General features: G+C 41.8%; 2 protein-coding genes and 1 long non-coding RNA gene across 4 annotated transcripts; 1 reads left to right on the top strand and 2 right to left on the bottom strand.

Moving 5' to 3' along the window:
• Positions 1 to 73,012: 73,012 nt before the first annotated feature.
• Positions 73,013 to 112,959, bottom strand: LOC146662381 (uncharacterized). Its single transcript, XR_014913347.1, has 3 exons — positions 112,840 to 112,959; positions 83,967 to 84,260; positions 73,013 to 77,317 (listed from the first exon to the last, which is right to left on the bottom strand). It is a non-coding gene; the product is annotated as an uncharacterized LOC146662381 (long non-coding RNA).
• A 749-nt stretch (positions 112,960 to 113,708) lies between these two features.
• On the bottom strand, positions 113,709 to 116,573 carry myca (MYC proto-oncogene, bHLH transcription factor a). The gene is made up of 3 exons (XM_085418972.1): positions 116,187 to 116,573; positions 115,093 to 115,817; positions 113,709 to 114,758 (listed from the first exon to the last, which is right to left on the bottom strand). Exons 2-3 carry the CDS (start codon positions 115,781 to 115,783, stop codon positions 114,145 to 114,147), a joined length of 1,305 nt encoding a protein of 434 aa, XP_085275098.1. The 5' UTR covers positions 115,784 to 115,817; positions 116,187 to 116,573; the 3' UTR covers positions 113,709 to 114,144.
• A 7,225-nt stretch (positions 116,574 to 123,798) lies between these two features.
• ankha (ANKH inorganic pyrophosphate transport regulator a) lies at positions 123,799 to 143,801 on the top strand. 2 transcript variants are annotated; one of them, XM_085418971.1, is made up of 12 exons: positions 123,799 to 123,949; positions 132,016 to 132,232; positions 132,440 to 132,558; positions 132,706 to 132,789; positions 132,874 to 133,044; positions 133,131 to 133,265; positions 133,852 to 133,944; positions 134,032 to 134,124; positions 139,683 to 139,812; positions 139,928 to 140,051; positions 140,243 to 140,342; positions 142,397 to 143,801. In XM_085418971.1, exons 2-12 carry the CDS (start codon positions 132,061 to 132,063, stop codon positions 142,523 to 142,525), a joined length of 1,350 nt encoding a protein of 449 aa, XP_085275097.1. In that variant the 5' UTR covers positions 123,799 to 123,949; positions 132,016 to 132,060; the 3' UTR covers positions 142,526 to 143,801. The 2 variants fall into 2 exon arrangements, with proteins under 2 accessions (XP_085275097.1, XP_085275096.1); XM_085418970.1 differs by lacking the exon at positions 123,799 to 123,949 and adding an exon at positions 130,424 to 131,002.
• Positions 143,802 to 144,179: the final 378 nt, after the last annotated feature.

The raw sequence follows: 144,179 nt of genomic DNA, 5'->3' as shown, positions 1-144,179 counted from the left end.
GGCAGCTTGATGTGCATCTGTGCAACTGGCACTGCAACTTCAAAATTACGAATAAATCTATATCGATCAGCATGCATCATTTGTTAAGTCTGAGGTAGTTTTATACATAAGCAGACTTAAATTGCCTTGGATATATTCAAACTATTGGAAATATTGGTGTGGATTAGCTGCCTACATAAAATCGCACATTCTGAACTGCATCTGAACTTTGTGTTCTCGCATGCAGCTCAATGTTTTCATGTTTGTGACAGCTCAGTGCTGCAGTGCAGGTGTAAAAATGGCCATAATGTTCCAACATGTTATGGTTTTTGGAAAATAATCCAATACTGTTGCAACACAACTCCAGAGAGCTTCCATCAACTTTAAAACCCAAATTTAACAGGAATTATTTTTAACTTTTAGATTTGAGTCTGACAAAAATTAAACACAGACATTAGGTGGCTACTCTTTTCTTTGAGATGCTTGGCAGCTCAGCTAATCAAAGATATATTTATCCATGCATGTTGGTCTGCTTTCACGTATGAGTCCAACTTCTTGGAAACCCAGCATTGGATTACTCTCTGGGCACTTCTGTTGAATAGTTGGCTATATCTAGTGCACCGAAGAGGAGAGCTTAATTCAATGGAAGGCAGGGAAACAACAGGATGTCCTGTGCTGGTGTTTCTGCTCTCGCTGCTCAGCTGCTGTCCTGGAGATGGTGTTACACTTCCCAGAATCAACAGGAAGAAAAGACTGAGCCAGCCTGGAGCGAACGCTCGGTGATTTAATGTGCTGGAATGCTTGTTTGTTGCTACCTCTGCAGCACAAATGCACACAATCCAGAGCCAAAGCAGCATGTGTGGATAAATGTGCTGCTGATTGGGTAAGCCAAGAGGTATCCCTGGATAAAAATGCCTAATGCAGATAGAAAAATGTCTGTTAGACATGAATAACTGTACAAATTATTATTTTTCTCTTTGACGTGATGTTATTTTTCTTTTGTGCAGAATCTCGTTTTTCCACATCTGCAAAGTTAGCATGAGCCACAGTCACACAGCAGCAACAGTAATGGGAACACATACAAGTTGAAATAAGGCACGCTCGTGCTTTAGAGCCATTTTCACAAATCAACTCTGGACAAGTCCGAAGAATTGGATCCAGTGGGCATCCAAAGTATGATTTTTACTGCACTTATTCTTGGAGATTTGGTGCTGAAACCTTACCAAACAGAGTGAAAATGAAACTAATAAGCAAAGTAAAGCGAAGCTCGTGGTCGTTGGTTTTGGTATCAGGGTTTTGAGGGCTTTTGCATTCATGCTTATTATTAAGTGTTTTCTGTTGTTCTAGTGGGTCTTTTAACCTGAAAAACTAAATGCACAGAGCTCTCAAACAAGACACAAAAATAAGGTCTGCTGACGGAGACATTATGACTGAGGATTCATGGCACCTTCTCATCTCTGCTATTTCAAAGAGAGCCTTTTGTTCTGAGTGTCTTGTATTGTATTGATTGGCACGCCTGCTTAATCAAGCACCAACGGATATCTTGTGCATACATTATATGGACATAAGTACTGGGCCACCTGAATGTTACACCTACAGAATGCTGGTGACTTCTACGCCCCATGCACCTCAGCACTTGGCGATTCTGCTCTGTGGCTTTACATGGTTGAGACACGGTGGTTCCTAAATGTTTCCAGTTTGCAATAATACTGCTGACAGTTGATTGTGGAGTGTTGAGAAGGAAACTTCAAAACTGACTTGTTGCAGCGATGGTATCCTGTTATAGTACCATACTCAAATGCATGGTTAGATGCTTGATATCATATACATGTGGCAATGGGACTGAAAACTCCTGAACTGACATATTAAACGTTTTTACACACCAGACGTGTAAAATCCATGTGAATCAAGCTCAATTGTTTCCAATTTTTTTGATCCGAATAAACAGATCTGACCACTGCTTTTTGTCAACATGTACGCTTGTTGCTCAAAACACGCATTGCTACTGAATATAGAACGATATGGAAATCATAAAATAATACTTTTTTACCCCAGACACACAGTTTGATGCTGCACGGGGTCAATCGGCTCTCTGAAATTATTTCTCTGCCTCCTTAGATGTGGTTCGAACTCTGCACAACAAGAGCTCAAACTGCCCCACGGACATCCTGAAATATGTACGAAAGCGGCCGTGATCCAGCTTCAACTCCCGGATCAAACCATGAAATTCTTCCTGCTTCTGTCTTCTCATCAGAATTGGATGATCGCAGACTCTCCGTTTCTTCCTTTTCTTGTTCAGAATATGTGGAGGATAAATTATCCACAAAAAGAAAAAACATGTTTGGTGTGTATATATGTTATACAACAAGTTTGGATCAGAAAAATTCTGAATTTCGGGTCGCTTTTTTGCAGTACGCTTGGTGTTTCATGGCCATAGCAATGTTGCTAACCCAACAAAACACTCACCCAAAAAACTTTATGGATCCGTTTATATATACTCCATTAAATATGTACATCATACAGCAAGCAGCAACATATTTATAAATGTTATTTATCTATTTAATTATAGCACACTTTCATTTAAAGTACAGTTTCCTATAACATCTTTTTTATTAAAAGGTTTTTCAAGTGCAGTTTTAAGTTGGAATGATTGCATTAGGTCTACTTGCAAGATACTACCAACAGTGTGACTATATTTGTAGTGCTATAAAATAAGGAGAACCTGCATTCATATAAAGGAGCAGCTGTGAAAATTATGCATTGGTGATTAAAAACCTCTGATAGATATCACGTGATCCTTTCAGACGGTGGAGAACCATCTGAAAACAAAAGCTTTCTTTCCCTAACAGGGGCTTCTGAGCCCTGAGGCGTCTCATTTCCTCCTCCCTCATCTCGCTGCTATTCGCTGCTGTCAACGTCATGGAATGTATGATGTCATCCCCTGAGCGCACACACAGCACATGCTCTCACCTGGTTTCCACAGCAACCAAACCACAGCAGTTTCCTCCCACTCATGTCGCAAGATGTGTTCACTGAAAGGCCCCCAGCATACCTAGAAAACACAGGAGAATCAAAAAGCGCTGCGGAGATTTGCATGTGTCATCCGGGCTGCGATGGACAACAATAGCTTCTTCTTCGGTTTTATCTTTTTTTTGTCTCAAACCAACGAGTCCTGTTTCTGCCTGTGTGACTCACAGCAGCTAAAGTTAAATGTTCTGAGGCTTAAGATTCAGCACCTTTCACCAACAGCTTCTCAGCACATCAAAGGCTCAGTTTGTGTCACACTTTTTTGGCTGCGGCTGCAAACTCAAAAACCAGGACTTGGCAGTCAATTTTACATCCTGATGAGCTTTATCTTTCACTTTCAACCCCCTCAGAGCATACCAGCAGCAAAGAAACAGCTGAAGTTTCCAGCGTGATCAAAATATATCCAAAATTGTGCCACTCAGGTTAATGACAGTGACCACTGATTTATATTTAGACAAACCTAAAAACGCATTCAGGCAGTGAACAAAACTCTGAATATATTTGAGCTTTGTTGCGTGAGAGGTAAGTTTATTTCTTTATTCCCCATTTGGTCAGAGCAGCTGTCATTACCAGATGTTTATAAGTAATGTAGTACACTATGCAGTAAATTATTTAATTACTCACTGAAGAAAGTCATTTGTTACACTACTTGTTACTTTGTAAAATAACATGAAATACATTCACATAAAGGCACCATAATGTAAATAAAGTCACATAACGACCAGCCACAACAATATCAAGCTATAGGTTAGGGTCCCACACACCACCACAAATCCCAACACACACGTGATCTTTTTTTTACTTTTAACATAATGCGACCTCATACCAATCGCTGTAGAAACACGAACAAGTAGAAATGGAGGCTACAGCCTGATTGCTCATCACTCCCTTTGTTACCTGTTGAAGTTCAAGCTCTGGCTGCTGTGCTTGGGTCTGCATACACTCAGCTTTGAAATCACTCTTGGTTCTTGGCTTGCTTTGAGTTAGCATGCTGTCTGTGCAGATGTTTGCAAGGAGTCGAAGTTCTGTTTGCAGTATAATGTGGTTGCTTCTGTCCTGGGTGCAGTTTGCGTTTTACAGTTGTGCTCTTTTGATTTTGTACAATAAAAATTTATGTTTATATCTCAACTCCTGAAAATCTGTATCGCTGCACTTCTGACCTACATGCAGCGTCATCCAAGTGGAACAGATGACAGCATGTTTGCATGGGTCGCAAACTCCTTTGTGTGGGCTAACACACATGCAAACAGATGCAGAATTCCCATACAATAATTTTTTCAGTGGAAACAAAGTTTGAATCAGGACTTTTTCATAAAAAAGTGTTGCAAATCACTAAAGGCTTATCCAACAAGTCCCTAATGTGTGGCAGACACAAGATACCTTTTTAAACCCTGCAACAGACTGCTGACCTGTCCACAGTGTACCCTGAATCTCCTCTTATGGCAGCTGGTATAGGCTCAAGTCACTCCACAACCCTGAAACTGGATAAGTAGAAGAAAATGGAACAATGGATTGACTATAACAAGTTCATTTTAGGAGCTGTTTGAAGGGAAAAGTCTACATTAGTCTCAACAGGTAATGTCAGACCCCGTATCAGGATATTGATGACTAACTGGAAGGGATCATGTCAAAAATTCTCCTGGCTGTAGTTTTCATTGTCTTCTTCTTCTTGTCAGTTTCATATTAATTTAACCTACAGTTTAACCCTCATCCTACATCTTCCCTGTGCTAATAATGTACTCATATCAGCCTAACAATAGCTCTTTAGCTGGTCACTAGGTAGCACATCATTATTGAGGTTTTGCAGAACTGTGACCGTTAACGTCTGCACCATTTTGGACGTATAACATTGTAGGATTGTGTGAATAAGGCCTCGGTCACACAGGCTTAGACACCGGTTCATAACCATCTGGCAATCACTGGTCGTGAAAGAAAAATTTCTATACCCCAGACTCGGAGCGGTTTCTGAAGGTTGATGGCAGTTACACAGGCCGACAGGCTGGTCAGTGAGCCCCCCTAGCAACCGACTGTCACTAGGGAATAATGTGTATTTCTGAAAAACTTACAAAAACCCCTTTGTAATTGATCTGGTGAGTAGCAGTCATAGTTTTAATAGAAGTGATAGCTTGGACTACAAACACTGTCCAGCTACTCTCTGAACTGAACTGAAAAAATATACAAAAATATACAAATCAGATGAATGCTATTTCCCAATAAAGAAAAGGTTGCACACAAGCGAATCTTCTCCATTTCTGGTTTGTTTCACATTTGATAGAGTTGCACTACTCTTTGGCTAGTAGCTAGTGTTTGCAAAACTAAAGAAAACCACAGTAATCTGCTTGGAACCAAAGCAATCATTTGGAAGCCTTTGGTGCACCACCTTCTTCAGAGTGAAAGCCAGCAGGAAAGAATGAAAAGATAAACCATTTTCAAGCTTATTCCCTTGCCGGTTGTGTGATCTAACATTATAACAAACCACACAGGAAGTACGAACCTTAGCTGGTGTTATCTGTGTGCTTTCGCTCCTCTTTTGCTAGCGCTTTGTTTGGCCCAGAAATATGGCGCCTCAACCAAAAATCCTGGTCACGCCCCCTCCCGTGACATCACGCTCCAAAGCCCTGCCAACCAGTCAGGGAATAGACATTTCCTAAGCGACTGGTGGTGGTATCGCATCCAGTATGGTGGGCAACTCATGAGCAACGTGCACATCATGTGAGAAACCTCAATACTTGCCCAACTTCCCTAACCTTTCTAAAGTCTCAGATTTTTAGTTTTTCAACTGTCTTTATAGTTTTAATTACGCTGTAAACTTTAAAATATTTTAGTAACACATCGCTCAGAACATGTCATCTTTGGATGTTCACTTGCTTGCTTACTCTCTGCTAACTTCTAATTCCACTAAACCGTTTAAATCCTGTTTATCATGGATGCCTGGAGACACCTGGGAGAACAGCCTCACTGATTGTTTTATTGGCTTGTGCCTCTGAACAATAGCTTATGGTGAGAAAAAGTCATGCAGGCGTGCACAGTTTTGTGAAATAAAAAAAAGGTAAAATGAACCGCCATGCAGTCATGCTGTATGTTACACAACCAGCATCTTACCAGGTTTCAAACAGCACATTTGAGGATATCAGTCTTCTCATATACTTTTTAGACTTTGAATCTGCCGGTTTTCCAAATGTCAAACTCTTCTTATTGTTTCCAAGTTTCCCAGGACAGAATGCTACAGGTGACTTTCTCATTGCAGAGTATTTAGCCATGTCCTGTCTCAAATCAGTGCTGCACGGACCCTCTGCAGTCAGACAAAAGCCAACGTTCAGCTGCCTTTGGCCAAGTCTCTCGTCCACATTGTGTACAAAATGAAATACAGTACTGTGCTAAACCACTTAACTGGCTCAGACTGACAAACAGCTGGCGATGGCAGTTAATCAAGAACCTTTTTCTTTCCTTGGCGGTCGACACACGGCACGGTTTGACTTCTAATAATACAAATGTGCATTATCCAGGCACGCTCTTCGTGCACGCACACGAACACACACACACGTGCTCACTACACTCGGCCTGATCGGCGCAACGCCAGGCCTTATGGGTAACTGGCATGGCTGGTTATCTCCATGGCAATGGGAATGTTGGCCCTGGCGGGTGCCAAGAGAGCAGCTGGTAGGTAGTGGCAGATTAGTCTCTGAACAGATTTACAGCCAGTCAAGTACTGGATGCCCTTTGAACAGAGGAAGAAATTATAAAGAAGCCATTAGAATGAAGCAAAACAAAGGAGGGATTGTAGTGCGACTGAGTGAGTCCACTGACTGAGAGGAGGAGAAACCTTTTCCTAGCTGATCTGCCAGCACACTGAAGGTGCTGAGTGCAAGTGAAGAGCTTGTGGCTCGGAGCGAATGATCAAAAAGAAGCCCCGGCTTTCTGAGAAAATTATACATGGCTGTGTGCATGCCCCCTGCTGAGACTCAGTAAGTGAGATCTGATACAGAGAGGAATGAATTTCAGACCAATTTATTACTCTCTGTTGATTTATTTCTAATTTACTAGAGTCTCTCAGGCATGTTTATTTGATTTTCTGGGGTTTTAATTTGCGCCAATTTGGTGGTATATTTAATAGCATTTGCCTTCTGCACGCAGAAGAACAAAGAAAACAATGCAAAGCTGTTAAAAACACATTTTAGTAGTTTAAAAGCAGAAAAAGAGATCTTCCATTTTTTTCACATAATTACTGCCTGAGGAGCTCATGGGGTGTTAATTACCCATTTTTTGCATCTTCTACACATCTCCAGCGCGGTTATCTGTACATTTGTTGTGTTTATTTGAAGGATCAAGGCGATGGATGGAAAAAGCTGCAGAAAGGTTTCCATATCAACCATTTCTTACTTGCTGTTTCATGGTCATAAACAAAAGCTAAATCCGAGCCGACATGAACCGGAAATCCTCAGATAAAAGTGTTCTGAATTCTATGGGAAACGGACAAAGTTACTGAAAGTTCCTCAGATCCTGTTGTGTTGATTTCCACCTCTATATTTTTATTCTTGAGCTCTAGTAGAGCAGCTTTGAATAATTTACTGTTCAAAATAATCCTTATTTGTCTCATACATGCAGCTCTGTTCATTCACACTCTGAAAGAAGCAGTTTTTGCTCCTCTCCATTTCAGCTAACTTTCTGCTTATTGGCTGGCCCTCGTAAACAGAAGGTTTGAACAGCTGGTGGGTGGAGCTCCTGTGTTCCTCTCTCTGATACAGAGGTTAAGGATACACATATCAGAGCCTCGTTAAACAGCTGCTAAATCAACGCTTCTGTGAGCCTCAGCTTCAGTTATAAGTATCAAGCCATGATCACAGTATCTGCAGGTCTGCACATTATGAAATACACGCCGACTGGACACTCTATTAGGTACACTTTGCTACTTTGTTGGAAACCTTTTTGCCTTCAGAAATGTCTTCATTCTTCATGGCACAAGTTCAAACAGATGCTGGAAACATTCGTCAGAGATTTTGGCCCTTTGTGACATGATAGCATCACACAGTTGCTGCAAATTGTTGGCTGCACATCCATGATGTGAATCCCCTGTTCTCCCATTCCACCACTGCCAATCTGACGGTGGAGGCCATTTGAGTACAGTGAACTCACCGTCATGTTCAAGAAACCAGTTTAAGATGATTTGAGTTTTGTGATATGATGGGTTGTCCTGCTGGAAGCAGCATCAGAAGATGTGTACACTGTGATAAAGGGATGGAAATGGTCAGCAACACCACTCTTTTAGGCTGTGGTGTTTAAATGATGCTCAGTTGGTACAACGGAGTCCAAAGTGTGCCAAGAAAATATCCCCCACACCATTACACAACCAGCAGCCTGAATTGTAAATACAAAACATGATGGATCCATGCTTTCATGTTTTTTACTCCACATTTTTGACCCTACCATCTAAAGCTCAAAGCAGAAATTATCAGAACAATACAGACAATATTTCTTCAATCTTCTAATGTCCAATTTTTGGTTTGCCCATGTTGATCTCTAACCCCAGTTTCCTGTCTGTATCTGACAGCTCATCTGCTTCAGGTTCACTGTGTCGAGTGTTTAGAGATGCTCTCTTCGCCATACCTTGGTTGTAGCAAATTGTTATTTGACTCACTCTTGCCTTCTTATCACCTTTAAGCGCTCTGGTCATTCTCCTCTGATCTCTGGCATCAAGAAGGCATTTTCTGTTGTTCACTGGAAAATTTCTCTTTTTCTGACAATTTTCTGTAAACTCTAGAGATGGCTGTTTGGGGAAAGTCCCAGCAGATCAGCAGTTTCTGAAATACTCAGATCAGCCTGTCTAACACCAGCAACCTTAACAAAGTCACTTGTATCACCTTTCTTCCTCTCTCTGATGTTCAGTTTTTAGCAGGTCGTCTTCACCATTTCTACATGCAAAGATGCATAATTGATGCCAATCATGACTGGCTGATTAGATGTTTGCATTAACAAAACAGCTGAAGAGACATAGCATTAAAATAAGCTGGTTCGTACATCACATTTCTGTCCACGTTTTAAAAAAGGGAACAAGTGGAAATCGAAGAGTCTCTGTGATTGAGTCTATTTCAGCGTTCAGCATATTTTCAGGTCAAATGTGAACATAATGCGACAGACAGATACTTCACGCACTGCTTCGTCACCTTTGTGATGAGTTCAACCACTGCAGCTGCATCCTCAAGCAACGAAACCTGTTTTATATGCTGAGTTAATTAATGCCAACGCTTTAACATGTTATAATGCAGCAGTAAGCTGTCCACACCCTTCTGGTTTCATATCCTTTTTGCATATGCACGTGCTTTTATGACTTTTAAGAAAATGCCCAATCACATTCCTCAATCTGGCATCAAGTGATTTAAATTTAACGTCAGTCTGTTTCACAAGAGTCGGTGTCCATTAGAGTGTTTTATGCCTGTTGTTGTTGTTGTTTCAATTTACTGACTTTTATTGCACCCTGACAAAAAAATGATAGCGTATGAGCAGCAGAGACATCATTTTGAGTGCTGCTGTTCTCTCCCCTTTATTTTATGAAAACAAACACACATAAGAATGATTAGAGCCTATTTTATGACAAAATTACACTGAATTTGATTGGTATTCATTTTAAAACCCTGCAACATAAAGCATCCATCACGACCCAGGGTGCCATTGGTGATTGCACTTTTTTCAGTTCAGTTTGACTTGCTGCACTATTCCCAATCCAGTCTGACTCAGGAATATCAGTCCTCGCTAACAAGCCTCCCCCTTTTTTGCAGAGCTCATCAAGTTAACACTTCACTGAACAGATAAAGGGGAGCATAACCAAACAACTAAACCAGTGATTAGGGTGCAATTTAAGTCTGTATTTAAATTCTGGACTTTTTATTACTCCCAATATCTTGGTGTCAACATGGCAACGTGACCTTGTGTCAGCTTATCAAAGATAATCACACACACACACACACACACACACACACACACACACACACACACACACACACACACACACACACACACACACACAGGAAGAATAATACATTATGCAGGATTTCAGCTTCCAAATGAACAATCAGGGACAAGCCGAGGCATGTCCTGGTGAGCGCCCCTCTGCCATCACATCAGTGGCTGAGCATCAAGTGCGACATGAATCCGCAGATTGTTGGGAGATTGCAGTCTTTCTGCAGAGCAGCAGCTGCCCTGCACAGCTGTCCAGGGATGCAGCTTGTGAAAGATGCAGCAGAACTGGTCAAAACTCACCACGAAATCAGAACAGGTGAAAAAAAAGAGACCTGTGGCGCTTATTCTTTATTCATTAAAAACCTAGTGGCTGGAAACATACTGCGCTACATGCCACAGACATGCCTTTTAATGACATAATGGTAACTCTTTTTAAAAAAATGAGTTCGAGAAACAGTCACGCTGGCGCAGTCCCTTTGGTAGCCGTTTGTTTTTAGTGCTTCCTTCCTGTATCTTCTGTGCTTTCCTTGTGTTCTTTGTTCATCCATCCATTTTCTTTCACTTATCCAGTTCAGGGTCGCTGGGGGCTGGAGCCTATCCTGGAGCTGAGCAAGGGATACTGCAAATCTTGGTATCAAATCGATACAAGCAAAATATAGGGCCAGTGTTGGCGATATCAACACCGATACTGATATATGAGATCTGGAATGTAAATTTGTCTGACTCAGCTTCTGTTGTGTAAATGTGCTGGAGGCTATAAATAAAATAGAAATGACAGTCAAAATGTTTGAGGTGTTGATCATATCGCGTTAGTATCAATCCGATACCAATACCAGCCTTGATATTGATCTGCTATTTCAATCCACTTAAGCAGTGTTATTCTGGGGTTTCTGCTGAAAGGGGTGGCTTGGCAGCACATGTGAGTGTATCAGCAGTAACGAAGCTAATTTAGATAAAACTATAATGTTAGAAAAATATGATGAGGTTACACATAACGCTGAGTGAAAGTAACACAGCTGCTGCAGATAAATCAGCCGTGTGAGATGCGCTGATCAATATTTTAGTGTTAAAGCACTGTATGACTGTGTGTGCGCTTTAAACATTCTGCTTAGTCAGACTAGAAGTCTGATTTGAAGGCAGGAAGGAAGGCTGGCAAAGATGCTAACTGCCTCGCTCATCAATATCACAGCTTTATTTAGACATGGGATGATCTGATAGGCTATAACGGAGTATTCCACTAAATTGCTGTTCAATATTTGCATTAGACAGTTTAGCTTATTATTATTATTTTAGCTGCAGCCCAGATGGTGTTTCATGGTCTGAGAGCAAGTACAGAATAAATACAAAAATAGAATTTAAAGTTTAACCTACATGTGAGTACAAATGAGTGTCCCAGATTTTATATCAATGTGTACAGAACAACAAACCTGTTGTAAAATTGTTTGCATCCAAAATATAAATAAACATGTAAAGTTGTGTCTAAGAATCTGTATTTATTGCTGCTGCTCATTCGAGAAACCCATTCCTGCTTTGGAAGATCGTCAGTCAGTCACAGGACTAACATTCATGCCTACGGCCCCCTAACCCCACACATGTCTTTGGAGTATGGGAGAACCCACGCAGACACTGGGAGAGCATGCACGCTCCACAGACAGAAGTAGAACCCAGACAGATGACTGTTCTGACAGTTCAGTTATTTCCTGTGTTATTTTGAAAAGTTACCATGTGGACTTCTAATGTCTGGGTGCGTTACGTATGCATGTGTGTGTGTGTGTGTGTGTGTGTGTGTGTGTGTGTGTGTGTGTGTGTGTGTGTGTGTGTGTGTGTACAAATCAAACACCTCCCTTTTCCTAGTCGCCTTTTCTTGGACCCGGTCCTGGTTGACCTGTAGTGAAATTAATTAAAGATAATCCTAAAGACTAATCTCACTTTGATCATTTCAATAGCTCATAATCTTGATTTTAAGAGCTTTTTAATCTATACACTTGTGTTCTTCAAGCAAGGAAACAACTCCATAAGATTTAAATACAGAAGCAGAACATTCAGAGTTCGGAGGTTTAGACAGCCTGTCTTTTGAGGTTCAAGCAGATTATGGCATGAAAGGAAAAACACACTAATTAAATAACAAGATCTGCACCACTTGTCAATCATGTTTGTTTTGTTGAAGGATCTGACAGTCTGTCATTATGTAGTATCATCTTTCCTTCCATAAAGGATGGTCAGGTCTGTAATAGATAGCAGAGATGGAAGCACCTTTCCTTGCACTTATAGAGTTTGCTCTCACTGCTGTGCAGATCATGTGGATCATGTGAGTCAGTTAGGAACCTTCCTAAGTAAAAGATCTTCTTCTTCTTCCCATATCAGATCTCAGTTTGTTGTGTGACATTAAGAAAGACCCCAAGACGACATTTTGCATCTCCTCGAATCTCTTGGCTGTCCGTCTCCTGTGTCGGAGTTTCCCTGGGGCGCAAACATGACACAGGGGTCTGTGTCTATTATCTCGTAATTCACCCGTGACAGGGTGGACAATGAAGACATTCATGTCATAAGCTTCAACACTCCGCTGCACAGCACTGCTCATGTATCAAACACAACTGTAAAATCAAACTTTTACGGCATGGAAACACTCTGGCAGACGGAGCCAGTGTCTCTTAAAAAAGCCTCTCCTGCGTAATTCTGTAGCTTGTAAATTATCCGGGTGCCTTGAAACCTAACGAAAGAGCTTACAGCCAAGTTTGGTCCTGATGTAAAAATATGCCAGTTCTGCACATTAGGGCCTCTGAACTTTCAGAGGAGCTCAGAGGAGCAGGAACAATGGCTTTGATTTTAAATGCAAAGAGAGAATATCAGTGATGGATAAGACGATAAAGAGAGATAAGATATGAAGAAGACTTGCACTCGGTCAAATATCTGCTAAAAAAGGAAACGCCATAGCTGCACACAGCTTCTCCTAGAGTTTACCGGGAGTTCAGGGCCGTCCTTAAATCATAAAAACAACCCGTAGTGGTGGTGGTGAGATGGGGGGGGGGGGGGGGGGGGGGGGGGGGGGGGGGGGGGTGCTGTTTTCATTTTATCTGAAAGTCACATTTCATCAGTTAACAGCACATGTTGAGCCCCTACTGACACTTGGGTGGAAAAAATGGGTATTATCACTCTTTGTTCAAAACAAAATTGTTGTTTGAGAGGAGGAAATCAAAGCCACATTTCTGTGAAGTGATTCTTTGCACACATGCTGCTGAAGATGGGATTCAAAGCTTTATCCCAGCTACCTATGTTGTTGGAGCCAGATTTTCCATGTAGCTCGTGTGAAACCCTACATGTCAGGGAAGAGTGAAGTAGTGCAGCCACCAGCAGTTGATGGATAAACAATAGGCTGCATTCTCCCCTCTCTTTTCCTTCTTCCTTGTCTTTTTATAGACGCCTTTCTTTCTTTTTCACGTCTCCCTGCCTTCCCCTCTGACATGGGTTTAAACCAAGCCATATCATTAGGGAGTCAAGAGCATCTCTGTTGCGCCTGTGAGGTTTCCCCTCTCTGTTATATAATGATCTTCCCGTAGGCCTCTTCTGGTGTTGGCGGCGCTCCCTGCCTGCTAGCCTGGCCCAGCTCTGGCACGACTCCAGTCTAAACAGAACCCACTTTGTCCTCAGCTCTGTTTTTGGCACCAGCTGTTCATGCACGACTCCAGCAGCTGACTCCTTTGTTTTACTTACAGCCGGCTTTTTCTTCTTACATCACCTTTCTTTCTCCCCCCTCCTCTAAGTTTGATCTGTTTTTCAGGCCTCGCTCTTCCCTCTCTTTCTGTTTTTTCTTTTTCTTTCTCTTTGTCTCATTTCTATTGACATTTTTTTCCAGCTCTCGCCTCGAGCTCTTTCTCCCCCCGCTGTCTGCAGAAGAGGCTGTTAGTGCTGTGATGTATGAGGGCAGCTGACGCCCACCTGCTTCCCAGCAGTCAGTCCGGAGGGTGTTTCTGAGCTCCAGCATCAGCTATTGGCTATTCATTCAGCTCTATGGATGAATCAATACCAACGGTCACACCTGTCGCAGCTCCTGCTAAACTCTGACCGCAGACACAGCAATAAACTATTAGTAAAAATGACTAATGAAGACATAATTATGTTTCTTTAGCACGGCCAATTGTCTCATGATTGGTTACCCTTTTACATTGGCATGATATCCCTCTAAAGCTCGATTAAGTTGTATTGCATGGAGGAAGGAGGGCAGGCTTGTTAGGAATGATTTACAGCCTCACTAAGAGCTTTTATCGTGGTTAATTTGAAGCAGGAAAAATTCATAACTGGAGGAAATTGGCTTAATAATTGAGAGGCACTAACAAGGGATTCTCCAATAATTGCTCCACTGTCTTCAGCTCAGTTACTGAGCATCAGTCACCGGTAGAATGATGGCTGGCGACAAACTTCTCATTGGGAATAACTGATGAGGAGTCAGACAGCTTTAAGCATGAGGAAAATAAGTTTGCATTTCATGTTTTATCTGAAAAGGCACCTGGGTCAAAAATAGTACGTTCAGCATGCAGGGAACAAAAATCCGAACACAGATTTGGATGTTTTGGGAGTGATTCAGAACTTTTTTCTGTGCTGGCAAACTAGCTAACCTCTCAATTCAACTGTCCCTTTTATTTTGAAATATTGTGATAGTGAATATATTTGAATATATCTGGACTTACTGTTTTTTTGGAGGGTGTTTGTTTTTTGTGTTTGTTGAACTTTTCAATTCTTGTTTTGCTTTCAGTTTCTATTGTGACTTTTATTTTTGCCGATGTTATCACTGAATCTTTGATTCCTGTTTTTTGTCACGTTTTTCCTCGCCTGTTCCTTACTACCTTCCATTCCTTATATCCAATTCATATTAACGGTTACATTTCCTGTGCATCTTGTTATATGTTAATATTTATGTCTGTATTAGTTTCCAGTTGTAGTTTCTTCCTGTTTTGGTTTTGTAACAACTTTCTTTTCATCCCCCATCTCTCCTATCCCCATTTATCTACATTTATTGTGTATAGATAGTCCTGCACCTGTCTTGATAGCTTTGTATCCAATGTTTCTTTGCTGTTCCTTGTGTGTAACCTACTGTGAGCTTTAGTTCACCTTCTGATTTGGTTTTTTTTTTTTGTTTTGTTTTGTTTTTAACTTGAGTTTGTTTCCTTAAGTGTTAATCTATTGGTTTTAGTCCTGTGTTTGTCCCTGTCTGTTCCTCCCTCTCTCTTATTTCAATATTAACAGCTGGTGGTTTTCCCATGTTCCCAGATTTGATGTTTAGTTATGAGTTAGTATTTATATCTACATTAGTTACAGTTACATTAGTACTTTTATTTATTTCTTATTTTGTTTTGCACCATGTTTCCTGTCATATCCTCCACCCCTCCTATTCCAAATCCCCTTTTAGCCCTAAGTGTATAACTAGTCCAGTCTTTTGCCTATATAACCTCGTCCCTTATATTCCTTCATTGTTTCTCAGTGATCTTCAGTTCTCCTTCTGATTTTTGGACTTAAGTGAGTTTTTGGAGTTGCCAGCTATTTATTAAAGCTTATTTTCTATTAAATCTTTTTGCTATAACTCCACACATCACACATCATTGTCTCACCATCTAAGCTTATAAAAATGGATCAGTGAGAAATTGTTCTTGACTTCATCCAATAGCAGAAGACAGAAACTGTTTTCAGTTGCTCCCTTATTCACAAGGGGTCACTGTAGCAGATAGCTTCACATGTTTGATTTGGCAGATCATCTATGCTGGATGCCCTTTCTGATGCAGCCCTGTCTCCATAATAATAATAAATAAATAAATTCAGAGTGGTGTATAAACAGTAAAAAGAGGTGAGTGAAAAAGAAACACGCATTGCACCATGGGAAGCCCCCAGCAGCCTAAACCTATTGGGGTTTCAGGCTCACCTGATCCAGCCCTAACTATACGCTTTGTCAGAAAGGAAAGTTTTGAGCCTAATCTTAAAAATAGAGATGGTGTCTGTCTCCCAAATCCAAACTGGGAGCTGGTTCCACAGAAGAGGGGCCTGAAGGCTGAACCTCCCATTTTACCTTTAAATACTTTAGGAACCACAAATAAGCTGGCAGCCTGAGAGCTGCTCTATTATAAGTGATACGGTATTGTGAGGCCTTTAAGATCTTTAAGATGGGATCTGATTATTCACAACTTTGTATATGAGGAGAAGGGTTTTAAATTTGATCCTGGGTTTAACAGGAAACCAATGAAGAGAAAGCAGTATGGGAAAATATAGTCTCTCTTTCTAGTCCCTTTCAGTACTATGGAGGTTTTATGGAGGCAGGAGATATGTGAACACAGAGACCACACCTCAAATATGATTAGATGATGTTTACTGTATGGAGAGAGCACAGATCTAGGCGGAGACTGCGGCCTGTGGAAGAACTCAAACTGCAGTCAGTGAGGAAAACTGAGGAAGAGCGAAGACTCCCAGGCCTGGAAGATCCACTGAAACATCCAAGGGGAGGCGAGAACCAAGAAAGAGTGATGGAGGGTGGGGCACAGGAACAAGAACAAACCCGCAGGGCAGGAAGGCATTTACAGATGTAGAAACAGCAGGGGAGTGTATGAAATTGATATAAATTCTATATAATACTCCTATACAACTTAATATTTTCAACCCTTTTCAGCTGGTTTGGTTTTTATTTCTGAATTAAAGAAATTCAGAAAACATAAAAAGTCGTCTTGTTTTACTGGTGTAAATGGTCACCATGTGTGTCTGTGGACTTCATACAGCACAATTTTAAACTTAAAGAGTAAAGTGTAGTGGCCTCAGTGGCCATGTGTTGTGGTCCCCCTGTTTATTGTAATTTATCCTTTTAAATTAAGGCTTTAATAACATGATGTCATGGTGAAAATAACATATTGCTTTCAGCACGTTTTGCATTTCAGTTTCCTTTTTCAGCTTTATGTTGAATAATGTGTGAAATTCTTCAAGTGTGCTTTGTCGACACCACGTAGCTAAAACAATGTGGGGAAAAAAAAGTGTTGCGATAACATGTAGAATAACCTTGGCAGATTACTTTTCTTTGACTTAAAGAAAGATAAATGGAGCACAAAATAGAAAAATTCAAAGCCTAAACTATGAAATGAAGTGAAATTATCTTCCGTCCTCTTTTTTTTCAGTGTAATAAAGGCATTGAAAGAAAACCCTTTAGTCTCGGTGGGTTAAACAGGCAAGAAAGTCGCCTATTATCTGCAAAAGACACACAGAAAAGAATCAATTAAACTGCTAAGGCTCACCATGGGGAGAACAATGTCAAATTAGAGTCGGATCTTCGGAAGCTGTCACCGCTCATCTTCATTTTATCACGCGCGGAAGAAGCAGCAGCCGGGCTCAAAGAAAGAAGAAAACGAGACAGTATCAACTGCGGGGTCAGATGTCGCTACCAACATGACTTTATTATTTTCTCCATACATGTCTGAGCATTAGTTACGGGGTAATTGAGCAGAGGGGTATTGATTTGATGTCCAGGCTAATTATGTGCTGGAGCTGAATGGCTGCGTAACTGGCCGCTGTGACAGGTTTAAGGGCCGAGGATGGTGGAGGGGGGTCTAAAGTTTGAATTTTATGTAGTGCATCTGTCAGATCGGGGTGTAAGAAGAGTGCTACCTGCTTGCTGTTAACAGCTCGGTGTGTTTGATTGATTTGTGCTGCAGGCGTCTCTCTGCGGCATGTGTGCTGTCAGCCTTTATTGATGTGTTATTTACTATTGCATCATGTTACAGATGGCTTTGGTTTAAAAATTGCACCCTATGAAGTCTTAACTGAAAAATGCACGCTTCTGATTGGCTGGCTGGTTGTCACATATGCATGTAATGTTGCTGTGTTACCTGCAAAATTTTCTAGCCGTGAATATCAAATTGCTGTGGTTTGGATGAATCTCGCTGGGGTGCTGTGTCTTGTTATTGACTCGCCCAGCATGTTTCTGCATCACATGTAGCACGCAGAAGATTCACGCAGTTTTCTTTCTTTGAATTAGAAGATCTTTATTATGGAAGAGAACATGTTCGTTTAGCATCAGACATCTGTGTTTGTTTCCATCAGACTGAAGAACTGCTGTCGGCTGGTACAAGCAAACGTAGAACAACACTAAAACATTACAAAGCACCCAACTAATTTAGCGCATTGAATAAAAACATTACATAAAAATATTTAAAACCCTTCAGAGAAATCTGTCTATTGCCTCAGTTTGTGAAGTTGTTGAAAGGGAAGAGTTTTAAGACTCCTTATGAGCAAAGTGGTTAATAAAAGAGGGAATTAATCACTTATTTCTCATCATCTGACAGAACTGCGATGGCTCCTGGTCTTATGGTTTCAGCTTCATCTGGGACATCAGTGTCTCCCAGAGGAAGACGGCAAATATTGCCATCTTAGAGAAGCTGTTTAACTTTTTTTGTCTAGGGAAACTAGCTGAATATAACGCACATGCATCTGCCACAAATAGGTGTGCCTTTACCTGTGGGAGGGGCCAGAGCACCAAGAGAGACCCCACCCAGGCACATGAAGGATGGATGGATGGAAGGATAGATAGACAGATAGAGGACCTGAACTTGAGGAACACACAGAAACCACCCCTTCATGTGGGCGAAGGAGATTTTTTTAAATGTAAAATAATGAATGCATTATGAATCTTCTTTGACCTTCATAAAGACAGACGTAGTTAGACTGATGTCTAATTGTAATTGTAACAGATTAAAATATGCAATAATTTCACTATAATAAGATAACTCCATTACAAGCTGCAAACATCTCTCCTTCTTTCCTTATACGTTATGTCCTCACTTCTTATTAACAACAGAGCCACAAGTTTTCATCGCTCTGCAACCACAAAATGCACCCGCTTTTGTTTCAGTCGTTTCAGCAGTTGCTCTGTTTGTGCAGGATAAACTGTGAAATGACCAAAGCACAAATAACAATTTCATCCGTGCAGGAGGGATGGATGCCACTTATCATCCGGCACTCGCTCAAACCACAAGCGAGATTAGAGTGAAACGGAAACTCAAACACCACCACCACCCCTCTGCTTTGTGGAGACACTCTTACTCCTGAGATGTTTCACTAATGGCAACCTCTGCTCCCTTTTCTGTCTCTCTGAACGTCTCCGCCTCTGCTGCCTTCTCGTCTCACTCAGCACCGCTACTTAAAGACTGATGAGGAAATGGCCTCTTCCTGATGTACCTTGACAGGATGAGGGAAAGTGCATAAACGTGCGGTTAGCGTGCATGTGTGTGGGAGTGTGCAACCGGCGAACATCCACAGCTCAGCTGCCTGTGGGGAGAATTTGCTGTGTAATTACAGAGGAGAGAAAATGAGAGAGACAGCTCGAGATAGGGACAAAATAGAAAGCTGAGAGGAATGTGCTGATTAATGGGCGATCGAAGGCAGCGTCCCTAAGCAGCCTGCCTCATTAAAGTTCAGTCTGACCCACCATTCCCTTCATTAGGCCTTAAAATAGCCTGTTAAAATGCTGCCCGTGTGTGGTATCCTCATTAAAGCTACAGATGATAACCAAACAAAGGCCAGATTCCTTTTTGTCAGTTCAGACCGCTATGTTTCAGCCAAAAAAGAAAAAGAAAAAGGGAGACAGACAGCAAAGAACGACAGGAAGAAAAGGACCCTCTTGTTTTGGGCGGTATAAAAAGAAACTATAATTAGAGCTTGGGAAATTACAGCTGGATCATCAAAATAAATACTTTGAAGTTCCACTAGTTATTGTTTTTACATACAGACTACTGATGAATCCAGAAAATTCAGGAAAAAACACCTGCTGCATTCTCATCTATCATCTGCTACTGTTGATTGTGTTTGTGCTGTTGTTGGTCCTCCATCGTGGCATACTGTTTTATTTTTTGCTCCCTTCTTTGTTCTCACTTCTTTCTCTTCAACCAATCAGCATTTGACCTACACACAGAATCATTGCCAAGCAAAAGCCACAGCTGGTTTATTGGAGGATAGCGTACAGTAGGAGCCTGTGTCTCATGTTCTATTGTACAGCACTTTGTGACTTTTGTTTTTTGAAATAATAATAAGCTTTAATTACTTAATTACTTAAATCAGGATCAAAAATCAATGCTTTTCAGTGTGTATTTGATAGCTAGGCAAACAGGCAGCATCAGAGTCAAGCAGCATCCTCAACAGGTTACACATGAGATCATCACAGAAATACCAAAAACAGCTCCTCAGCTGGACGCTTGACAGGCAGTTTATCCCCATTATTGCCGCTCCTGTGAATACGCTTTGGTGTTTGAGCTCCTTGCGATTTTTTTGTAGACAGCCATAAGCAGCTCAGCCTGTGTAGGTGGATACATTCAATGATACATCAATGCTGGAGCAAAGAAATCCCCAAATTATATGGAGGGTCGTGCAGTAACAGCTAAAAACGATAAAATGTTCTGCAAAAAACTTAAAAAAAGCAAAAACTCAACAAAAAGAAACTATCAATCATTTAGGAGGAGACAAGTAAGTCGCACACGTCTCAAGTGCCAGTATAAATGCTTACTGGGCAATGTTGACATCACGGTTAATGTGAGTGGTGACCGGTGCATTGAGCTGGATCCAAAAGCAAATCTATGCCCACAGTCTGATTTTAAAAGGCCAGACTTTACAGACTTTACTGAACTCTCCTGAGGTGTCACCACTCAGATAAAACCTTCACATCAGTGCTCTCTAAACTCCGGTGTCTTCTACCTGGCTGTGTCGGCTACCTCATGTGCACAAAAATTGAAAGGTGCATGATCCGTTGGCTCGCGCCAGCATGCATGACATTTTTATGAGGGCGACAACAGCAGGTGCAAATGGACAATGCCACAATCCTGGCAGATCGCCTGATCTTAGTGCCAGCCCACATCAGCTGATGCCTGTGTTGGTACCCTTCTACACGACCAGTTGGCAAATCTGATATAACTAAGCAGCATTTCTTTTACATTTGCAAGCTGCTTTGCAACCCAGCTCCACCGCAGCTCCTTTTCTCATGCAGGGACTTACTCAGTGTCATGTCTGTTGTGACCAGTGTTGGGACTAACGCGCTATTAAGTAACGCTTTACAGTAACTACATTATTATTGTGATAAGCACGAGCACAGTAACTAGTTATTATGCCAAAATCAGGAACGCGTTAGTCGTTACTGGGGTTTAGATAGGCTCGTTATTCGTTACTTCGTGTGGTGGCTATCGCGGAGCTTCCACAGCAGGTGGATGAGGGAAAAGGGACGCAAGAGGAAGAGAGAGCTGAGGCGGCCGCCGGTCCAAGTGTGAATTGAACTTCAGGTAAGAAGTTATAACCTGCAGTCTCTCTGGGTCAGATATAAACCAAGTTTAGGTGGAGTTTATTTTCGTTATGCTGACTTTTTCCGTACTGCGTACTAGCTAGCATTACAGAGTTTCTATACAGCTGGGTGGGTGCTATGATGTTACTGATGTTGAACTTTATTTTGTTCATAAGGTTAATTATTAGAGTTGCCAACCATCCCATAAAAAACAGAATCGTCTCGTATTCAGAGAAAATATTATGGTTTCGTAATATTTTTTCAGTTTGTCCCGTATTTCAGGTACAATGAAAAAGACACCAAGCTGGAGCTGCACAGCTGCCTCTTCTCCTCTCATTCTCTCCCCTCCCTCTCCTGTTGCTATTTCAATCATAAAACTGATCAATGATCAGCTGATCGGCTTTTCCCTCTTGTTTGTTTATCGCCCACTTTGCGCCAGAAAGAAGAAACCGCCGGATGTCGCGTTAAACAACAGCAGCACGTTTAAGAATGATAAACTGTTGTTAGAATTTATTTAATATTAATTTCTAATATCAGCTGATGTTTGCTGGAGCCACAGCCGTAAAAGCTGCTGGTCATGATATGATTTGGTTATCTGGTGAGAGGGAAACATGAAGATGAAACCAGGAGATGTCCTTACTGAATCATCAGAGCTGAACAGGTGATGGAGAAACAGGTTTACCTTTTAGGTGACATGAATGAGTTGAAGGGAAGTTATGAACTGTTTCTGAGAGACAAATAACACCAGGATCCTTTTTTAGGTAGCTGACAGCTGGTAACTGTGCAGGGGCGGATCTAGCAAAGTGTTGCCAGGGGGCCAGGTAGGGCATTAACAGGGAGAGGGGGGCACAAAGTAACTTACTTTTACTTTTCTTTCTTATTCTCATTTAAAATATCTAGCTTTTAAAAAATAATTATCTGAATCTTACAACAAATAATTGATAGATTGATACATATATACCATCAAGACTGTGTACATCACATGTTTTCATTCAAAGGCTTTATGATGTTTCCTATAATGGTGAGCCGGTCAGTCAAAATGCCTGGGCCGATTTTTTGTCCCAGTCCAGCTCTGTATGCAGCTCATCTGCAGTCGTCTGTTACCTACATCTTCCTATTCAGAAGGCAGAATTTCCGAGTTCTGAGTACAATCAAAAGCACCATGACCGCAGTTTTTGTGTTGGATGTAAAAAGCGCACACGACGCTGTGACGTAGGCTAGAATCATGGCGCGGTCAATGACGGTCTAGGCGTTGGATTTCTCTCGTGGAAATATGCAGATTATTTTTTCCTTTCTACTGGTAGGTGGCACAGTGCACTTGTGGCAAGTAAGCAAGCTAGAAGACTGGCAATCTTGCTGGGTGTCCAGTTAATTCTGAGTAAAACCAAAGTAAATTTCCCTAGTAACTAGTTACTTTGAAAGTAACGAGTAACTTGAAGTAACCGAGTTACTAGTAACTAGTAATGTAACTAAGTACTAATTTAAAGTAACTTACCCAACACAGGTTGTGACTGATACCCTCAGCAGGCCTTGCTGATGCTTTCCCTGCCTCATGCTTTACAGTTATGTGTATGAAAGGGTAGGGAGGTCCCAGAATAGAGCCACACCACCATATAAAAATAACCACAGATGGAAATAACAATCTTCTTTTGACTATAGTGTTCATGACATTTTATTTTAAACCTTTTTTTGTGACCGATAGTTTGGGAGCCATTCATTATTACAGTGAATGATGGATCTCCCAGCTCGACCCTCTTGTGCAAATATCCCAGTTTTAGTTCAAAAACCAAAATTCCAATTTCAGGCTTCAAAACCGTAGTCCGTAACTGAGTAAGAGATGAATCATGGTGGCCATGTCGATCTTATACACACTGTGGTTGTTTTGATTTCACATCCTGTTACTTTACTGTTTCTTTCAAAGTAATGCCTGCACCAGACAGCTGTTTCCAGCCGAAAAGCTCTAAAAAACAGCTGTACACTGCAGGCTCAGCAGCAATTACCAGACAGACACAGTAAATGGTGAACCAAATGGTGCATTTAGCAGCCAAAAAGCCAGATATTTCCCTCTGCATGTGGTCCAAACCGAGGGCAGGGATAAAAGGATAAACGAATCCAAATGGAAACCAGGGCTGCTCCATATCTACCAGACGTCAACTTTATAAAGTAACGGCAAAGTCAAGTGTAACGTTCGCAGCAGATTCGCCTCCAAAGTGGCCAAAAACTCAGGTTTAAAATGAAGTGCTGTCTGCTGCCACAAACATGCCTGCCAAACTCTGGCACTGCGCTGCAAAATGAAAATTTACCACTTCTTCATGCACCTCTACTGGCAGCACAACAGCAAGTTTGTCTTTTTTGGAGGTTTTTTGTAATATTTTGCAAAAGCAATGCCTTTCAAAACAGTTACAAACTGACATGTAAAGGTTAAGGTTTGCGTAGTAAACCTCAGTTCAGCTAATGAATCATATTCTGGAAAACAAACACATGCTGAGCATAACGGATGTTCTTAGTAGCCATGATTCATTGTTTCACTACTTAAGTTTTAGAGGCTTGATGCATTAAAATATCTGCAATGTCATAAGACACACATGTGCACAAGCACCGGTTTTCCCTTTTCTGTTCTTATCAATCATCTCCGGACTCCTGAGATTCCCCCTTGTGACTTTTAGCAGGACTCCGATCACCGTGTGAGCTCGGCAGGACACCTGAGATTTGAAATGATTTCCTTCATTAGCAGACTACAGTTAGACTTTGGCAGCTAGGCTCTGAGCTCGTCACGCCCCACAAATATGTTCCATGAAGAAACAAACATGAAGAAACTGAGTGATGAAGGGGTATCGGACTGCAGCGTGCAGGTGGAAGCTGCTCAAGGGCTGGCAGAGGCAGCATTAGCAGAGAGTACAAATCTCTGTGATGTGAGGAGAGTCAGGCATGTAGTGTGAAAGACACCACACAGCGTGGTTGTCCCTCTGAACTGAGTTTCTTTGCAACTGCGTTAAATAACATTTCACAACTGCTTTGATGTAAAAACCAAACTGATAGATTTATGAAGTGATTTGCACCTTCGAAAGAAGCAGAGCGCGGATCACAAATGACCTTACGGTGATTTAAGATCAGTGTCGCAGCTCCTACATGCTTGGCTTAGTCACGATTTCACGTCAACGAAGGCACTTGCTGGATTTCTAATCAGAAATCAAGTGGCTGAAAATTTCCTTAGTGATGCAGACGTGTTTGTTCAAGAAAATTACAGCAAGAAGTTTGACTGGGCGCAGAAAGGAAAGAAGTGGAGGTCAATCGAGGTTAAGTGTAAATGTTTCTACTGAATTTAAAAGGTCAGGTCAAGAGGAAGCCTTTTAACTTCCTGTATTTGTTGCGGTCTAAAGTATGAAAAGGTCATGCGCTTTTTAGCCATGCTGATCTTTGTCGAGACATCACTTTACAAAACGTGACACAGGTGATGCGCCGCTGTCAAAAGCAGCGCTAACGTTTGTCTCTGCACATCTCGTTCACTCTGCTGCAGCGCCTCATCCAGATCTGTGAAATAAAAAAATAATTGTAAAATCTGTGCCGTTGTCTGTGCCCCCGTCAGGTCACATCGACCGCTTGATCAATCGTGCTGCGGGTGCTGTCTGGAGGATAAATCGCCGTGGTAACAGAGTCTGCCATGCCGGACAGCACATGGGAAAGACTGACTCATCACGCTCAATAAAACAAAGAGCAAACAACAAGTGCGTCAGGGACGGATGTGCCACAGCTATAAATGTCAAAAGCATCATTTCCCGAGGAGAACGGAGTCGAATCACAGCAGATCTCTCCAGGCGGGATGTTATGACAGAGAATATGTTACAGCCCGATGACCTCATGGTCATTTTCCCTGCCTAAAACAAACAAAACAGGCTGGTTTCAGTTTGTATGTGCATAGCCCACAAACAGAAAGGTTTATGGGGTGAAAGTTACAGTTAATGGGAAACCTAAGCATAAGGTCCATTCAGTAGCTGCCCCAGAGCTTTCATTCAAAACACTGCCCGCCTCAGCAGGTGAAGTTTGACCACTGTTTATGGAAAAGTGTTTCCTGAGCAATTTAAAGAGAACCCGTTCCCCTCATTTCCAGCTTCAGAATTTATTCTTGGACTTTGCATGACTCACAGTTCAGAATACTCCTTTTTTTATATTATACTCAACTTTTCCTGTGCAGCAGCTCAATTCACCAATTCAACCCCTTTACCTTTGTGGCAAGTTCTGATTGGCTGCCCCTCACAAGCAGAAGACTTCAACAGCAGCTGGGCGGGGCTTCCGAGCTCATTGTGTAGAGAGGTTGTCAACCTACACAAATGTGCTCTCGTACACATTGCTTGACACTGCGTGGCAGTTGAATGCTGATTGGCTCACAAATGAGTCCGAAACGGGTGAAAACATTCAAACGTTTACTTTTCATTGTTTTTAACTCTCGGTTTCACATCACCCGTCCAACAACAGAACAAGAGAAGCTGGCATATTTTTGACAATGCCCTGATCTAATCACAGACACTCTCTGCACAGACTGCCAGCATGCTACCATCACTGAGCCATAAACTTCTCTTGAGATGACCACATCCCAGCTCTCTGACATCACATAGAGCCATGAGGGGAAAAAACAAAAAAAACCTCTCACTGTCAGTGATGTAAAGCAGTCTGAAGCCTGAGCCTTTGGCTCACGGGGATTATTGACAGCTGGGATAGATTCCAGCCCCCCCACCACCACCACCACCACCACTACAGGAGACCCTGAGTTGAAGCATCAACCGTTGTAGCAGTGTGTATTGTTTGAATAGAAAATAAGAGAAAGCATAATAACTCAGCCCGGGGAATTGTGCACACCGGCTGATTACAGGTCTACAGAGGGGGCTGAGATGCACTGCCAGTGATGTAGATGCTATAATTTAAAGATTCAATGAAATAAAAGAACAGGTTTAATATTTTTTCTTTATTTCTGTAGCCTGTGTTTCGTGCGTTTATGCATTTTTTATTCTTAGGAAGAGCATTTTGTTTGATCTAAAAAGTGTTACACAGATGATTTTGTTTTTGTTTTCCTGAACATCTGCTTAAAAAATAATAAACATCAACAGAATAACCTTACATTTTGTCAGCACTACATAAAACACACCTTGATCCTCATCTGAAGTACTGTTTTTTAAACGTGGATGTTGAAGCGTCGCTGAAACGATCTTAAACCCTGTGTTCATTCATGTCATTTTCTTCCCCCCACAGCAGCCCGCAGTCACGCTTCAACCGTGAGTTTCTATAGCAGAGAAATCTCCGCGGTTAATGGAGCTGAATTCAGTCTCTCCTGAAAACAGCGACGTAGCATCAGTCAGTGGGAGGATGGAGTCAGTGGGCGTAAAGAGAGAGAGAGAAAAAAAATCCCCATGATGATACTCGGTGATTTATTTATGTGGGAAATTTCAAGAATGATGTATGTAAAAAGCATCATAAGACAAATATAAACAGTCTTTGTTGTTTAAATCAAAGGAAACACGTGAGTGGAGGAAGAAGGGCTGTTTGTGCTTCCTTTGCATGAGCTGCCTGTTTGATTCACTGTTAAGTACTCCAGCTGACTTTAATGTTATAACTAAAGCTTACTTACTATGACTTGTAGACCATTCAGTCTCATCCACTGGGGGCAGTCACAGGCTTGGCTGGGTCAGGTCACCTACTAATGGGAAGATTGGAGGTTTGATCCCTGACTTCATTAGAATATGAATGTGTTATATAAGGACAATATCCTGCATTCTAGAGAATTAAAAGTACCATTTTTACCTTTTCTGCAACAGTTTAAGACAGACGTCTTTATTTAGTAGGGATCAGTAAGGAATTCTGAACTTCTTTCACATAATTATTAACTTGTCTTCATTTATTTTTTATCCCAGTTGAGTCAGCTCACATATATAAAACTAATTTACCCTTCTGTCCTCTAATGTTTGCCTGGATCCAGATGAGAGAGTCGAGGAGGTAACCTGCTCAAATGTGAATCTGTTACCTGTTCAGCTGTTTCAGGATGAAACATTTTAATTTATCAGCCATTTAAATAAAAAAAATAAAAATAATTAGCCTTACTGTCAGGAGATGTCACACAGTTATACCCTTGTTTGGGCATGATTTTCAGGAATCATGTGGATTTGTTAGACAGGGAGTAACTCGCTTAGTTTTGTCCTATTGTACAGAAGAGGATTAGGACCACTAAAAAAAAAAAGGGGGGGGGAGGTTTTTTTTTCTTTAAATCAAAATTCAGAATAAAACAAACAAACAAATAAAAACACAAAATATTTATTTTTGGCCCTAATCCTCTTCTCATCCTCTCTTTTTCTTTTGGCTCCAGTGAGGAGAAGACGCTGTGCTGCTGTGCTTGTGTGTGGAAGGGAATTTTATATTAACTACAAAAGGTGCAGAGATTTGTATGAAGTCATAATTTCAGTACATGTTTTGAGAGTTAGAAAGGCCATCGCTTAAACACGTGTGTTCTAAATACTTGGAAAGGGACAAATCCCCCCTATTTCACCCTGAAATCTAATCCTGCTTCTCAAACATTAGCTCAAGAATATCACAGGATTTATTTATATATGTATATATTAGGGGTGCAATGATATTCGTATCGATATTGAACCGTTTGATACAGTGCTTTCGGTTCGGTACGCATATGTATCGAACAATACAAATTTTTTTATTTATTTTATCAACTTTCCTTCTGACGATGCTGTCTGTGTTGAGCGCTCAGTGGATCTGCGCTCGACAGTGCAGCCTAGGCGGAGTAGTCGAACGCAGATTCACTGAGCGCAGGGCAAGCTAGCCAGACAGAAGTTAAGCTCTCCTTGCAACATGGCAAACTGAACCTCCCCCACCCTCATTCAGATCTGGCCTTTGGAACTATTTTGGTTTTCATGTGAAGTATGACCCTGAAGGTAAGCGCGTCATGGACAAAAGTAAAACAGTATGTTGGATGTGCCACGCAATGCTCAATTACATGGGTGGGAACTAGTGCGTTAGCGCAGTTAGCTCGTTAACGTGTTGGCCGTCCAGCCCCACGCACGGGGCGATCCGCGGTAGCTCGTTAACGGAGATTTGCCGTGTTGTGGCGTTAACATCATTTCAGATTAACGCTGACAGAACTAGTGGGAACACAATGAATATGACTGCACATTTACCCGGACATCATCCTAGTGCAAAGACCAGTGGAAGCAGACAAACAAGCACGCATGCTACAAACTTTACCCGCAGCCGTTAGCACATGATTCTCCTTATGGGGTTTAATATGCTGCTGAGAGTATGCAACATGTTCTCACTCCCAAAGCGTAACATTTTACGCTAGGTGACAAATCGTCAACATATTACGTTTTCGGCTACCCACCACGTTCCTAAATGACGACCTCGGAAAAAAGAGGAAATATGAGAACCGCCTGGACTCCATCTACACATGTTCGCTCTTTTTCTTCAAATCGCTTAGAAACACGCTATTTAACATCATTATAGTCCTGGTTAACATCAGGAATAAGGTTATGGTTAGGGCTAGGGATAAGGTTAGGTTTAGGGCTGGAATACAGGGCTGGAACGTCTATTACCGCGGGAGCGTCATTGCACTGGATTCCAGCCATAACCCGCCGCGTACCATAAGAACGCCGAAGGTCTCCTTTCGCGTTCCTCAGGAACGCCGCGGGACGTGACAAAACGTCGACATGTTACGCCTCGGGAGTGAGAACAGGCTGGAGTATACCCCAGAAGAAGCGTATAGTATAGCTTTTATTTTGGAAAGAGCCATTTCTCTGTAATAAACTCTCTTTTCCAAAGATGAGTGATTTCTCGATCAGATAGATTTATTTTTTTTATTACTTTGTTGTTTCAGCAACATTAAATTTAAAAACTGTACTTTTGAGTTAAAATATATATTTAGAATTTTAATAAATGACAAATTAAAAAGGCATGAACATTTTTTTTGTATTGAAAAAATATCGAACCGTGACACCAAAGTATCGAACCGAACCGAACCGTGAATTTTGTGTATCGTTGCACCCCTAGTATATATGTTTCTTGTGTGGGAAAATCCATGCAGATAAGCAGTTTCTGAAATACTATGCGACATTCAAAGTCACTTTAATCAACTTTCTTCCCTGTTCTGATGCTCGGTTTGACTACATACTTTAATGCACTTTAATGAATTTCCATTATGAGATTGACTAGTTTTTTGAGTTAAAGAGGTGTACCTAATAAAGTGGCCAGTGAGCTATATTGTTCATGTTCTTCTTTCATTTTTCTCTCACTCTGCAGAAGCTGGAACATAGAGGTTGTTAGTTGTGACGGTACGTTTCTGTGCTGCATGTAAAAAGTGAATTGTGACCAGTACTCAGATTACTTTTTGTTCCTCAGCAGCGCTACAGCCACGTAGCTGAAGGCTAACAGTGAGATTGGGTTAGCTTACATACAGTATCCCCACGTATCAGCACAAAGGCCTTTTGCACCTTTTGCGCTACAACTTCAAAGGATAATGTGCACACTGTCTCCACCCTACAAAAGCTGCTGCTCTATTTTTATATCCTGTGTGAAGTAAGATCAGGTGATCTGTGTTGTGAAAGCATGCCTGAAAATGTTTGTTTGATGTTTTCTGTGAAATGTGCAGATAATTGTACAGCTTGTGTAACGCGGGTGACATAATTATTTGCTGACTGATCCTGGAGCTCTGCCTCTACGTCTGCTGATTTAACCTGCGCCCGCAACTGCCAGCATTTTCGGGTTTCTGGTGCGGCTGGCAGATATCTGCCCATGGTTCTGAGATTGTGTTTCGACAAGCGTGTTCCCTCTTTTCCTCGCCACACAGACTGTTTACCTGCATGTCATCAAACCGTACTTAGACACAACTGGTCACCTGAGCTCGGATTCAAACGTAAGCCGGAGCGCTTCCCACGTCTACAGATCGGCATATTCAAATATTTGTTTAGAGGTTATTTGAGACTGTACTGAGATCGCTGGATACAGGAACTGTAAAATCTCTACTAGCAGCTCGAGTAAGTGGCCTTTGCTGCATCAGAGAAACGTGTCTAAACAGAAACAAATGTATAAATACATAAATCTGAGAACTCCTGCTTCTCTTTTGGTTTTGGTAGGTAGATGGAGCTACTCCCCTGTAGTTAACCTGGCTCAGCTTGAGCGACTCTCAGTGGGTCAGTCACACTCACACTTCCACTCATCACTGAGTTTCACTGAGTAATATGTGGCTTCACCGGTGGAAAGCTATCCTGTAAACTCACTCATTTCTCACTGTATTGGTTTGAAGATGAGTAATCATGTGCTCGTTCTTCTTCTGGCCTTCCCTTTGTTCACTTTTTTAATGAGAGGAGATTGAACAGTCAGCCTCAGCCCTTCCTTTCTTCTTTCCACAGGTATCGCTGCCGGCTTTTATTTGATTTGCGGACAGTTCAAATGAAGGCTCGGCGCACCGAATGGCCATCTGCTCTAACCTTGTTTCATCGACCATAAACAGACCGGCTCCATCAGCGAAAGAAAAAAAAAAGTCTTGGCCAAATATTTGCTGCTCTTCGACCCCATTTGGTTTACTGTGTTCTCTGTTTGCATTTCAATGACCCACGGTCAGTGTCAGAACGATGGCACGTGTGTCCCTGACGAGCTGTCCCCTGATAAGACGCCAGCGCGAGGGAAAGGCGCCGAGGCCTTGTGGGATAGGAGCGAGGGTGAAGGATGGAGCAAATACAGACAGGCTGCTGGTTCACACACACGTAACAGTCGAGCTCTGGTATCAGCCTCCTCACACACATCAAAAATCCCGCCGCAGTGCCAACCGGCTCCCCGATAACTGCAGAAGCCTCGTCCCCTTTTGTCTTGTGGTTCCCACCTTTATTGGCTTGTAAAATATCCTCTCCGAAGTGTCAGGAAAATGCGTAGTGGAGCAATTGTTATTCATTGCTTTATTATCTGAATGGCACTTGTTGACTAAATAACGCCTCCCACTGTGCTGCCTTCTCAGTCAAGCATAATGTAGTGCCTTTAATCCCAAACCTCCTAATTACTGCTCATGCAAATCGCAGATCAGGGGCTCAACAGATATTTTGAGAGGGCGAGAGGATAAGGGAATGCAGGCGAGCGGCATGCACGGGTGTGTTGCACTTTTTTTGGGGGGGGGGGGGGTTGCTGCAGATATGGAATTAGCTGAGGAGGCCGGGATTGTGTGGATTAGAGATTTTACCCTGCGTGGTCTCCCTATGTGTAATTCATTTTGGCGTCCTTGAAATTGCTACTGTGAGAAATTCAGCAGCTGCAACAGCAGCACTCACAGCACTCAAAGAGCCCCCCCCCCTCCCCTCCCCCTCCTACACCCACAACACCCACACCACCAGCACCACTCCCACATTTCTCTGAAGCACGGCTGAAGCCGTTGGGGGTGTGAATGCAATGCTTTGGGTTCTTTTTGTGAAATTTGCAGCTCCTAAAAATATTTGAGTCTTTGTGGTGAACGGATGACATATTTCACAGACTGATGCCTCTCAATGTGAAACTGTAATCCTGTGAAAGTGTTCGAGAGTTGGTTTGCCCAAAACACCAAATATTTTTTCACCCTCAGCTGCATCATGCCGTGGAGCTCGTTTTGCTTTCATCTCTGGAGTTAGGTTTTTTTTTAAGCTTTTTTTTTTTTGCTACCAGGAAACCCTGCTGCTAGATTTTCTCCTCCAGTTCTCCGAACATTAAGAAGTGACATCTGAGGAGCACCCTGGTTGCTTTCGCGTGGCCAGCCGTGAATGCTAACGGCTGGTAAACCGCCAGGAATCTCTGCTGTGTGTCAGAGCCCATCTTTTTTTTCTCTGATTTTTCATATTAATAATAATGGATTGCATTTATATAGCGCTTTTCTAGGCACCCAAAGAGCTTTACAACTCCACTATTCATTCACACGCTGGTGCAGGCAAATCACAGTTGTAGCCACAGCTGCCCTGGAGGAGACGAGGCTGCCATATCGCACCATTGCCCCTCTGACCAACACCAGTAGGCGGTAGGGTAAAGTGTCTTGCCCAAGGACACAACAACCAGGACAGAGAGATCTGGGGGATTGAACCAGCAAGCTTCTGGTTACAGATGAGCTTCCCAACCCCCTGAACCACGGTCCACTGCCCATTAAAAGCATAAAATGATTTTTAAAAATCAGCAGCTTGAAGGTTCTAGGTTTACAAACTACCAGGAAACTGTTTCTGGAACATCTGGTGCATTGCTGCAGAGATCTTTGGATTATTAAATTTACTTTCAAGTTTACTCTTTGACCACTGCGGCACAACGACAGATATCTGTGCATCGTATATTCATATTAGTTATTAATTAAATAGTTTTTTTTCTGTAAAGTTGGGCGACTTCAGTGTGGCGTTTTACTTTCGCCAAGACTCAAAAATCTTCTTTTGATTGTTTATGTCTCATTCATTATGCAGTAAAAACAGAATGACAGCCACCTTCTAACAAGATAAAATTGGTGGTTTCCTATTTGATTACAAGTAGACGCGTCAACCAACTTTAGATTGAAGTTTAGTTTAAGCCTGGTGGGAGGCAACCTGTCTCCAAACAATCACTGTCCAGCTCAGTCGACTGCGATCTCTTTCAGATTGGTGCAGATTTTTGTCACAGACAGATGTGCCCTGATTAGTGTAACTCAACTCAACTGCTTTTATTCCTATACAAACAGCCAACTTCTGATTTACCAGCTTATCATACATAAGATCACGGTATTGAACAGATTGCCAACTTGAACCCATTTGCAAACTGATTCCATCTGACAGCAAATTTATCGCCATCTTGTCGCACCCAAGTCTCACTGATGACAACAGCTGACTGTAAACAGTTGCAGACCTTGTCATGAATTGGTAAATAAGGACTCATGCAGACTCATTAGGCAGGCATACAGAACAAAAAACAGACCTTTATTTAGACTGTAGACCTGGATGCAAAATAACAAGTGCATGAACTGATGAACCAAGTCCAAAATGCAATGTCCAATAAATAAAGCCTAAGACACCAGCAAGGAAGCACTCACAGACAGTAACATGGAGGTTAACAGATGCTCTGAAGAAACAAAAGGAAGACAGTGCTGTAAATATTTACAGGGCAAATTAGGGGACGTGGACACAGCTAGGGAAAACACAGGTGCACAGAATCATACAATCAGACGGAGGTGTGAGATAAGGAGACAACTGTTACTAAAATAAAACAGGAAGTAACTAGCAAATACAAATGTTAAACACACAAGCCTGATGGGAAGACTACAAAGTTTAAACAAGAACGATTCAAATATTTTTTTTTATTGTCAATTTGCTACAAATAAACATACAGGATAATTAAAATGCTGTTTCTCTCTCACTTTAGCATAAAAGTAGGATTAATAAAAGATAAAGGACACTCCAGAGATGTACAGCTACAGCAGCAGGTATGATGTTGGTGTATGTGGTCACAGCTAGGGCTGGGCCATATTATACCGTTCACGGTAATACCGGTATAATGTTAGGCAACGATAGGAAAATGAAATATCGCGATAGAATGGGAGTAAAACGCGCATGCGCAGTGCCTTTGTTTTCATACGCACATGGCCGATTGTTGAGTGAAACAGATGAACCAGAATTGGTTTGTAAAAATGGTGCAACTTCCGTGATGTGGAACTGGTTTGGTGTTTGTCCGTCAGATACACAACAAAGCACATTTTTTTGCAGAACATGCAAGCGGCCGTCGTTATTGTCGTATTTGTCGGACTAAGATGCTCTTAAATCTGGGAGTAATCTGGGTCCTAAACTCCGTATACTTCAGGTCAAACAACACTGCAGCATCACTTAGAGTTAAAAACTGTCTAAATTCTTTCATCTTTAATAAAACGATCAGCATTGCTGCTTTACCAGGTGTAACTATAAAGTTTAACTTCCAGGCATCCATGAAAACAAAAGTTATTACATTTAACGGAGTTAGAAGTTAGCAGGAAGCTAGCGGAAGTTAGCTCGCTAGTTTCGCTAGTTACCTAAGCATGATATTGCATGTTCTGACTGAGAGATTTCTGAAAAAAATCAAACGTACAGCTCTGCTATCACTTCCAACATAAATGAAGACAGGAAACTAAACAGCAGTGACGTTTGTAGGGTTACTGAAGTTGGGCTAGCTGGTATATAATGATGTGCTACGTGATCGCTAGCGACACAGCTATGTTAGCATAACATAAACAGTGAAGCTGGAGGACGAACACTAACACTTTTCCACTTATAAAAGTTAACGTGAAGGTTCTTCATGGTTAGAAACAAATGCAATCGCATGGCAGGATGCTGTAAACGGACCAAACTTCAGTCAGGAGAACAACTGAGATAATCCATCCACAATACGAGGTTAGTCATTAATATACTGCAACAACATGGGAATAGAGCAGCTGCCAGAGAATTCAACATTAATGAATCAATGGTACAGAAGTGGAGGAAGCAAGAAGAATGAGTTTAATAAAGTTTGATTTATCTGACTGCTTTGTTTCGCTTAATATTCCTTATAATCCCGTGCACCTTATGGTCCGAAAAATGCGTACTGCACACTGCAGTTTAATGTTGCAAAGCACCTCTTTTTAACTTCAGTGGATATTATACATGGTTATGCTCAGGATATGTCAGCCCATTTCTACTGGAAATGCCTTTTGGTTAAACTTTCAGCAAGGAATTTGCATTTGCACTGTTACATTTTTATAAAGCTTTAATGTACATAAAAACCAGCTTCTTGTTTAAGTGAAAATAAATGGAAGGTTGTCTTTTTGCGCTAGTAATGTTGTGGAGTTGTATTTTGTCTCGCATCAATTATATCGTCGGTTATATCGTTATCGCAAATTTTCAAATATATATCGTGATAAATATTTTTGGCCATATCGCCCTGCTCTAGTCACAGCAAAGTGCTAAAGGCAGCAGAATCTCAAAATCAACAATACAAAAAACCATTAAAGCTAAAAACTCTGAGACCATGACAGAACTGTTCCCTGTGCCACGCTCTCCGACCAATATTTTCTTTAGTATGACCGAACCTTAAGTGTCACCACAACGGCTCATCTGCCTCCATCTCACTCTGTCCTCACACCCTCCTCTGTCACACCAACCCTCTGCATGTCTTCCTTAACTACATCCATGAACCTGCTCTGAGGTCTTCCTCTTTTCATCCCATCTGGCAGATCTTCATCATCCTCGTCGTCATTGAAAAATATTTATTTGCTTTGTGCTAAGAAGTAGGTGAGAAGACTGCCACTGCTCTCACATCCGTTTTATTTGATAATAGCAAAGCTAAAGCTAACTGGGAATTAGCATACTTTTGTTCTTATTATTTTAAACAGAACAAAATTAGAAAGTGAAACTTCTTCCTGTTTAAAGAGAGTTTTTCCTTCCCGCTGTCACCAAAGCGCTTGCTCAAAGGGGGTCATATGACTGTTGGGGTTTTCTCTTTATTCTCCGTATTATTGTAGGGTCTCTTCCTTACTGAGGGAACTGTTGTTGTGTTGTTTTGTGCTGTATAAATAAAATGCAATTAAACTTAACTGAAATGGAAATTAAATAATCTCCCCCTATGCTTTGCACTTTCAGAAACAAACTCCTAGAAATACTTATTCAATTCAATTTAATTCAATTCAATTCAATAAAACTTTGCAACAACTCTGAGTTTCCACATGTTACATGCAATTTTGTCACAGCTCTCTCTTTGCAACTATTTTATATTAAGCCTTTGTAAGTGGCTGACACTGCCTGTATTTTCACTTGCGTTCCATGCGCTTCTGTAAAGCTTGATTTAGACTTTTGCAGGAAATCTATGTCCTAACTTATGCAGTAACTGGAAACTCCTTTCATCCCTACACTGCAGCCTTTCACGCCTTTCAAGTCGACCTGACGTGTAGTTACGTTTCTCCAGAGGTGCACATCAGGTTACGTAGAAAGTTGCAGCATCCGGTTAAAATTGAGATCCAGTTATGGTGTAAATTACAACACAGAGCTGACGCAGAAGTATAATTAATGATCAGGGTTGACCAGTCAGGGTTGTTGCGGTCTCCGCTGAGGTGACTTTTAGTTATATTTCTGAGTTTTGAAAAAGATTTAAGACAGTTGCATAAATCTCACTGTACTCTTTGCACAAATCAAATCAGCTTATTTGATTAGTTAGGAAATCGAGTAAATTAATCCATTATAAGCCAGCTGGTCCTTATTTCTTTCAGGGTGTCATGACAGAAAAAGAAAAGCTCCTCAGGCACTGTGTGAATTATAGAAAACGTTGACAAACATAAAGGTTAGTAGCACAAGCAGCACGACACAGCTCCGGGAGTCAGGTGTTCATAAAACCGTCACATGCACTCATAAAACATGATTGCACTGTAGTGATGGGTCGTTCGCGAACGAAATGGCTCTTAGAGCCGGCTCTTTGACGTGAACGACGCGAGCCGGCTCCTTATCGCGAGCCGTCACGTGGGTTTTTTTTTTTTTTTTTCTTTCTCTCAGCCTCTCTCTCGCACTTTTTTTCCGCTTCACTCTGCACGCGAGCCTTGTGCTTTACGCTGGGCAGAGGGGGGAGGGGCGGTAGTTACACTCAGTAGCACAGGAACAGAGCCAGAGAGAGAGAAAGAGAGGCAGGGACAACAACATTAGAAAGGTATAGTAATCATCCACAACTATTTTCGGTTGCAGATGATAAAGGATTGAGAAAGTTTATTCATGCAGGTCCATATGACAGAGAATATGCATGTTCTTTTAGTTTTCATATTATAATTTATATTTAATTGTGTTGTGGTTTGCAGTGTTTTGTGTTCTTTTCACTTTAAATTTGTGAAAGGAAAAAGCTGAAAATTTAAATAGTTAAAACTTGAAATGTGAATAGTTGATTTTTGTATTATATGATTTATTTATTACATTTTATGTGGAGTGAATAAATAAAAGTATATTTACGGTGGCCCCTAGAGACAAAGCACATACAAATTTCAAATCACGTACGAACTCTGAAGCATGTACAAACTCAGAAGCATTTAAAAACTCAGAAGCACATAAAAACTCAAAACACGTACAAAAGACAACAGAAGTGCTCCAGGATGCTAGGCGCAGTGTTGAGCCTTTGTTATCTTGTGGCTACACAAGCCAGCAAGTACCAACGACCGGATTTGGTGTGTGGTAATAACAGGTAAATGAACTTTTTTTTAAATTATTTGAATATATATATGAGTGCCTGTGTATAAATACACAAACAATACACACATGCTTTCAATTGTGTAATTTAAGTGATCTAGTAGCTCTGCTTTGGAAGTTCAGTTCATGCTAGAAATGTGTTTTGGAGTTTGTACGTGTTTTGTCTCTAGGGGCCACCGCATATATTTATATATAAACATATATAAATAAAACCACTTGTTTTTACGTTAGTAATTCCTTTTGTGCATAATTTTATATTATTGTTAATAATAAATTAATTAAAGCAACAAAACAACCTGAAGAGCCGGTTCGGAGCCGAAAGAGCCGGCTCTTTTTAGTGAGCCGAACCTAAAGAGCCGGATCTCTAAAAAGAGCCGGAAATCCCATCACTATTGCACTGCAGTTATAAGATAAACTCTGTTTCGCCTCCTCCCAAGGCCACTGAAGGGAAAAATGAAAGCATTTTTTAAACCCAAACCAGAGTGTCACAAACTGCAGCTTTTAAAAATGCATGTGATGAGGGCCACATTTTACGGAGCGTAACTCACCGTCAACATGGTCCCCGACTGCTACACCAGTGTGTGTTGCAGGGGGTCATAAAGTTCCTAGATGCTACCATAGATTCATAAAAATAAAGACCAAAGTGTCTCAGTGTGTTTGATGTGTAAATTTGAAGCTGCTTCTCTCAATACAAACAGTTTTGTTTAAAGTAGACAGTAAGATGACTATATCACCAATCATCTGACGTTGTATAAAGCCACAGGGGCCTCAGTCGCAGTAAAAAAAAAACCTCCGAGCCCTCCACGCCCTCTCCTGTCAGCCTGAATGGTGCTGCAGATCTCGATCCTGCAACCGGTTCTCAGGTTTTAAAACATTTTGGCCTCAGGAGACAGGACGCACATGCTCAGATGCTTGTTTCATTCTTCGAGTGTTTGAGTGGCAGAACAACCAATGTTGAGGCCACAGAAACTAAAAGACCATATGGTGGTGCAACATAAAGCCATCAAACCATTTGCCCCTTGACACAGAGATACTCCTGCTAATAGGATGCCCTTACACCGTAAAAACAGTAAAGCTTTTCCATCATTATAGGGTCACATGTCTGGGGCTTGTTGGCCAACTTTTCCACCCCTCTAAAAAAGAAGCAAAAGCCATTTCAGTCTGTTAAAACATGTTTTTACAACCTGGAGTTTAATCCCACTCAAAAGGTCACAGAATTATCCCACAGTCAGGAGAAAAAGTGGGGAGAAGAACCTCACGACATCATCCACAGTTGTCCTTTTCTTACATGCAGAACACGACAGGAGTTTGGGTGAAGAAGGTGTCTGGATAGAGCGTGCTTGCTGTGAATTCAGTGGACAATTATCAATCAGACATCAGACATCCCTATACATTTGTATAGGGATCTAAAGCGGTATCTGCTGTTTGATGTCTGATTCCATTGTGTCGAGCATTTGCTTTTGTTACCTGCACCACCCCCTCGGGTAATTCTCTAGAAAAGTTCAGGGCTGCGGTGCGTGTATGAAAACGGCTTATGAGGTCATGAGGTGATTTACAAGGAAGGGGGGGGAAAGGAGGAACTAAAGGAGAGAGGATACATCAACTCTTGTGAGCTCCTAGCTCCCAGGCAGAGATCAAAGACTGAAAGTTAAACCTGCACACTCAGAACTCAGCACTCCTGCTTTCAACATCTGAAAGCTGATGCTTCTGCAAGAACTTTCCTGTCACTGTGTAGACAAACAACTGCATCAGATTTGTGAGCGTGAGATTTCCCACTTTTAAATTTAATAGGGAAAAACATGTTTCCAGTGGATGGAAGTCTTTTTCACTAATCCCTGCTTCTTTACTAGAGAATTACAGGCAGCATTTCACCCATTCAATCCTCTGAAAGTCATTCAAATAAAATGAAGGATCACTTTCTATTGAAACTATTTGGAAACCAACACAAGATGATTGCTGTAATTTTATTTTTTATCAAGTGGCAGTTTGAGGATAAAAAATGAAGCCACCACAGTAGTACCAAAAATTCTTCTGTCCATTATCTTAAACTTATCCAAACTAAGTAGGATTTTCCAGATGTCCTTCTCCCCGGCTCAATGTGACCTTTCCAAACAGTTGGCATTAATGGAAAACCTCCAAATGGGGGCACCCAGAAAACCAGATGCCTGAACCGTCTCAGCAAACTACTTTTAACACAAGGGAGCAATGGCTCTGCTCTGAGCTCCCTTTGGATGTCTGAGCCCTCGATCCTTTCTCTACCGAAACTGAACTTGGCCGCAACCTTTTTCTGACTCTTTCAATCAGTATCCTGACCCCACGTCCTATGCTGCAACGTAGTCGGACCGTTAAATTAAAAAGTTTGCCTTTTGACTCAGCTCTCTCTTAACCACAGCAGTCCATTATAACACCTGCATTTCTGCTGACGCCACAGCAATAGCCCGGTCCAAACCCAACCCAGAGGGACTCTTAGATCCACCATACTCACCATGGCCTCAGACTTGGAAGCGCTGACTCTTATCCCAGCATTTCACACTCTGCTGCAAGAAACACTCCAATGGGTGCTCAAGGTCATGTTCTGGCACATTCCAGTTCCTTAAATGGCTCCATAAACTCCTTTTATAAAATGGTGAGCTTTTAACATATTGACAGCCTGGTACAGAAACTGATGTGGTTTCTGTAGCTAATTTCCCCTTTTTGAATTGTATTAAAACTTAAAGTTATGCAATATTAGACACTGGACTGCTTTGAGTGACATTTAGGTGCAGACTAGACTTTAGTTACCGCCGCTAATCTGAGTTAGCGACAGTAACGCAAAGACTGTTTGCTGTGTTGGTGCCTGTTTTAATTGATTCATCTACCAAATAAAATGGCTTGCTGTCGTCTTAATTGTGCTAACAACTTATCCAAGCAGTCATTTCAGGTAATTATCAGGTATCTGCTAATGCTATGTATACATCTTGCTAGCTAATGTTAGCTAAAAGCTGAGCACTGTGATCTGTTCAATATAGTCCTTTCCCACCAACACCAAACATCCAAAAATGCCTTCAAAACATTAGGTGTTGTCACAGTAACGACATTTGTCTCACATATTTCTAACATATCGTCATGTACACATTGAGGTTTTGGTTGCTAGGGAAACATATGTACTCCCAGACTAGTTGGCAGTGGTTGCTGGAGGTTGCTGCCTCTCACCAGGTGAAAGCAGTTGAAAATAAGCTGCTACACTAAAAACCTCCCAGTGATTGATTTAGTTAGTAGCAGGTTCCCATGGTTGCCTGTAGTTTTTCATGTTTGTTTGCAGATTAGAGCTACAACCATCATGTTTCATAAGGCAAATGGTCGCTGTTTCTGGTTTATATTTCACTTTTCAGTTTCTCCAGAGCTCAGCGAGTAGCACACAGTGTTTGTGGACAAGTCCATCACATGTAAACTACAGGTGACCGCAGCAACGTGCTAGTGACCAAAGCAATCACAAGGAGGTTTTTTTTGTCAGTCCGTTGGGGAATCCACATTTTAAAATACACAAGGGTCGCTGACCTGTGTAGGCTTGTGTGACTGGGGCTTTCCCATTCGTCTGTCACAGCGAATTTGGCATTATACAGAGAAGCAGTCGTTAAACTGCACGCTGTCCAGCACAACACAGCAATGCATTGCCATCACAGCCTATATGTGCTGAGTGGGTGGTGGTAACCCCTATGTTGCAGAGACCTGTTTGCTCATTGGGAAGTAAACATTAATGTTAAATGTAAATGTCAAGAAGTCAGCACAACCTCAACACAGCCTCTGATCTTTAATATCTCAACAAACACCAAAAAATGACCAAAATAAGGGATACAGAGTCTGTAGAAACTCTCAAACATAAGCCCCATATAAAGCTGACTGAAGAGGATTTATTTGTAATTTTTCAAGGGTTAATAAAGCAGCAAACTGCCGACTGGAAACAAAGGTTGGCCAAATGGCCTGCAGCTCTCTGCTGCCGTCAGTGTCAAAGACAATGAGGATCTCTGTATTAAGCTGCGCTGGCTCACCTTGGCTTGTAAGCAGTCTCTCATCCAGCTCAGTCCTCTAAAGCGCAGATGGCCCTCAAAAATGACATCTGCCAGGTGACTGAGGCCCCATGTTTGCAATCTCAGCATTTTGATTGAGGTTAAGTGAAGGCTGTTCATTGTGCTTTGGGCCCCAGTGTGTGACTCTTACCTGGGATTATATCCCTCCATTAGTTAATCACCCACGCGCTAAACCTCCTAAACCCAGCGCTCGAACAATAGAACACATCTCACACAATCAATCAGCTTTTTACGGCAGCGCTCGGAGAGATTCTTTGCCGGGCCACATATTATTCATATTGGCCATAAATTGGTCGTTTCTGGTGTCACATCTGCTGAGCTTTATCTCTTAAAAGGAAGTCTGGCATCCACGTGTAGGCATTTTAAGTAAATTACTAAACGCATTCCCCCTTTACCGGCATGATCACTTTATTGTCATTAAAGAGGTTTTACTGCTTTGATGTGTGAGGCTGTAACTCTCAGTGGGTGGTAAACGTCCAGACGCGGTGGGAACATGATTGCGTAGTTCTGGATGAAAGTTCTTAGATAACAGCCCTGTTTCATTCATTGCATAATTTACCCAGAACCCAAAGCACCGGGTCACTCTGACCACATCTGGTGGACACCCACATTACAGGAAGGGTAAATGAATTCCTAAAAAAAATGAAAAAGAAAAACACATAAACAGCATGAGCTCATTGATTTGCCAATGATTAAGCAAGGTTCCCCTGATATTATGACATAGTCACCATGCACGTCTCTTTCATCATTTGCTCACTTTTGTCACATTCAGTGCATCTGCAATAAATGGTAAAGATAGTAATTTCAGAAGAATTTAATTTTTTCAGGAGTAAAGAAAAAAACAAAAAACAGAAGCTGACAGTGAGCTGCAAAGTTTAGTAACCTGTGAGCTTTGCTTTACCCTGCTTCCCAAATGAGGCAGTGCATGGGAGAGTGTTAAATGTCTTCAGTAGAGCCATTCATAGTCTCTCTACCGCTGGAAACGCTGGCGAGGAATTCAGGGAATGCAACTTCTCGGCAGAGATCAAAAGGGTTGAACATTAACTGCTCTGAACTCTTCAGCCCTCCAGTGCTGCTCCCAGGGACTGCTCCTCAAGTTCAAGGGTCCCGCAGGAGCCCTGTTGAATGCTCAGTGTCAATAACAAGTACATCACATGGAGCGATTACACGTGAAGCCGCGGGTCATCCCTTTTTTCTGGCCCCAGTGCCCTGCCAAGTGCCTCCAGCATCACACACACACACACACACACACACACACACACACACACACACACACACACACTGGGAAACCTTCTGATGATTAGGTCCACTTACACCTGGAGCAGGAAGGAGGTGATAAACAGATATATAGAAATATGTTCAAGAATAATCAGCCGCAGATATATTTTGCAAGAGTAGACGGCTACTCTCCAGGTGATATTTCAACACCTGCCTGCAGAGGTTTGTCTTCATCAGTCACGGTAAATAACCTCAAATGGGTGCCTCACATATCTAGGAACTGTGTCAGCAGCCTGCAAATGAGTGTGCCCAAAGATAAATGAACCAGATTAGCGACCATAAATACGTGATCTTTGCACTGAGATGCCTCTGGTCCCTGCAGTGCACCATCTCTGCTGATCTCACTTGGATCCACAACACAAAAGCCCTGAGAAAGAATAACCTGGACCAGAAGCTGCTGCTGGCCTACTGCTCCTCAGTGGAGAGGGTGCTCTCCTACAGCCTGGGTGTTTGCGCAGAGTGTAACTAACACTGTCCAAAAAAATCATTGGCTGCCCTCTGCCACCCCTGGAGGCCATCCCCAGATCCTCCTGTCTCCAAAACACCAGGACCATCACAGATGACCCCTTGCACCCACCCCACCGCCTGTTTGACGCCTCAGGTCAGTTAGGTCCCACAACAGCTTCTTCCCCTGGGTCATTCAGACTGTTAAAAAACACTGCCCACCCCACACCCCACCCCTGCCCACTCACTGCATCAATCTGAGCCATGGTCTGAGTAAACCCTCACCACTCAGGCCACTCACTCCATACTCAAACCAAGTCCTGCACGCTCCTTCCAACCACTTTGTTCTCCATTGTGTGCCTTCCTCTTTCCTAGCAGTCTTTCAGGCCTTTTTACTTTATGAGCCAATTGGAAATCTAATTCAGGCCTGTTAAATTCACGTTTTATTTCAAGCCACATAAGTAGGAAAAGCCACACACACTTACAGTACGCACACACTCATAATACAGCTGAGAAGGGATTAGTGTCATATGCTACAACTGTCATACATAGAGTATCTTTTTGCGGATCCTTGGCAGTCCTCCCGAGTAGTAAGCAGCTACTACTGAACAGGACTTTGGGTGGGTGCCATGTTTTGACAGTGAAGGATTGCAACGTTCGTGCAACAGCTGTGGGTCTCTGTCACAGGGCAGGAATCAGAGGTAACAGAGTTCATTGGGTGATGCTCCGGTGTAGCAGCCTTCTCATGGAAGCAGCTCAACCAGCTCCCCTCTGGGCGCCTGGACAGATTTATGACCCAGCAAATGAACCTTAAAGCAGGATGCTCCGGGGAGCCGGAAGCTTGGGTGTGGACGAATCTCGATGTCAGCTATGGTTGAACTTATTAAAACTGTTGGCCTAAAAATACTCTGCTTTAAAGATCTGCGTACATGTGATTTAAATGTTATAAACTTTATTTTCCAGCATGTTTGCCTTTGGTAGGGCAAAGATGATTGGTGAATATATGCATGCATGTCTAATGAGTTTCTTTACAAGTCTTGTGGTTCTTGGAGTATTTAAAAGTAGAATGGGAGGAAGAGCCTTCAGCTTTCAGGCCCCTCTTCAGTGGAACCAGCTCCCAGTTTGGATTCAGGAGACAGACACCCTCTTTACTTTTAAGATTAGCCTTTAAACTTTCCTCTTTGATAAAGAATATATTTATTTCTGGATCAGGTGACCCAGAATTCTCCCTTTGTTACGCTGCAATAGATCAAGGCTGCTGGGGACTTCCCATGATGCACTGAGTGTTTCTTCTTCACTCATCTTTTTCCCCCCACGCAACATGTATTTATTCACCACTCTGCATTTAATCATTACTTATTATTAATCTCTGACTCTCTTCTGCAGCGTATCTTTTGTCATATTCCCCTCCCCTACCTGAGCCTGGTTCTTCCTGTTAAAAGGGAGTTTTTCTTTCCCACTGTCACCAAGTGCTTGCTCATATGGGCTTGTCTGATTGTTGTGGTTTCTATTATTGTAGGGTTTTTACACTATAAAGCACCTTGAGGTGACTGCTGTTGCAATTTGGTGCTATATAGATAGAACTGAATTAGAATTAGAACTGAAGATTGTGTTTCTATCGTCATTTTCCACAAATGCACTGAAGGCCTTTCTCTTCAAGACATTACCAGAAAAACATCTGATGCAAATGACTAGCTAAGGCAAGATAAATGATCTTTAACCGCTTAGGTCTGTGTGATGCTGAATTCAGCAATGTGTGAAAAGAGCTCACTAATACACCATATTGAGGGGGCGTCCATAGCAGTGCTCCTTCCTGCACGCTCTAAATCACGGGGAGTGTTTCCAGTGGTCTGAACCTCTGTGGACTGCTGTGAGGTACATGTGAGAAAGGATGACTGTAAAAAAAATCGAACATCCGATTTTCCCCCAAATACCATGGGACATCAAAGGCCTGGCAATTTTCTGGACTCATGTTAATTAAGTTTTGATTCCTCTTGATGATACCAGAATTATCATCATCATTATCACGACTGTCTGTCTATGTGCATGTTTTGTTTTTATAGCCATTCCATGTAGTTAATACTTCCTCTAAATTTCAGACACAGCTAACTGGGCACAGCCAACATCTTTTGCCATTTTTTTCCTGAATGAGCTGCATACCCAACTTCTGCTGTTATTACAACAAGAGCTGGATTTCCCTTTTTCTCAGTTTTTATTTGTATTTCATTTTGACTTTTTATTTCAGTTTAGTTTCAGTTAATTTCCAGAGCGGTTTTATTGTTTCAGTTTAGTTTTTTTTATTAGTTTCAGTGTCAGTTTTGGTCTTTTTACTTATTATTGAATGGACGGCATGTGCAAGAGGGAGGATTTGGGAAAATCATTTAATGACTACTAAATCACTGTGATTTTTCAGCTTTTCGTGTATTTTGAAACTGGGTTTGTTGGAGATCTGTCTTGAAAGCACTTTGAATCATTTTTTCATTTCTCAAAAAAAAGTTCAGTGGGCTAGATCGTGAGTGGACAGAAACCCTGTGGAGCTAGTATCGATCTGACACCAATATCAGCGTTGGTATCGATACTATCGATATTTGGATCTGCCCACCTCTAAATTTATTTCATTTACCAAGTTCATAAAATTGTTTCATTTAGTTGATATTTTTTCTAAAAGTCTCATTTTTAATTTAGTTAGCTAAAGTGCTTTTAGCTAGTTTTAGTTAACTATAATAACCTTACTTTCAACGGACTCTTGTTGGGGCTTCCTTTCGATCAGCCAGGTACAAGAGTTTGTAAAGGTCTGCAAACACCCGCTTGTAACTGCCGACTGTGTATTTACAACACAGTCATGTGCAACTGCTTTCAGTTCTAAGGATTTATTTATGGGGACATTATAAAATATTATCTTGCCCTTGCATGCTAAAAGTATCCAAACACAACCGCAGAAGAACAACAAAACGTAACATATGTGTTGTTTATTTATTAAGAAAAAAAGCAAAAGCCAAAATGCAGAAGTAGGGTGAGAAAAAAAAAGATTTCATATCTTGAAGAACTACATTTAGCAGTAATAACTTGAAGCGATTGTTTTTTGTGAGACTTTTATCTACATTTGTTTAATGATGCACGATTCTGCCACAGCATTTCAGTGGGGTTGAGGTCTGGACCTTGACAGCACCATTGCAGCACCTTGAGACGTTTCTTATTCAGCTGTTCTGTTGTAGCTTTGCTGTTGTGCTTCAGATAATTGTCCGATTGCATGACCCAGTTTCAGCCAAGCTTCAGCTATCAGATAGGTGCCTCACATTTGACTCTCGAGTACTTTTATATACAGAGGAGCTCGTGGTCGGCTCTCCGACTGCAAGGTGGCCAGGTCCTGTGGCTGCAAAACAAGATCATATCATCGCCCCTCCACCACTGTGCTTAACATTTGGTATGAGTGTTTTGTGCTGATATGCTGTTTTCTCCAAAGGTGCTGCAGTGCATTATGGCAAAACATTTCCACTTTGGTTTCGTTTATTATCAGTGTTCCAGAAGTCCTGTAGTTTGTTCAGATGCAAACATAAGCGATGCTGCCAGATTCTTCTGCAAACCCTTCCACGCAAACCATACTTGTTCAGTCGTTTTCTAGTTGTACTGTCATGAACTTTAACATGCTGAGACCTGTAGAGTCTGAGATGTGGCTTGTGGGGTTTCTTTTTCAGTTTCTCTGAGCATCTTTCTTTCAGCATTTGCGCTTGGGACGAATTTGAAGTCCGCACATGGGAAGATCATGTTAACACTCTCCTGAACCTTCCAGACCAGCAAACTCCCAAAAACGTCTGCTTTTATAGAGGTGCTCATGCTTGCTGACGGTCAGTTAATCAGGTGCATTTGATTAGAAGCACCTGGCTGCTACTTACCCTCTTAACTCATATAGAAGTAGTAAGTTTTTCACAAGACTGAGGCTACGTCCACACGTACCCGGGTATTTTTGAAAACGCAGATTTTTCTATGCGTTTGCACCTTTCGTCAACACGTAAACGGCGTTTTCGGTCACTGAAAACAGAGATTTTTAAAAACTCCGGCCAGGGTGGATATTTTTGAAAACTCAGTTTTTGCATTTACGTGTGGACGAGAAAAACGCAGCGTCAAAGGTGTGCGCCTTTTTTGACGTCACACTGTGCGCCACGTTATTGTTTCGGTGAAATGAATTTCTACAATACTGTTACTGTTAATTGTACTCTGTGCAGTGTTTAAATGCTTACATATACACACAGTTACTGTCCGTCCACACATACGACTCGGTTCTGCTTCTATGCCCCATCCTTGTTTACTATTTCCCACCGAGGCTTCTAGACTTCTGATTGGCCAACATTTCTACATGGTTAGGAATATATCGCCACCTGTTGCTTTGGCATGTTCATAGCAGCGTTTTCCTTCATTTTTCCGTTTATGTGTGGACGGGATTATTTTTTAAAACGAAAACGGAAAATCTCCATTTTCAAAAATACCCGTGTACGTGTGGACATACCCTGATTCTGCATTTTGTCTTAATTGTTGTTAAATAAATAAAGACACAGTGTAAAAAAGTGTAAAAAATCACACTGTGCTGTTTACCTGAGGTTGTATTTCACTACAGTTTTTTATGTCCTCATATGTAAAACCTTAGAAGTCAGGGTGACTCTGTGATCTATGGTTTATTTGCTACAAAGTGAATAAAAGAAAAAAACTGAATGAACAAACTCAAAGTGTGGTGATCCACTTTTTTTTTAATCAATGAATATATTTTTTGTCAGGTGTTGTTGCAGCTTTCGGAGTATCCAGAAATTTAGAGCTTATACTTGTTGACTTTACACACACAGACACAATATTAACAATCTATTGTTACATAATCTAGCTTTATTGGTAAAATTGCTATTTTCTTTAGAATTTTGTGTGAATGTTGTGCAATATGTAAGCATATGTCGCCACACGTGGCGGTTTGATGTCTCTGTCGTAGTTTTGCAACTTATTGCACTTGTTTTCTTTATGTCTGTGTACTTATTTCTCTTTATTTTGTATATTTCTTTAATAGCTGTGCATCTTTTGGTAGATATTTGTGAAGTTCTTTTCTCTCTTTTGTTTGTCCATCTCATACTGCAGATCATTTTGGGTCTCCAGTCACTTAACAAATATTTACAGTCACTTCATAAAAGGCTCTAGAGGAGAGGCTTGTACTCACTGGAAAAGCTCCACGAATGACGTGGTGGGTCACGTTTGTTGCGAGCACGGGTCAGGGCTCAGCTGAGGTGGCCTTAAGCCCAAAACCCTGCACGATGGAGCTATTTCGGTCGAAAGTTAGTAATGACATGCATACTTGTGTGCACGGCAGAGATACAGAGGGCCCTTCATGTACACACCATCCACGAGTCTCCTCCTCCGTGAGCTAACACAGCAACCCATTCACTGTCCGTCACACTGCAGCACATGATCCTCACGCCCATGGCCGTCCTAATCAGACCATTTATGAACGTGGTGGCGTATAAAAGGGACATTTCGTCTTGCGGCCGTGACTGCGCACAAAGACGATAATTGATTTATTCAGTTTCAATAATAAAAGCTTCTTCATGAGGTCAATGGCGTTATTCCCCCAGAGTCATCACTGTCTGTTGAATCATCAAATGTTCTCCCTCGGTGACCTTTTCGTTTTCCCTTTGCGTCTGATCACTTGATAGTAAACAGAGAAACGGTGGATTAATTTCAGCCGCCGTGGAGATGCACTCAGTGATCTCAGCTTTTTCTGGAGCTGGACTGTCATTTGTGGACACACATGATTCTATGCTGCCTCTCCAGAGCTATACTCACGCACAAAAACAGCAGGCGCTATATTAGAAGGGAGATGCCGAAAATTACAAGCTTTGATCCACTTGTGGTTTCTGCATGTGTCAGAGAGAGCAGGAACTGTTTTCTCGCTCTAACATCACAAGGTCTCAAAGGCTCTTCAGATCTCTGTGCGGAGATATCTGCTGCTATCTCTTTGTCTCCATGAGTCAAGTGAACGTGCCCAATTTAATGAAAGTGCACGGGTTGGTGTGGGTGCGCATGTTATTGAATCAGGAAGCCCTGTGATGTCATTGTCGAATATGCTAAAATCGGCGAATCTCTCGTTTCTTATCAGCGGCATCTGTCAATACAACTTCCTGTCTGATTTAAAGCACTCTGCTCTGACAAGAAGCGAACTGCAGACAATTTGCATGCGTGACCTGAAGTACTCACATGATCTCATGCCCCTGACATTTCTTTTCCACTATAGGTCTCTCTAATGCAACTTTCAAATTGTGACACCAAGATGTCACTTTAAGAACTTTAAAATAGAGGTTTGAAAAAATAAAAAGCTGTTAAAGTGAAATAAACCTTTAATTAGATTTAATGTGCTGCTGATAAACGCTCCATAGGGCATTGGTGACACAAATAAAAAGCCCATTAGAGTAGTAACTCTAGCACGTGCTGTTTATAGTACTACACTGACTCACCTGTCCAGTAGCTGTTTGCACTTATACCTTGTTCATACTTCCCATGGTTGCCCTCACAAAAAGAGGGGAGTACAAAAAGTGCAAACATGCACCACGCTTTGCTGCTTCTCGACCTCCCAATTTTTGTAACTCTGCACAAGAGGTGTAGCAAGGCTGAAGCAAAAAGTGTACAATCGATGCCAGGTAAGCGTAGGAGCTCAGATATCCCCAGGTCATACAGACAGGAAGACGCTGTCACGGCCTGAAAAGTTACACTTTGGAAGGAATTTGGAAAAATCTGCTACGCTGCTTCTTGTCTCGACAGTAATGAGGCTGTGGTTATGTCACAACTGATGCGTGCAACATCCAATGAGATGGATCCATCAGCGGGTACATTCAAAGAGAAGAAAGAGGCAACAATATATTGTTGTATGTGTCATTAATAGCAGTATACTGGGGTTTAAAGTGGGCCGGAATAATCTGGAACAGTGTTTTTGGTGCAGATGTTCCGGTCACGGTACTTCAGTATCTAGCTAGCGCTACAGAAGAGGAGTGAGTGGAAAAAGAGTAACAATTTTGAGTGTCAGGTAATTTCAAGTGCAATGTTTCTATCAGCTCAACAACTATCAGCAAACACGTAAACCTTTCGGTTGCAGTTTGCTGCACAGTGTGTTGCTAGCTAAAGGTACAGCTCCTGGATTTCCCAGGAAGAGAAAAGATGTAAGAAAGACAGGACAGGAGATGATGAAGAAGAGAGGTTATATTTAAAGGTAAGGACTGCTGATGGGCATTTAATGAACTAGAAAATTAAAGCTCACATCTTATATTTGGACAAGATATCGAATATGTAATATATAGTATGATATTAAGTTTTATGTTTTTTTCATATTCTGAAACATCCTGCAAGACAAACTGAGATTTACTAAGTTTGTCTTATTAAAAGGTTCTATGAAAGTACTTAAGGGTTTAGTGCGACACAAAGCTGATCACACTGTAGTGAATTTACAGTCAATAACTGTGTTACACTGGTGCAGAGCAGCACAGTCAGAGTTTGGTTATATCAACTGTAGCAGAGATCAGTTTGAACAAAGTTAATGATAAATTTATTCATTGAATTCCACATTTATACTAACTTTATACTGACTGGTAGAAAGACGGTAAAAGAAAAAAGTATACTGTCAGTTTAGGGTGATGGAAATCAGCCAGTATAACTCATGAAATGTTGCGTAACATCTTGTTGAATTTTGTTGCGTAACTCCGCAAAGAGCAGTAAACCTCAGAGCAGCAGCAGCAGTCTCACAGGTCAGCTGATTACAGATGATTCTTTTCCCCCTGCTGGGCGACTAAAACCGATCTTAGGGTTCCTCCTCCTGCCAATTCCACTTTAATGCCTGAGATTTCATTTTTCTGTTTAGGTGTGGAGGCAGTGTTTAAAAGAAAAAAATTGTATTCTCATGTTATACTAACATAGCACAAAAATTGCTGGTACAAATATCCTCCAAAGACCAAGTATGTGTACTTTAAACACATCTGGCTATTTCATTAGCATGATGAGAAATACTGTTAACAGCTGCTATGTTGCTGCGGAGCCTGACTCCATCTGTTCCACAGAGATCAAACACAGAGCCATGCTAGCCAGAACCAGCCCGCTGGAGGATCTAATCCATTCGAAATCAATAGTTTTGCAAAGAAGTCAAAATTGCAGTGAACGTGGGTGTCGTTTTTCTTCCCACTGTATTTTGCACCAATAGATCACATCATGAGAGCAATTTGAGCCAGACATCTGAATCGCTGTCACTTTTACAGCCTTGTTACTGACTAAGGTTATAACTGTAACACTGAACTGTGACAGTGAAACCTGCCTACACATTTCTTTAATTTACGATGGTAGAGTTTCTTTTTAATGAGAAAGACTGAATCTGGAAAAACTGAGACATATTGTTTAAATGGCACTTAGCTTTTTTTAAGACACGTCAAGTTGATCAGCAACTGTTTTTCTTTCAAGAGTTCAGCACCAACTCTATGCTAAAAGGATGAGAAACCTCTGAATCATGCTTTGGTTTAGCTGGAGAGACTGAAATCCATGTGACAGATCCCTAAACATATATTTACCAACGGAAACAAGAAGGGATTTCTGAAAATACTACCTAGAATAAATTGCATAGGCAAAAGTAAGACGTATAAAGTCATAGTCATGTTTTACTGAAAGTCACACATAAGTATAGGGAGGCCATACTTATGGGGAATGCTGTTTGTGAGTCACTGCTTATTAGAGCAATATCATCAGCGAACGGAAGTAATTGCAGTCGGCAAGCAGTGACATGATGGATGGAATCGCAACAGGTATGATGATTTATGCTTTTCTATTTTTTAATTTTATGCATTTATTTATTAGATTAAAAAGATTGAGGTAGGCAGAATATTTGGGTGTCAGCATCACTTCCAAAAGTAACTGTATTTTAGGGCCTTAAAGTGGACGTCAGATGAAAGCGAGGTTAGAAAAACTACATCTGAGAGCTTTCATCGGCAGACTGACTACAAGGTATATGAATATAAAACTTATATATATACTAGGGGTGCAACGATATTCGTATCGATATTGAACCGTTCGATACAGTGCTTTCGGTTCGGTACGCATATGTATCGAACAATACAACATTTGTAATTTATTTTATCAACTTTCCTTCTGACGATGCTGTCTGTGTTGAGCGCTCAGTGAATCTGCGTTCGACTACTCCGCCTAGGCTGCACTGTCGAGCGCAGATCCACTGAGTGCTCAACACAGACAGCATAGTCAGAAGGAAGAGCGCAGGGCAAGCTAGCAAGACAGAAGTTAAGCTCTCCAGATCTGGCGTTTGGAATTATTTTGGTTTTCATGTGATGTATGACCCTGAAGGTAAGCGAGTCATGGACTAAAGTAAAACAGTATGTTGGATGTGCCGTGCAATGCTCAATTACATGGGTGGGAGCTAGTGTGTTAGCGCAGTTAGCTCGTTAACGTGTTGGCCGTCTAGCCCCATGCACGGGGCGATCGGCGGTAGCTCGTTAACGGAGATTTGCCGTGTTGTGGCGTTAAGGTCATTTCAACGAGATTAACCTGAAAGCACTAGTGGGAACACAACGAATATGACTGCACATTTACGCCGACATCATCCTAGTGCAAAGACAAAAACAACAAGCATGCTACTAACTTTAGCCGAGTCATTTAGACAGCTGTTAGCACATGATTCTCCTTATGCTGCTGAGAATATAGCCCAGAAGAAGCGGATAGTATAGCTTTTATTTTGGAAAGAGACATTTCTCTGTAATAAACTCTCTTTTCCAAAGATGAGTGATTCCTCAATCAGATACAGGGCTCGCAATATCGCTAGCCCGACGTCCTGGGGCTAGCGATTTTTTTCAGTCGGGCTACCAAAATCTATCTCTTCCCTGCCCGTCGGGCTATTGTAGGAAGAAAAATATATGTCAATGCTTTTGCATTCTTTCAGAAATGTAGCTGGGTAATTATGTCATTGGCATCGGTGAGCCACTGTCAATATGTGACATATTGAAATCGCGTTTGAATTTGCGCTTGTTTTTTTGCTTTCACTTTGCAATCGCGCGAACTGTGTATAGAGAGCGACAGCACTGATCTGTGAGTGATGATAATTTGTGCACCAATTCCTCTGACATCGTCTTATTAATCGTTAGCTTACTATGCAAACATGACAAGTGAAATCTCCCGCAGCAAGCTTAAACATGTGAGAGGTTGATCGCGCAGAGAATCGCTGAGCTTATGTGAGTGAGTGTGTAAAAGCATTTCAGTTCTGCTGAGCCAAATAAGACAGGTCAGGGTGAAGAAGTGACAGCCAAAGAAAAGCTTACCACAAAACGGAGAAGTTATGACAAATCAGACTATAAGGCAAAAAGAAAGTGCAGCTTCATGGTTTCATGGACAAAAGAATTTCTGTGGCTGCAATATGACGAGCTAAATAACCAGGGCTGCACATAAGTGGTCCGCAGGTGCGCATTCGCTGTCAAAATAAAAAACACACACAAGGGTTAGGGTTAAATTTAAAAACTGTACTTTTGAGTTAAAATATATATTTATAATTTTAATAAATGACAAATTAAAAAGGCATGAACATTTTTTTTGTATCGAAAAAATATCGAACCGTGACACCAAAGTATCGAACCGAACCGAACCGTGAATTTTGTGTATCGTTGCACCCCTAATATATACATATTTATATAATGAATTATGAACAAAACAACATAAGCAAACACTTGTGAAGCAACTTAAAAATGTTGCTTGGTTTGTGCATGCGTGCAGACACAAACGCACTCAAGGTATATTACTAATAAAGACTGAGCCAATAACAGCAACAAAGAAGAAGTTTCAGCACTTAACCATATTTAATCTGACTCGCAAATGGGAAATGTTCATCTTAGATTATCAGTAACTTTAGGGCGCAGTCACTGCCCCCCTTATCGGTGACATAAAACGCAAAAGATTAAATCTGCTATAAAGAAAGGTAGTGAATGAATGAATGACTCTAGTTATCACACTGAATACACATACATTACTCATGTATTTACACTCTCGATGTTCATGCAATTACAGATGTGGATGGCGCATAACTGGCTGCGACTCCTCAGTGTTTTATTGGTGCATAATTTGCTTTTAAATTACAGTTGTACCAAGTCAGAAACATGCGGCCTTAACCTGCCCACAGAGCTAAATACTGTGGTGCTCGTCTGTGAAGTGAAGCCTCCCTGGGTAAACTTCAAACAGCTTGGTCATTAATAATTCTGATTAAGGATGTAGTCTGCCCAATATTTGCAATTCTGATAACTGATACTTGGCGAAGACGGGAGATGGGCGCATTAAGGCGGCCTGGGGGAATTTAACTTGGAAAGGTGAGTGGTGTCTAGTACTGCAAGCTTTCCTCAATTATACCTCAGAAAAAGCTGACAACACCCACAGAGCGCTTTGGTCTTGAGGGAGCTTAAAAAAATATCTCCACAACTGCCTCTTAAATTATTCTTGTCCAAATTAGTCTGTGTGTTTTGCTGATGAATATTTCATGCACCTTTTTTCCATTTATTACGGTTAATACTGTATGTTAACTTCTTACCCCGTCATATCAAGGCTAGACCAAAGTATGCTGATTTAAATGCACAAAGGGGAAACTGCAGTTTTATTTTAGGTCCGCGCTACGAAGAATATGGTCTGCATTCTGTGAACGCGCGACACCATCATTCCTAGAAGTGTCAGAGCTGATGAACGTGCGAGGGCTTCATTCATGTTGTGATATTTAAAGCGACAAGTTTTTTTTTTTTTAAAAAAAAGACACGCTGACTTCCGTCTGAAAATGCAGTGATGCAATTTCCTTGTAGTCTTGTGCAATTTAAATGTTAAACCTCAAGCCTTTAAGATTAACAGCAGTTTGTCTGCTAAATGCGTCCCCCTCCCGAAACAAGGCTTAAAGTGAAAGGGGGGTGTTTGTTTTTATTCTGCTTTCACATTCTGTCAGCTGTAAAGCAGTTCTGAGAAAGCAGCTCTGGCTTATGTTAGTTTGCCTAACCAGTGTTCACACACCCGTGCCAACTGACCCTTTCTCAGGAGGGTGGGCGAAGAGCGGCAGGGAAACCCACTAACGTAAACCCAGCAGGTAAACACACGCGTGAGAAGTCCCGTCCTCGCCTGAGCCGACAAACCAGCCCTCAACAACACGCTCGGCTCCCTTGGATTTCACAGTGATTGCTCGCTGCCTGCAACCTGATCGCCGCTTTTCTCCTTTCTCATGCCCTGTCTAAATGTCAGCATCTGTGTAAACGCTAAGGTAATTCGCATGTGGCCTCCCTGCTGCGAGCGTGGAAAGAGCAGAGGATGATTTAAAGAGGATGAGTCAGTGCGCACATCCTCTTAAAGATCAGCTGCCTCTGTGTTAATTATTATTACCAGATAATAGGGCTTCTCATAGTTGTCGTTTTTAAGGAGAGACCAGGTGATATATGAATGTACATTACTGGTATGCGTAATTCAAAAGAAGAGTCTTGAGTCAGGTGTGATTGGGTGGAACACATAATGTGTTTCAGGTTAGGGGTACAAAATATTCAGTGGATGCTTGAAAAATTGAAAGCTTACCAGGGGAAGCCCCCAGGCAAACACCAATGTAATTTACAAATCATTTAGAGTGAGAGCAGCACTAGTTTTCATAGCCGGTACATATGCATAAAGAGAGCAGCAACTTCCCCTAACCATGACTCAGAGTGAAGATGCTGAACAAAACAGATTAAGCTAAGTTGAATTTTCAATACCTATATGGCTGTGCACTTTCCACAGCCATCAACGGCATCTTTCTGAGGAATAAAAAAAAAAAACCTTGTCGTGTTTTATTGTGTGACAATGTTTGAGGTTTTTTTCTTTTAAGCTGAGGTGTGAGATGAGTGTAATGCAGACAGTTGTAGACTTGTCAAAAGTCTGCGTGACAGTTTCATTAGCCCGTTCGAGACAGAAAAAAAAAAAAGCACAAATGCAAATGTGTGTCAAGAGTCACTGCAAGTGTTTGTCATCATAAACTGTTTTCGCGCATGAACTCCAGACGATGTCGAATCAGGTCAGGGCATCATCTGAAGCTGTCGTGTCGTGCACAGATTCTCCTGAGCAGGAGGCAGGTTCACTGCGAGAAACACTGATTGGTTCGGGCGAGGGCGCTTCCTGGATTGAGAGACGTGTGACGTCCACTCGTTCCGCCGGGAGTTCTGTTACTTGTGCTTTTCTCATACGGATGCAATCAGACCGCACACAGACTGTTTAATTTTTGTGATCCCAAATGCACCGCCGTCAGGTCATCTCTAAAATATTTTAAATTAAAACAGAACTCAGGGCAGAAGAAAGGTGCCTTTGAATGCCTGTTTGTTGGTACCAGATAAGCCGGTCTGAGCATTTCAGAAATTGCTGAAATACTTGGATGATCAGAAAAAGAGAAAATATCCAGTGAGCAACAGTTCACTGTGTGAAAATGTCTAGTTGATGTCAGAGGATAATGGTTAGACTGCTTTGAGCAGATGGGAAGTCAACAGTTACTCAAATAACCACTCATTACCACTAAAGTATGCAGAAGAGCATCTCTGAATGCACAATGCTTCACACCCAAAAGCAGATAGTCTACAACTACAGAAAACCACACTGGATGTCATAACTGTCAGTGAAAAACAGGAAATTGAGGCTGCAGTTCACAAGGGGTCACCAAAATTGGGTGATTGGAACTTTTCCTGGTCTGATGACTCTCAGTTTTTGTTCTGACATTCAGATGCTAGGGTCAGAATTTAGCGCAAAAAACATGAACAAGGTGTAACGGTGTGGGGGATATTTTGTGGACAAACTTTGGGCACCTCAGTACAAACTGAGCATCATTTAAACGCCACAGCCTACCTGAGTGTTGTTGCTGACCATGTCCATCCCTTTACGACCACAGTGTACTGCTTTCAACTGTTAGACAAATCAGACTGTTCACTGTAGTCAAATGGCCTTCAGAGTCTCAGGATCTCAGTCCAATAGAGCTTCTTTGAGTTGTGGTTGAATAGTAGATGTGCAGCCGACAAATCTGCAGCAAATGTGTGATGCTGTCATGTCAACATGGACCAAAATCTCAGAGGAATGTTTCCAGCACCTTTTTGAATCTGAACCACAAAGAATTAAAGCAGCTCTGCAGGAAAAAACAGATCCCAAGGTTTACCTAATGATGCCAAAAAACGTAATTAGTAACATATCTAACGTATTGCTTCCCGTACGCTGTGTCTGCTCTGAGCTTTACATACACTGGTACATCTTTGTAGTCGGGGTAGAGTCGCTCTGACTGTTTCCTTCTGTTTTCAGTGTTTATGCTAGCTAAGCGAATTACTTCTTGGATCCAACTCCATACTTTGCATACACAGTACACACTAAGTCAGACTGATCTTATCACCTTACTCTGGCAAGAAATCAAACTGTGTTTCCCAAAGTCAGCTGTTTACCTTTAACCCACTTACAGTGTTATGTGAAGCTAGCAATAAGGCTACCTATCAGTGTTTACATATATGATTGCTCCCAATGCTTTCCACCCTGGAAGAAGTAAATCAGAAGAAAAGATAAAAACGACTGAAAAAGCACTAACCTTAACTTTCATAAACATTATTACACTCTTTATTTGAACTCTTTTTGAGTGTACTTTTTTAACTTAAAGGTCAGGAAATTCCTGATGGAGTACAATGTTTTTCATAAAAGCTAGACAGTATGACTTTCAGCTTGGTTCCATTGTTACCAAGCTGCTAGATCCCACAAAATGGACAGAAAAGTCCAGGCGACCTGTCCGGGGTGTGCCCCACTTCACCCCTAATGACAGCTCAGATAATCCCCAACCCTGCTGTGACCCAGACTTTAATAAGTTGTTGAGAAAATAAATTCAATCACACAGGCCTAGATCTGATCAGGCCTAGATCTGATCTGTGACCTCCTCTGGTTGTTTGTGAATATGTGTATTTTTTGCTGGGTGAAATCAAGCACAAAGATGGTACTTGAAATCAGAATTACTGATTAACCCTATCCAAGTGCAAGTGATCGGACCGTGGGAGGAAGCTGGAGTACCTGGAGAGAACCCACGCAGAGAACATGCAAACTCCACACATACAGGCCCCGAGCTGGATTCTGTTACTCTCTTCATATCTGGTGACTTCTTCAATGAGCATGACGCAAGCTTAAGATTGGATTTTCAAGTAACCCCAGAGCTCATAAAGCACATCAATCGCATAATTTCATTCTCTAGAGAACCTTGGTCTGTTTCTCTGCTGCTTAAATGATGAAAGAACACAGAGGCCTGCATTACCTATGATGTATCGCTTTTGGGGATAAATTTCCATCACTACTCTAAACTTCCATATTGGAATACAAACCTAAGTGAAAGGCCCGGCAGTCATGGCAGTGACAGAATCTATATTTCAATTCGCAGGACTGAGCGGTGCTCACTAACTGGGTCGTTTGATATCTCATTCTTTAAGTCTATACAAAAAGACAGCTCTGTATACCGTGACTTGTTCAGCAGTGTAAGTATGCGCTCCCAGCATTACAACCACTTTCAGTTGTATCATCATTATTTGTGACTCTGAGCCAGACCTTTGATTAAAGGCCGCTGTTTAAATTGAAGTTGGAATTTTTTAGCCTTTTACTGCGCCTTACGGGGCGCAGTGTTATTTTAAGAAATCTTTTTAACCCAAACAAAGTGATGGCTTTAAATGAAATAAAAGTGCCTGACTGGGCATGGAGACCGATGGAGCGTGATTCCTGGATAGTGCTTTCCCATGTGTGGGCGGGCAGATCAGTTGGACAGGAGCAAGTATCAGCCTGTGCTGGTGTTTGACTCTTGAGTGGGCAGACTTTTTTTAAACACTCCTGCCAAGTTGCAGACCTCCCACAGCTGCCTTACTATATTTTATTTACACCCAGCCTGGGAACGCAGGGTTAACCACTCACCTGCAGAAAGTCTGGACACTTCTTAATCTACAGATTCGCAACTTTGGGGCTTTGCAGGAAGTATCGCACCTCTATGACCTGTGCAAACCGAGGGGGGAAAAATAGACGATATAATCTGTACTGTAGTGGCTGTATAATATTACTTGATGATGGGGAGATACCCGATGCAGTCACATACAAACGTAAAGGCTCACATGGACATGTGCACACACACACACACACATGCACAGGTGTAGAGGACCAGATCCTATAGATAAAGGGATTAAATGACTGCCAGTCTGCGCAGTTACTTTAATTGAAGATTTGCTGATGAGGGCATACTAATGCTTAAATGACCTCTCTATTTTTATCTTTCCACACCCTGGCTGACCTTTAGTAGTAAAAATACAGAGCAGTAAAGTCACAGTATGCTATGTTACTGATATTAAAACCATTAAGTAAGTCTTTCTATCCTCTGAAATCTGATCCACAGAACAAGATGAAACAGAACATAGTGGTGCATGCTGGTTTATTACACTATATGCAACTAACAGACTGCACTGGAGCAGCTTTTTATGCATGAAACTTGTTTAAAAAAATGTTTTAAGTCTAAAAAAAAAAAAATTTGTTAATGCAATAGCCATATTTGCACTTTTTGCAACAATTCTGCAAAGAGAAGGGTATATTGCATGTAGCCTTTTTTGTTTTTTTGCTGTCTCGGTGTCACAAATGCCACTGGGTGCTGCCTCGGGTTCATCGAGTGCAAATCTGTGAATGAAACTCCTTCCATTTTTAATGGTGGTGGAGCTGTTGGTGCTAGATAGTTTCCGCTTTAGTTTCAGCCACTGTTTTCTTGTCAATGAACTGTAAAGCTGCTGAGTTCCCTACAGCCTGCTGCTGTTGCTCATATTCAGTAAATACTGAACTGTAATAAGCAGTGCACTGTAGGCCCTTCCGTTAAGTTGCTGCCCTGCAGTCTGAAAGGCATATTGATGAGTAACCAAACTGTTACATGTAAGCTGGCCATATCATTTCTGTCTCTGATGAGTCAAAAGATTTTAAAAGCACCTCTGGAAAGTTACTGTTAACAACAACATACTTTTACTTTTAGTTCAACAAATACTGGGAAGATGGTGGTAAAAATAAGCCACCATCAGAACTGTGGTCACGACCGTTTGTCAGCCATTTCCTGAGCAATTTGAAAACTGGTAGGATGTGAGTGAATCATGGTTTCTGTTAGTTACTGCTTCCCTTACAGTTGCAGTTTCACAAAGTACCGGTCCTCCTTACTTCTAACCAAACTTATTTGATTTGATCTTTGGAGAAATTTCCAGATCTTCCAAAACGTGTCGGTTAAAAAGTGCCTGCTCACTGCAGCAAAATAGATTTTCACCCACTTCTCCAGCTCATTTAACCGTACCATACAAAAACTGGCAGGGATGCAGCTGTCTTATCTTGTCTTTTATTACTTGGAGTTAAATGTACTGCAAGTGTAATGCACTGCTCAGCAGCTTTTGACAAATTGTGCAGTCATATGCAGGAAAACTCTGCAGTCCCGTGAAAAAATAAGTATCCCGTGATTTTATCGTTATAGAATCACATTTAACAGTAATAACATGAAGCAATCATTTTCTATATACACTGTGGAGAACTTTGGCCCACTCCTTTGTGCAGCGTTGCCTCAGTTCATTGAATTTGCAGGCATTTGTTCATGCACAGCTCTCTTAAGGCCCCACCATAGCATTTCAGTTGAGTTGAGGTTTGCAACACCTTGATTCAAATTCAAATTTCAAATTTCCATCCATCCATCCATCTTCATCCGCTTTGTCCGGGGCCGGGTCGCGGGGACAGCAGCCTAAGCAAAGAGGCCCAGACCTCCCTCTCCCCAGCCACCTCCTCCAGCTTGTCCGGGGGAATACCAAGGCGTTCCCAGGCCAGCCGAGAGATATAATCTCTCCAGCGTGTCCTGGGTCTGCCCCAGGGCCTCCTCCCGGTGGGACATGCCTGGAACACCTCACCCAGGAGGCGCCCAGGGGGCATCCTTGTCAGATGCCCGAACCACCTCAGCTGGCTCCTTTCGATGTGGAGCAGCAGCTGCTCTACTCTGAGCCCCTCCCGGATGGCCGAACTTCTCACCCTATCTCTAAGGGAGAGGCCAGCCACCCTTCGGAGGAAGCTCATTTCTGCCGCTTGTATCCGCGATCTCGTTCTTTCGGTCACTACCCACAGCTCGTGGCCATAGGTGAGGGTAGGGACGTAGATCGACCGGTAAATTGAGAGCTTCGCTTTTACACTCAGCTCCCTCTTCACCACGACGGACCGGTGCAGCGTCCGCATTACTGCAGCTGCAGCCCCAATCCGTCTGTCGATCTCCGGCTCCCTTCTCCCATCACTCGAGAACAAGACCCCGAGATACTTGAACTCCTCCACTTGGGGCAGGAACTCATCCCCGACCCGGAGTGGGCACTCCACCCTTTTCCGGCTGAGAACCATGGCCTCAGATTTGGAGGTGCTGATCCTCATTCCCGCTGCTTCACACTCGGCTGCGAACCGTTCCAGTGCGAGCTGGAGGCCCTCACCCGTGAAATTTCAAATTTCAAATTTCAAATTCAAATTTTATTTGTCACGTACACAGTCATACACAGTACGATATGCAGTGAAATGCTTAGACAACTGCTCGTGACCTAAAGAAAAAAAGAAAAGGCTATGAATAAGATAGGAAATAAATATGAAAATTAAAAAGGGTAAATTTAACTAGGAAGGAATAAAATAAAATATAAAAATTAAAGTTAAAAATGAAATAACTGTACAACACAAATTAGACTGAAGGGTACATTTAACTGGGAAAGAATAAGATAAAATATATAAATTAAAGTTGAAAATAAAATAACTGTACAACAAAATACACAATACACAGTATAGAAATATATAAGAATGTATGAAGAAATATAAATATTATATACACAATAACAGCAGCTGTACAAGTATTAACTGGAAATGAAGAATATAATGACCAGTGTTGTGCAATCCACATTATTTAGTGTCTTGTGCAGTGCAAATATGCTTAAAGTGATTCTTTTCTTTTTGAGCCATTCTGTTGTAGATTTGCTGCTGTGCTCATGATCAGTCAGACAGATTGCTTTAAATTTGATTCTTGAATACTCCGGTATGCATACAAGTCCACCACCGTGCTTGAAAGCTGGACGAAAAAATTTGTGCTGATATGCTGTGGTTAGTTTTCTCCAAACATGGCACTGTGGATCGTGGCGAAACATCTCCACTTGGATTTTTTTGCAGTTTGTCTGCACGCTCTAACCTCAGGTGAGGGTGAATACTGAATACTCCAGACCAGCAAACTGCCATGTCTACAGAGATGCTCACACTTTCTGATAACCAGTAAGTCATTATCAGCACCTGGCAGCTACTTATCCTGTTAATTCCAATGGAAGCAGTAAAAGTGCACTTAGTTTTACACATGGATGGATGAACTCCTCTTTTTCACATGACTGTGTATAGTTTGAATGTTTAAATCCACGAGGTTCAAATGTTATAAACCATTAAATTATTTTTTTGGTCACAGTGCTCGTTTCTTAACTTTTATGATGTCAAGTGGACTGACTTTATGGCAGCTTAGCTTCGCATGGTTATGATGACCTTTTGGGGAAAACCCTATTATAATGACATTACTATTACCAGAATGGGCAAGCTGGTCATCACATCAACTAAAGGTCAAAGTAAAACTTGCAAGTGCAACTTTTTTTTTTTTTTGGACATGCTGTATACGTGTATAGCGGTCACACACTTAGCATCGTTTTAATAGTTTGACTAAATATAGTTTCAAACTAAACATTTGATGAGTATTAAAATATGACAACATGCCACAGAGGGACTCCTGGCAAGAAGATGAGCCTGGCAGATGACCCAGTCGATCATGACAATGAATGGATTTCCTTCAGGATTAATAGAGTTTTATTAAATGAAAATGAAATCAAAATATAAACAGGAGACCTTTCTTTTGCTGTAACTTGTTCTGATCAGACACTTTAACCGTTACTTAAAATGTACTTGTGAAATCAGATAAAACACCCAGGGCACCAGTGCTTTTTTCTGTTAAATACATCGCAGACATTGAAATCACGGAGATATGCCATGGTACTGGTGGTCAGGTACGCACTAACCTCATCCGGCTCACAATCTGTCACACCTCACAGGTTAGTGCACATGAAAAACCGCACACTTTGGCTGTAGACCAACTTGGTGATCAGTGTGTTTAAGTTTGATTAAAGTCTGACCGACGCTTCAGGAGGAGGAGTGATTCTCACCGTGGCATAACCTTGTCGGTCCTTCAGGTGGATGAGCTAAAAATCGTGCTGCACAAAAGATTTCGTCTTTCAGAGGTGACACTTGAAAAAGGTCTAAAACTGATTTGTTTGTAGTTTTAAACTGAGCTTTAATGTGTTTTTCAGCCTTAAATTTCTAATGTACATATCAGTATTTATGAACTTATGATGGCTTAAAAATGCAAATTCACCCCACCCCTGTGGACTTCCCTGTAAGTCAAACAATTTTCATATGAAGGTAAATAAAGTATCAGCTGATTGTCAGAGGATCAAGTTGGAGCACCTCGTTGTTTGGATAAAATTTAGAAGAATAAATGAAAAAATGCCATAATCGCTCTCGCTGTTTATTAAATGCTGGCCAGATTTTCTCAACACACTTGAATAAAAAGCTCAAGCTTTCAGGTTTTAGCTCCCAGTAGCATTAATGACAAACCTGCCACTTTCTTCAAAGTATGTGTTGAACTTGTGAGAAGTCACACAGCGGTGCTGCTGATCGCGCTGCAGCTGGTGACTGCAGCTCACGAGGTGTGAATGAGACGCAGCTCCTGGTGTGGAACTGAAACAATGGCCACTGCCCGGTCAGAGTGAGGGAATTAGCAGGAGGCAGTTTGCTGAATGGGAGAGAGCAGACTGCTGGCGCTGGTGAACAAACAGAGCAGCCACATCAAAAGACGCAGGGCGTGAACATACAGATAAGGTCAGACTGCCAGATATTTCCTGACCTGAAACACTCTGGATGTGGAGAATAAGGAAACTTGTTATCATGTAGGATAACATTTGTGCAGATTTAAACAAAAATATCTCTGAGAAGATAAGAAGGTCCTGATAAAGACAAAGGTGATTCTGTGTCTTTCATTCATTCACTGGTTTGCTTGTTCTAGATCTAAAGCAGTGGTTAATGTGTGGTTCCTGATGGGTTACAGCAGGGCTGCCCAATCCCAGTCCTCGAGAGCTACTATCCTGCAGCTTTTAGATGCATCCCTACTCCAACACAGCTGCATCAAATGGTTTGATTACCTCTTCAGCATGCCATCATGTTTGGCAAAGGCCTGATAACAAGCCATTCATTTGATTCGGGTGTGTGGGAACAAGGATGCATCTAAAAGCTGCAGGATGGTAGCTCTCGAGGACCGGGATTGGGCACCCCTGGGTTACAGCATGAAAGTGAGTGGCTGCAAGATGTTAACTGGGAATACTTGGGAATTCACTCTATTTTATAATCAATTTTAAATAAATGTAATTTCCTCAAGACTCTCAAAAATGTTCAGTTCAAAGAAGGAAAACGTTTTTGTAGACATATTCGTCCTTTAGCCAAGAGCCACAAGCACTATCTTTAGAGCCCTTGAAAAATGGAAAGAATGCATGCTTTTGTTGAAGGTATAGAAAGCAAGAAGTCATTGATTTAACTATGTACGTCTCTTTTCTGTATGATTTAAGTCATGCCTTGGGAAGGTTTTAGGGAAGAAAAATCATGGATTTACAAAGATTTTGTGTTGTATGAAGTAGAGATGGCACGATACCACTTTTTTTTATGTCCGATACCGATATGAATCCGATATAGTGTGTTTTTTAATCAATAAAAATCTTTTTTTACATATCTTGCTGCTTTTTGTATAAGTTCATGCTCAAGTTACAAAAAAACCCCAAACACTAAAGCTATTCTGTTATACCTGTATGCAAAAAATATACTGCACCCAAAATATTTCATAGTTCAGCAACACTGATCAATCTAATGAACTTAAACCTACTCCATCCTCCCTATTCTGGTATTTTAAAGGGTAAGCAACCTAACTAATAGGGCTCTAAAACTCCCAGCAAAAATAATAATAATAATAGGGAACCACCCCCCACCTCATGATGCTTAATCGACATAATCAACTTTAATTTGATGCAGTGTGGGGAAAAATGCACAGAACTCATTTATTTTTCAAGAATAATTAAATAGATTCAGCATCTTTCTTCAAAAGTAGTATAGCTTACTAGGGTATATATTAGACTTAATAGTTACTATATACAGTAATTGACTTCTATTCATTTTACATCAGATTAAAACTTTGGGTGTAAGATTCAGATAATTATTTAATAAAAGCTAGACATTTTAAATGAGAATAAGAAAGAAAAGTATGTCTTTGTGCCCCCTTTTCCCTGTTCATGCCCTATCGGCCCCCCTGGCTAAACTTTGCTAGATCCGCCCCTGCACAGTTACCAGCCGTCAGCTACGTAGAAAAAGATCCTGGTCTAGAAAGTAATATTAAATAAATTCTAACAACAGATTTTCAAGCTTAAACGTGCTGCTGTTATTCAGCCGCTGGTTTCCTCTTTCTGGTGCAAAGTGGGAGATAAACAAACAAGAGAGACGGACTCGCGACAGAAAAGCCGATCAGCTGATCATTGATCAGTTTCATGATTGAAGTAGCAGCAGGAGAGGGAGGGGGAGAGAAGAGGCAGTCGCTCCATATATCGGTTGTTAAGCTTAACGCGGGAATGCTTTACAAACATTCAGAGATGGACTTACACACGTGCTTTACTTCTCTCGGGATAACTTTGTCGGAGATGAAATGCGGGGTTGGTAGCGAGGCTACAAATGCTCAACCAGACCACTGACAGGTCTCTCACGCCACAGCCGCTCTATCACGTGACACATACTCAAATTCAAATTCAAATTCAAATTTTATTTGTCACGTACACAGTCATACACAGTACGATATGTAGTGAAATGCTTGGACAACTGCTCGTGACCTAAAGAGAACAAAAAAGGAAAAGGCTATGAATAAGATAGGAAATGAATATGAAAAATTAAAAAGGGTAAATTTAACTAGGAAGGAATAAAATATAAATTAAGGTTAAAAATGAAATAACTGTACAACACAAATTAGAATGAAGGGTAAATTTAACTGGGAAGAATAAGATAAAGATAAATATATAAATTAAAGTTGAAAATAAAATAACTGTACAACAAAATACACAATACACAATATAGAACTATATAAGAATGTATGAAGAAATCTAAATATAAATAAATATATACACAATAACAGCAGCTGTACAAGTATTAACCGGAAATGAAGAATATAGTGACCAGTGTTGTGCAAAACCAAAGTCCAGAAAGTCCAGTGTGTGTGTAAGAACCATATGTGTGGGTCAGTACTGTGTGGTGGTGTGATTGAGAGACCGTATCGCCTGCGGGAAGAAGCTCCTCCTCAGTCTCTCTGTGTTGGTCTTCAGGGAGCGGAATCGCTTTCCTGACCTCAACAGAGAGAACAGTCTGTTGTTGGGATGGCTGAGGTCCTTCACGATCTTCCTGGCCTTGGTCCAGCACCGCCTGCTGTAGATTGAGTGCAGGTCAGGGAGCTCGGAGCGGATGGTGCGTTCAGCTGACCGCACAACCCTCTGTAGAGCTCGTCTGTCCTGCATGGTGCTGTTCCCGAACCAGGTTAAGATGTTTCCCGCCAGGATGCTCTCTATGGTGCACGAGTAAAAGTTCCTGAGCACCTTGGAGGGCAGTTGGAAGTCTCTCAAGCGTCTGAGGTGGTAGAGACGCTGACGGGCCTTTTTCACCACGGTGTTGATGTGACAGGACCATGACAGGTCCTGCGTGATGTGAACTCCGAGGTATTTGAAGCTGTCCACTCTCTCCACTGGGCACTCGTTGATGACGGGGGTCTGGTAGTTCCTCTCCTGCTTAGTGCTGAAGTCCACTATCAGCTCCTTTGTCTTACTGACGTTTAGAAGGAGGTTGTTCCTCTGGCACCAGTTCTCCAGATTCCTAATCTCCTTCAGGTAGGCCGTCTCGTTGTTATCAGAGATCAGGCCCACCACGACGGTGTCGTCAGCAAACTTGATGATGGTGGTGGAGCTGGTAGTGGCCACACAGTCATATGTGTACAAAGAGTACAGCAGGGGGCTCAGAACACACCCCTGGGGGGCTCCAGTGCTGAGAGTGGTGGAGGCTGAGACATGTCCGCCCATCCTTACTGCCTGTGGTCTGCCAGTTAGGAAGTTGAAGATCCACTGACACATAGATGAGCTGAGTCCCAGATGCTCCAGCTTGGTGGTGAGTGTGGAGGGAATTATGGTGTTAAATGCAGAGCTGTAGTCTATGAAGAGCATTTTAACATAATTCCCCCTTCTAGTGTCCAAGTGAGTGAGTGATGTGTGGAGGAGATGAGAGATGGCATCGTCTGTGGAACGATTTGGACGGTAAGCGAACTGTAGTGGGTCCAGTGTGTCTGGTAGTGAAGAAATGATGAAGTCTCTGACCAGGCGTTCAAAGCACTTCATCACTACTGAGGTGAGGGCTACAGGGCGATAGTCATTGAGAGAAGCAGGGTGGGGTTTCTTCGGGACAGGAACAATGATGGACTCTTTGAAGCATGTGGGGATCACCGACTGAGATAAAGAGATGTTGAATATCTCAGTGAACACAGGAGCTAGCTGGTATGCGCAGTCTCTGAGGATACGACCTGGGATGCCGTCTGGTCCTGCTGCTTTCCTGGTGTTCACTCTCTTGAAGGCTCTCCTTACTTCATGCTCGGAGATGACGAGCACGTTTCCGGTGCTGGCAGTATCTTCCTGTCTGCAGCCGTTAGCGCTGCTAACACTAGCATTGTTGGAGACCTTAGCTGCAGCCTCGAAGCGAGCATAGAAAGTGTTCAGCTCGTCTGCCAGAGTCACGGCCGCGTTCGTCATACCGGTTGTTGGTGCTTTATAGTCCGTTATTGTCCTTAGTCCCCGCCACAGGCTCCTAGAGTCACTCTGTTGGAGTTGTGACTCTAGTTTCCTCCCGTAGCGCTGCTTTGCCTCTTTCACCGCCCTCCGCACGTTACTGCACGTACTGCTCCGACGTGCTACGGTTATGAGGCGAGTTACGGCGTGTCGCAAGTTTTGTGAGGTGCTTTTTTGATATTTAACGGATCGGATTACATTTTTTATTTCTCTCCGATATCTGATCCAGTAATTTAGGTCAGTATCGGACCAATACCGATACGTAATATCGGATCGGTCCATCTCTAGTATGAAGGTATCGTCTTGTCAGTTCGGTGATAAAATGGACAAATTCCTGAAAGCTTAATTGTGGTTGAATGAACTGCCAACAGGCTAAAGAACAAGGACTGGGGTTTTTATAAGGTTTTAAAAAAGAGGAAACTTGCAGTGTATTGTCAGAGAGCAGAAAAGCTGCGAGGTCCAGATACTCAGAATGAAAAATACTTACCGTAATTGTCGGGCTATAAGCCGCTACTTTTTGCACAAGCTTTGAACCCTGCGGCTTTTAGTCAGGTGCGGCTTTTCTATGGATTTTCCATGATTTTTGTGATATCGTAAGACGATTTGTTTTGTGTGTTCCGCTGTTGTACGGCACTACGTTGCCTGGCGGAAGGATCGGGGTTCAAGAGTGGTATGTTAGTCACATGTCCGTCCGCCAGGCAACGTAGTGCCGTACCGAAGTAGCGCGAAAAACAAACTTCAAAGTAGCGGTACGCGTTCAGCGGGAGGCGTGGATGATGAGCGGCGATAAACTTGCGAAAAGCAAGTTATGCCCAACTCCACCGGTGGATTCTGACAGCGTGGAAAAGTGTGAAAACATCCACGATCACCAACGGATTTTGAAGGGCTGGACTGCTGCATGATGGAGAGGAGGACACCGCCACGGCCCTTCAGAGGGTGTTCGACTCTGACACTGACAATGAGGATTTCTTTGGTTTTGAAAGTGACAACGAAGGAGAGAAGCGGAGAGTGGATGACGAAGCCATCCTGAGCCTGTTTGTATCCGACACTGGAGGAGAGGACTTTGGTGGTTTTAGTGCGCAGGAAGATGGTGGTGAATGACTGACTTTTCTTCTTGTTAAAGCCGTGTTACTGCACCTGAGCCTAAAAGGTAGTCCGAATCTATTTTTCTGGTGTGCTGTAGGCTACTGTTATGTACTACATGTGCAAATATGTACCCATAACTTGTTTTTCAAAATATTAATAAAAGTGATGTCTCCAAACAGCCATCTCTTTCCTGACAATTCCCTTTGTGCATATTCTCTTACATATGATAAGTCAACATTGAAACACCTGCGGCTTTTAGTCAGGTGCGGCTAATGTATGTACAAAACAGGATTTTCCCCTGATTTTAGCTTGTGCGGCTAATATTCAGGTGCGCTTTGTAGTCCGGGAAATACGGTAAATAGCAAAGATCAAAGATAATGGTGCACACCAGCTGATTTCTTAGGCAAACCTGTTCAACCGCTTGTTAAGACGAATATATAATCAACCAATCACACTGCACCAACTCAGTGCATTTAGGCGTGTGGACATGTTCAAGACAGCCTGCTGAAGTTCAAACTGAGCATCAGAGTGGAGAAGAGAATTGATTTTACCAACTTTGATCGCAACATGGTTGTTCGTGACAGACGTGCTGGTCTGAGTATTTCAGAAACTGCTGATCTGCTGGGATTTTCCCATACAACCATCTCTAGATTAATTCAAAAAACCACATGCAGACGAGCTACAACAGTAGGAGACAACACCTCCTGTCAGCTATGAACAAGATACTGAGGCAACACTTAAAACAAGCTCACCGAAACTGGACAACAGAAGACTGATAAACGTTGTCTGGTTTGATGACTCTTGATTTCTGTCTGGCTGCTGGTTTAATGCTGTAGGGGATATTAGTGTGCATCACTCTATGACAAAAGGAGGATAACGCACTATGTGACAAAACTCAAATAATCTAAAAATGGATGCCTGAGCATGACAGTGAGGTTTGCTTTACTCAAATGACCTCCACAGTCACCAGATCTCAGTCCAATAGAGCACCGTTGAGATGTGGTGGAACAGGAGAGAGTTCATCCCAAATAAAGTGTCCAGCAAGTGTACAAAGGAGTTTTTACACAGGATGCTGGGATCGCTGTGGGAGTTGAGAAAAGTGGGCACACAGGATTTGTTTTCTGTACCTTCATCATTACCTCAAGAACTGTAATAAGTCTGATGAGCTACTCGTAGGTTACTTATAACAAATCTGAGATGATTACACATGTTGCTGACCTTTAGTGTTCAAACACACGCCTCACATATATACTTACACAGAAACGTGTTTCCAAGAAACAGCTTTGCTCCACCCGTCTCAATATATACTCATGTTGAATAAATCATTCAGTTCAGGCGTGTGATGTTGACTTTTCTCTCATTTTGCCACCCGTCTCTACAGGGTGTCTGTTCCTACTGGCTGCCGGGTGGCAAGACTTTCTCCAAGAAGGACTTTTGGTTTTAAAGAGACACGTTAAAACATGTAGATGAGCTTTTAGAGGGAACGGTAGGGCTGTCGCATTATGTCCAACTATTCACATTTCTATGAGACCGTCGTTCTGTCCTTTACTTCACCTTGCTCCCTTATTGCGACCTAGTTAAAAAATAATAATCACATGTTAAGCAGGTTTCCATTAAAGTTTAGTGGACTGTAAAACAAGTGCATAAAATGCCACTGCAGCTACTACCCATCATTTAGATTTCATATTAAATGATCCCGAATACTTCACATCACACCATAACCATTTTTAAGCAATCATTATTAGACAACCTGTACTCACAAATTTATTTTAGATACTTTTTCAGTTAGAAAAAATGTTTATTTTAAAATTTAAGGGATAAATTTCACTATTTAATGATTAAATCAATCAGTATAGATCTCCACACTGAAGATGAATAACGGGCAGTAAACATGCTGACAAATGACACGGTGAGGTTACACGGTGATGGGAAACTCAGTCATCCTTTACCAGTCTGGGAGTGAGTGTGCCCACTTTTCTTTGTTTGGTGGTTGCTGGGTGGGCATCCCCTGTTCATTCATTACCTGAAGGCCTGCAGCAATTCTGCGTGGGATGTGAAGCGCAACAACAGCGCATTCCTATACTCAGAAACGGAGTGGGAGTTGACAGAGGTTTATTTCAATGAACTTTGAGTTTGTTTAACCTCCTCGCTTTTCTTCTAGATCCAACACCTTGACAAGAAGAAAAAGAAAAATCAGACAACTTGACCCAGCACAGTTTATGGCGGCAATCGCGCATAACAGTCGACTTAGAACGACCAAAGCTGCTTCGGAGCGGTTCAAGTGAAAGCTGAAGTAGGGAGGTCTTCATGCAAAACAGGGGTTCGGTTACAAGATAAAAGTAAAAAGTGATGGTGACAGAAGGATATACAGTCTACTGAGCATGACTCATTACTCATTACTTAGCTGACCACATCCAAAGATTTCTGAAGGGCAGAGAGAAGAGAAAAGGATGTTTTGCTAAGATGATCTGAGCCTGACGTACCTGCTCTCCAGTCAAACCTGGAGAAGGAACTGGAAGTGCTGGCCATTCAAACGAACGTGGCACTTCACCTCCAGCTGTGCGGTTTAAAGGAATAGCTCAACACATACCGGAAATAAAAGCCAGTGTGTGCTTTGATTCTGACGGTAAAATGAGGAGATCAAAGCCAGCGCTCAAGTCTGTACAGTAATTGTGACGCGACAGCCATTAAACTGTTAGCTTAGCTTAGCGTTAAGAACAAAAGCAAAAGGAAAGTAGTGGTAATCATTTCCTTTTCAAAATGAAAGGTTTAAATAAACATAACACATGGTGATTAATTTTATGTTAAGCTTCAGTTGTTCAGTTTGTTATGAACTACTAAAAGGGGAATTCCCCCTCGGTTTTTCCCATTTTAATCCTACTAAAAGATTTCTTTTTGTTTTTTGGGGAGGAAGTTCCTTTATTCAAGTGAGTTAATATACTACAGACATTGTAATGTGCTAATTTTGGGCAATAAATATAAAACTGTGCAACAGTCTGAATCCTTTATTTTGTAAAATATTTTTACTCCAAGGATTTAAATTACAAAAAAGTACTCTTTCTTAAGGTCTTTTAAAGGGTTTTTTTTGTTTGTTTTTTTTTTAACATTTGCTGCCTTTTCACCCATTTTCAGTCCAGTCCTTGTACCTGACCATTTTCAGAGGAATGCTTTTTTTGTTGTTGTGAAGCCACTTATATCTGACCTATGACTAGGGTTGCCAACCGTCCCTTAAAAAACGGAATCGTCCCGTATTTAGAAACAAAAGTACACGTCCCGTATTGAGCTAATAAGGGACGCACTTTGTCCCGTAATACAGTGAGAATCAAAAGTAGTCTATAACTTTTAATGGAATTAACACTTTGTTTGAAAACATAATTCCCAGCCCCTCTCCTGCTTTGTGACCAATGAGCTGACAGCACACTTATGACAATTCGAGTATGACAAGTCAGATTACCGCTCATCTCATTGGTTGAGGAAAGGTCGCTTACGGAGAAAATACCGGAAGACAACCGATGACCACAACAACAAGCATGGCCAACAGGGGAACAAACGCCGACACTGCGGTGCAAGTCTCGGACGGCACACTGTGCGTCCATAAAATGAAGGTTATAACAGAAAATCTGTCGCTCGCTCTCTCTGTCTTTCACTCACACAGACACACCACCATCAACTTTGCTAAATTGCTAATGAAAAACATTGATCAGGCAGCTGTGATTGAGCAGCAGTGTAAATCCAACTATTTTCACGGTTGTTGTGGTCGTGATAATTTTGTGATGCCACATGGAAAAGGCTCGGATGAGCTTTCCAAAGTTCTACAAGTTGTGCCTCCATCGCTTGTGTCCAGATCACACGCTGCACAGCCGTGCTGCAACGTCTTTTTCACCGACGTTTACGTGTTTGCGCGTGAGCAGCTGCGGTGACACCCTCACGAGCGATTGATGATCGGGAGCTGGTCGTGAGGTGTTAATCGCTTCTCGTTACCCCACGTATACTACACGACGCACGATGAAGGCCAAAATCGGGCTGATCACCAAATCGGTCGCACGACTCAAAAATCGGCTCAAAATGGGCCAAAAATCGCACAGTGTGAGCCCAGCATTAGAGCAGCAATGTTTGTTCGCTCAGAGAAAGAAAAAAAAAAAGGCTGCAAAAGTACAGGGAGGACTGGGAAAAGGAAAACACCTGGCTGGAAAAGTGCACTATAAAGCGCACTGCACTGTGTGCCGGCGCACTTTTTCCATAGGCATGCTTCTATTGGTGGGCACATGAAGAACATGAGGGGCGTGAAAGCTCGGGGAACCCTTTACCAATTTTTTGTCCGCCAGGCCATGGCAGAAGCAGATATGGTATGTAAACACTGGTTTGTTTTTTTAAAACCCTCTGGTTAAGGTTAATATGGGCATGTGCAGTGAATATCAGGGCTATGTGGCCAGAAGTGTAATAATATAATTTATTTTGTGTAATAAACAACTGCAAGGATAGATGATTACAACAAATAGATCACTAATACATAAAAGTAATACATAGATGAATAATGATGATGAGTTAAGGTGCGTAATCATGGGAACAAGTGGGTTTACAAACAGGAGCAGCTGATTAGCTTTAGAAAAGCTGAAATAATACCTCAACTGAAGCCAACTGTACTAAATGCACTAAATGTGCACTGTTACAAGAATATTTTTCGTTCTATTGCTTTCTATTAATTTATATAATTTTAAGTTAAGCAGGACAGAGTTCTTTTAAAGAAAGATTTACTTATATTCTCAAAAGTTAAGCATGACAGGCTTCTGTTTAAGAAAGAGACCTGTTTTACTGTGTTAATGTTGTCATTGTGAGCTAAAAATAAATGGCTAAATGATCATTTGTTTCCCATATGGTCATATCACAAAGAATATGCATCTGCTTAAATCAAGTTCAAGTCAAATGGTTAAAAAATAATTTCACACACAAAAAAAGAGCTACCACACTGGGAAGGGTGAAGACAACTGGGTTGCCCGGCCCTGGCCACGAGGTGTCCCTTATTTATTTTTCAGGGAGTTGGCAACCCTACCTATGACTCATTGAAGCATTAAAAAGCCATAAAACTCAAGTAATGAATCATTGTTCTTTCTGTGCATAACTTAGCAAAGAGACAGTTTTTTTCCCCTATCTTTAGGAACTTTGTTACTAGCCGCCTGTCAGAAAACACACTGCTTCTTTACTTGAATCTAATACCAAACAAATAGCAGTTTGACAAACATAAAATAGTATTTTTGACAAACACGGTAATTCCTAAAGAGATAGCAGAAAATGGGCCATGTTGCTTAGTCTGTCCTTAAAGTTGAGGAAACTAGACAAGTGGAGAACAAAGGAATAGGTAGCACAACTAAAAAACATATCTACAGCAGATTAACAGCATGTGAAAGTCTTATCCTTAAGAAACAGAAAAAAATCCAGCAAAAACCTGAGAGATGCATCTGGCCCTTCATTTGATCCATCACGGGGAGAACATGCAAACTCTGCACAGAAAGATCCCCACCTGATGGTGGGATTGAACTCAGGACCTTCTTGCTGTGAGGCTAACCACCATGCCACTGTACTGATCCATCTACTGTTTGCTAAAAACTCATCATAAATGGTCTCAGTGGTAGGGTGGCTGTCAGGATGCCATTCCTAAGGGTAAGAAATGTGGGAGAAGACTGAGGTATGCCAAATTCTAACAGGTCTTACTGAGTAACTAACTCCAATCTGAAAATGTATCTATAACCATCTGTAAAGCATGGTGGAGGGGAAGTCATGGTTTGGGGCTGTGGTGTTGGAGATCTTGTAATCGATTGGCTTATGAACACAGAAGCATATCATCAGATTTTGATCCACCATTTCACCATCCACCACCAGTTGGCAGTGGTTTCACTGTTCAGCATGACAGTGATCCCAAACACACTGGCAGTTACAAGCATAAAACACACACAGGAGCTCTATCAATCATCTGGGCCTCCCCAGATCCCAGACCTCAACATTACTGAAGCAATGTGGGATCGACTTGAGAACAAAAGGCAGAAAAATCCAAAGAAGAGCTTTGAATGTCCTTCAAGAATGAGAACAGGCTGTGCTGAAGAATAAAGGTGAAAAAACAATGTGCATGTTTGCATGTTTCAATAAGCTGCTGTACCAATTTGTCATTTTCCTAGTAGCATATTTTAAAGATTGAGGTATCTCGAGACTTTTGCACAGTACAGGACTCTTTTCTTACCAACGTCTAGGTGCTTCCCATTCAGATGTTTAAAGTCTGTCCTACTTCTCTTAAGCATGTTATTGATGACAGTAATTTTCTCTTGTTTTTTTTTTGTAGCGTTCAAAATGATTGTCTTGTAGCGTAAGACAATCACACAGACTGAAAACACATTTAGCCAGATAATTATCGCTCCACTTAAGAGGCTGAAACTGAAAGTGAGAGTGGTTGTAATGTTTAATAATCACTTGCAGCATGAAATCTAAACATGGCTTCGACAATTGGTGCTCGGTAAACTCTATGTTCTTTAAACTGGAAAAAAATGTTCAAATAGACTTTGAGTCACAGTTTTACCATCGCTATCAAACTGGTTTAAAAGAAACCTTCAGAATTTCATAAATGTGGTGTCGTGTGGATTCAAGAGGCAAAGCTATCATGGATCATCTGTGGTGTACCGAGTCAGACACATTCTTTGCTGCTACTCTGTAAGCACAGACCAAGCATGTAGCTTGCAAAATATTTTTTTAAAAAGGAAAAGAAATAGGCATTTGTATGGTACAGTGGCAACAATCTGCAACATTTATCGCGTTTTCCTGAAGCACTGTTCATGCTTCGTACTTTTAATAGGAATGACCACCCCCGACTTAAAAGCAGCCATAGAGGAGAAGCAGCACCATTTGGTGTCATTTTTGGGGTTTACTCCATCAGAGATGATGAGCATTTGCTCTTTTTATACTATACTACTATCAGGAGATGTGTTATCTATTAGGTGCCAAGTCTTTAACACAGGAACTGTTTCTGGCCAGGTCCGTGTGTATCGTTTAGGATTTTGTAGTAAGTGCTGTCACAGTGCCCGGTGTCCATTGTGTGTAAATGACCCTCATGGTGAAGTTCAGAGAGTTCATGTACAGATTAAGTACTTTCACTCTCTGCAGCTGTAAACAGAGGGCAGTGATGCAGAACACCCAGGACGGGCATCAATGTAATGAGCGCACTCAACTCGCTTTTATGGACTCTGCCTTCATAAACGCTGAGAAATGTATTCAGACAAAGTGTGCAGCTTTTTCCTACCATTCAACAGTGTGAAGTGCCAGAAAACACTTGGAAAACACACATTTGTGATTTTAGAAATGATTGCATGGTAGATTCCTTTTCACCTCAGAATGGTTGGATTTCATTAAGAGTTCAAAACAAATCCACTTTGCATTAAGACTAAAAAGAACCTGTAGAGCTGTGAGTCTTCTCTCTTTCGTTTTTCAAAAGCAGGAAACTCTCACACCCCATTCAATTCAACTTTTTATTAAAGACATTCTTTTAACAAATATCAATCAGTATTTTTATGCAGTGCTTGATGCAGAAAACGGCTCTTCTGACTGCACATTCCTCACACATCAGGTGACGACTCAAACATCCATGTGACCCCCTTGTTAGGGTGACTAAAAGACCCCTCAATATGTGCTTCGAATTGATCAGCACTGTCCCTTTAAGCAGGCCAGCATGACAGTTGTAAAACTAGGTACTTCCCAGCCACAATGTAGAGCACTACAGGGGCCCAGTCAGGGTGTATCCGTGTCCTCTCAAACAAAAAAAAAGAAAAAAAAAGGGGGAAGTAGATACTACTGAAAACCTTGCAGTATGTTGTGTGTGTTTGCTCCAGTAAGATGCTGTGAAACTGAATCCAGCACGGTCTGCTTCCACCTTTGCATCCTTCCTAGTCAGATCATGTGTCGGTGCAGAAGCTGCAGAAAGATCTGGCCGGCATGGGGGGTCTGCAACACCACCATCACAGCAGCAGCAGAAGCCTGCAAAACACAGGGCAGACAGGAGCGAGTCAGAGTCCCGATGTGACTGTTTGTGGACAAACCTTAGTTTCATAATGCAAGTTATCAAAAAAAAACTTTCAACTCTGTAAATGAGCTGTCCTTTCATTATGACTCGGGAGTCAGTGCTAAATTTGCTGTGAAATTCAGATGAGAGCGGGGAAAGTTTAACACTCACACATTTACCCAAAGCTCAGTTTATCTATCAAACAGTACACAAGATTAAGATCGAAGCTTTAAGGTTTCCAGTTAGCACAAGTAAATGATCTAAATAAAGTTAAGCTCTACTCTTCTTTTTGGGAACTATTAAAGCTGCATTGAGCTCAAAGGTGGAGTCACAAAACTGCCAGAATTTGAAAATAAATAGCCTCCTTTTGCAGGTGTCACCTCTTTGTTTTGAGCGGGTTCTTCACACAGGTTAAAAATACATCAGTTCTGACTTCTGGTGAACCCAAATCACCCTGATATGCTTCCTGCAATTAACCTGTCGCACCGCCACATCTTACATTTTATGTCCACAGTGCCCCCTCATGAGTTTGACCCTCCAAAGCCTGGATCTAGCTCATTACACTGTAATGCATTACATACAGGATTGCAGTGTGCTGACAGATTGCTGATGTTTCTGTCCAGACGAGCCAAAACCCACATTAATCAAATCGTACCTGCAATAAAAATGCATAGAAGCAAGTAAGCAGAGATAATCGGCCAATCAAATGACTCAATTATGTCAGCTGACATCAATTAAACAGCGCCAAACTTGAGTTTAGCTTCAATCCCAGACATAAGGAAGTTTCAGTGGCTGAATGTAATCAGTTGTTGTTAAATCTAGGCCCTTTAAAATTAAAAACAAGTTAAAAGTAATATAGATCTATGACATGCAGGACTTGGGTCTCTAGCGTGACCTGCTACACCACCGTGGATATGAATCAGTACAGACGAGAGATAAAAACTAATTTGTGTTCAAGGACATGCAAATAGGGTGGGAAATTCACGTCTTGACACTCAAATCAGTAGATCAGAGGCTGTGACTACTTCACAAACTACCTTGAGACTGTGTTGAAATGATTGTATAATGCTCTTGAATCATAATTTAACCAATACACTGAGATCTGCTTTTTATTGGCCGGTTATTATGAACATCAAGCTCAAACTAATCCAGTCTAAACAATTTCAAGCCCCTAAACACAGCATTTTCTATACGTTTTGGCCTTTACTTCACATGTAAGGGCATGGAAAATGGAGCTTTTTAAAAAATTCCTGCATTCACAGTGGGTCTTGCAATGTCAACGGTACACTACTTTATCGCCTTTTTGACGTCAGACTGTCCTCTGTGTTATTGTTTGATTTCTTCTGATTGGCCAGCGTCTTAAAATGGTTAAGGTTGCTTTGGCATCAGATACATTAGTACAGTACAGTCAACGGCGGTTATGGACCACAACCACTCGTGAATACTTGACATCCTCTCTAAAAACGCGTAGAACCCAGTGGCGCCAGTGTCCAGCAGCCTCGCCTCTGTCAGTGCGCCCCAGGGCGGCTGTGGCTACAATGTACCTTGCCATCACCAGTGTGTGAATGTGTGTGTGAATGGGTGGATGATTGTGTATAGTGTAAAGCGCTTTGGGGTCCTTAGGACCAAGTAAAATGCTATACAAATACAGACTATTTACCATAGAACTAATTAAATTTTCCTGGGAGCTCTGTGTTTGGAATTTGCAAATTGGCGAAGGTTTTAAAGAAAAATAAAATACATTTTATTTCTATTTTGCTGTGTTTACATTAATATTAATATTTGATCATCAGTAAATACATCAGTGCATGTTTGAGGTATAGTTTTAATTCCTCCCCCAAATTATTAATTTATTACAGTTCATCTGGCTACCTACAGAACTTAAGCCCCTTTTCTATTAGTACCTACTCGGATCGACTCTGCACGGTTCACCACGGTTTTAAGGATTTTCCGTTAGGTCACAGTACCTGGTATCAGGTACTTTTTAGTACCTTCACAATCTGGGGTTCCAAGCGATTCAAGCAGGTACTAAAATGTGAGATTCGGTCAATGACGTCACTTGATGAGTCATGAGAGCGTCTCGTTCATGAAAATAAAAACTGTGGTCCTCCGAGTCTGACGAAAAGCCACAGACCGAGCAGCAGGTATATCTCTACGTCCAACTTTGTTGTAGCGTTTGTGTTGCATACATCACGGGACGCTCAGCAGGATTGCCATGATGACATCCACACACATGAGGTAGTACTAGATTATAACGGAAAACCAGCCGTGGCGAGTCGATCCAAGTAGGAGTAGATGCTAATGGAAATCGTCTCTAGAGGATAGAAACAAAGTATTGTGATAGTATTGATCCAGTACCTTTACCAGCGCTGGTATCGATCTTATAAATATTTGGATCAATCCGCCCATTTTTTTTTTCTTATCATGAAAGTGTAAAATCCCTGCTTAAAAAAAAACACCTGTAGACAAAGGTTTATTGATTAGACTGTGCACTCCTTTGGAGGCTTTCATCTTTGGTATTACTAGACAAAATTACATTAGGTCCCTAAAAAAAACATCTGCTTTCAAGATTTTGTCATTATAAGATCATTTAATGCACGATTTAATCAAATGTGATAGTTTAAATGGCATTTGCATCATTTTAAATGCATTTCTTTAAAGTTCAAAACACGTTTGCGACTTTTACGAGTTCAAGGATCAAGTGAAACCGAAGCTCTTTGTGTTTGGACAAAGCTTCTAATAAAGTTTCTCCAGCTGTAACTAAATAAACTAATGAATTTGGCGAACAAGCACTCAGGCAGGCAGTTTAGTGTAGCTTCTAGGTATAAAGCTGAAGGCAACATTATAAAAGAAGCAGCACAGTGTTGCTGGGACTGCCACAGTCTTCCTCCACTTCCTGTCACTGCCCCTGATGGGGCATTTACTCAGGAATCTAAATCTGCCAATCACATGATGAAGGCGTTGAGTCACCTTAAGCTTGAGTAGGTTGCTTAAAAGAAAAACAAACCTCCAACAACAACAGTCTGGGACATCACCTTTTTTCTTTCGAATGGAAAAACTAACAATAAACGGTTTTGCTTGTCCATAGAGGGTGTTTCATGAAAACAACTGGTGTAAATATGTCTCACACATCAGAAAACCTTAAAATAATAAAACCGACACCACCACATGATTGGTTGGTGTTAGACGTCAACGCGGCACAACACTGGTGTAATCATCAAAGGTCTGGCTCTAACCTGCCTAACCACTTTCATCACTACAGCCCACAGACACCTGCCAAATTAGTTTTTTTTAATAAGCAGAAAGGAAATCAAAAAAGATGCAACCAAACTCTAGGTTGCATTTTCCCCTTATCTTTTTAGTTTTATCTGAAATGATAAGCGAGTGAATGTGTGGTGACATCAGATTAAACTTATAGCTATGCCTTAAAAGCACTTAAATAACAGAGGATCTTGTCACTCTGACATATTTGGTGCTTCCATCATTGCCCTGTTATAGAAGCGTTACACGGTTCACACAGTGGTTGGCTCCCCAGGCAGCTGAGCGGTTGCTAAAGCAGGAAAGCCACGTGTCTGTGAAAATGTATTTCCAGCGGGTGACTGAGTGTTAAAAGGAATGTGGGCGAGGTTGTAACCGACACGACCCGGCTGGCACCGTGCCCCACTGCCTATTCACGTGATCTCACCCCTATTTGCAGTTTGGTATCTGAGTGCAGCTGAGTGATCCCACCAGCAGAGTGTCATATGTACCTTTATAGTAAGCGTTATGGAGAGGCTGGCGCTGCGTGCTCATATCTGGCTCTGATGGTGTACGGCACTTTCATTTATGCTCTGACGCTATTTATACTTTATAAGCAGCGAACTAACCGCATGTATAACACTGAGGCATGCAGCCCGAATGACATTTCCCACAGTGACTTTGTTGCACTGCGGGAAATCCCATTCATCTGATGTTGAATAAACCAGGTCAGTCATTTGATAACAGTGGCGCTGGAAGGGAGTCACGTCTACAATAGGTCACAGAGAGAACTAGTTGGCTGAGGTCCACCAAAAGTCAAATTCTGCGCTATGAATTCTCAGCAGGGGCAGCACGGTGGCGCAGTGGTTATCACTGCTGCCTCACAGCAACAAGGTCCTGAGTTTGACTCCACCATATGTGTGGAGTTTGCATGTTCTCCCTGTGTTTATGTGGGTTCCCTCCGGGAACTCCAGCTTCCTCCTACAGTACAAAGACATTTACCTCAGTCTTATACGTGGGGTTAGTTTGCTGCTTATAAAGTATAAATTGTCTAAGAGCATAAATGAAAGTGCCGTACAATTTGCAATTCTAAATTGTGTTGTCTGTCTCTCTGTGTTAGCCCGATGGATGGATGGACTAGTCAGCGCTACAAGCTGCACATTAGCTGTCAAATCTAACCGATCTTTTAAAAACATTCATTCATTCACAAGCTTCCAGCCTCACCGTGCAATGGAATTCCAATATGTTCTTCCAATATGCGCACTGCTTCTCTACCTTAAATAAATAAACTAATTAGCAGAAAGTTATTAGAAGGTTTTACTTGTATGTGTTATTTTCATCTTTCATGTATAAATGAAGGTCGTTTAGAAGACAGATTAATTCTCTATAATCAAATTTTAAGCCATTAAGGAGGCTTACGTTTGGTTGCGTGATGCCATAAGCTAGATAACTTACTCTTCAGACCCTCGCATTTTCAAAAATGTGAGATTAGGACTCGCTACAATTGATTTCTTTGTCGCCATGTCAGAGATAATTTCTTTACCTTGTGACTCTGCTTTTAAAGGATTTACAAAAGCTAGAATAGATCTCAGTCTAATAATTAAGAATCATTGCGTGCAGAGTCTTGTCACTCAGCAGACATCTGTCAGCGCAGCAACATTATATGTTCCTCTGCTGATTGTCTCTTTTGGGCGAGGACACCTCAAAGAGACATTATGCAACTCTCCCATAGTTTTCTGTTAAGGACTGTTTTAATAATAATAATGGTTTGGATTTATATAGCACTTTTCAAGGCACCTTACAATGCCACTATTCGTTCACTCTCGCATTCACACACTAGTGGAGGCAGCTACGGTTGTAGCCACAGCTGCCCTGGGGCAGACTGATAGAAGCGAGGCTGCCATATCGCGCCATCGGCCCCTCTGGCCAACACCAGTAGGGTAAAGTGTCTTGCCCAAGGACACAACGACCAGGACAGAGAGCCCGGGGATCAAACCGGCGACCTTCCGGTTACAGATACGCTTCCCAACCCCCTGAGCCACGGTTTCATCCACCCTAACCATCAAAACATTATCAGAAACGGTCTTAGTGGAAGGGTGGCTGTCAAGAACCTATTCTTAAGAACAGGGAGCTCAAAATCAGTGGCAACAGGTCTTATGGACTGATGAATCCAACTTTGAAAAATTGAAATTGTCGCCAGTATGGTTGGAGGTCATGAGAGGTACGACAGTGAGTGTCTACAGCTATCTGTATGCATGGTTTGGCGCTGCATTTAAGGCAGTGGTGTCGGAGAACTTGTCAGAATTAGTGGAATTAGAGAAAACTACCATCACATTTTGAGATCCCATGCAACAACACTGATCACAAACACAGTGCCAATTCGGTAAAAGCATACATGGGTAGAAGAAGTGTGTTGGAGCACTGTGGGATCACCGTGACAGAGAACAGAGCAAAAAGAGCTTTGAATGTCCTTCAAGAAGCCGGGAGAAATATTTCTAAACACTATTTAAAGAAGTTACAAGAAAGTTCTCCTAAGAGAACAAAGGTGGTCTTACAAAATATCGACTTTTGAGTTCATCAGAACTGTACAAACTCTGCCTGATATCCTGTATTTGCAGATGCTTCAATAAATTGCGGCTCCAATTTCCCATTTTCCAAACAACATATCAAGAAATAAGAGGTGTCTCAAAACATTTGCACAGTACTGCATACCTACATAAAACAAAATACATAAAAAAAATCATGTAAATTGCTTCTTCTTTGCTACCTTTAAAGATAGTAAACAACAAAACTGTATCACAGCCAACATCTGGTGACAAACAGCTTTAATTCTGAGGTGATTCTGGTCCAGTCAGAGTCTGAAGTTGTGTTTTAATCCCTAATCTTTCCATAATTACGGATTATGAATTTGCCTCTGTTTTGACTCATGTCTTCAGTTGTCTCAATAGGAACAGCTACTCATGTTTATCCACCTACACAGCTGCTTGGATCTCGCCCATCTCACTGGAGGATATTCAGATTCTAACACACTTCACAAATTGGTTGTCAGTAATTTGGATTTATGTTGATTTATGTTGATTTTCTTATGTTGCGTACATACTTGGCTACACAGATAATTAAAACGAAAAATCACAGACAAATCGAAGGCAACTGAATTTTCTTCCCTCGCATTCACCTAAGTTCATCTGCTTCACACTGCCCCTTAAAACTCATCCCACTCCAGCTGCTTAATGTCTCTGTTGTAACTTGAACCGACAGGAATGTAAAAGAGTGCCGATGCCAGCGCGATCTGCGACCTATCCATCACCGACAACAAGCTCATTACCCAAAAACCTCTTGAGCGGAGCTGCGAAACAGGAGGGCACCGGGGGAGGTGAAAGGTCTGACCTGGACTTTCCTGGGTTTGCAGGACCACCCCGAGCACAGCGAGATCTCAAAGCCAGACGAGAGCACCCGTCTCCTGATTCGACGTGACGTATATAATATTTACGTTTCAGATGCATAAGCCTCCCCGGGTGCAGCAGGGGATCCTCGTCACTTAGCACCGTGTGATGCTGAGTTCAGGGCCAGGCAGTCCTCGAGAGCTCCAGCCTCATTAGCGATCTGTGTTTCCGAGATTCACCAACTGACGCTGACCGACAGCTGCTCCAGAGGAAAGCCAGCGGGCTGAGAGAGCGCTTCCTAAAAAGAAAAAAGAAAAAAAAAATCACCCTTTCACAAAGCAGAGGCTTCATCTCACACTGTGACGCTCTAATTTCAGTGGAAGTGTGCTACACTATCCTTTCTCTGCCAAACCAGAAATAAATTGGCTCAGACTTTTCAGCTGCTCTTTGTAATGAGTCAGCGTTGCTAATGTTTCCCTTCTCACAGAAAAAAAGAAAAGGGGGACCACACATATGAAAAAATGTGGGCATTTCACTTAGCTCTTCCTGCCTCTCTTTGACTCTTATGAATGGGTACAAATGAGACCACAGGGAGGAATGAATGCGCCTTTTTCATATCTTTGAAATCAGCTCAATCAGATAGATACTAACAGCTGATGGAGGCAGTGTGTGTCATATCGAGCTGCTATGAAGTTCAAGGTGTAAGAAGAGAACCCCCAACACCCGCCTTCAGCATCTTTTTTTCTTTACACGAGGAGCCAGTGAAGTCACCACAGCTGCTGCCTCTCTGCCACAGAGGCCGAGTGAAAGGTCGTCCCTCCAGCTGAAGGTTGTAAATTCAAGACGTAAAACGGGAAAGACGCGCCACTAAACAGGTGCAGGAGCAGAATGAATGGTCACCCGGGTTTTTCCCCCCCCCCCCAATCTCAGAACGAGCAAGGACAAAGAGGGGGTGAAGCGGGCGTGTTCAGACTCAAGCAGCGATAGTCCTTCATGAAACCTGGGATTGTCTCATTTTGGAGCAGTACTTTAAAACAGAAAAAAAAAATCATCATAATAAAACAAAACCAAACATCCCTATCTGGCACATACAGGAAACATGAGGTGTTCGGTGAAACCTTAGCTGAGTGATTTAAACCAAAAGGAAAAACCGTGGTGAGATATGACACCAGAGCTACATCTAATGAAAGTGATCACTAGTGTATATGGTAGTGATCGCGGTTGTATATTCCAGTGTGGACTGGAGCACATGAATAATGCATGAATGCGTATTTTGTTGTCGGGTGGGATTTTCTATCATTAATCTGCCTGCTGATCCACATTTATTTCCACGTTACTCGACAGCTCAGCGTCGTTACTCAAAGTCGGCCGGCGCAGTCTGAGATATTAGTTTGAGCTGTCCTTTGAAAATAACTTTGCACTGATAGAGATTTGTGTGGATAAACTGTAGCGTCTCTCCTTAAGGTGACATCTCAAACCACATCTATCTTGTGTGAATATTAAGCACAAGGGTCTGCTGCGATCAGCCTGGATTCACTTTGATTAAAGTTTATTTTTTCTTCTTTTGCAGTTCATACGTTATTCAAAAGACCCCAATTAGACGTTTGTGTCTCATGTACGATCACAAGTTTACAGCGTGTGTTTACTGCGATGCCCACCAACAGATCTGTCGTAACGCCTCTACCTTAACTGCCTTCCATCTCCTCCCTTGACTGATTACCAGGTTGCGTTCAGGTGGAGTATTAGCTGAAGCAACACTAAAACATGGCGTGCAACTGCGGTTGTGACGTCACCGTTGGCGCGAAAACTAGCTGCTGCCCAGCTTCTCCCCACAGATGACACAGTCCGGTTGAGGTTGCTTGCACAATAATCTCTACTCACTATTTTCCGCTTTTCTTTAGGTGATGGGCCATCATTCGTGTGCCAAGCTGCAACTGCGAATACAGAAAAAAAAATGCATTCTCATCCAGGAGTGTCACACAGTGCCGATGTGACGTGTCTCATCGTTACGAAAAAGCCGTCTAATGGCAGTGTTGACAGCTGAGACAGAACTACTGTTTTTTAGAGAATGGCAGAGTTTGTGAGGTGGGTGGAGAAGCCAGGAGACGTTTCACTTCTCCTTTTATCCACATGCCCATCTGTTCCTTCATGTGACTATTTTCTAAAACTCTTGCCATCTTTCAGTAATAATGTATGTTGTCACAAAGCCCACAACACACTGGCGTAGGGGTTAATAAGCCGTGCGCACTCCATACAAATTCAGGCGTCTGAATTTTCCTTTAAAAGTTCAGGACTAGAACTCATAAACAGAAGGTTTATTCTTTATCACCTGATTCGGGTCTCCATCTCTTCTCTAATTGCCAAAATTACTTTAAGTCTGCATTTCTTTTGAAAGGATTAATGCTCGAGTCAAGGTGCCCCTTCTCCAGACCAGCAGAATACCTGCAAAAGCTGCTTTAACATGCATAAACTGAGATAGCAGCAAACTAAAAATCAAATCTATTACTTCCGGTGAGTGCTTCACATGATGCTGGGATCAAATGAGGACCCTTTTATGCTTCAGGAAATGTTTTATTAACCTATTTTTATTGTGAAGGTTAACTGAACATACGCGGATAATGCAGCAAACATCCGAGAATCTTTAAAGCCAAACTACCAATTTGGGGTCACCTAGAGGACGCCAGGTCATAATCTAACTTGACAAACCACTGGCTTTGTCCACATTGTGCTTTGTTTTACTGACTTCCTCTGCTAATGAGTACATTTGCGTGAAATTGTTCTATGACACAGTAGAAATAGTTGTAAGAGGGATATAATTCATATGGTCACGCTGATACTGTTCCCGGTGACATTCGTGGAATTTCTTCCTGTTTATTCTCCTTTCATCTCCACATCCAGTCATTAAGAAACATCCTACACAAATCCAATAAAGGAACAACCAGCCCTCACATTAGCATGCTGATGCAACAGTGCTTATTTCCTGCCTTAAGAATGACACCATTATCATCCTCAGATAACCAGCAATAAAATTAAGTTTGGGTCTTTCCACTGCTTTTAGGCCCCTAATTTCCCCTAATGTCCTAACGTAAGAGAAACATGCTTAAAGAGTTCAAACTTTAGAAAACGTTTTCATGAAAACTCTCCTTCTCACCGTCAGCTCTGACATTTTCCATGATGTCAGTTCTTCTGATTGACCCAACCGTGAACCATGTGATGCTGTAGATAATGAAGCTGCACCGTGTCTGATTTTTCCCAACGTCACGAGGAATTTCATGTATTTTTGTGCCCAGAGGGCAAAAGCAGCAGCAGCAGCTTCAGGAAGACACGGGAATAAAGCGGAAGCAGTCAAGGCATGAATTTCATACCAATGTGACACATGACAAATGAACTTCACAAGAGATGAAAGATCTGATTACTCAGATTTTAATAACGAAGGATCGCTGCGGTAGCCAAAGGGGAGAAAAAAAAGCATCTAAAGAAGCCACATGTGTCCTGATGTGAAATTTATGAATTGATAAAGCAGTAAAAATGTTAAGTTTAGCTGCACAACTTCCTCTAATGTAGTTCCAGTGTTTTTTAAGGGTCATGACCTTCTGACCGCACCGTCCGATAAGTCAATCAGTGGACTGCGTGACAGACTTTAGATAAAATGTGGAACATGCAAACCAAAAGCACACAAGCAAACAAATGATTATTCATTCATTGATTTTATCGGCCACACATATGTGCAACGTATGTCTGCATACAGATTTACAATTAAAAATTTCCCGATGGCAACGGTATCAAACCACCCATCTTCTAATGAAATGAATGAAAAAGCGTTTTTTAAAAGAAGACAGTTTCGTTTTTTCTCTAAGTGTGTAAACGATCGAATAATTTTCAAAACATTTGTACATGTGAATTTCCCCAGAGTGCGAATAATAGAGTTTGCATCTATTGGGAGAAATTCACCTTTTCTTGGTTTCATTGTGTTAACCAGTAGGTTCAAACCTCCACCCAGGATTGGAGCCTCTGTTTGCCCCTCCTGACGTCTCCTCCTCACTGCCGTTTCTGCCAAATGAAAAGAAGCAGCTCGGCAGTCAGAGTGAATCTGATTCAGTGTGAGCAGCCTGCTGCCATCACTTTTGGTGCTGTGCGTTCACTAGTTTCACTGTACCTTGTGTGTCTTGTGATGCTACTTTGACTGTGTGCAGTTAACCGTGCACACATCTAATTGGTCTTGAGGCAATCGATTTACTAATTTGTCTACTAGTTTCAGGAGACTGGGGCCAGGGATATATTTTCCCACCGTTTGTGTTACCACCTGGCTCAAAAGACCCAACATAATGTGGATAGCTCAAATAAAACATGGGTTTTATTTTAAATGACTTCATAATCTCCACTCACAAATGTTTTTGGTTAGGTAAGGCAGGTGAGTTGAAGACCGTTACAGCAGTTAAAGAAAATGGCTGAGATTATAGCTATTTCTGGTTTATTCCTGTTTCGAGCATCATTTATTGGCCTTTAGTTCTCCTGTTTGCTGTAGGATGTAACAGTGGTGGTGTTGGAGAGAAATCTACTCAAACCATGCTTCTGCTTTTTTAAATTCTTGTTCATTTTAAGATGCTGCTTGACGTGCTCTGAAAATAATGTGAAATTTCAGGCATGATTTTTTTCTTTCGGGTTCATTGGAGGCGTGACCACATGCAGATTACTTTTCTCATTAATATACGAATGCATGTTTGTCTTACGTTTGCAGTGATGCGTCACAAATGCATAGATAACTACCCCAGCTGTCTTTTATCTTTCAGTTACGTCACACCCTCTATACTTGAAAGGTGTGGTCATGTTATCTCCACCTAAAAATGCTTCTACGTCACTTTTGAAATGCCGACCTTTGGTTGATTGTGAAAAACAGAAAATGTATTCAGGTTCACCTCATAAACTCAGAAATCTATGTCGAACTTTCACTAAAACATTTTTTTTAATGATCACACTGCAAAACGTCCGGTCTTCAAAACTCCTTAAGAGTCAAAAACAACAGATGAGGCGGATTGATGCTAAATGTATCCTATTTGATACTTCTACATCATTAATTTTTCCTATTTTGTCACCTGAAAAATCGCAAATAACCTAAAAAATTATATAGATTTTAAGCAATGAATAACAAAAACAACAGCTGGATGAAGAAAATATCCCAAATTAAAACTCAGGCAAATTAATATTTTATTTCTTTTTTTAAATTTGTTAGGTTCAATAGACACAAAAGAATTCATGACTCGGTCTTTAAACTGTTAAATTGGTGACATTTTGCTATTAAAACCATGATTTATTACGATATTAATGCTCAAAGTTGGTCAAAAAAATTTGTTAGATTGTGGAAAATTGTGGCAAATGCACACTTTGATGCAACTGGAAAAATGTTCACGATATGGAGATAAAATGTTAACTTTTAACTGAAATTTGCTCAATTTTATATAGATTTTTTTTTAAAATTTAGATGGGTTTTGTCTTTGTTGACAGATTTGAAGTAAAAACAAGACAGGAAACGAGGGGAGGATACGCAGCAAAGGGCCACAGGTTGGACTCGAACTCGGGCCTCTGCATTTAAGCCATGGGGCGAATGTCACCCTGCTCGACCAGTTAGCTAAACTGGCAACAAAAAAAAAAAAAAATCATAATTTATTCAAATCATCTCACTGTCACCAACAAACTGATCCAAACATTAAAGCAGTTATAGCAAGCATCCGCTGGCGGTCACTCAAAGACCCTCATTCTGCTGCAAGCCTGCTGCTTTAAGCAACAACCAATAACTAACCTGGCTTCACATGATGCTGGAGGCACTGCATTAATCAACAACTCAAGAGACATGTGAAACAGGAAGCTCTGTGTCCTCTGTTCAACAATAAGGACACAGAGCTGTGATTAATTGCTGCCTCTTGACCACCGCGCTGCAGGTTTAACGGACACGTTACTTCAGCTTCTTTTATCCGACTTGCAGAAGTAGGAGCGTGTCCTCTCATTCACTTCTTCGGCCTCTTTTGAACTCTCTCGAACATGCAAGGCTAAATATTTACAAGTCGGCCTTTGCTTGTTTAATGTTAAAGGCACACTCACACTGCAGAGTAAATGAATGAAAAAGCTGTAGACAAAACACCTCCAGCAGCTGATGAGTACCAGGCCACTTTACAGTTACCCACAGGCTCCCCACAGGTTCAACCTCCTTTTCAGGACATGAGAGACGGCGACCCCCGGGGAGGGGGAGTTTGCTCGGTTGGGGGGGCTCAGCGGAGAGGCGGGGCCCTGCTGACGCTGCTGTCTCTGTGAAAGGAGGCAATCTGTGCATTTAGAGTTGGGTCAGGGCCAAAGGGATTAAACCGAGGTGGGCTAGACTGCCATCCGAGGGCATTACACACAAAGACGACGAGCTATATGATGAGCTGCGAGCATGGCGTTCGTCAGGACGCAAGAATGAAGGCACGCAGCATTGAGGTTTCTGGATTTTCTTTCTTAATTGGCTCTTTCCTAAACCCCTCCCCCAAACTATCCAATCATAGATTTTCGCAATATATACAGTAAGTGGACACAGCAACTCTGCCAAGCATTTTATTAGCAGACTCACACTCAACATTTAGAGGTTCAAGGACGTCGTCTATTTCTACATTTTTGAAAACTCAAAAGAAAAAGTGTAAGAAAGTGATTAAAACTTTTTTTCTCTGCTCTGTTACCATAATCTGCTCAGCTAAGTAGCTTACTGTCCACAAAGCACACACTTTTAAGTCCTCAGGAACAGAGCTGGTATACGCTGAGTTTGGAAAAGTGGCTAAAAAAGTGGCGATGCAAACTGAACCCCCTCATTTAAAAAAGGCTGAAAAACTGTGAAATCTTTTTGAGGGTTGCTAACTCCATCCAGTGAGTCCTTTGCTGATCAGAAGTTGCTCCATTTGGTTCTAAAATTTGGAAAGTCTAGATGATTCATATTATTTGTCCTTATTTGAGTTTGTGGCAGTAGCAGCACAGCAATAAACTAAAAAAGCTATTTCCCCTGAACTCCACTGAGCTGAACAGCAGGAAATGACAGCAGTCCTTGTTCTGCTATGCAGCCTCAGAGAGCTCGGCACAGCAGCAAGTGAACCACTTCTCACCTCCTGCAGGTTCTGGTTAGAGATTTCCAAAGCAGAACAAGGACTTCTGTAGATAAGAGGGGAGAGACTCTCTGCAGTGACATGCAGGACAACCGTAACAGTCACCAGGTCAGCTGAATAGTAGTGAAACATGATGCAAGAATATACCTGGGAAGCCCATCCAGGTAAAGTGAGAAGCACCACAATCATGTTGGTCAGAACCCAACAGAAACGATACTGAACGTGCTCTACGTAACCAAAGTGCAGAGAAACGTGAAGCATGCGGGTACTCCAGGGTGGGTTTTGTTTCCTGGCCATCATAAAATTTTATTCAAATGAATCAGGAAGGAAGTATAAACCAGCTTTAAGTCAGTAAATCCAGCTTTCGTTCAATGTTGTTCACATTTCATTCTGCAACAGCAAGAGAGTAAAAGATGGTCCTGGAGTTTAAGCAAGTGCCTTGAATTTTGTTTAATTGTATTCAACTTTAAGTTCCTTTAACACCAAATAATTAAAGTTTTTATAACCACAGGTGTAGTTTACAGCAGGCATATGTCTCTACCACTAATCTGATACCTGTGCATGCATTTATGTATGTAATACAAGTTCCACCTCTTAAAAAACAAAAGAATGGTGAATATGTTAAGCTGCAGGAGATCAGGCGCCCTCTCTACTCTTAGGATCCTTTTAGATATCCTCCTGAGACCCGAGCTCTTGTTTGGGTTTTTGATTAGTTGGACTTGATAAGTTTAAAAAATAAACATCATGTTTGAATAAAAAGTTGTTGTTGTTGTTTTTAATATATTTAATATGGGCACAAAGGCTAAAAGAACACAATGAAGTTTGAGGTACGGAAAAGCCCAAATATAATGTCCCCAAATGAGAATGCAGGCTCTATAAAACTCATAGCTAGGGCTGGATCAGGTGACCCTGAACAATCCCTCAGTTATGCTGCGTCTCAGGTTCCTGGGGGGACTTCCCATGATGCACTGAGCACTTCATTTCCATGCATCTCTTCTCACCCTGTACTGCTCGTCGTTAACTTTTTTTTATACTCATTCCTGTAGCGTGTATGTCTTGCTGTCCTTTTCCCCCCTCATCTCTAGAGCCTGGTAAAGTTTCTTCCTGTTAAAAGGGAATTCTTCCTTCCCACCTTCACTAAATTCCTGATCAGTGGATTGTATATTGCTACAGAGTCTTTATCTTCTAATATAAAGTGCCCTGAGGCTGCTGTGGTTTGGCAATAAACAAATAAAACTGAATCAAGCTGAATATGACAAGCTTGGACATTGTTTTGTTTTGTTTTTTGGCTAATGTGTGAAACTTTAATGTTACAAAATCGACTGATACCAACATCTGAGGACAAGATGAAGAAATTATTAGCAAAAGGTCTTTTTAAAGAGAATTTTTAAACAAAAAGGTATTTTTGTTAAAATATGTTTAAAAACATAAAAATTCCACATTTCATGAGTGTGGAAGAAGAAAAGTAGTGTTTGTTTTCAACATAATATAAGAAATAAAAGCAGGGAGAGGGATTTCCCTGGATGTTTTTTGTCTATCTTTGACTCACAGTTTTTTTTTATATAAATATGAAGACTTTGGTGTTCTTGCAACTGAAATAACAACTGAAAAGCAACACAGCTAAATAGCACTTCTGTGAAAATCTGACTGCATTTGAAGCGTTTAAGCTGCTTCCTTCTGCAATAAAGCAACAAAACTGCCTCCGTGACAGTTTTTTTTATCTCAATCATTTGGCAGCTTAAATAGTTGCTAAAATGGGTGAGAATTTGAGAGTTTTGGTGATATTTAGAATGCATGCTGCAGGAAAGAAAAACGGGGGAGGGGGGTAAGACTGAGAGGACAAAAGCATCTGAGCAGTGAAGGGACTCTACTCGCTTGTTTTTTAATCCTTTATCAGTTAACATTTGGAGATGCTGCTAATTCTCCATAAATGAAGCATCTGTTTCTCTTGCCAGTAAGTCGAAAAAGTGCCAAGATCAGTCAGAGAGTAGCAAGAGTTTAACCTCGGGGGTAAATGATCGATGAAAGTAAGCTACTAAACATCAGCTGTTGGGGTTTCACCAAATCTGTCACGAATGCTTTGGACACGGCTTATCAAAGTAAACCAACACATCAAAGAGTCTTTTTCTTTATGTGCTGCTGTTAAAACAGCTATAAAAAAAGAGAACTTCCTTTACACCTCGGGGCTTCGTGTAATGTTACAGTGCAACTGAGCAATCTCACACATAAGAACAGCAATCTAATCTGTGGTGAATCAGCAGCAACTGAAAAAAGTCCCAGCCTGCTTCTCTACGATAGTGAAAAGAACAACAGCCATCAGCAGGAAGAGGAAACAATGTCCAATGTCACCACGGGAGGATGAGGCCCGCTCAATTCTCCAAATCCGAGTGTGAAACAAAAGATTCCATTTGTGCGTTTACAACAATTAATGGGGAGTTTTAAACCGTCGCCTTGATCCGAGATGTGCACAATTTCTCGTGAATCTTAGACAAGCGCGGACAATCTGCTGTGTGAATGAAAGGCTCACGAGACGTGGCAGAGCACAGACGAGGCATTTTTCCAGCCTGGTGCTGAATTTGTCTCATTTGGCAGAACCTGATGATTAGATTCACAAGTCCATAAATGTAATCAGACAAAAAAAAAATCTGGCACACATTAAAAATACTAAATGCATTGAAAACTGTGAGAGTTGGATGGCTGATGGAGCAACTTACTACTTTCAGTGCACCTGCAACACAGCCAAATTCTATTCATTAATTAATCCTCGGGGACAGAAAGTGTCAGTCTTTACAAAGAAAACTGCAAGCATGTTTGGATTACATACATTAAAAGCTGTTTACTTGTCACCATGTAGGAAATAAATGTATGTCTTTATATGGTGTCTGTAAACACACAGTTGTGAGTTTAGTACACTCCATCATGGTCATGAATGTGATTGTTTGAATTTATTTTGTGTTTTCTGTTATCCACACATGGACAAAAGTATGCATGCAGGCTCCAATACATAAAAACACCCTGACTAATACTGTCCCTTAGCAAGTTGATCCTCAACCAGACGCTTTGACAGTCTACTATAATGCTGGCTGGATATTTGACCACTCTTCTTGGCAGAATTGGAAAAGTTCCTTTTAACTGGTTTAGTTTCCTGGCACAGACTCGGCATTTAAGAGTAGTCTTAGCTTGCTTTATTCATTCCTAAACCTGTTCTGATATATGTTTGGGAACATCCAGCTGTGTCCAAGTGTTAACGATCTAGCTGTTGATTTGAGGTGATGAAGAATTTGGAGGTGGTTTCACCAAATTTGCCCTTCGTTATTCCATCCACTTTGTGAAATTTATCAGTACCACTGGCAGCAAAGCAGCCCAAGAGCATCATGCTACCACCACCATGCCTGAAGCTGGTACAGTGCTCTACGGTTTGAAAGCTTCAACATTATTTCTCCACATATGCCTCATTGTGGCCAATTACCTCCATTTTCATCTTGTGCTATAAAACACTTCTCCAGAAAGCATTTGGCTTGTCGGTGTGAGCAGTTTCAGTCAACCACGAGGGTGTCGACTTTGGAGCAGGGGCGTCTTTCTTGGTTCTTGGTCGGCTCCTGGCTTCACTGTGTGGACAGTGATGCTGGTGTGGACTGTGTTTCAAAGCTGTGTCGGTCCCAGGAAATCAACACATCTAAATGAACTCTACCAATTCTGTCATGAAGAGTGGTCAAAAATCCAGCCAGAATTAGGCTGGAAGCTTGTTGGTGGCTACCAAAAGGGTCTGGCTGAGGTGTAACTTGCTAAGGGACGTTGAATGAAACATTTATGGGAATGCTTGTATACATCTATACTTTTGACACTGTGTGGATTAGAGAAAATATTTAATAAATTAATAAATTCAAACATGCACCCTGTTGTTTTTTAAACAATGACTCTACCCTGGAAAAGCAGTTCAAAGAAATCACAAAAAGCCCCAGTTTACCACACGATGAGTGTATAAACGTCTAAACAGCTGCATTTGCATATGACTATGTAGAAACTGCACCAGAAAAAAAATTTGGTAACAGAAATTTTCTGGTTTCTGTTTGAAGTCTCAGTTCATTTTGCGAATGGTGCTAATCAGGGCTTGGTTGAATGCAGCAAAATGGTAACTATGGAGTGTGGCAGGCTACGGTGCCATCGTAATTTAATTTTCAAATCAGGACTTTTCTTCTTGCTGAATTTACAAGTGATGATCAAAGAAAACACACAGAAATCGTGGATATTTGATGCTTGCATGAGAAAATCCTCAAAACGGTCCATGAGCAGACGAGGGGACGGCTTCCCTGAATTAAACGAACCCCTTCTAAGTTTCAATCAGTAATTTGAGAACAAACAAAAACTGTTTGTTTCAGATTCCCACATGTGAATATTTGCTCTTCCTTTGAGCTTTGAGTCTCATTTTAAATATTTTATTTATTACCTGAAAGCAAATATTAAAAAATGTGTAATTTGTGGCCTTCATTTTCATAACCCATTATTAACCCCACTCAGGCTATGTGATATCATTAGATAGCTTATTGTGATCCAAACATAATCAGTTTACCAGCATATGTGATGGAAGCGGCAGTAAATCCTTCTTTTTAATGAGCAGGAGTCAATGATTTTTATATTCATATTCAGGGTGAGCGCTTGACTATTCTGTGCCCAAGGCACAACTAGGATTTATCCATTTTTTTTCCCCCACTTACCCAATTCAGGGTCGCAGGGGGGTTGAAGCCTGTCTCAGCTGTCATAGGGTGAGAGCAGAGTACACACTGGACATGCTGCCAGCCAATCGCAGCACTACACTAGGATTTAATATGTCTTAATTAATGTGTTAAAGTGTTCCCCATTATGAGGGATTTTATTGTTTGTCTATTTTGTGCTCTACAAGTGTAAGATATGCAGTGCCTGCTATTTCAGTGTTAACTGATACTTTAAATAAGATAAATACTTTACTGATACTTTAAATATCTTATTGTTTATCATTTCATGTAGAACATGATAAGGCAGTCATGATGATGGTGGTTATAAGCAGAGCTGGCAGATCATCACTGAACCTCTGAATGTTAATATGACATTCATCGATCACTTCCAGTAACTAAAAGGCATCAGTGGTAACTGAATGGCATTTCAGATCAGTGCAATCAGTCAAGCCAGTATTAGCAGCTGGCAGTTCAATTCATTTTTATTTACGTAGCGCCAAATCACAACCGAAGGTGCTTTATATTGTAAGGTAAAGAAACCCAGACAATCAGACAACCACATTTAACCACATTTAACCTCCTAAGACCCAAACTCTTCCACGGCATTTTAATTTCTCTTTGATATTTGGCCATATTGGGGCCCGATGAATGTAAAAACAAAGAATTACAAGATTTTTTTTTTTTTTTACCTTATTTTTGTTTTTAAGAAAAATGAGAGCCACATATGAGGATATTCGTTTAAAATTTTGATAGAACAGTAGCAGTGTAATGTCCTCGTAAGTGAATATCAGGCCGTTGTAGAGCAACATTGAGTATTTTGGTCTAAATAACCCAAAATGTGATGTCCACATATGTGGACGGCAGGTCCTAGGAGGTTAAGGAAAAACTTGGTGACAGTGGGAAGGAAAAACTCCACTTTAACAGGAAGAAACCTCCAGCAGGACAATAGCAAACTATCATCTTTTCAAACTACTGGAACTTCTGAGCTTCTTCAGTTATAGAAAAGTGGTAAAAACAGACACAATCGAACACTCGTGTCTTCGTCACAGCTGCGGCACCAACAGCAAAACATGCCATTTTACAAAAAATGAGATTTGCACAACCTCCAGAAACAGCAGCAAGCAACAAAGGACATGAACACATTGGTCAAATGACACTACTTGCGGGAAGAGACGGTCACTTGAAGAACTCCATTATAAATAAATGTGATATGGGAAAATACTTTAACATCAAATGTGGCAGGTACATGACATATTTCCTGCATCCATCTCCAGTAACAAAACTGCCTTTATAAAAGTTTCCTCTCATGTTTTTCAGAGTAGAGGTGTAACCTGTGGGGGAAGATAAGCTTTCCAAACCTTATGCTGAGGACAAAGTCAAAAAGCTTAAAAATTTTCTTTTGGTTTTGTTTCACTATTAATTCAACAAATGCAGTTTTTACATTTCGGTGACCTTTAAAACTGCAGATTTGACTCTCTTCCCATTCATTCAGACAGGCAGCTGTACATAACACTGTATTATAAGAACTAAAAGCATATGGACTTATATATTCCCTCTATGTTACTCATTATAAATGAGTGCTGCACCTGAAGTCTAACCGTGGCATAAAAAAACCCTGCATTCGAGGGTCTGTTTAACAACAACACACCAGCAGATATGTCATTCTGTCTGTGCGTCATGCTCCAGCAGAGTGAAGGCTGAAAAGGGAAAGAGGAAAACCTGCTGCAGTCAGACCCGAGGATATCGGACTAATGAGCCGTTGTTTTTAAGAGTATCTAGTATCTTCGTGAAGGTGGACAGGTTACAGAGGTCACCTGTAGGTTAGGTGGCTCTGCGCAGGAACCTGTTCACTGATTAAGATAAAGGATGCTGAGGACATAATACAGGAGAGGTGTAAACGAGCCAGGGGCCCTGGGGGGCCCATCTGTTGTGGGCAAATAAACAGGGAATGGGAAAACAGCGCTGTTCTTCCCCCCTTCGAGGCTCAGCAGACAGCTCCATTAATCAGGAGCAGGATGAGCCTGCTGTGAGCTCCAGTGACAAGTCAGCAGCAGCACAAAATCCCCTCCTGCTCCTCTCGCTGTATCTCCATTAGAGACGGGAGGTGTCAGCTGGCTGCCACTCCTGTTCCTCTGTAGTCACTATCAGTGTTTTCACAACTGTCCTCCAAGAATAACAGAAAAAAAAGCTAACCATGAGGAGCGTAACAATTTACAGGCTGTCATTAATCCCAACTAAAAATAAACATTTGTTTAAGGAGCTTCTTCCAATCCAGCCAAACAAATGACTGCAAACCCCACATTTATATAAGGTTTGACAGTGCTACAGTAACAAGTATGCATACACAAGAAATCAATTGACTGTAGTGTGATGTCCAGAAATTTTTCTATTAGTTTTTCTATTAATTACTGGAGCAAGATGAGTGTTGGTTCAGCTAGTTTCTACGAGTCATGCAGATGCACTTTAGGCCTGCTAGTAACAATTACTCATTTTTCCTATGAGATTTCATATTATTGTGAGAAATGTCAAACTATTGTTTCTCAGATACTTACAGCCTCGATTTAAATGGAGAACCAATGGTCAACAGTCCAAACCCCAACTATAATAAACATGTGACTAGAAACAGAAGCAAATGATACTGAGATGTGGCAGAATTTGGCATTTTTAGTTCACCGTAATAACATGAAAACATTGCAACAAGCTAGTTTGTGGAATATCTACAAGGAAAGAAATTTCACAATCAACTTTGTGGGGATAGGTTAATTGGTTAATCTAAATTGCCCATAGGTGTGAATGCGGGAGTGAGTGTGAATGGTTGTCTGTCTGTGGCTACGTCCACACTAATGCGCATCGTTTTCTCTTCGTTTTGGCCTCCCGTCTACACTGAGACGGCGTTTTCCTCAAGGAAAAAAGCTGCGTTTTGGAAACACTCTTGAAAACGAATACATTTCTGTCCCGTCGCAGTGTGGGTGCTCAAAATGCAGACTTTCTAAAACGATGACGCATTTGATGCAGTCATGTGACCAATTAAACAAAAATAGCGGAGGGCATTATACAGCAGTTGTTTGTTTGCTCTCAATTTTGACAGCCCTAAAAATGATTAATATCAGTTTGTACATGCTCCAGATAGCTTTTCTTCAAATTCTTTAATTCTCACTCGCTTTTGCGCATGCACAGGACTGGAACGTAAGCGTTTTGGGCCGTTTCAATGTGGACGCACAACTCTGTGAAAACGACTGAAAACGCTAGTGTGGATGCGGAGCGTTTTCAGACGAAAACGCCGTTTTCAAATCTATCCAGGCACCATGTCAGGTTATTTTCAGTGAGACCACTAAAAGGTAGTTTGGAAATACACCAATCAAATTCATAAGAATGTGTTACAAGCATTTCTTTTTTTTCCTGGCTTTGCAGTCATTAAAGCCGAGACAGCAAGGATTTCCCCGTCTCCGCTTCAATCCTGTCACATTAGGGAATGCTGTGCAGCATTCTGGCATCCGAGAGGCCTTTAAATGATTATTCAAATCTGACTCGTTAGTATTTCATCTTCTCACCGCCACCACTAACGCTCAGACTTCTGTAACGCTGTGCTATTTCCAGCTTGAACACGGCCTTGGCCCCAGTTGGCAAACACGTCTCCTGCATCTCTAGAAGTAAGATAAGACGTGTCCCCTCAACACAGCTTCAGTAGGGAGAGGGGGAGGGGAAGAGACGGGTGAGAGGGTGCAGGCGGAGATAGTGGAAAGATGGAGGTGCACTTTAATAGTATGATTCAGCAGAGGTATCAATTCCCACAGATGGCAGGCTGGCTCCTATTGACTTACATAGGAGGGGAGTAAAGAGGCAATCAAAACCACCCCAGGGACGGACAGTCAGCACATCAAAAGGGAGCCGGATCACAGTGCCTGAGGCTCCCCATCAGACCTGAGTGGGAAATAAGGTGAATGTGCTTGAAAATACCACAAAATTCAGTCTACAGGTTTCATTTAAAGGCCATGCTTATTGATAAAACCTTTAAATGTCACGGAAAACACTAACTTCGACGGAAGTTAGCTACTACCTTGCCTCAAGCCTTCACCAACTCCGAGTGATCGTCCAGACTGACAGCTGGAGATCCTGAGCGACAACCTGTCTCGAAAGGTAGTGAAGACGAGGTGTCAGAGTCCTGTCACACCTAAGTGCAGTGTGCGAGCCCCAGACGTGCTCGTGCTTGTTACTGGAGACTGGCAGCTTTCACCCTGGCTTTAAAAAAACACCAGCGTGTGAGAAAGGTGTTTCCACGTAAAGCTAAAAAGCCTGCCGCTCCTCTCACCTCTTTACTAAAACAACTTTTCATTTGGCGAAGCACACGTTGACAGTACGCAGGCTAGCGACACTGCGGGAGTGAAACTACATTAACCTTCTGCGAGGACTTTTAGTCAGTCTAATGAGTGTTGCCAGGCAGACAGCAGCTGACCTCCAACCCCTGATGAGCAAGTGATGGAGAGAGTTGGCACTGGCAAGACACCATAAATATTTCATTAGCAGTGCTTTAATGATCATTAAACTGCACCGTGAACTCAACACGTGTTACACCGCCCGCTCCTCTGTGTCATAAATGGATGTCAAAGCTGGATGCTGTAATCTGATTGGCTTTTCATTGCTGTGGGAAATAAAACATCTGTACAGCATGAGGATGTTTAAGTTGCAAAGGGCATGGATCAGCATATAAAACTGCATTTTGGTATTTTTTCGCCTTTCAGTAAGACAACAGAGAGAAATAGAGCACAGTGATGTTTTACACCAACTGCTTACCACATGATTATCCAGAAAATACTTCATATAGAATAAATAAGCTGAAACCACAACGAGCGTAGCTATTACGTTCTTTTATGTTAATTTGCAGGAAAAAAACTCTACAGTCATTCATCTGGTCTGAGTTCTTTCCACATGCAAATGTATATTGACCGCAATCATTACCCAGCCTAGGTGCATTTAATGTTTTTCCGTGTGCCAGACGGCATAAGCTGCTGTTCCTCTAAGGCTTATAACACCTGCAAAGCAAAGCCATGCATTCTGGCCATCTCATGGAAATGTCTCAGGAAGATCTGCTCTGACAGTGAGCACCAAAGCCACCTACTTTAATATCAAAGATGAAAGAAAGAAAATTGAATGTGTGGGCTGCTATTAACAAGTTTACAATAATGTGAGTAAATGATAATGCTGTTGAGATGTACAGTGCAACCATCAGTGAGCTTTATGATGGTCAATAATGAGGCTACAGGCAGTCATTTTACTGAAAAATAAGGTTATAAGTCCCTGACTATTCCAACCTGAGAGACAACACACCATTGTTCAGCTGCAATGCTGTCATATTATGTGATAATATGCAACTGCACATTTGTGGCTTTCTATATTGTGGTATTTTTGCACTTGTTACCTTTTAACACCATCTGCTTCTGCTTGTGATCCCTTGAAGTGTATTATTTTAAGCTCATTTCAGACACTGGGCACATACCATTCCTGTCTCCATAAGTGTGTTTAAATTTCTGTCATAAATTTATATTTACTTTAATGTTCTTCATGTCTTCAATTGCAAACCCACTAAAGTAATTGAGAAAGCCAATTCATCTGCAGGTATTTGCCAAAAATAAAAAGACTGTTAACAATGGCTCAAGCGGTGCTTGATGTTTAGTTCTCTTTGGCACTTTCACTATGAGCACGCAGTTAAAGACAGTGTTTGGTCATAATGGCTTGCACCACTATATTGGCACAAACACCTCATACCAACTGTCAGGCACGGTGGTGGAGGGGTGATAATTTTGGCTTGTTTTATAGCCACAGGACACCTTGCAGTCATTGAGTTGAACATGAACTCCTCTGTATCCCAAAGTATTTTAGAGTCATATCTGAAGCCACCCGTCTGACAGCTGAAGCTTAGCAGTAACAGATCCAAAGCACAGTGAAAAATCTCCAACATAATTGCTGAAAAAGAAACGACTCAAGGCACTGCAATGGGCAGACCGCAACCTGACGGACGTCCATGTTAAAAGAGCTGTCCATAAATGAATGCCTGCAAACCTCAATGAACTGAAGCAACGCTGTGAAGAAGTGGGCCAAAATTCCCCCAAAGTGATGTGAGAAAGTCATGAAGTCATATAGAAAGCCATTACTTCAACTCACTGCTGCTAAATGTGCTCCTAACAAGTTACTGAAAACGGAGGTGTACTTAGTTTTTCACAGGGAGTCCTGTGAAAGGCTTCTTTATCACAGGTCTCTGTGTGGGCTGGAGTCAGTGATAACTACCCCCTCTCCTTCCACACAGACTCAAAGAAAGACCTATCTTCTGCACTGTAAAAAAAAGTGAATATGATTTTAAACAAATGTGTTAGTCTTACTACACAATAGCAGCAAAATTGTTAAAGTAAAATGGTTTTGTGCCTTTTATTGTTGTTTAGGGCACTCTTACAAACCTTCAAGGTGAACCAAGGAATTTGCATGAGAAACATGCGACATGGTAATTTTGTCTTTGCCTACATCTTAATGGAACCATTTGATATGTAAATATTACTGGATCCCCCAGAAACTACTGCTGGATGGCCCGTTTGCCTGCAGTGAGCTCTGGTGCCAGATGGAGGGGGTCTACAAAGTATGTAGTACGGTGGGTCTGTGGGCCACTCTTTGGGTCTCAGTGCTTTTGTTGGCCTGAATGCAAAGTTACACCATACAAAGAGCTGAGGTGAAACCAAATGCTAAAAACAATGAAAAGTGAGCACTGGAGTCCCCGAGTGCTTTTCATGCTTTATTTTTGATCTGTTCCGCCCACTTGCCAACCACCCTCCAAACGCTCACGTAATCTGCTTCTAGCAAAACACAGTCAGGATTTTGTACGACTGCACTGGAGCGTTTCTGTCCAACCATAATTGTGTATGTGAACAGACACATTTGAGAGACAATAAAACCGTTTTACTTAAAAGCAACCCGGAAGCCGAGGTGTTCAGGTACTGTGCTGAGTGGCTCAGCTTGTTTCTTTTCTGAAGTGATAAAATACTTTACAACAAAATAAATAAGCTTTAAATAATCTGGGACTGAAGCTTTTAAGAACTTGGGTTAAGGCCACCAACAGCGGCTCCTTGTGCTTATGACAATACTGCTAAGACATGCCCGATTACTCATTTTATTTGACACGAGCGTCACCAGAACGCATGTGGACTTCAGCTTTAAATACTACAAGCAAACAAAAGGTGTCTATTCGTCTCCCGCTCCACCTCGCCTCTGTCAGCTCAACAAAGGAATTCTGAAAGCGGCTCATTAAATGTGTAGGCATGTTTCCTTTCAAACGCAAGACCTTCCACAGCACAGTGGCAGGACACATAAACACAGAATGTAGGTCAGTCAAACAGTTTGCGTCTGTTCTCTCCCTCCACGCCTGAGGTAAGCTGACAGCAAAACCAAACACATTGTTTGCCGAGTGTGACTCATCTCTCCAGGAGAACCTGGGAAAGTGGAACAAGGTTCACCTCCTGCTCCCTGAAGTTGCTCCCCGCACTACAGTTGCTGAACGTCTACCTGTCGATGTGACTGACAGCAGCCAAGGTTCCCAGGACCTCCTGGGTGTGTTTACATCCGTGTATCATTTAGGGGCATAAACGATGTCGGGTGCTAGCGTTGAGAGGAGAAATCAGAAAGAGAGGTGTGTCATGGGGGGAAAAAAACATTCAGTGACTCACACACATTAAAAAAAAGCAGTAAGTTGAGTTTTCTGTTTGATATAAAAGCTGCAGCTGCAAGAGTCTGGCGTCTGTGCCAAAGCTTCAATGAAACTCTGAAATGTGTAGAAAACAAAAAAACTTTTCAGTCTTTTAAGGGACTTTTTAAATAAACTCCTGGAATTCATGGTGGAGTTCAAGAGTTGAAAGATGAAGTAGGTCCTAACTGGATATGCTGCTTTAATACTAGAAAGTATTTAAAAAATTTGAAGCCTTTTATTTAAACATTTAAATATGAGTGGGCAGAAGCTGAAAGCAATTGCTTTAAAGTAAGAAGTGTTTCCGGAGGCAAGAGCGTTAAGCAGTTTTCTCAAATATTTTCACATGACATGGACTAATTATGCTGAGGAATAAGTATTGTTCTGGTGGGAAGAAATGTTGATAATAAAAGATACATATGTGTACATAAGTGAATACTGTAAACAGAGTTGACACAAAGAATAAAGCCTAGATTAAAGTATAAAAAAACAGGCGTAGCCACTAGTGTGAGAACTTAGTTAACAAGCTACGTGCATAGACTTTATGAGGGCATGCACAGACACACATATAAATAAAAGAAATACACAAATAAATGTAAAAAACAAACAAACAAACAAACAAACACTTTCACTCACCGAAACTGGACCACACACTATATGAATAAACATTTAGCATAACTAACTGTTAGCAGTCAAAAAAGGCAGAAGGCACCAAAAGCTGTATTAGTTCAGGAGCAGAGCAGGAAGGTAGGTGGTTCCATCCGCACCTCACTCAATCTGCACATCAGAGTGCTTTTGGAAGCATCTGAACCTCGTGCAATCCATCAGAGTTTAACAGTGTGTGTGCTATCATTAGAAAGCATGTATTTATGTGTATGGATAATGAGGCGTGTAGTAAAAACAATGCTTTGACTGTTTAGTTGGAGTAGAAAAGCTCCATATAAGTACCAGTGGCTCAGTGCTGCAGAAAACAGACGTTCTGATGGTGGAGATCTTAATAATTAATAATAATTCAGTGTCCAGACTAAAACTCCCATATTTTTTTTAAATATTACTACAATTTAAATAATGTATTTATATTTATATTAATCTAAATAAGACTACTAAAGCCTTTAAATAAATATGGTGTGGTGCACCCCATGCCCCCCCTTTAGACTCGGCCCTGCTTTTTGCAGGTATCACTGCAGTAGAAAAAGTGTGACGGCTTTCAGAAAACTGCCAAACTACATTGACAGTTCTGCATATATACATCTTTATTTTAACTTCTATAGCTTTACTGAAAGTGTAAAACAAACGGTGGTGGATGGGAGCACGTGAAAAGTAATTTTTCCTTCACGTTGGAGCTCGTTGTACAGGTGGTGGATTGTTGAAGGCCTGCTGTCAGCCTTTTCCCAATGCAAGTTTTGATGGCAATTACAGTAACGAACGCATCCCTGGATGCTAGAAAAAACATTTTCTTTTACTCCACCTGAGCTCACCTTCCCAGTAACAGCTCCACCTTTTAGCTCTTTACTACATATGTGCAGACGCCACTGTTGCTCTTCTGTTATCAGTCTTTTTGTGGAGACATGTGGTGGCTCCTAAATACGCTTATTGCAGGTCTGTTTTTTAGTCAAAAAATTTGGGTGAAGCGGTCATGTTTACATGGTGACAACTGAATGCTACAGAGTCGTGGATTAAACGCAGCGTCAGAGCAAAGAATTTGCATCGAGGATTTTGTGTAATTGAGTTATTCGGTGAATCGTTGCAACCGTAGAGGACTGACTCAGTTTTAGAACCAGCCTTAAACCTTTTTCTTGCCCAAAATGGAATAAATTTCTACTTTTGCAGCCAATTATTTAAAAAGTAAAAAAGTGTATGGGACAGTTTTAAAACCAGAGGTCAGATGTGAGTTTCTTTAACTGTGGATGAAACGGCTCATCAGTGTGACTGATTGCAACACAGGGTCTGAATGCAGGGAGATTTTAACGCATCTGAACACTGATTGGTGAGTCCTTGGACTTTCCATTGAGGATAATTCCTCTTAAACATAAGAAACACAGATACAACTTTAAATCAGTCCTACATAAGTAAGCGTCTCCTCTGTCATGTCACTGGTATTTTTGGTATCTAGGTTACAACTCTGCAGCCAGGGTCATTAATCAAAACTCCGGCACCAAGAAATCCAGGTTGATGCCCCCGTTAACAAAAGATTATCAACACCAGTATTCAGGAGCACAAGATGGCATCTTCAAATTGCTTATTTTGGTATTCCAAAAGCCAAACCCCCCACAGATTTAACGTTAAAGACAAAATAAAACAGCACATATGCAACATTTTTAAATCAGACTAGCTGAAATCACTGAATATTTGCTTGGTTTATTAAAATATCCTCATAAGGAACATCCATAAGCTTCCATGCTTAATATTATATTCAGATCTCATGTAATCATCCATCCAGGTCACAGGAGGGCTGCAGTCCATCCCAACTACCTACTAGTCCACACAGAGCTATCAGATCTATGGTGTGACATGTTAGAAATGGGAGCACAGCTAACAACCAGAGATAATAAGATCAGCAAGTAAAGTATATAGTTGTATGTTCTGTGTCTATAAAGCCAGTAGACTTAACTTTAAATCCTGCCCTCTTCTTGGCCCCCTGTGTGGAACATCGAACTCTTGTGGGAGAACGAGCTCTAATCCAGCCGGTCCGTCCTGCTTTGATGAGGACTGCTGTAAACAAAGCAGCGCATGACAATACTCGCCGCACTCTGCTACAGCATGCATTCATGTCCTCTGCGTGTAGAAATACAAAGGCTGGCCGGCTACGGTATTCAGCAGCTTGTTTTCCATCTGAATGTGGGTTGAAGAGCAGCTCGAAAAGCTACACTGTGACAAAGGAAGACACTTTTGGTGAACTGAGAGGAGGCTGGAATCTGTTTGACTTGGATCATGTTGCGTTCTAAAACTTTTCATTTTAGAAATGTATATTTTACAAGCATAGTCGATGACATCACTTCCTAGAGTGACCAATACTGTTACATAACAGCCAGACACAGCAGAAAGCACCCCACAACACTCCTTTCTAAGGACACTGACCTCAAATCTGCCAGCAACAGTAAAATTATTAAGAAGATGACCAATAAACTACTATCGATGTGGTAAAACTTTGTACTTATCTGGATAAAACTGTAGTGACCCTGGTGGATCTATGTTTTGTATATATTATGTTGTGTCATGGCTCAAATCACAGAAGAATGTGCAGAGCACGGACGTAAGAGTACGTTTTCTGTATGTTTGCTATAAGTTTTCAGTCTGGTCAGTTCAGCATGACTAAAACCGGACCTCCTTTTTACTATAACGTCTCAGTCACAGAGTATGTGTCAGCGTAAAGACAGGAAAGCTGTGTCCTTGTCATTTGCAAGAATTAACGGTGTAATTGTTGAAACCAGCTCCCGGTTTGGATTTCAGACACAGACACTCTCTGCTTTTAAAATTAGGCTTAAAACTTTCCTTTTTGAGAAGGCTTATAGTTAGGGCTGGATCAGGTGACCCTCAATCCTTCCGGAGTTATGCTGCAATAGATTTAGGCTCCTGAGGGACTTCCCATGAACCTTTATATCTTTAAGACATTTCTGCAGCTTAACTAATTGGTGTGTGTTATCTGACTTCATGGACAGATAACTGGGTATAATCTGCATAGTAATGAAAATGTATGCTATAACTTCGAATGATTACTGCCTAAGGGAAACATCTATAATATAAACAGAAAAGGTCCTAGCATGGAACCCTGTGGAACTCCATAATTAACCTTAGTGTGTGAAGAAGACTCCATTTACCACTGCAACACTGTACTTTTAATTCAGTGAGCTAATGACCATACTCTGAAGAATCCAGCTGTCTTTAATTTGATAATTTACAAAATGGACTTTATGTTTATTTAGAAAGACCTAAAACTAGTAACTGAATCCATAAAGTAATCATGAAAGTATTCACTGAGGTCACAGAGAAAGGGAGCCACAATGGCCATTTCCCATAAACGTCTATACAAGAGCAACTCTCCTTCTTGCAATCTGAGGAGTGGCCCTTCTGTTTGACATTAAAATAACTCGGTTTAAAGAACTTCTATGTTGGCTTCATTTTCCCCGGATGCCACTTCCATCTTTTATATACAGAGAAGGATAGTGTGTCAATGTGTCAGTGCGCCCCAGGGCAGCTGTGGCTACAATGTAGCTTGCTATTGCCAGTGTGTGAATAGGTGAATGACTGAATGTAGTGTAAAGCGCTTTGGGGTCCTATGGACTAGAAAAGCGCTATACAAATGCAGGCCATTTGCCATTTAAGGATAAGCTGCAACGCAGTAAAAAACACAGAAATGAAATGATATTATAATGATAGCTTAGCCACCTCAACTATGCTGACAAATATTAAAAATAGGTGCAACAAATACCAATGAGGCATCATTGTTCATTGAGAAGTCCATGTGAACACACAATTAATATCACCAAGCAATAACTAACAACTAATGGAAGGAAACTCATGCTATCTCATTACATTTGGATGAGTAATGGCTCCACATTACTGAAAAAATGTGGTCTGAAAACACTGTTCTTGGCACCACTGATAACGTCAGTAAGATGGCTAAATTGCTTACTATTTTACAGTTAGATGGATGCTGCATCTAGTGCCTGACTCATATTTCTCATCAACATATTTCTAAACAGTCTCGGTTCCTATCAAAACACACTGACAACACAGAAAGAGAAAATGCAAACAGGGCTGCACACTCCCAAAGAGGAAGGTGATGTCATCTGATAATAACCATGCCGTTAAGTGAGAGAAAAGCCGAATCTGGCAGCAAAGTAAAGTTTTCAGGAGAATCAGCTGCTTTACTTTAATCTGTTCCAGTTTCCAAGACTGAAAAACACAGATTACATAACAGCAGACCTCTGTGCATCCCTGGGCCTCTAAGTATGTGTGCAGTTGCTGCAGTGGAGTTTGGCTCACTTTGAATTTGGCTGGAAATCACACAGGTCTCCAAGTTACAGTCCAACACACACACCGTTTACTGCAAAACAGCTCCAGTGAGAGGTACAAGGTCTCAGTGTGTCAGACAAGCCAAGAGCTGATGTAATTATAGCAATGCAAATGAAATTCCATTCCTTACTCGAGGAATAGGAAATATTTTTGAATCTGACTTCCTCAGGGTGATACTCATATTCGACAGAAATCACATCTTTTAAAACAAATGTCAGCAGCTACGTTTCATGTTTCTGAGGCTGGATCTTTATATATATATATTACAGCAGATACATTTCCTAGACAGTTCATTAGGTACGACTTGCTAGTAGCAGGTTGGACCCACTTTTGCTGTCAGAACTGCCTTCTTCATCCAAAAAGCTTCGTCAGATTCTGGTCCATGTTGACATGATGGCATCGCAAAGTTGCAACAGATTTGTCGGCTGCACATTCATGATGCAAATCTCCTGCTGCACCACATACCAAAGGTGGTGTAATGGATTGAGATCTGGTGACTATGGAGGTTATTTGAGGACAGTGAACTCACTGTAATGTTCAAGAAAGCAACTTTACTCAGTGTGTCAAGAAAATATCTCCCACACCATTACACCAGCAGCAGCAACGTGAACTGTTGATACAAGTCAGGGTAGATCCATGATTTTATGTGATTTACATTAAATTCTGACCCTCCCATCCTAACACTGCAGCATCATTTTTCCAGTCTTTTATTGTCCCATTTTGAGCCCTTGTTAAATCTAAACTCTTAGCTGACAGTGGCATCTATTGTGGTCTTCTGCTGCTGTAGCCCATCTGCTTCAATGATCGACATTTTCTGCATTCAGAGATGCTCTTCTGCAGCTCCAATCAGTCTGCCCATTCTCCTCATGGAGATTGTCTCTTTAGATGTTTGTCTTAACAAGGAGCTTGGAAAGAAAAGCGGCTGGACTTTTTTAAGTTTCCTGAAGATGTTTCACCGCTCATCTGAGAAGCTTCTTCAGTTCTAAGATCAAATGGTGGAGAGTTCCAGATATTTGAGCAATAGTGGGAGTTGCCCCTTAAGAGGGTCTTTGGCTCATTATTAATCATGTGCCTCATCGCATGAGTTTTGGGTGAAACCAGTGTGAGACCTTGCCTCACCCCATCATATGACTGATCATGCTGATGCAAGATGTGAGTGGATCTAAAAACTGGGCTGTAGATGGCAGACAGCTGGTGTCATAAGCAACCTGTTCAAGGCTGATTGTTCACAGTGGACATAGATGACTTCTTTCAACCTTCTTTTAGGCCATCTTACTTCTCTTGGTCTTATAACTAAAGAGGTTTCTCAGATGAGAGGTCAAACTTCTTCAGGAAACTTAAGCCCCTTTTCCATTAGTACCTACTCAGATCGACTCGTTTTCCATTACAATCTAGTACCACCTAATGTGCGTGGTCGGCAACGCGGCCGAGCGTCCCGTGACTTAATTAGTATGCAACATGAATGCTAGAACAAAGGTGGACATCGAGGGGACGATATACCTGCTGTTCAGTCTGCGGCATTTCGTCAAAACTCGCTGCTGTTTTTTGTAGACATTTCCTCGCTGCCCGGTTTAAAAAATGGCAGTTTTTATTTTTGTGAACTCATTGAGGGCTGCTACTGACCAGCCAATCTGTGGCTTGCAATTGGCATTGGTGGTAGTCTGATGACGTCATATTTTAGTACCTGCTCACAACGCTTTGGAACCCGGCTGTGCAGGTATTAATTTAGTACCTGGTACCCAGTAATATGACCTAATGGAAAAACCCTAAAAACTGTGTGTTAAGAGATATATTCTAAAACACTTCTTCAGCAGAGAATCAGAGAGGAGAAACACACAGATTTTCTTGCTAGCAAGGGCAGTCACCAGGACTCACACACCAAAAGTGAGGTTCAGAGACTAACCAAATGAGAGACTGCCCCGGTCTTTATTTATACCTCAGTGGGTGCTTGTTCCTTACATTGGAATGTGTGTGTGTGTGTGTGTGTGTGTGTGTGTGTGTGTGTGTGTGTGTGTGTGTGTGTGTGTGTGTGTCAGAGTGTGTCAGAGTGTGTCAGAGTGTGTCAGAGTGTGACCCCATAAACGACTTCCCTTAACCTGCTGGTCTGGAAAATCCAACAGTTCATCTATATGTAAAAAAGCACTTAGACTAAAACTGACATAGCTACGTTAATCCTACCGTAAAACAATAAGACAAGGTACGACCTTTTCCATGCTCCTAGGATGTGGGGGTGAATGCCAGAACACCCTGGAATGTTACAGACCTCCTAGGATGAGACATTCTTTCAATATGCCACCAACTATATACTTCTAAACACAAGTGATTACATGCAGTATTCTACCATATGCAAACTTATATCATTAAAAGATTATACTGACTACTAAGTACAATTTTCCATTGACACTGTAGCAAGTCAATCTGAGTAGGTTCTAATAGAAAAGGGGCTTTAAACAAGTCCCACCACTTTTCTTTCCATGTTGCTTGGATTACCATGACTTGGATGGCTGAGAACCCAGACAGACACAAGCAGCTGAACCGGTGTGGCTTATTATATACAGCCCACTCCCACCCAGGTATGAATGATTGGTTGACTATTCGAAACATAAATGCTAATGTTTGGGGTTTTTTTACTCCCACTACTTTATTACTATCTATTCTTAAACATTAGTACTCTCTGAGCTTTATTACACTATAACTTCACAATCTTTATCATTATTAGGCAGGTTAGAGAATACAAGACTTTGTGATGAAACTGAGTTAAGGAAGGCCTTTTTTTCCTGTTAAACCTACTGTGTTGTATTTTAAAGGAAAATAAAATCTCAGTAGTGCTTTAAATAATGGATTTCTACAGATAGAGGACAGTCAGAAAGTTCAGGCAGCAGCCCCTCGGTAGGCAGCCCCTAAGTTGGCCAATCAGAAAACTGTTGGATTTTAAGGAGTTTGTTTCAGATGGAGCGTTCAGTGATGAGCTTGTAAAGGGCTAATAGGAGATAGACAAGGGTTTTTCTGAACTGAAAATAAAAAGTGACTCTTTGTGACTCCAAAGAATGAAAATGAGTGCAACAGGTGTCCTTTAAGACAAGTGTAGCCTTATTACAAACGTTTAAGAGTCATATTCTTTAACTCAAGGATAGACTGTTGCAGAGTTAAGCCAGCAGTGTTGTGAAATTTCTGAAACACCACATCTGTGTGATCCAGTTTAAACACTGTGAGCCATTTGAATCCTCACACACCCACTAGGCATCATTTTTGTGATACGCAGGTGAAAAGGCATCAGGGTTTTAATAAAACTGGGCTAAACCTCAACGTCTGTGCGTGTGGCAGATTCGAACTGCACGCTGAAATACAGCCACAGGAACGTGGCTTAAAATGGCCGTTATTTTTAACCAAGGCAGGACAAATACTCATGAAATCTAGCCTACTTTTACCCCGTTTCACACCAAAACCATGCCATGGGCGCCGATTCCCAAAGCATAACACACAGAAATTATACGAGGACCTTTATTCTAACAGGGATGTGGTGTTTTTCTGGACAGCAGCAGGGTGAGTGCATGAGATCTTCAACACCCCAACACACAGCCCTGCCCACTCAGGAAAGCCCACACAATGAATCCACACTAATCCCATCTTTTGTGGTCCTCCCTATGTCTCAGCGTGGCTGCACCTCATGCCTCAGACATGCTGCTCCACCATCACAGCCTAAAACTGCCTTTATGTGCAGTCACAAACAGGAACATAAACAATACGGCTCAGAAACTTCTCCACTTGATGCACAAAACAGCCCCTAAATCCAGGACCCCCCACGCCTATATACATGAAGCAATCACAGACGCCTTTTGTTGTCCTTCATAACAACTGTACCATCAAACTGACAGCAAACATAAAGCCACGCAGGAAGCAAGCACTCCATGGAGAATAAAGGCTCACAAGTACAAAACCTGAGCTGAAGCAAACAAGGTAAACAAAGCATGTGATCAGTGTGGTCACCTGAAACAACAATAGACTCACAGAACACGTGCTTCAAACATCCCACAGCCCCAAAACTGCAGGAGTTGGACAGATAATAGAAAAACCAGACGAAAATAACACTTGTGCAGAGAACAATAGTTTTTGTTTTTGTCCCATTAATAGCAAATTAAAACCTCCAGAAATCCCGTTCGCCTTTAAATTAAGTTTTCACAAGACAGGCTGAACCATGAATGACATTTACTTTCTTCTATTATCACACCTAAATTCAAAAAATAACAATAAGCATTTAATATATAAAAGCAGAGATGGACGCAGGGCGCGGGGAGCTCTTACCGGGCTGCTCGGGCTGCTTCTTTAATTCACTTTATATTCCGTTTTCCCGACAGTCGCTCGCGCGTCTCTCAGATACAAATCTCAAACCTCACTTCCATGTGCTCGCGACCAGGACCACGCGCTCAGAGGTGGAGGGGGGGGGGGAGAGCTCGGGATACGGCGTGTGTGACGTCACGTCGAGTCTGGAAAGCCGCTCGAGACAACAGTGGAACAGGTGGGGTTTTACCACGGTCTAACTAGATAAATTTCACCTCGTTATTCATTTATTCCAACGTAGACAGTTCATATTACATTTAAATATAAAGATATAACGTATATTTATATCTATATATTAATTATCTGTGGTTTTAGATTATAAACGAGCTTTCGAGTTCCCGTGCTACACTTTTATTAGTGTGCTACTTTAAGAAATGTGATCGCAGATGCGCTGTTTAATGCACCAGCCCTCATCTAAAAGACAGCTTCACTATACCTGCGTTTAAACATGACATGCAGCTTCCCACCTTTCTGTGCACTTCCACAAGCATCCAGGACTCGTATTAAGGAGCTGAGGTGGCTTCTTCTAAGTATGAAGAGGAATTCCCTCTTTTCTGCACAAAACACGTGATCAACGTTGTGTTTTTTTAAAAAACCATTTATGCAGATTTCACTTAAAATTCACTGCAGCAGGACTTTTACACAGCGTGTACTCTTATTTAGGTTTTGACCCTTACCTTCCATCAGTCAGAGGAAGAGGAGTGACTCAAAGTTTTATAACGCTCAGATAAGTTTTCTACCCAACCACTCACTTTCTAATGTATTCATGTGGACGCCCCCTACTCAGGTGTGGCTGAGTGGCTAGTCATGGTGGTGAAGAATGAGAGACAAGCTCAAGAAACAGGTTTTTGTTTTATATTTGAAAAAGAATCTATGAACATAATGAAAAAAAACAAAAACAGTGGGTCTGAACATCCAGACAATCGCAATCCAAAAATACATTTTCTTAGGAAATATTAATTATGTACAAAAAAAAAAAACAAGAAAAAAAAACAACAACATAAAAATCCATATTTTAAGTTCAGGCTTTCAACAGTGTGAGCCACATTTTTAAACATTTTATTAATAAAATAAAACTTTTAAATATCTTCATCAGATGAGGCAGTTTTTTTCTTCTTACATTGTAATCAAACCAGATTCCAAAACAACTTAATCCATTTTGCATCTGCATGCAGCAACAACTGTACACACCCAGCCCCCCCCCCAACCCCCAAGTAATGAACTTTTATTTTGAGAAAAAAAATAAAAAAAAAGTTTATGATTCAAAGTTTAAGCACGGCAACCCTGCAGGTGTGCGAGTCTCTGCTTTAACTGTTCGCTTCTCCTCCTCAGCTGCTCTTTCAGAGAGAGGAGTCTCTGTTCGTCCGACTGCATGCTGTAGATGCACTCCGTGGCCTTCTTCAGGATGACCACCTTGGCCGCCTTCTCATTGTTGGCCACCTCGGGGATCTCGTCCCGCAGAGCGAAGAAGCTCAGCTTCAGCTCGTTCCTCCTTTGGCGCTCCAGCACGTTATGAGTCCTTCTCTTGTCGTAGTCCTCCGTGTCCGACGTTCGCGGGCTGGAACACTTGCGGTTGCTGCTGATCTGTTTGAGGACCCTGCTGTGGCTGCTGGCACCTCCACCGCTGCTCTCCAGCTTCAGCCTCTTGACAGCCGGCTGCTCGTGCCTCATGGATGGATGGGCGGCGTAATTATGCTGGTGGGTGGAGACGTGGCACCTCTTCAGCACGAGTGGGCTGGGGTGCCTGGTCTCCAGCGGGCTGGAGTCGCACCGTTTCACCACCTGCCTCTTTTCCACAGTGACCACGTCGATTTCCTCCTCTTCCTCCTGTTCGTCCTCTTCTTCTTCTTCCTCCTCCTCATCATCACCTTCATCCTCTTCCTCTGCAAAAGAGCAAAAACAACATAGTCACACACTCTGCTGCCACATCCTCCTCTAAAAGCATCTCTGCAGTCCGTTCAGGCTTTCCCTCTCTGCCACATCAGTTGATTGCTTAACATGCAGCCATTCCCTCCAACTAATCTCACAGCAGTCTACTGCATGACATGGGGTGGAAGTGGCAGCAGGATCCACCTTCCTGCCTGCAATTCGTGTGAATGAAAAGCAAGAATGTGCCTCATTTCAGTCATGTCATGCATGTCCCCGCCAACAGAAAGAAAATCCCTAATTGCACTGAGGGGTGTGCCTCCCCAGGCATATATATATATAAGAGCTCACCTGAATCGCTACAACTGCTGCTGCTCCCGCTGCTGTTAGGCGGCGTGTCTAGTCCCAAATCCTTGCTAGGCGGGGTCCCTGCGCTCTGCTTGGGCGTCTCGGCTACGGGATACGGGAAAACCACCGAGGGGTCGATGCACTCCGACGCAGACGTGTTCAGGTCTTGCAGGTAGCTGCTGTTCAGCTTCCACGCAGGAAGAGCCGCAGTAGCGGCGGCGGCAGCCGCGGCGGCAGCAGCCGCGGGGCCGGCGAGCTCTGCGCCGTCACCGGCCGCAGACTCCTTCCGGGCGGCGTGCAGGGAGGCGAGCCGCTCGGACACCACCTTCTTCAGCTTGGCGGCGGCGGAAAAGCCGCTCCACATGCAGTCCTGGATGATGATGGACTTGAGGAAGGTCTGGGAGTAGTCGGAGTCGCAGATGATGCTCTGGTTGACCACGTCATCCCCGAGGAACTCTGTCACCATCTCCAGCTGATCCGCGATGGAAAGGTCGAGGCTGGACAGGGACGGCCGGCGGCTCGGGGAGAGGGGAGGGGTCGGCAGCAGTTCAAATTTCTTCCAGATGTCTTCGCTGGGTGCCGGAGGCTGAAACTGCTGAGGGTAGAAATCCTCCTCCTCGTCGTCGTAGTAGAAATAGGGCTGCAGGTAGTCGTAGTCGTAGTTCTTACTCGCCAAACTTGGATTCCGCGGCATGGTGCGTTTGGTTTCGTCTCTCCTCACGGCGAGGCTGGCGAAAACAGAACGGAGCGATTAGTCGATTCACAGCAGAGAGCAGACAGCGTGACCCTGCCCGCAACACCGAGTGTAAGCAACCGCTTCATGGTCAACTCCCTCCAAAAAAAAAAAAAAAAAAAAAAAAAAAAAAAAAAGACAACATCGACACCTCCCCCCCCCCCTCTCTCTCTCTCTCTCTCTCTCTCTCTGTGCACGCCTTGCATGCATGCATGCACCACTGCTGCAGGTGCTTAACCGGGATTGTAATTTAAATAATGCAAGAGACGGAGTGAGGAAAAAAATTAATAAATCACACTTTCACTGAACTGTTCCAGTCATCATACTCATACCGAAGCTCCACAAACCCACTCCCCACCCTTACCTTTCAGATTTTCAACTGTAGGCGAAAGACGGGAGCAAAAAAAAGCGAGCCGAGTGGCGCAAAAAGAGGAGGAAAATGTAAAAAAACGAGGGAGCAGCAAAGTTATTCCAGTGCGGCAGTGACAGTAAATCCTTCCACAGAGGCGGTACGGCGGCTGTCTGTCAGCCTGCGGGTGAAGCATGCATGTGAAGTTAAAAGGCTGCAGATGCGAGCCGGCAAGAGCGACGCGCACTCTGTCATCAGCACAGTCAGAATCGCAGCTGAGAGTTGAGCACCGCGCGATAAAGTAAACCGCATCTCGCACTCTCTCTGTCTGTATCCATCCGCGAGAGCGTTCCTACTACAACACAACACACAGCACCCCCGATATCAGCCTCTGCCCATCAGCGCAATTATTCAGCCGTTTGCGTCAAGTAAAAATCGCGTGCGTCCAAAGTACGCCGTGGATGCATCTTTGCATATTTTCTGCCCTCTTTCTCTGAGATGGGTCTATTTTTTTTTTTGCAAGTGGGAGGGGTCAGAGTGGAGTAGAGTAGTGCTTTCATTGACTGCATAGAGAAAATACTAATGCATGTAGTAGTGGCAGATAATTGGGCTGAGTTATTTTACTACTACTGCGCCAGAAATATACGCAAACACTGAGCGTCATAGCGCACACACGGCAATCCCTAAATAATCACTCCACAGATCCGGATTACGGCCTTACACTATATTATATTGTTTAAAAAACAAAACAATACATAACAGCAGGAATCCTTTTTTAAACTGTAAATGTGCAATAATGTGTAAAAATGAGGCAAGTGCCGCGTACTTTTGCGCAGTTTGTGCCTTTTGATTTCGCAATAAAAGCTCACAGGTGCAGCAGGAGCTGCAGACACTGACAGCTCTGAACCGGTTCAAACAGCTGATTACAACATGGACTCGGTGAAGAATTAAAATCTTGGAGTTCGAGTTAATACACACAGACTCACAGAGAAAATGTCCAATACAAATCCTGCAGACTGCGTAATGCAGCGCTGAGTTTGGACAGATTGGCACCAATTAACAACAGGAAGGAAGCAATTAAAGGAATCAGATGGATGGATCTATCCCGTTGTAACAGGAGCTGTCGATGGAGATTAACGGGCTTAGAGCGCCCTCTGCTGTTTGAAGCGTTGCAGGAGCAGACAGCAGCTAGGTGGGTGGAAGGTTACAGATTGAGACAGGTGACCACAAACCTCACAAATCCTGCAATCATGCGTGAACAAAGTTTTTTTTTTTATGAATTGAAAGGGAAAAAAACAGGGTCGAGTGAGTTAAACTATAAAAGGGTCAGGGACAAAATAGCCCAATTCAGTGGGTTGGTGCAGATCTTTATTGGGGTTAGTGGGTCACTTCATTGAAAAATAGAGTCGTGGAGAAGCAGTAAATGGCACATTTAATTAGCAATGCACTGTGTTTGACGAAGTCGGTTGCAATTTGATATTTAATTTAACCAGCTCCTGCCATTCTGACAAAGTTAATTGGTTAAAAATGCTCAGTAGGCTTTTCCACCCTCTTTCTCTCTTACTGTTGTCAGACATCCTGCTAAACAAATTGCTAAAGCAATGAGTTGGACTCAAGCAGAGTGTGTATTTCATTACGCATGACATGACAGACATTAAGAAGCATTGTAAAACACGAGGCTGTGGACACAAGCAGCAATTATAGGAAACGACAAAAGCATAAACGGTGAAGGAGTTTTGTGCTTGAAAATTCAATCATTTAAATTGAATTACATGGTGCAATTTGCACTTTTTAAAAACACACTTTTATCAATCCAGGACAGCAGCTCTGAGTGTGTTACTGCTGCAAACGGCCCTTTTACTCTTTTTTAAACACTTCTTATATAACAGAGTCCTGTTGGTTATAACATAAAAGACCTCTTTAATGAAAACGATCTGTGATTATGTGTTTAGTGACATCATCACTGCAGCTTTTTCCCCTTCATAACAAATTATTTTCAGTTTGTTTGAAATCAGTCGGGGCCGTGGAGCTGAAACGTCTGGACTGAATTCTGAGCGTTTCGTTTTGATCTAAGTTACACTTAACTAATTAAACACTTCGCCATGGACGCTGTGTCACTGTGAGGCCTTACATTTAAATGAATAGATAACCCCGCAGCATCACTTACACGAGTATACTTTTTCCTTTTTCATTAAATAATGTATAAGAAACCACATAAGCAAAGACAAAGGAGACAAGAGGAGGGGGAAAGCAAAGAAAATCCCCAAGTTGAAACTACACCCTCCGTCCTTCCCTTCATACTCATTCCTTCATCCGTTCTCTCACGCCTCTCCTTTCCCCGCTGTGGGATGCTTGTGGAGGATAGCGATCATAACCACCAGGTTCAGGCGTTATGGTCGTGGCGTTTATCGGCTCCGGATGTTTCTTGTGTTACCGTGTTTGAGAGCGCCTGCATGGAGACACAGAGGGAAGCTTTGAGAGCGGCTGGAATGGTTTCCTGTGATAAGTGAAAGCTCAGGAGAGGTTTTGATTGTGTGTGTGTGCGTGTGTGTGTTTTCTTTCTGGTTAAACTTCCTCCTCTGACTGACATGGAATAACCTGCAGAGGATCGAGGGCAGAGAATCCAATCTAGTTTGGCTTTGGTAAACTGATAAACAGACTCAAACATCTGACATGAGTTTTTAGAGATATGCACAATTTTTCATTGTCTACTCTAAAAAATGAAATGGCAACTCACAAACTCAGCTGTTTAAATCTTAAAAGTAAAATACAATTAATTATAATTATATGTTTAAAAAAAAAAAAGCCAACGCAGGTAGTCCCATTGCTTTAAGAGGACATGATTAAGTTCAGCTTAAACACAAACGAAGATTATGCAGAAGGTCATGTTCAATTGAAAATGTTTAAATTCACCTTATGTCATTCTTTTTTAAATATCCTTTTCTAAACCTGAATATCAGGTTTAAATATTAAACGCTTAAATCAGACACATAACTAAAATGGTAAATAGACCGATTCTTAAATAGCGTTTTTCTGCTCTACCTTAATTCCATCTATGCAACTTTTTTCTATGCCTAACTACTGCATATCTAACATTCACACAAAACCACCAACCACTATCCTTCCCATTAGTAGATGACCTGCTCTACCTTCTGAGCTACACCTGAATCCCTTCAAACTAGCACAACTGGCAAGAACCTGCAACACAAGCGTTACGTGTTTCAAATAACCGAAAAGGTTGTCTGCCTAGGGGAAATTACAGTGAGGCTCTTAGCTATAGCTTACTCCAACACTTCAAGTCATTTACGGTCGTACTACCACTCTGCTACCTTAAATACAAAAACAATGCCTGACGGTTCTTGTTTATTATACCAATAAATACTACGCTTACAGCAATGCCGCTTAATGCTTTCTCATTGATATCGCATCAAAATCCTACCAACAGTAACATGACCAGGGGCTTTTATTGACACCATGTGAATTAAGCTAGCAGTAACTCATTTTTAAACTCAATCAAAGTATACAAAGAAACACATAAAAACTAATAAACTACTTCTTCATCATCTCCAGCTGCAAAAGGTTGATATAAAAAAATCGCTTTTCCCCAAAAAGAGTCTGAATTTGAGGATGGCAGGTCTGCCAGGTCCAGGCCTAGTTTTCTGAAAGTGAGGTGGTTATGTTAATCTGAATCTGGAGTATTTTTTAGCCTTAACATCTCATACTATTACTTTAATACTAAGAAATCTGCCTATTTTTAGTATAAAAAACTAATAAGTTATTGTAATGTCACCATAAAACAAAATAGATGTAATGTAAACAACATCAGCCCATTTTGAGCTTAAGTGGACTAAACTGGTCAAACTGGTGACTATAACCTTAAGTGGCTTAAGGACAATAATGCATCTCAGTTTTTCTACGTTACAAAGAAACTAAACTTAAGGAAATGGAGCCATAACACTGCAGATGAAGTGCTAACAGCTCATCATCATCCCTGTGCCTGCACCGTTTGTCTCCAGCTTGCTCACACAGACCAAACACATGCACATTATGGTGACTGGCCATAGGTGTGGATGTGGGCCTGAATGCTTGCATGATTTATGCTGTAATAGTTTGTCACCTCACTTCACAGATATTACATAAATCCAAACCTAAATTCTCAGGTAAGCACTTTAGATGTGGTATAAATATGGGTTCTTTTGTGCATCTGTCTTTGTATAAATGTTGGTTTCTTGGGGTATCATCTCTGCAATATAATGGCTAATATCTGGGGAATCACTGCCTTTAGATCCTGAATTGTGTTTACTAGTATCTATTATCTGTGAGCAAACATCAAGCAGAATTTATAGAGGTCACCTTAAGCCAGGAAATACACTGCAACAGCACAGAAGTTGTACTCCTTTAGAAAAAAATCACAAAGTTCTCCCCAATAAAACAACAAATAAAAGATATCACAACAGTGTAAAGCAAAATGCTACTTAAACAACAATTTAATTAAACGCTTGTCTATAAAAAATGTCTTCAGCTTCTTTTTACAAGAGTCACTGGTGTCTTTACAGTGTGGAGACCGTGGAAGAGATGTCCACAAGCCCAATCCCCACGCGTTTTAAAGGTACGACCTTAGACGGTGTTACCTGATCTTAAAAATCTTAATAGCTTAATAAATATAGCAACAAAAAAAAAAAAAAATAGAATAGCAAACATTAGATGGCATTAAGTGGCTCTCTATAAAACAGTGTGAAGCGTAGTGGACAGTGCAGTAAGGAATCATAATGTGTGTTCACATGTTGTGAGAGTGCAGGGCTGACATACAAGATGACTCTGTGTCGCATTATAGAGTTACTGCATGAGGTATGAAAGCTTTCCTCTATCTGTCCTCGTATCTGTTAGCCAAGGTGCTTTCTGGTGACCTGTCCAGTAAGTGGGACAGTGGGTGGTCAGGATTATCCATGATGGATGACAGTTTGTTCAGTAACCTCATCTCCAAAAGTGCCCGTTGTGCAGCCAGTCACAGAGCCAGCCTCCCTGATGAATTTATTCAGTCCAATGCTGCCCTCCCAGAAATTTCTCATATTTTCATATGATTTCTCTTTTATGTACTCAGAGTGAAAAAAAATATGCTTCTTCAATTCTTCCAGTGGCCAGGTTATTTATTTATTCATCTATCTGGTTATATTTGATCTATTGTATCAGAGTTAGCATAAAGCTAATTTGCACCTACAGTCCCTTGGGAGGTTACATGCAAAAGATCACAAAAATAACGCACGGAAAGTCAATGATAGAACAACCGCACGGCCATAAGCCTCGAACAACAAAAAACAGCCATCGATGTTTACGAGTCTGTGAGTCTTTGAGCAAATATTTCAGTCTGTTTTTAAAGCTGGGGAGCCCTGGGTCTATTAGATATACAGTCTAGTATAAGTGGAGGTGTCTGCGGCTCAGGTGCTAGCCACAGACGCCTCATTTACTCTAACTGTTGAATTAATCGTGAGAACTGGTCTCCTTCTTGTGACCCACATCCTGCTCTTCTGGGCTTACCTCATTTCTGATCTGCTCACTCTCACGTGCAGCGCGTTCAGCAGAGGCGGGGATGTTGACATCTGTGTGGAGTTTAAGCTTTGATGGAAACTTGGAGCATTTCCTTTAGTATAAACCTTTACCTGGACTTCACTTCACTTGCCTACATTTTACAGTTTTGGTTACATGATTCATGCTGAAAATCAATAAAAAAATTTAATACAGCTAGCTCAGTTCAAAACGCTGGCACAGTAAATGGTTGTAAAGTTAATGAATGCAATTTGTTCATTATCCATCCATCCATCTTCTTCCATTTATCCAGTTTGGGATCACACAGACCGGAGCCTATTCCGGGCAGGTCATCAGTCTACTGCAGAGCTAACACAGAAAGCTACTCACACCATCGTACAATTTAAGGTCACTTGGTGTGTTTAACATTGGCTGTGAAGACATAGTCTAAAATGTCCACAATGTGGATCTAACAGCAGTTCTGTTCTCTCTTTTATATCGGATCTTGGGGTTGTGTGACGTAGTATAATACAGAAAAGTCATCGTCACTTTGCAGGAAACCAAAAATCCTGTATTCTACACTAAGGAAAATCCACAGATGTGAAACACCGATGGAGTCTGATCGGCGCGACGCATAAAACTGCACTAAGAGATTTAAAAAGAGACGGGCTGACACAAATAACTGGAGAAACCCAACAGCAGACGCGCTGATAAATCCAGCATGTGTTTCTCTTCTCGTGCAGCCGGGATGCCATTCAGCAGGATGATTCGGAACGAGGCGGGAAATCGATATCCGTGCAGCTTAGCTGGCGAGAGCAGGTTGCCAGCCAAGCAGTCAACAATGAGTTGACAGCAGACGTGTCAGACAGCTAGAGAGCTAATTGTGTCATCAATTATTAACAGTGACAGCGGATGGTTATTGACGTAGCTTGCGAGAGCTAAACCACAGTGTTTTTGTGGCTTAGTCGTTGTTTCTTTCTTTTGCACTGGAAAAAATGACGACCCAAACTCCTGTGCAGGTTCAGGTTACTTTATTTGTAACCTGAAGGTGGATTTGCTGTGCAGGTAGGTGAGCCATCCTTCCTCACATGGACATTTTCAAACAAACCCAGACAACAGATGAATACAAAGTAATCGAGAAGCAAATAAATAATAGATAAATCATACCACCATGTAGGATGGCAGTGTGTTTATCTGAGGGATTTTTATACATCCTGGTTCTGCTGAAGGTTTCTTCCTGTTAAAAGGGAGTTTTTCCTTCCCACTGTCGCCAAAGTGCTTGTTCGTAGGGGGACATGTGAATGCTGGGGTTTTCTCTGTGTTATTGTACAGCCTTTACCTTACAATAAAGCACCTTGAGGTGACTGTTGTTGGGATTTGGTGTTATCTAATTAAAATAGTGCTGTCAGCATTAATCTCGATTAAAATGACGTTAACGCCATAACCGCATTAACGCGGCAAATCTCCATTAGCGTTGATGCTAATGGAGGCATCGCAGTGGTTTCACTAGAAACTTATTGGCTCCCACCAGAGTTTAAATATCTGCGACTCTCAACCTTTTGGTTTTAGAACTGAGGAAGCCTCTTGGGGTGAGGCAACTTCACGAAACTTAAAGAAGTCCAGTTGCTTTCTTTCCAAGCTCCTTAGACTCCTGCTAAATGATCTAAAATCAAAACTGATGCCAGCGTTCTTTAATTATAGTGAGTGAAACACTAGTGAGCATTCATGACCGCTCACTCTCTTGTCTGACGAACAAGACTGGCGCAATCAGATGGCGCCCGAAACCGGATTGTGCAAGTTGCACCTCAGTAACATTCTTGCAAATCATTGCAGCAGCTTTAGCTTTCTTGTGTGATAGGTTTTATAAAAGCATGACATTTTCTACAGCTATAAAGGTCTGAATAATGCAAGCTTCCCTGCTCTTTGCACTTTATGGCTTTTTTTTTTTTTACCTCTAGGCAAGGTGGATGCAGCATACATGACAATGGGTCATTTCTGCATTTCAGTGAGTGCGCAACCTTTAGTGACAACTGGGTCTGCTAGCTTGACAAAATTCCTCATATGGAGCTTTAAATTCTTCTCTGGAAGGAGGTGAAGTTGTTGTTCATGTGGCTGGTGAATAAAGGTGTGATAAAGATCCCAGCTATCACATTTTGCTTGTTCGGTTTAGTTTTCACACACACACAAAAGTCAGAATGTGATGAATTGCAAGAAAGATTAAAGGCATGTAAACACAGGGGAGGAGGAAGAGAGAGGTGAGTGATGAACCTTTATTTGACACTGTTTAGCCATTTCTCAGTTATCTTTGTCAAACATGTAGTTCCCCTCTGTGTATTTCAGTACATGACTAACATGCAGTGACGTTAATGACCGCTGTACATTCAACAGCAGCTGATTTTTTTCCATACTAAATTTAGATATTTTGGTGAAGTTGGATGAAGCTCAGGTTTCCATTGCCTCGCTTAGACTTTATCGTAGATTTGAAGCTACATTTTTCATGCTGTATACAGTACTGTGTAAAAGTCTTGAGCCACCCCTCTAAACCTCATTTATATTTTGCTGCTGTGAAGCTGGACTTTCTTGTTTGTTTTTTAAAGGTTGTTGTGAGAAATAGTTCTCTGGGCCTTCTTTTTCTTTGGACATTGGCTTCTTTTTCACTCATTTTCAGTCCAGTCCTTGTACCGGACATTTTCTGAGGAATGTTTTTCTTGTTTCAAAGTTTCAAACTGAATCTTTAGGCACTAAAAGAATTTCTTCACCAGCAAGGTGGTTCCCAAAAAGCTATTAGCTGAAAAACTATTTTAAAAAAACAACAACAACAGCTTGTGCTCATGTGTCTTTAAGTTTTAACAAAAGAGAGCAACACCAGTCTGTGTAACTTTTAATAAAGAGTAACAAGCACAGAGTCATTTACAGAGACCTGCCACAGTTACAGAATCACAATCAGAACATCACATGCACAAGATAGCTCATGTAGTTAAGGATATCTTGTATTAAAAGATTATATGGAGACAAAATACGATACTATGGATCTTTCCATTCAGCCAGGTCAGCATTAACACAGACAAAGGGACAATTTTACATGAAAAATTTGTCAAAATTGATGGAAATATGAAAGCAGAAAAGTATAATCAAGACAAGAAAGCTTATCTAAGCGAGTTCAAGCTGTGTTGAATAATATAGGTGGCCATAGCGAATTGCTGCACCCATTTCATATTTTCCTAGCAAATACCAAGGTACAGTAAGGTAGTTTAAACCCAATTACAGAGAGTTTAGCGAATTCAAAATAAGTTATAAAGACTAAAATAAAAGATAATAATAATAAATAATAAAAGTTATTAAACTAATATATGCAAAACAATAAAATAAGTTGAGTTTGGGACCAAGACTTAAACCATTTCAGTCAGGTCAGTGTTCAGAACTGTTCGTCTGCTCCAAATGTGGCCACTAGAGGGCGAACTTTAACTTTACCATCCATCCGTCCATTCATTTACTCCTCTTCCTAACTGATCTAAGCTCATTGGGAGGTTAAAACCCAGACACATCGATTCAATGCACCACAACTAAATTCGTTCCTGTAAATATACATTAAAATTCATCTTAGGTGACTTTGATTTGGTTTGATAGCAAAGAAATATAAGGTTTATGTGTGAAAAGAGCCCATAAAAGTGTATTAGTCACTTGTGCTTTGAGCGTCTCTAAACTGCAGCATCGTACTGCACAAAATCTCAAAAACCAATGAGTGTTAAGTATGGAAAATGCATTTCTTTTAATTCTTGCATAGTTCTATTATGTTTACAGTGCACCCATAATTTTACATTTATTTATTTTCCTTTGCACTTCCCATGCCTGCCTTTTTTAAACATGACTATGTACTTTGTTGCACTGTGTGTGGGTGTAAAGCTTTTTTATAATGTTTGTTTTGAAAAGTGCTATATAAATACATTTTATCACCCTTATATGTACCCAGGAGCTACCAAGTAACAGAATTAATGTCGCAGGAGGTACATAAATGTCAAAGGACTGTCTTCATGTCTATATCAGAGATCACATCAAAAGTCACCAAATTGTTCAGCAACAAACCGCAGCCTGAACTAAATGAAACCAGGTCCAGTATTTTCATACACAGTAATGTGCAAAAGTCTCGAGTCACCCATTATTTATTTATAGTTCATTTTTCAGTGAGCCAGACTTTTAGTTCTCCAGCTTTCTGAAGATCCTTCAAAGGTTTTCTTTGGACAATGGTTGCTTTTTCACTCATTTTCAGCCCTTGTACTCGGCCAGTTTCACAGGAGTGTTTTTCTTGTTTGTAAAACCACTGCACACAGACCTCTGAATCATTCAAGCATAAAAAGAACCACCTAACTCAAGAGATGAACCAGTATTGTGTCAACACATAACAGGCAACTTAGGAAAGAACCTATTTATTGTGTATGTATGCATTGTCTCTTTAGGCACTTTGTTACTAACAGCCTGTCACGAAACACACAGTTTCTTCCATTTTCTTTAGTTGAATATATGGAAAAATGAAAAAGAAAACACAGTTTGACATGTTCTGCACCAACATGGTGATTCCCAAAAAGATACAGTATAAGTAAAAACTTAGCATATATCAGCATGTAGTGCAGTAAGTCCTTAAAGGTTTGAGGAAACTAAACAAATGGAGGACAAGTGAAAAGGTGGCAGGCCTAATGAAAGTCAGTATATGAAAGGTATGTCTTTTAGAAATTGTTATCTGGCCCTTTATTTGATTATTCTACTGTTCAACAAAGCCTCATCACAAATGATCTCAATGGAAGAGCAATGACTCAGATAAAGTAAAAGAGGTCAAATGGTGAGTGTCTACGGCCATCTGTAAAACACAGTGGCGGCTCTGTCATGGTTTGGAGATCTGATCCAACACCAAGAATTATGAAAGCAAGAAAGTACCATCAGATTTTGAGCCACCATGCAAAACCATCTGGCAAACAGGCCTGGTTGCAGCATTCACAAAGTAACACTCAAACACATTCTCAGACTTACCTGGTGACCACTCTGTCCTTTGTTACCCCACCCACTTAATGAGTCAGAGTACAAAGTTGGGAATACATTTCTTTACTGTTTTATCAAATAAAAACCCACAGAGTTGTTTTATCATCATGAAGAATCACGTGGACACAACTGGACGTAATGACAATCCAAATACAAAGTGCACTTGCAGATATGAGCAAACATCTGACTCTAGTTACAGCTGCATGGGAATGGCATGTCTGCTTGTAAATGGCTGTGTCAACTCTTAGAACCACCGCAGAGCCTCCCTCAGGCACCAATCAAAGGCACAAACAACTTTTGTGTTCTTTGACTGAGGATTACTCAGGCAGGGCTGCAGTCACGAGTCTTGACATTACAGGTTAAACAAAGTAAGCAAGAAAACTGAGGAATTTAAAAAGACAATGAGAGCAAGTCTAATTAACTATGATTGAAAACCTTAAACCAAAGCCAGTAAAGTGACCTCAAGGTTTGGTTCTGTTTCCATGCGGAAAAAAAAGCATCACATCGCACAGCCCTGTTCCTTTTAACTGCATATGTCCTGGACTAAAGTGGCAAAAATAGATTTTTTTTTCTTTGTGTTACAGGTTTTCACAGTTAATTAAAGGACTGATTATAGTGAAGCTGAGTCTGTTAATATAAATACTAAGACACTGTGTTTAAATAAAAAGTAACCAAATTTGACAGCTTAATATGGAGTAATATATTAATATGATAAAATGAAATGTTTCCCCCTTATCAGGAGCCTTTAGTTTTAAAGGGATTGCAGAGACTGTCTGCCCTGTGTTTTTGTCACTGTCATCAATCCGTACATCATAGCACCTCTCACTATTGGATTAGGTTTAAAAAGAAAGATCACATGTGTGTGAACCACCAAAGCCTCCTGAAGAGTCAGCTGAATGGGAAGACCAAGCCCTGTCGGTGATTAGATGCCCTGCTGGGATAATAACCTGACCAAACGAGGAGATAGAAGCCGCTGACATCAAGACAAGGAAGCTCCTGACCATGCATGGAGGGTTTCAGCCCAAGTCCACCTCCCTGAGACTGTAAACTTAGCGGAAGTAAGGTGGCCAAGGATTAGTCAGTGTCGAAACGACCGTCCAGGATGAGACGAACACCCGAACATACTTGAGTACATCACGAAGATGGCCACAACAGACCGCCTGCTTAGAGAATACTTCAGGGAGCAGAAACCTGAGAAAGAAGAGGAACAATGAGAAGAACCATGATGGAAGGACAGGCCCCTGCACGGTATGTACCACTGGTAGATAGAGTAAGTGGCTGGCATCCAGAAATCCAACCAGTGGCTGGACAAAGCTGGACTGAAAAAAGACAGCTCAGAGGTACTAATCATGGCAGCACAGGAACATGCCCCGAGCACAAGATCAATAGAGGCTGAGGCCTATCACACAATTCAATTCAATTTTATTTATATGGCGCCAAATCACAACAACAGTCGCCTCAAGGCGCTTTATATTGTAAGGTGCACCCTACAATAATACACACAGAGAAAAACCCAACAATCATATGACACCCCATGAGCAAGTACTTTGGCGACAGTGGGAAGGAAAAACTCCCTTTTAACAGGAAGAAACCTCCGGCAGAACCAGGCTCAGGGAGGGGCGGGGCCATCTGCTGCGACCGGTTGCTGCGACCGCTTGGGAAGACAGGATAAAGACATGCTGTGGAAGAGAGACAGAGGTTAATAACAGATATGATTCAATGCAGAGAGGTCTATTAACACATAGTGAGTGAGAAAGGTGACTGGAAAGGAAAAACTCAATGCATCATGGGAATCCCCCGGCAGCCTACGTCTATTGCAGCATAACTAAGGGAGGATTCAGGGTCACCTGGTCCAGCCCTAACTATATGCTTTAGCAAAAAGGAATTTTTTAAGCCTAATCTTAAAAGTACAGATAGTGTCTGTCTCCCAAATCCAAACTGGAAGATGGTTCCACTGAAAACTGAAGGCTCTCCCTCCCATTCTACTTTTAAATACTCTAGGAACAACAAGTAGGCTTGCAGTGTGAGAGCAAGGTGCTCTAATAGGGTGATATGGTACTACAAGGTCATTATGATAAGATGGGGCCTGATTATTTAAGACCTTGTATGTGAGGAGCAGGATTTTGAATTCAATTCTGGATTTAACAGGAAGCCAATGAAGGGAAGCCAAAACAGGAGAAATATGCTCTCTCTTTCTAGTCCTTGTCAGCACTCTTGCTGCAGCATTTTGGATTAACTGAAGACTTTTCAGGGAGTTTTTAGGACATCCTGATAATAATGAATTGCAATAATCCAGCCTTGAAGTAATAAATGCATGAACTAGTTTTTCAGCATCACTCTGAGACAGGATTTTTCTAATTTTAGAGATGTTGCGCAAATGGAAGAAAGCAGTCCTACACATTTCTTTAATAGCTGCATTGAAGGACATATGCTGGTCAAAAATGACTCCAAGGTTCCTCACAGTGTTACTGGAGGCCAAGGTAATGCCATCCAGAGTAAGAATCTGGTTAGATACCATATTTCTAAGATTTTCAGGGCCGAATACAATAACCTCAGTTTTATCTGAGAGAGAGAGAGAGAGAGAGAGAGAGAGAGAGAGTGTGTAAAGGTATTCCTTACACAGAACCATATGCAGTATTTTACTGGATAACAAATATTGATTCATTCATATTTTTATTGCTTTAATCCTGCAGTGAGAGATTATTTTTTATTTAAAACTACAGATAAAATTCATGAAAGTTCATTGTTCAGACTGAGCAGAGAATATATATAGTTTTTGTTGTTATAAAGAAATAATCAGTTAATGACTTTGGTATAGTACGACTGGCATTCGAGACGGGTTCTTCTTCACATTTTCCAGAGCGATCCAGTGGGCTGGATTGGACCATTAGCTGAGTCTATTCTGGTCCCTGAGCCTTAAGTTTCACACCCCTGGTTTAGAGGAATGTTTCCCCTCTTATCAGTTTTGTCACAAATTGCTCATTAACTTGTCTGTAAAATTCTGCTGAACATGATCAAGCTTGGACTCACGTTTGGTAACTAAAGGGTCCACTCTGAAAGTGAGTGTATTATATTGAATTTATATGTGATTATTTGTTTTGAATCATATTTAGACACTACAACAGATCATACAACTAACAAATTGCTAATTAGCTACTGGATAGTGCATTAAATAGAATCAAATGTTGACTACGTTTGCAAACACCATATTCGATTAATATTATCATCCCATATATTACACAGTGAGCCAGTGGCACCCCATGAGAATGCTGTTGGTATACCCCTGTTCATCCAGTTGCACATTAAAATGTCTTTGTCCAGCAGGTGGCAGTGTATGTCTTTGTACGTTTACCCGTTTATGCTGCGTAAACCTAAGTGTCTTCAAAGCAGGTTTAATGTGCAACATAGAAGGATTTATGAGACCAAACTCTCCTCGTGGAGATACACCTGACATGCGTAGGTGTATATGATTGCTTTACTATGTGATTGCCCTCCAGAGTCCAGTTAGATTTACTTTCTTTTACGGTTGTGAACTGATTATTCATCTCTACCGAACCACCCCCTGCTGCTAGCTCTCCTGTGTGTCGCGTGCTCCGCTGTCATAAAAAGCCAGATTTATACTTGGCGGTGACGTCACGGCCGGGATGCCAGGCCCACGTGCGGGCAGCAGTGGGTTCCAGCCTCTGGCAGGGTCGAAAAGCAGCCGGACTGCCCCAGCACAGGCGCAGTGAAATCAAACACGACGCTGTCGGAAATTGATAATCCAGCCGAGCTGCTCCGGATTATCGCGTGTCCTTCTTTAAAAAAAAAAAAAAAAAAAAAAAAAAATCCGAATCTCCACCTCGGTTCGTCCCAGTCCCCTCCTTTTTTTGTTTGATGTCACCTCGCGTCTCCCCTCTCCTCTCCACCCCCTTGATGATGACGATTTGCAAGGAAGATGCGCCGGTGTGAGATTTCCATTGGCCTTCGGATCCTCTTAGCAGCACCACAACCTCGTGAAGCGCAGCCGCTACCGGAGCGCCCCGGCTCCTCCCGCCGCCGCTGCCCCACTTAACCCCCCCTCCGACGGCAGAAACACAGGTGCTCCGACTGCCTCTCCTCGCCGCTAATCTTCTGCTTTTTCCTCCTCATCAATCAAGACCGAGGCAGATGCCCCTCGCTCTGTCATCCCGGCTTGTACTATGGTGGAGTTTCCATCTCTCAGCCCTTACTGGCCTCTCATCCGCTTTTTGGTGCCTTTGGCTATCACCAATGTTGCCATCGACCTCGGAGAACAGGTAACGGCTCCGGCTGGCTTGTTTTCAGGTTACGGGAGGGGGGTAGGAAGACTCACGGCACCGCAGCTTTGGCTTCGCTAGCGGCGGCTAACGGCCGTTTTATTACTCCGCCGCTGTGACGGGGAGAGTGCTTCGGTGTGTCAACTAGCATCTTTTATTTATTTAGCGTTTTTTTTAAATGGCCCCAGAAAACACCGACCGCTTCCCCGAGCTGACACCAGTCATTTCGAGTCTCGTTTAGTCCCCCTGGTTTGGGGCTTCAACTGCGGCTAGCTTAGCCGTGAGGGGTGTCGTGTATGTGACTGTCGAGACATCCATTAGGTTTATGTACATTATTTAGCAAAAGAGGCGGATCTCTCACCCACACGAAGGGCCTGATGTTTTTTTTCTTCTTCCTTTTTTTATTCTGGAAAAAAACAAACAATGTCGCCATTGCTGCCGTGAAACGCACTGAGCTGTCAGTGTTATTAACAGCACGCCTCTTTCCTGTCATTTATCAGTCAATCTGATCCACTTGCAGATGATAGAGAACGGATTAAAACGCACCCAACATTTTCCTTTAATTGTCATATTTCCTGTCTGGACATTTCCTGTCCTTTCTTAGCCAAATGAGTGATCTCATGGCTGCTTTTTACCCCAGAGAGCCTGTGCAGATAGTGTGAGAATTAAAAACACACACACACGCACATAGAGGCTTGGAGATGTCAGGATTAAGCTTATGTAATGGCTCTGTAAATAGCACAGAGTCCTGCAAAAAGAGAAAGCAGCTGTAGTTGTGTTTTCTCAGGGTGACTGTGTGTGATCGCTTGTAAAGGACAGGCACATATTCCTCTGTGTGTTTTACTTTTAAAAAAAAAAATTTTTTTATTGAAGGACTGTTAAGGGCTGTGGTGCTGTCTGGCTAGAGATAAAGTTAGACCAAGTCACGCTCATGCGGGCTGGTCATGCCTCACGTGCTGTCTCACCTCTTCCTCTCCTCTCCCCTCCCTCCCTCCATGCCATATCTTTTCCAGGCCCTCAACAGGGGCATAGCCACAGTCAAAGAGGATGCAGTGGAAATGCTGGCCAGCTACGGTCTGGCCTACTCCCTGATGAAGTTCTTCACTGGCCCAATGAGCGACTTTAAGAATGTGGGCTTGGTGTTTGTCAACAGCAAGCGGGACCGGAGGAAGGCTGTGTTCTGCATGGTGGCGGCCGGGGCCATCGCATTCATCCTGCATATCTTGATAGGTGTGTTTAAGGGTTGTTTGTGAACGCCTGATGACAGTGTTTAAACCGCATCCTAAAAATGCAACGTTTTGGTGTTTGTGTGTCTGTACGCGCCAGACCTAAAGAGTTCATTACTGCAGCTTTCACAAAACAATCGAGCGTGGGAAGAAATCTTCTCATTAACCTCTTCTCACCCACCTGTGGCCCCCTTCCCCTTTTCTCCTGCAGCATACACAGATTTAGGATACTACATTATTAATAAGCTCCACCATGTGGATGAATCTGTGGGGCACAAGACAAGGAAGGCCTTCTTGTACCTGGCTGCGTTCCCTTTGTTGGATGCAATGGTAAGCATTGGTTTAAACGTACCAGGCGGGTTTTAATCAACTCTGTTTTGTTTTCTACAACACACCAATATACGGCCCGGCTGCGATCAGAAAAATGGGCAAAATGCCGCTTTGCGTCTCGAGCTGACCTCTCTTTATTGTTTGAAGGCATGGATTCACGCAGGGATCCTTCTGAAGCACAAGTACAGCGTTATCGTCGGCTCTGCATCCATCTCTGACGTGGTGGCTCAGGTGACGAGACACACCCGCGTTCGCTTTCAATCAAACTTTAATTCACCCGTGAGCGTGTTACGTGATCGCTCTCCTCTCCCGCAGATCGTCTTCGTGGCCATTCTCCTGCACAGTAACCTGGAATGTGTGGAGCCCTTACTCATCCCGATACTTTCGCTGTATATGGGTGCTTTGGTTCGTTTCAGCATCGTCGGGCTGGGTTACTACTGCAACATCCACGACAACATCCCGGACTCCAGCGGGCTTGACGTGGGGGTATGTGCTGACTTTTTTTTTTTTTTTTGCACGTTTCGTAATAATAAAACTAGTCTCAAGCACGTCTCCTCTCTCTGTCCCTGCAGGGCGACGCCACCATCAAAAAGATGCTGAGTTTCTGGTGGCCTCTCGCCCTCATCCTGGCCACTCAGCGCATCAGTCGACCCATCGTCAACCTCTTTGTGTCTCGTGACCTCAAGGGCACCAGTGATGCCACAGAGGTGAGCGTATCACTCGTGTTTATTGTATTTCTTTTAATTACGAACTTGCTGCAAACTGCTTCATATGCTATTCTATGCTAATTGTTGCGATGCTTTCACAGGATCGTAAAGAGAGACTTTCGCAGTCTAATCCCCCCCCCCCCCTCAAGTTACTGCAGATGTAAAGCTAACAAACTCCCTCTGGAGCTTTCTGGCTTACAGAGATCCCCAACTACTAGAGACAATACAAAGCTGTTTACCAGAATGAACTGGAAATCATTGACAACACTGGCTGCCAGTGGTTTGGGTGATTCACCATGTACATGTGAAACTGAGGGCTTCATAACACTGAGTGAAAACATTCCTCCATGGCTGTACTGTTCGCTGCCCATTGTTGTTCGGGACACAATAACAAGCTCAAGGCCGGTCGCAAACTTTTTCAAAACCCGAACGCTGCTGGGAAAGTGAGAGACGCATGTGCTCCTCTCGCGTCGGCTATTGTTAGACCTCTATCATTAATTTAGCCGCTTGTGTGGCGCGGGTGGTATTTTCAGCACTAGCGCCGATGTGCTGATGACTTCTAGCTGTCGTGTCTTTGTCATTCCAGGCCGTTGCTGTGCTCACAGCCACATACCCGGTAGGCCACATGCCCTACGGTTGGCTGACTGAACTGAGAGCAGTATACCCAGCCTTTGACAAGGTATTCTCAGACTGTCCCTGCTAGTGTTTACAGTAGAAATAAGTCTGCTTTTTGTCTAGAACACTAATGAGCTTCTCTCACTTGTAGAATAATCCCAGCAACAAGCTGAACGCTGGCAGCCTTGTCACCAAGTCGCATATTAAGAAGTTTACATTCTGCTGTCTGGCGCTGTCACTCACGGTAAGATCTTTCTTTCTTTTTTTATGCGGGGGGCACAGTGCAGAGTCTTGAGCCACCCCTCACTTCATCGTAATTTGCTTCCAAGGAGCCAGACTTGTAATTTTGCCAGAAGGTTTTTTGTTTGTTTTTTTTGGACATTGGCTGCAATTTTTTTATTTTTTAAAAAAAAATCATTTTCAGTCCAGTCCTTGTACCTGACCATTTTCACAGGAATGTTAAGCCACTTGACACTTAGCTATAAATCAGTCAAGCAGGAAAAGGCACCAAACTCCACAAACTTGTTGTGTCTAGACATAACAGACCGCTTGGCAAACAACCAATGCTAGATTTTGTTACTAGCAGCTTTTCACGAAACATCATTTATTCCGGTGCTTTAACTTAAATATATGAAAAATGGCAAAGATGACACAGTAAGACAGAATTTTTTTTTCCACCAACAGGAAGGTTTACAAAGAGCTATAAGCTGAAAGCTCTGCATGTGTTGGTGTGTTGTGCCAAAATTTGAGAAAATTGGACACATGAAGGACAAAGGAAGTGTCGTCTAATGTGGGGAAAAAAGTCTAGTAAAGACCTGACACAACTTTTGTGTCAGGTTGCTGTAATTTAGCCCCACTATTACTTAAACGTGTTGCCTCACATTTCTAACTGATAGCTTGTATTGAGTTCCAGTGTGTGAGGTGCTGTTTGCTGATCTGACATCTGACAAAAAAAGCTCCTAGCCCAAGCCAGGTATTCCTGTTTCACACATGGAAAACATGCAAATCTGTTTGGCAGCATTTCCTGATGTTTGTCTTTCAAAGACTAATCTTGAATGTGAGAGTGCAAACATCACTAACCTTTGCGTTTTTGTTTTTTTGGCAGCCGCCTGCCTTGTTTGCCTACTTTTAATCTTGCCTCATCACAGGTTAAAGATGCTGTCAGTCAGACCAACATGACCAACAAAACTGGTTCAGTGTTCTGCACAAACATGTTCAACATGGCTTTTGCATGTCTCTAACCCTGTTTGCTCTGTACTAAGGTTCTAAGTGATCGACTTTTTAATGACTCATATGTACTCTTCCTTCGCTGTGCCGTCTTGGTTTCAGGTTGCAGGGAGACACATTAGGGTGGAATTTGTGAGCAGGCTAAGGGCCTATATTTATTTATTTTTTTGTCCCAGTCCCACCCAAGTTTTAAGAGCATCACAAAATGGGCATTCACATAAAACATGTCATTTAACACATTTCAAAAGCCCCTTGCAGGTATGCTTTTCTGCTAAATAATGAGTGCTCCTGCGTCATTATGCACGCTGCTGCGCACTGTTTTTGTTTCTCTGCTAAATGTTTGGACAGTTATGCCTTTAAATCGGCAAAAACGCTCTTCCTGATCATATTCGCCTTCTGTTTGGTATTAATGCGACGAGTGAGAATGAGCTTTTTCTTCAGTTAGCTGTCCTAACAGCTTGAATAAGAAAAACAGGAAGTTTGTGGCAAAGGTTGGGTCTTTTTTAAGGAGGAGAAAGAGGAGGAGAAGAATGGCACACCAGATGTGGAATCCCAGAGCTGTAAACCTCTATGTGAGGGTGTGTGTTCGGCAAAGCACCACAGGCAGATAGGTGCTGTGTCGAAAACAAGCCGTCATGCTCTGACTTGTATTAATTACGCATGCAGGAAATGCAGCAGAGTGAAAACAACTGGAGGAGGTAGACGAGGCGTATCTGAGGAGGGGAGTGACTAACCTTACGTAACGGATAATTAAATCTTATGCAAACAGACCTTGCTGGGGTGTCTCACCTTGTTTAGAGTAACCACGGTTGAGTCAGGGGAGATTGGCGGCTTCGCTCGGGCCAGATAAATTGCTCGCCTCAAAATTTTTTAGCTAAAGTAATGATAACTGGTGAGGCGACGCCAGGTGAAATCATCAAAAGAAGTAATCCTCACCCAAACTTTGGTTCAGAGGATCAGAAATCTGAAACTTCCTGCGATGTTGAAAATACTGCAGAGTAGGGCTGCCACAAACGATTATTTTGATAGTCGACTAGTCACCGATTATTTTTGCGATTAGTCGACTAATCAGATCATCATCCATTGGACGTACAGCTTATTGCACCAGCAGCATCTGGTCTTATATAACTATCATTAGCTTACAGCTTGAAGTGTTTGTGCTAACTAAAAATAAAGACAAGATGGTAGTTTATTAATTTTTAATGAAATTTGCAGATTGTTTCGGTGAAGTTTAATAAACTCCTTGCTTTCTAAAATATAACAGGACACCGGAGTATATTCTCCAGCGTCTCACACTTCTGATAATCAGCTGTCTGCTTGACAGTTTTAGCTGTGCAAAAACTATACCTTTAATCTCAGCCAAACCGATTTACTCAGGAACAAATAAAATACTGAAAAAAGCCAAACAATAACATTTAAGTTGTCTAAGTGACTTATATATATGTTTAACCTGACTAGCGAAAGACGGCGGTGGGTTTGAAAACGATTTGTCGGGAGTCCGGTGTTCTCACGGCTCTAGTTAGCCTTGCCCCCGCCTAGCTAACGAGCTAGTGGGTAACAGACGTCTCCGAAAACGTCGGAGCGCTTTTGAAAATATGTGGTGTCTTGATAAACTGAGCAGATATTTGAGGTTTACACGGCTACATTCTCGCCTGAAAATATGTTAAACGTTTATTTTGTGACCCAGAAAGAATAATAAGAGTAATATTAAAACTAACTAGCTGCCGCCATTGTTGACAACTGCGCTGGGCTGCGCTATGAATTCTGGGACACAGCTTCTTCTTCTTCGGGGTTTAACGGCAGCTGGCATCCTTGGACATGCAGTGCTGCCATCTTCTGTTTCAGTCCGTTATTACACTCTTAAATCCTACTACTCATTCCTGCGTCCTTTGTGATCTTACAAAGCTTCAAACGATGCGTCGACTATTAAATTAGTCGTCGACGATTTTAATAGTCGACATAATCGTGACTAGTCGACTAATCGTGGCAGCCCTACTGCAGAGCATTGTGTCTTACTATGTCTCCAACCCAAACGACCATTAATCAAAAAAAAAGCACCATGATGGTGAGCCACAGGCTTAAAGTGATGCATAGATAAACAGTGATTTAAATAAAGTGGTCTGGTTGCAGTGATGGTGGGATTAGTCGTCATTCATTTTCAGATTAGCCTGCATGAGAAAGACCTGAGTGGGAGAATCTGGGTAGGTGGGTGCTGAGCTAGTGGCAGGTTTGAGCGATCACAACTGCTGGAACATCAGGTGTTGTTGTTTTTTTACTATTTGAAGTGTTTTTACTGGGCAAGAAAATCAATTCAATCTTGCACTTTTGACAGTTTTTAATTTTTGTGAAGGTGTGTAGGGACAAATATCATGACTGACTCTGAAAGGCTCCATTCAACATGCCAGTGAACAGAAAAGTGACTTTTTACTCGTTCCTTGCCATAAATGAGCTGAGTCAAATGCTGCCGATTGAGAGCAATTATCATCGACCACAGAACCGAACTAAATTATAAAATTGTTGCCTTATAACTTTAATTTAAAAGCCTCCAGACTGAGCGCCTTTCGCGTGTAAAAAGTTAGGACTTTATAATCCAGTCGGCAACTTGGGGTATAATTTCACAACATTTACTGTGTAATTCTTCTGAATCTGGAGGTGTAATTTTCAGTGCCTAAAAAGAGTAAACACTAGTTTTGGTAAGAAGAAGTAACAATGAGTACCTTTTTTTATTCACTAAGTTAGAAGGGGAAAAAAAGAGTCATCCTCCCTCCTTCTTCAGTTTTCACAGCCATCCGCTGCACTGCATGTTTAACATCCTGGCTATGTAGTATTAATAATGTAATATGTAAACTTCTGGTTCCACCACAGAGTGCACCACACAGGACTGGAGTTTAAACCCAGAGTTCGCTGCATCTCTGTGACGGTGGGATTAGTCATCATTCATTTTCAGATTAGATGGCATAAGAGAGACCTGAACGAGAGAATCTGGGTCGATGGGTGCTGAGCTAGAGGCAGGTTTACAGTGCGATGAAAACTAGAGCAGTAACAGGTGGGGGGTTTTTTTCAGCTGGTGTTGCATTTTACATTTATCTGTTGAGACTAGTTTAGAGTGATAAGATGGTGTGTTAGGTCTGTGACAATCTGGCAGCCTGTTCAGAGGGCACCTCATATCAGGACTTCTCATGACCCTGAATTAGATTACAGTTTTCACCTGTTGGTGAACTCTGTGGGGATTGAGCCCTACTGGAGATATTTATTGTGTGTGACTATATCATTCTGCTTTCCATTTGTCAACTGTTTCAAAGTGTGGATCACCGCCTCACCCAGCAAGGCCAAATTTGTGTACGAGGAAGCTGGAATGCCCAGCAGAATTAATAGTCTGTTCTCTACTTATTCAGGTTTCAGAGAGGGCTAGGGTGACAGCATGTGACAGGAAGTAGTTACACAAAGCAGCAGGAAAGCAAGTAGAGGTGAGCGAGGACTCCTGGAAGGTCTGGGTGCTTTGCATAAGGCTGAGAGTAGACTCAGCAAGTGAGGATGATTAAATATGACACCAGGTGATCGAGTGCATTTTATTTACATGCTGGTTGTCAGATGATCAGATCATCAGTGTTTTGTTCCAAGTTGAGACATTTCAGGAATCCTGAAAAACAGCTGGAGGACGGCAAGTACTTGTAGTTGGTAACAAATGGAGAGTGGCTGTTGGTTAGTCAAAACATGAATGCATCTCCGGGAACTCCAGAGGGATGAGCTATGAAGCAAATTTGACAAGGTCAGACTTTTTAGACAAAACATAAAAAAACCCAGTCAGCGATAACTACGGGCGTGATAACCTGTTATCAGCTTTCTCTGTTAACCCAGTCTTCCTGTTTCGGGCTCTGAGCACGCTCACATAAAAGGGGAGGAACTGAGCATAAAAAATCTTTATTTTCTGCATGTGAATTCATTTGACTGTGCAGTGCATTTTTCTGCACTGTGCAGCATCCTTCTGGCGTGACTTGGATTCAGCTCAACCGGTTGCACGTTGCAATCTGCATGACCTTTAAGGCATGCTTTAAGCTGAAAGAATCACTGAACGCACACGACCTGTTCCCAGACCACGGTATGTGTTCAGCATTAGCTGTGATGACCTGCCACATTAAAGAGAGCGCTTGTGTTGTGACACTGAATACTCTAGCTTTAGGCTCAACATACCTCCCTCACTCATTAATCTCTCTTTATAGAAGAGCCCCTCTGATCTAAGTCCAAGTGCGGCGTGCAGAGAAGCTGTTTTTACAATTCGAAACAAAGCGATGTATTATTCATGTTCAGATCAGTTTGCTGTCCTGTTTAACACTATTAATGCTCCGCTCGCAGGGTAATTGCTTTGAGATGGCTACAGTAATGTTGCACGTGCTTCGGAAACGCCTTCTAGGAACAATAACGCCGTCCATCATGCGTTCGCTCGCTCGCTTGTTTTGTAGGAGCTTCAAAGGGGCCCGCGTCCGGTCCGAAGCCCCTCGAGATAATGAACTAATGAAATCTAATGAGGCATAGCGGGGGATAAATTAATTTAGTCTTTGTTCGTTTCCTGCACAGCTTTGCTTTGTGGTGTTTTGGAGTCCTCATGTGTCAGAGAAGATCCTGGTTGATGTAATTGGAGTGGAGGATAGTTTCGCTAAGCTGTGCGTGGTCCCACTCAGGATTTTCTCCTTTTTTCCCCTGCCAGGTAAGACGTACCTTTTTTTTTCTCTTTCAGCTTCACTTTTGCTTCCAGCTGTGGTTTGTACTGGTGTTTCGTTCGGACAAGTGAGGCAGTGTTTCTGTTTTCTGTGTGTTTGCAGTGACTGTTCGGGCTCATTTGACTGGATGGCTCATGACCCTGAAAAAGACCTTTGTGCTGGCCCCCAGCTCGGTTCTGCGCATCATTGTCCTCATCACCAGTCTAGTTGTGCTGCCTTATATGGGGTAAGCTGCCACTTCAGAGAGCACTGAGAGGTTCACAGAGGTCAGCGCTGTGAGTCAGGATTACAGTTATGCAATACGTAGCTGCGGTTTCTCACTTTTTACTCCTGACGGGCAAATTCACGTCCGCACCGGTCCATGTTTAGTTCACGGTGTTCAAAACTTGATCTGCTCCTTTTTTGTGTGTGTTTCAGGGTTCACGGGGCCACACTCGGGGTCGGATCCCTCCTCGCTGGTTTCATAGGGGAGTCCACAATGGTTGCTATAGCAGCCTGCTATGTTTATCGACAACAGGTGAGAACACCTGGACTGAGGTCATTCTAAACATGAGTACACACCTCTTTTTGCGTTTTCTTTTTTTTTTTTTTTTCTTTTCGCTCTTTATGGGTCTGTGAACAGACGGCGTGTGCCTCACTAATTATAATTTTCCTGTTTAGTCATTATCCTTCCATCAAAGCACACATGCGAGGAGAAGGCTTGGGCATTTTTATTTATCCCTGTGCATGAGCTTAAAGTGGACCTGCTATGCTTCTCCTAGCTTTCTCTCATTACTGTTGGATTACTGGTGGATGCTCACGTGAAACTTGGCCAAAGTTTGAAATAACATGTTGGTGAACCACAAGCTCAGGCTTCAGACTGATCTCTGTGAGGTCAGTGACAGTGGCCATCCCTCAGGCTTCAGTCTTGCACTCCTAGCGATTAGTTAGCAACCACAGGTTGAATTCCCAGACCAGTTGGCAAGTGGCTTCTGGCAAAGACGGCGCTACACAAAAAAATATATATCCTCCTTGTCATTGCTTTGGTCACTAAAACACCAGAGTGGCCCGTGGTTTGTTGGGAAGAAAGCAACACGTCTGCAAACGCACTGCCCTCCTGTTAAACCGGAGTATTAACAGGATGATGAGTGATTGGTCATAAGAGATCATCGGATTGTTTGGATTTTATCTCTAATTTTGAAAATTGCATTTCCTCAAAATATAATTTTTTTTTTTTTTTTTTACTTTAAAGCAACAAATTAAATTGAAACTGTGAAGTCCAATACAAATTGGAAACAAAGTTTGCTTTCAAAATAAAAGTTTACTGGTTGCAGGTCAAGCTCAGCTTTTAATTTGAAGGTGAATGGTTTCACTACCAAAGCAGTCCAAGGAGGTTTTTAGTGCAGAAGCACTCTTTGTGATTTGTGACCTGTCAGGGAATTTTTTTTCCATAGCAACGAAGGTCACCGAGGGTCACGGTTTGTAGGCCTTTGTGACCGAGTCTAATACAGTCACCTCAGGTACAGAACTCCCGGCCACTGTTTAATGTTTCTGTTTACAAGGAGCAGCCAACCAGTAGAAAGCTTGCACAAAGGAGGAGGAGCTAAAACGACAGACAAGTCGAACTAACAGCATGATTATTATGAAGGATTATTTTGAGCTGTAAGTTATGCAAAGCTCCTCTAGCAGAATTCTAGAATTAAAAAAAATATATATCAAGTTGACATCATCATAAAGTGTCACCTTTAATGTTCTGTTTGTCTTTAAAAAAAAAAAAAAAAGTAAAATTGAAAACGGTACAGCTTTAATAAACTTGTACTTGCTATTCTGTGACCACACCTCTCTGATTGTCAGAAATATAACATTCTCTTTGTTTATTTTAGGAAAATGTTAATTTGTAAGGACAGCCGGTTTCAGATGAACAACCTTGTTACTCCCAGCATCCTGTTGAAGCAGCAAGCTGCACAGTGTTCATGTTGTATTAAAAAAAAAAGTATCTGAAAACATGGCGTTTCTTCCATTTTAGGCAAATAAACAATCTCCAGCTTTGCTTTTTATTTTAAAGGAATATTTATGTTTGTGTTTCATGAATGGTGCATCGTATTTTTCTACTCAATATGAATCAGTAGTCAGCCTGGCTTTGCATGAAGACATAAAGGAAAGTTGGTCTTTCCCTGTTTAAAGGAAACTAAATCTGCCTACAAGTAAGGCTAAAGCTCTCTGATTAACACCTTACAGCTCATTAATCCGCACAAAAACACCTAATTGGATAACATAACAGGCTGAGATCATAGCCAGAAGGCCATGGTGTTTCTTGGCTAAAACGCTGTGCCCTCCTGGTGTTTGAGCCAGGCAGCTTCATGGTGAAATCATTGTGCTCAGCCAAGAAATAATCAGGCACAAACCTGCAAACTGCTTTTTTACACGGTTTTTATCCAGATTAAACAGAGATGTAAGGTGTTAATTAGTGACTTTAGAGGTGCTGCTGGATGGATTTTGTAACCTCTGGACTCACAGTGGCTTCATTTTTACTCATTTGATTCAGCACAGCAACGATTTTGTTTCCATTTCCCCCGTCTGCTTTGTCCACAGAAAAACGAGATGTCCAACGAGCTGGTGGTGGAGGGCGAGAACTCGGCCCCCATGAGCGAGGTGTGCTCCAGGAATCAGATGGATGCCATCGAGGAGCTCCAGGAGGAGGACGAGGAGGAACAGGAGTGAGATCCGAGGGAGCGGAGGAGGAAGGTAAAGCCGAGCTCAATGTGGGACATACGGTGCTGGAGGAGAGAGGGGACCTCCCGAGTATGGTTTTGGTTTCAGAGGTCCCCTCGACAGAACTGAGGTCTTCTTCTTCACCTCGACCACCTCACCATTAATGCGCACACTGTAAAGAAAGCCATGCACCTCCACGTGTTCATCCATCAATGTAAATACCGTTAGCGTCTTCCGATCTTCAGTGCTCATAATCTGCGGGGCGTAATAATCATTTTCATGTGTTGGTAAACAAGGGAAATCGACACGGGAGAGCTCTTCCTCCTCAGCGGCGAGAATGGAAGCGTCTGTCGAGTGGTGGTGGAGTTGCCAAAAGAGTTCTTTATGTTCTTTAATCGACGATTAAGCAGCAAGGCCTTGCTTGGATTCAGATATAGACATACTGTGGGACTTGTTGGGTTGTGCAATCGTATTTTCCATACAACGGTGTACAGATTATTGTTGTTTTATATAGGTAATGCATCGTGTATATTTAATTGCCCAGGGGGGTCAGGAATCCCTCGTTATATATCACTGCGTGTTTCAAAACGAACCAAAATGCCAAAAAAATAGTCATGATTGTTCTCTTTCCATGCAGTCTGGGAGTCAACTTTTGTTTTGCCCAGCATTTTCCTGGTGGTATTCAGGCTGTCATATGTACTGTATATACTGTAAAGGCATTCTTATTTGGCAAATAAATTGCTTTATTAATAATCTTCATGCTTACCTGGAACTGGCTTTACCTTCTTGTTTCTTTGAGTCTAACAGATACCACTGCAAAATCATGTTTATTTTTCTCCCCCTGAAGTGGATCTGTTATACATTTCTGTCATGTACACAGTGGTGGGTGCTCACAGTATCGATACACTGTACTTATTTGAAGCTTGGGCTATGTACAAGTAATCAATGAAGGTTTAATAACTTCAAAAATTATTTTTTCCTTCTCTTGTGTGTTGCTAAAGTTTAATAAAGGGGGTTTTCATATAAAAGCAACCTTTTTGCTGCTTCCTCGGGAGCAGGGTCGCTCCGCAAGTTTAAATTGACGGTTTTGCACCAGATGCCCCTCCTGATACAAATCCCCTTGGGGTTGTCTTCAGCTGGAATCAAACCAGCAGCCTTTCACTTGTTAAATGTGTAAACAAGTCCATGTTATGTGGTCAGAAAATTTGGTTTTGTAAAATATTCCCACTACTCTGCAAGTTTGGAGGGTTTTAATTAAAAATGCCATTTTGGTTGTGAAATAAATTTTAATCTTGTGTTTATTCCTTCAGGAAAGCCAAACAGACTGTTTTGTATGGAAGCTCATTTCTGCCACAGAAACACATTTGAACAATAATTCCCAGGAAAGATTTTGATTCAAATATCTATATTTTGAGATAATTGACCTGAAATTTTAACTTGTCGATGGAAAATGTTTTTATTCAGTAGCAGAATAAAACTTCAGAGCTCTGTTTTCATTGACCAGAGTCCAGACGGTGACAGAGTAAAGTTTCACTAGATTGCCGTCGGTATTTTCAGAGAACGAAATTTTTCAAACTAAGCTGACGTTTCAGCCTTTTTCCCCCACATGAATGCCTGCTAACAGAAATATGAAAGCAGTTTCACACAACCAGTGAGTGAAAGT

This window comes from Rhamphochromis longiceps, linkage group LG9, assembly GCF_057381845.1.
Source record: "Rhamphochromis longiceps isolate RC_006_pf linkage group LG9, R_longiceps_female_GT1.1, whole genome shotgun sequence".
Classification (NCBI taxonomy): Eukaryota; Metazoa; Chordata; class Actinopteri; order Cichliformes; family Cichlidae; genus Rhamphochromis; species Rhamphochromis longiceps.
Note: the sequence above shows the minus strand (reverse complement) of the source record. Positions and strands in the feature narration are given on the sequence as shown.

Coding starts and splice junctions, on each gene's coding strand:
- myca (XM_085418972.1), bottom strand. CDS start 115,783: ATGCCGCGGAATCCAAGTTTGGCGAGTAAGAACTACGACTACGACTAC. Junction 114,759..115,092: donor CAGCAGTTGTAGCGATTCAG/GTGAGCTCTTAT, acceptor GCTCTTTTGCAG/AGGAAGAGGATGAAGGTGAT.
- ankha (XM_085418970.1), top strand. CDS start 130,907: ATGGTGGAGTTTCCATCTCTCAGCCCTTACTGGCCTCTCATCCGCTTT. Junction 133,266..133,851: donor GCACCAGTGATGCCACAGAG/GTGAGCGTATCA, acceptor TTGTCATTCCAG/GCCGTTGCTGTGCTCACAGC. Junction 140,343..142,396: donor GCTATGTTTATCGACAACAG/GTGAGAACACCT, acceptor CTTTGTCCACAG/AAAAACGAGATGTCCAACGA.